The 144,179-nt window shown below is 37.6% G+C and overlaps 4 protein-coding genes across 15 annotated transcripts in view; 3 read left to right on the top strand and 1 right to left on the bottom strand.

Moving 5' to 3' along the window:
* Positions 1–779, top strand: part of GPRC6A (G protein-coupled receptor class C group 6 member A) — a 23,936-nt gene extending 23,157 nt beyond the window's left edge. For all 3 annotated transcript variants that reach the window (XM_010596772.3, XM_010596726.3, XM_003404264.4), the window contains one exon: positions 1–779. This exon is cut by the window's left edge and continues 336 nt beyond it. In XM_010596772.3, coding sequence (XP_010595074.2) covers positions 1–779 — 779 coding nt within the window.
* A 45,858-nt stretch (positions 780–46,637) lies between these two features.
* FAM162B (family with sequence similarity 162 member B) lies at positions 46,638–59,708 on the top strand. Its single transcript, XM_003404265.4, has 4 exons — positions 46,638–46,824; positions 47,004–47,112; positions 52,063–52,171; positions 59,350–59,708. The coding sequence occupies exons 1-4, from the start codon at positions 46,653–46,655 to the stop codon at positions 59,446–59,448; spliced, it is 489 nt and encodes a 162-aa protein (XP_003404313.2). The 5' UTR covers positions 46,638–46,652; the 3' UTR covers positions 59,449–59,708.
* KPNA5 (karyopherin subunit alpha 5) lies at positions 59,508–108,735 on the bottom strand. 5 transcript variants are annotated; one of them, XM_064290162.1, is made up of 14 exons: positions 108,537–108,735; positions 102,861–102,994; positions 97,896–97,997; positions 97,684–97,783; positions 92,195–92,289; positions 86,642–86,773; positions 85,619–85,707; positions 82,563–82,662; positions 78,762–78,925; positions 76,653–76,731; positions 74,730–74,855; positions 73,979–74,106; positions 70,501–70,679; positions 59,508–66,621 (listed from the first exon to the last, which is right to left on the bottom strand). In XM_064290162.1, exons 1-14 carry the CDS (start codon positions 108,709–108,711, stop codon positions 66,434–66,436), a joined length of 1,791 nt encoding a protein of 596 aa, XP_064146232.1. In that variant the 5' UTR covers positions 108,712–108,735; the 3' UTR covers positions 59,508–66,433. The 5 variants fall into 5 exon arrangements, with proteins under 5 accessions (XP_064146232.1, XP_064146255.1, XP_064146269.1 ...); XM_064290185.1 differs by having other exon boundaries at positions 59,508–66,369; XM_064290174.1 differs by lacking the exon at positions 59,508–66,621 and adding an exon at positions 66,628–67,977.
* Positions 108,736–112,839: 4,104 nt separating this feature from the next.
* ZUP1 (zinc finger containing ubiquitin peptidase 1) lies at positions 112,840–142,299 on the top strand. 6 transcript variants are annotated; one of them, XM_010596961.3, is made up of 11 exons: positions 112,859–112,906; positions 113,321–113,474; positions 115,271–115,846; positions 119,196–119,306; positions 124,793–124,914; positions 127,521–127,689; positions 129,829–130,017; positions 130,477–130,642; positions 136,924–137,075; positions 138,083–138,303; positions 142,085–142,296. In XM_010596961.3, exons 2-11 carry the CDS (start codon positions 113,321–113,323, stop codon positions 142,130–142,132), a joined length of 1,908 nt encoding a protein of 635 aa, XP_010595263.2. In that variant the 5' UTR covers positions 112,859–112,906; the 3' UTR covers positions 142,133–142,296. The 6 variants fall into 6 exon arrangements, with proteins under 6 accessions (XP_023396585.2, XP_010595316.2, XP_003404314.3 ...); XM_023540817.2 differs by lacking the exon at positions 113,321–113,474 and having other exon boundaries at positions 112,840–112,906; positions 142,085–142,298; XM_003404266.4 differs by having other exon boundaries at positions 112,849–113,474.
* The last annotated feature ends 1,880 nt before the right edge of the window (positions 142,300–144,179 follow it).

Raw genomic sequence — 144,179 nt, 5'->3', positions numbered from 1 at the left:
TTACTCTCTGCATCTCCTGCATTTTGATGAAGTCCCTGAAAATTTTGCTAGCCTTCAGCTTCGATCCGAAGTTGCAGAACTTCCTGAAGCGCCTCTACAAACCCATCCCCATTATCTTCACTTGCACAGGTATCCAGGTTGTCATTTGCACTCTCTGGTTAATTTTTGCTGCACCTGTAGTGGAGGAGAATGTCTCCTTGCCTAGAGTCATTATCCTGAAATGTGAGGAAGGATCCATGGTTGCATTTGGCTCCATGCTGGGCTATATTGCCATCTTGGCCTTTATTTGCTTCATATTTGCCTTCAAAGGCAGGAAGTTACCTGAGAATTACAACGAAGCCAAATTCATAACATTTGGCATGCTCATTTACTTCATAGCTTGGATTACATTCATCCCTGTCTATGTGACCACATTTGGCAAATACCTACCTGCAATAGAGATTATTGTCATTTTGATATCAAATTATGGGATCCTGTGTTGCACATTCTTTCCCAAATGTTATGTTATTCTTTGGAAGCAAGAGACCAACACAAAATCTGCCTTCCTCAAGATGATTTATAGTTACTCTTCCCACAGTGCAGGCAGCCTTGCCATGAGCCAAGCTTCGCTGGACTCCACCAACAGCAGTCTGGGAATGACCAACCCCAATGCTGACGGCAAGTCTGCAGCCTCACAGAAAAACAAAGCCCTTCAGGCACAAGCGTTTGCAGATATATGCAGAGAAAATATTCCAGGAGTATCTAAAACTTTGCCTCGAAAAAGAATTTCAAGTATATGAATGAGCCCCTTGGGAGCTGCCAAGTCCCTGAATAAAATGTTTTCAGGGTCTTCACATTTAAGATGTGCACCTACTTTCCCAGCAAATATGTCCTATGTGTGTCTTCAACTGCCACTATCTTCTCCAAATTTTGCTTGAACACTTACATGGTCCAATTGCTTGCTTAACAAAGAAATTAAGCCCCTCAACCTGAAACTCTCCCCATTCCCTACCACTTATATCTGCCTCTATCTTTACCTGCTTCCTCTTAGGTTCACAGTTAAAGGTATCTCTTCTATTCAAAGTTAATTCACACTATGTTATGTTTTTACTCCGTCCCTTACTGTCTCTTCTCAAACCTCTTTACATTTGCATACCTTCTTCTTTCTTGGGCATCTTTGCTTTCTCTTTCCACTGCTCAAAGCCCTAGTGGCACAGTGGTTGAAAGCTCAGCTGCTAACCAAAAGCTCAGCAGTTGGAATCCACCTGCTGCTCCTTGGAAGCCCTTTGGGGCAGTTCTACTCTGTCCTATATGGTCGCTATGTATCAACTCAAGGGCAGTGGGTTTCTTTTTTTGGTTTCCCACTGCTCAGTCCAGTTCAACAAGCCTTGGAGTAGTTACCATGTGCCAGATAATTATGCTAAATACAATGGTGTAAGAAGAAGCAAGAAAAGAAATTTAGCCTTAAGGAGCTCAAAATCCAAGGGGCAAGAGTCTTATGTAGGCATTTTCAATTAATGTGGGGAATTCTATGATTGTAATGTGTAAGCACTACAATAGTATAAGTGGCTCTTCATCACCCTGGTGTGTGATGAAGGGTTTAAGAGTAGTTAGGTGTTGTGGTAGTCTGAATAATGGCCCCCAACGATATTCAGGTCCTATTCCCTGGAACCCGTGACTGTTACCTTATATGACAAAAGAGACATTGCAGATGTAACTAAATTAAGAATCTTGAGATGGGAAGATTAACCTGAATTATTTGATTGAGCCCTATATGTAATCACAAGTGTCTTTCTAAAAGGGAAGCAGAGGGAAATGTATCACAGAGAAGAAGGCAATATGACGACTGAAGAAAGATGCTACACTGCTGGCTTTGAAGATGGAGGAAGGGACCATGAGCCAAGGAATGCAGCTCTAAAAGCTGGAAAAGACAAGGAAACGAATTCTTGCCTAGAGCCTTTGGAGGGAGCACAGCCCTGTAAGCACCTTGACTTTAGCCCAATGAATCTGATTCCAGACTTCTAGCCTCCAGAACTGAAGAGAATAAATTTGTGTTGTTTTAAGCCACCAAGTTTGTGATGCTTTATTACGGCACCCATAAAAACCTAGCACAGGTGAAGTTCTGAAAAGTCAGTAGGAGTTAGCCAAACAAACGTGTTCCAGATAGAGAAGAAAAGCAGGAACAGTAGCAGAAAGTGGGAAGAGCTATGTTCGGGGAACTGCAGTCACGCTGGTATTAGTAGAGAGAAGTCCTCTTTGGGAGTGAGAGATTAGGTCATGAATGAATGCCACAGACTGGAGATCCTTGTTCAAGAGCTTAGATAATATCTTGTGTGTAGTAGGTGGTCATCTGAGGCAGGCAGGTGAGAGCCCCAGAGTCCCATTTTAGGAAGATCACTCTGAGGCAAGTTAGAGGCTGGACACCACTTAAGAGAGGATTAGGATCTGTACTTGAGAATAGAAAGAGGATATGGAAATGTATTTCAGCTACATAGGAGGTGGTCATTTATTTGACGTGGTTGGTGAAGCATGAGTTATAGGCTTCTAGTTTGACTTATTTAGAGGTGATACAGAATACACGAGGAATACAGGAGGTTTGAGAAGATGATCAAATATTGAATTTGGGTTGCCTGGGGTAATTTCAAGATGTGTTACGCATTAGTGTGGATACAAGACTCTGAAATCAGGGAATAGGTCCGGGCTAGTGATATAGATTTGGGTGCCATGCTGACATTGCTTCCTTCCTTACAAAACAGAAAAACATACAAAATAGCATTGCTCCCAACCTTGACTTTAGCTACTGTTCTGTTTCTCTCTCCTTTTAATATTTGAAGAAATAATATCATTATTTTCTTGTGACCCATTAGTTCTAGACCTACTGAAATCTGGCTTCTAGTTCACTACTCTGCTGACATAGTTCATGGAAAAGTTACCTATGACCTCTTTCTATAAAATTAAATGATCATTTTTTTCTAAATTTTATGTTCTTATTGTTGTTGAGAATATACACAGGAAAACACACCAATTCAACAGTTTCTACATGTATAATCTAGTGATATTGATTACATTCTTTTGAGCTGTGTGACCATTCTCACCCTCCTTTTCTGAGTTGTTCCTCCCTCATTAGCATAAACTTACTGCCCCCTAAGGTTCTCACCTAATCTTTCAAATCACTGTTGTCAATTTGGTCCCACATAGATAGTTCTTAAAAGGGTATAATGCAAAAGAAAAAAAAAAAACCACAATGCTCAAGGCAGACTTTTTTTACTAGATAAGCTAAACTACTGTTTGGTTTTAAGAAGACATCAGGGGATACTTTTGGTTTAAAGATTATCTCAGAGCAATAGTTTCAGGGGTTTATCTACTTTCCACGGCTCCAGAAAGTCTGGAGTCCGTGAGAATTTGAAATTCTGTTCTGCATTTTCTCCCTTTTTAACAGGATGCTCCTACAGACTCTTTGATCAAAATGTTCAGTAATGGAAGCTGGGCACCATCCATTTCTTCTGGTCTCATGGCAAAGGAGGCAATTAGCCACACATTCCATTTCTTCCTATTCCTGACTCTCCTTCTTCCTCTGTTGCTCCAGGTGAGTAGAGACCAATTGTTGTGCCTTGGACGGCCACTTGCAAGCTTTTAAGATCCCAGGGAATGTTTAAGGGTTTATTTCTTTTGAATCTTAAGAGTGTTTGTGGTCTAATTCCTTCTTGGAATGCTCCTTCTTTGGCTCTCTCCATGATTTTTAAAGCCTTTAATGACTCAAACTCTTCAGCCTGATGCAAAGGCTTATCTGCTTCTACTCTGATATCCCTGACCATTCAGATTTTGGTCTCCTTTGGTGGTTCTTCTTCCTCCACTTGGCACTTTGATGTAGGAATTTCCCAGAGTTCTATCCTCAATTTGAATCTTTCTCTCTAAACACTGTCTTGCTACTTTATCCATCTTTATGTCTTAAACTTCCCCTGACACACTCCCAAAACCACATTTCTGGGAAAGGTTGGAAAAAAAAACTTGATGCCATCTACCAGGTTACTACCCACAAACTCACATTCTTGTCCCACTGACAATTTAGTCATTATGCCTAAAATTAAATAAAATATTTCCTCCTCCTAACTTCCTCCTGAGGCCCTCGTGGTGAAGGGGTTAACAGCTCAGCTTCATACCAAAAGGTCAGCAGTTCACATGCACCAACCATGCCTTGGAAACCCTATGGGGCAGTTCCACTCTGTCCTATAAGGTGACTATGAGACAGAATTGATTCAATGCCAAAGGGTTTGTTTTTTTGGGTCCTCCTAGGAGCCCTGATGGAGCAGTGGTTAAGTGCTCAGCTGCTAACTGAAAGGTCAGGAGTTTAAACCCACCAGGCACTCCACAGGAGAAAGATGTGGCAGTCCGCTCCCTTACAGATTGACAGCCTTAGAAGGTGGGGCAAAGATGGCGGAGTAGCCAGACACTTCCTGTGGTCCCATTTAAAACAAACGTGAAAAAACAAGTGAATCACTTACATATATGACAGTCTAGGAGCCCTGAACATCAAAGGCAAAGCTGAGGAATTGGACCAAGCGAGGGCGGGTGGGGGAGAGACGGTTCAGAAGCAGCGAGGAGTTGCCACATCTGATCCAGCAGGAACCAGCACCTCACAGGATGGAACTGCTGGCACAAGTGTGGTGAGGCAAGCAGTGGCATTCGGGATGCGTTTTCCACATTAAGAGAGACCAAGCCGTGAAGAACCCACTTGCGGCTCCAGAGTCAGCGAAAAGCAGCACTCTCAGCAAAAGATAAGTGCGTGCCTCTAATCTACCACAAGGACCAAAAAAACACACCTTTGGGAAAAAACTTTCTCTCATTTACCTGACCCCTTCCTGCTCTGCACTGAGTCCCAAGCTGGCTTCAGTGATTGCTGCTTTTCCCGGGCCAGAAGTAGGACCCGTCACTCACCCGGAGCCATTCTCCTGGCCTTGGAGATGGAACAAATTAACAAATGGAAAAAATAATCTGCTGGCTTCCCTGAGCCAGGAACTCAGGGCAGAAGCAGCTCCTTTGCCTAGGCTCAGGCATAAGGTGTTCATGGACTTTGAATGCCTTTCACCCTTGCATGGACCCATGTGGGCCTATTTCAACAGCATAGGCCCTCATTAGCACAGTACGACAGGGTATATCCCTGAAGCTTAACTTCAACTCTTTCAGCTATATGGTGGAGAGACAGGTTGGTGATGTTTGATACCACTCTGCCTATTAAATAGGGTCTTCACCTAACCAAATCAGGGACCTGTAGGCTGGTGGCTCCACCCACACCACCTAACCACCTGCAACAGGGGTCCAAGGATAAGTGGTGCCTCCCAGTCATTACAGCCAACAGCACTGACTGCCCATAGTCTGACTGCAAAACCCACCTACCTATGTGATCTAAGGAACAGGGACATACTTTGCTCACAGACACTCAGGGGCAGTTGTCAGCCCCCTGCTTTGCTCAGCTCATGACTCCCTACTACAGCCAGATACCTGTGCCTACACCAATCCCCCCTGCTTGTCTAAGACTGTAGGTGAGAACCTGCACCACACACTTGGTGACTGACAACCTGGACACCTGAGCTGAATCCATACAAGAAAAATAAATGACTTCCTGGGCTCATAGCCCTAGTAACAGCTCTAACCACCTGTTGACATGATGTTAGAGCTTCAAAGGTGACAATAATCAAACTAGTTCACTCGAGCAGCCTATTTGAGCATATCAAAACAAAACAAAACAAGAAGCTAGGACATATTAAGCAAACATAAAATAAATAAATACAATATCTTATTGATGGCTCAGAGACGATAGTCAATATCAAATCATATAAAAAGGCAGACTATGATGGGTTCAGCAAGCTCCCAAAACAAAGAATCAAGAAATATTTCAGATGAAAAGAACTTCCTGGAATTGCCAGAGGTACAATACAAAAGATTAATACACAGAACTCTTCAAGAAATCAAGAAGGAGATCAGGCAAAATGTAGAACAAGCCAAAGAACACACAGACAAAACTGTAGAGGAACTTAAGAAGATTAAAGAAGAGCATAATGACAAATTTAATAGGCTGCAAGAATCCATAGAGAGACAGCAAACAGAAATTCAGAAGATTAACAAAAATTCAGTTAGACAACTCAATAGAAAGTCATAGGAGCAGAATTGAGGAAAAGGAAGTCAGGATTAGTGAGACTGAAGATAAAGCATTTGTCAACATATCTGAGGAAATATCAGATAATAGAATTTAAAAGAATGAGGAAACCCTAAGAATTATGTGGGACTCTATTAAGAGGAATAACCTATAAGTGATTGGAATACCAGAACAAGGAAGGAGAACAGAAAATACAGAGAGAATTGTTGAAGATTTGTTGGCAGAAAACTTCCCTGATATTGTGAAAGACGAGAATATATCTATCCAAGATGCTCATCAAACCCCACACAAGGTAGATCCCAAAAGAAAGTCACCAAGACATATTATAATCAAACCTGCCAAAACCAAAGATAAAGAGAGAAATTTAAGAGTGGCTAGGGATAAAAAAAAAAAAGCAAAAAGTCACCTACAAAGGAGAGTCAATAAGACTAAGCTTGTACTACTCAGCAGAAACCCAGCAGGCAAGAAGGCAATGGGATGGCATGTATAAAGCCTTGAAGGAAAAAAAATTCCAGCCAAGAATTATATACCCAGCACAACGTCTCTCAAATATGAAGGTAAAATTAGGACATTTCCAGACAAAGCAAGGTTAGGGAATTTCCAAACACCAAACCAAAATTACAAGAACTACTAAAAGGAGTCCTCTGGTTAGAAAATCAATAACATCAGATAACAATCCAAGACTAGAACGCAGGAGAAGGCAACTAGATATCAACCCAGATAGGGAAATCACAAAAATAAATCAAAGCTAAAAAACTCAAAACAGGGAAACAGAGACATCATTATGTAAAAGATGACAACATTAAAACAAAAGAGGGACTAAAAAATGTAGGCATAGATCTTTCATATGAAGAGGAAGTCAAGGCTGTATAAAGAAATAAAAGATTGGTTTAAGCTTAGAAAAGCAGGGGTAAACATTAAGTTTACCACAATGGAAGCTAACAATCCTACATATCAGAATAAAAAACAAGAAAAACATAAAGATTCAGCAAATACAAAAGCAACAACAATGAGAAAGAGGAAAAGACAATACATAAAGAAAAATGACAGCACAGAAAATTAAGGAGAAAAAAGAAAATGTCAAGAGCATAAAAAAAAAAAAAGACATCAAAATGACAGCACTAAACTCATACCTATCAATGATTACGTTGAATGTAAATGGACTAAATGCACCAAGAAAGAGAGAGTGGCAGAATGGATTAAAAAACATGATCTGTCTATATGCTGCTGACAAGAGACACACCTTAGACTTAGAGACACAAACAAACTAAAACTCAAAGGATGGAAAAAATATATCAAGCAAACAACAATCAAAAAAGAGCAGGAGTGGCAATATTAATTTCTGACAAAATAGGCTTTAAAGTAAAATCTACCATAAAGGATAAGGGAGGACACTATATAATGATTAAAGGGTCAGTATTTTTTTTTTTTTTATACCAAGAAGATATATAACCATAATAAATATTTACACACCCAATGACAGGGCTCCAAAATACATAAAATGAATTCCAACAGCACTAAAAAGGGAGCTAGACAGCTTCACAATAATAGCAGGAAACTTCAACACATCACTTTCAGTGAGGACAGAACCAGAAAGAAGCTCAATAAAGACACAGGAGATCTAAATGCCACAATCAATCGACTTGACCTCATAGACATACAGAACACTCCACCCAACAACATTCAAGTGTACTTTCTTTTCCAATGCGCATGGAACATTCTCCAGAATGGACCACATATTAGGCCATAAAGCAAGCCTTAACAGATTCCAAAACATCAAAATATTGCAAAGCATCTCTTCTGACCATACAGCCATAAAAGTAGAAATCAATAACAGAAAAAGCAAGGGAAAGAATTAAACACATGGGAACCAAACACCTTGCTCAAAAACTACTAGGTTACGGAAGGCATTAAGGACAGAATAAAGAAATTCACAGAATCAAATGAGAATAAAAACACTTCCTACCAGAACCTTTGGGACACAGCAAAAGCAGTGCTCAGAGCTCAATTGACAGCAATAAATGCACAAATCCACAAAGAAAAAAGAGCCAAAGTCAAAGAATTATCCTTACAACCTGAACAAATAGAAAAAAAGCAGCTAAAGGAGCCCTCGGGTACCAGAAGGAAGAAAATAATAAGATTTAGAGCAGAATTAAATGAAATAGAGAACAGAAAAACAATTGAAAGAGTTAACAAGAACAAAAGCTGGTTCCTTGAAAAGATCAACAAAATCAATAAATCACTGGGCAAACTGACAAAAGAAAAACAGGAGAGGAAGCAAGTAACCCAAATAAGAAATGAGATGGGCAATATCACAACACACCCAACTGAAATTAAAACAATCACGTCGGATTACTATGAAAAATTGTACTCTAACAAATTTGAAAGCCTAGAGGAAATTGAACAAATTTCTAGAAACTCACTACCTACCTAAACTAACACAAGCAGGGATAGAACAACTAAATAAACCTATAACAAAAGAACAGATGGAAAAAGTATTTAAAAAACTCTCAACAATGAAAAAAAAGCCCTGGCCCTGACGGCTTCACTGGAGAATTCTAAAACTTTCAGAGAAGAGTTAACATCACTACTACTAAAGGTATTTCAGAGCATAGAAAAGTATGGAATATTCCTAAACTCATTCTATGAAGTCAGGATAGCCCTGAAACTAAAACCAGGTAAAGACACCAGAAGAAAAAAGAAAATTACAGATCAATATTCCTCACGAACATAGATGTAAAAATCCTCAACAAAATTCTAGCCAATAGAATTCAACAACATATCAAAAAAATAATTCACTATGACCAAGAAGGATTCATATCAGGTATGCAGGGATGGTTTATCATGAGAAAAGCAATCAATGTAATCCATCGCATAAATAAAACAAAAGACAAGAACCACATGATCTTATCAATTGCTGCAGAAAAGGCATTTGGCAAAATCCAACACCTAGTCATGATCAAAACTCTCAGCAAAATGGAAATAGAAATTCCTCAACACAATAAAGGACATTTATACAAAGCCAACAGCCAACATCATCTCAAATGCAGAGTCTGAAAGCATTCCCCTTGAGAACACAAAGCAGACAAGGATGCCCTTTATCACCACTCTTATTCAGCATTGTGCTGGAGGTCCTAGCCAGAGCAATTAGACTACAAAAGAAATAAAGGGCATCCAAACTGGTAAGGAAGAAGTAAAAGTATCTCTATTGGCAGATGATATGATCTTATACACAGAAAACCCTAAATAATTCACAAGAAAACTACTGGTAATTATAGAACAATACAGCAAAGCATCAGGATACAAGATAAACATACAAAAATCAGTTGAATTCGTCTATACCAACAAAGAGAACGTAGAAGACGAAATCACCAAATCAATACTGTTTACAATAGCCCCCAAGAAGATAAAATACTTAGGAGTAAATCTAACCAGAGATATAAAAGACCTATACAAAGAAAACTACAAGACACTACTGCAAGAAATCAAAGGAGACCTACATAAGTGAAAAAACATACTTGCTCATGGATAGGGAGACTCAACATTGTGAAAATATCTGTTCTACCCAAAACAATCTATAGATATAATGCAATCCTGGTCCAAATTCCAATGACATTTTTTAATGAGATAGAGAAACAAATCACCAGCTTTATACGGAAAGGGAAGAGGTCCCAGGTAAGTAAAGCATTACTGAAAAAAAACAAAGTGGGAGGCCTCACACTGCCAGTAGTCAAAACAGCCTAGTACTGGTACAACAACAGATACATAGACCAATGGGACAGAATTGAGAATCTAGATGTAAATTCATCCACTTAGGAGCAGCTGATATTTGACAAAGGCCCAAAGTCCATTAAGAGTGTATTTAACAAATGGTGCTGGCATAACTGGATATCCATCTGCAAAACAAGGAAACAAGACCCATACCTCACACCATGCACAAAAACTAACTCAAAATGGATCAAACACCTAAATATAAAATCTAAAACTATAAAGATTATGGAAGGAAAAATAGGGACAATGCTAGGAGCCTTAATACATGGCATTAACAGTATATAAAACATTACTAACAATGCACAAACACCAGAAGAGAAACTAGACAACTGGGAGCTCCTAAAAACAAAACACTTATGTTCATCAAAAGACCACCAAAAGAGTAAAAAGACAATCTACAGACTGGGAAAAAAAATTTGGCTATGACAAATCTGATCAGCGTCTAATCTCTGAAATCTACAAGGTACTGGAAAACCTCAACAACAAGAAGACAAACAACTCAAAAAGTGGGCAAAGGATATGAACAGACACTTCACCAAAGAAGACATTCAGGTGGCTAACAGACACATGAGGAAATACTCTCAATCATTAGCCGTTAGAGAAATGCAAATTAAAACTACAATGAGATACCACCTCATCCCAACAAGGCTAGCATTAATCCAAAAAACATAAAATAATAAATGTTGGAGAGGCTGTGGAGAGAACAGAACGCTTATACACTGCTGGTGGGAATGTAAAATGGTACAACCATGTTGGAAATTGAATTGGCACTTCCTTAGAAAGCTAGAAATAGAGTTTCCATACTATCCAGCGATCCCACTCCTTGGAATATATCCTAGAGAAATAAGAGCCCTCACACAGATAGATATATGCACACACATGTCCACTGCAGCACTGTTTACAATAGCAAAAAGATGGAAACGACAAAGGTACCACCAATGGGTGAACGGATAAACAAATTATGGTATATTCACACAATGGAATACTACACAATGATAAATCCACAAAACATAACAGGGAGGAATCTGGAAGGCATTATGATGAGTGAAATTAGTCAGTGGTAAAAGGACAAATATTTTATGAGACCACTTTTATAAGAACTCAAGAAAATGTTTAAACACAGAAGAAAACATTCGTTGATGGTTAGAAGGGTAGGGTGAGAAGAATGGTATTCACTAACTAGATAGTAGACAAGAATTATTTTAGGTGAAGGGAAGGACAATACACAATACAGGGGAAGTCAGCACAACTGGACTAAATCAAAAGCTGAGAAGTTTCCTGAATATAACCAAACACCTCGATGGACAGGGTAACACGGGCAGGGGTCTGGGGACCATGGTTTCAGGGGACATCTAGGTCAATTGGCATAACAAAGTGTATTAAGAAAACGTCCTGCATCCCACTTTGATGAGTGGCATCTGGGGTCTTAAAAGCTCACAAGCAGCCATCTAAGATGCATCATTTGGTTCGAACCCACCTGGAGCAAAGGAGAATAAAGAACACCAAAGACATAAGGAAAATACGAGCCCAAGAGTCAGAAAGGGCCACATAAACCAGAGGCTCCATCAGCCTGAGGCTGGAAGAACTAGATGGTACCCAGATACTACCAATGACTGCCCTGACAGGGAACACAACAGAGAATCCCTGATGGAGCAGTAGAAAAATGGGATGCAGACCTCAAATTCTAGTAAAAAGACCACACCGGAGGAACCCCAGAGGACATGCCCAGCCCCCCAGTCTCTCTGTTGGCCCAGAACTAAAACCATTCCCAAAGCCAACTTTTCAGACAAAGATTAGACTGCACTATAGGACACACAATGATGGTGGTGAGGAGTGTGCTTCTTAGCTCAAGTAGACACATGAGACTATGTAGGCAGCTCCTGTCTGGAGGTGAGATGACAAGCCAGAGGAGGACATGAGCTGGCTGAATGGACATGGGAAATACAGGGTGGAGAGGAAGAGTGTGCTGTGACATTACAGGAACAGCAACTAGGGTCACATAACAATGGGATTATAAATTTTTATATGGGAAACTGACTTGAATTGTAAACTTTCACTTAAAGCACAATGAAAAAAAAAAAGATTTACAGCCTTGGATACCCTATGCGTTAGTTCTACTCTATCCTAAAGGGTTGCTATGAGTCGGATTCAAACAGATGGCAATGAGTTTTGTTTCATTTGGGTAACTTCCTCCTAAGGAGCCCTGGTGGCACAATGGTTAAGCACTTGGCTGCTAACCGAAAGATCTGTGGTTTGAACCCACCAGCTACTCCATGGGAGAAAAAACAGGGCAATCTGCGCCTGTAAAGATTATAGCCTAGAAAACTCTATGGGGCAGTTCTACTCCGTCATTACAGGGTGCTTAGGAGTGGAAATTGACTAGATGGCACACAACAACAACAATTTCCCCCTTCTCCTCTTCTTTTTCATTTTGCAGTCGTTGCACCACCTTTGGACACGTCAGAAGCCAAGTGTGTCCTTGTCTCCACTGTCTGTTTTACCTTTTGTACCTTTACTTCTCATCTATCTTTTATTTTATAACTCTTTTTTTTTTTTTTTTTTTACATTTTCTCTAAGCCTTGCCATGGTCTCTATCCCTGCCAATACTTCCTTAATCTTGGCTTTCATCACCTTTTTCATAGATTTTTGCAATAGCCTCCAAACTCGACTCTGGTCCTCCAATATTTTATTCCTCTCCACCTTGTGCTCATTGCTACTCAATATATTTCTGTAGTAAAAAAATCTGTTCTTGTTACTCAAGTATTTTAAAACCACTTTAATTAATTCACTGGGTACAATTCAACAGCTCCTTTCTGATGAAGCCTTCCTTTCTGCCTCTATTACACTTTACCACATTTACTTTCTTTTATCTTCATTTATCGAGTGCCTACTATGTACCGGACATAATTGCATGCACAAGGAATAGAATAAAGGCAAATAACAGATGAGGTCTCTGCTTTCAAGGGGTTTACCTCCTGGTGTTTTCACTAGTTTGCGGTAGCAGTCAATTCTTTAATATCAAACAACTCTTTCCTCTCCACTACCGCTACTATCATCACAGTACTGTCAGGCAGATATAGGCTTTTACGAAGTCACACCTTCGTTGTTGAAAGATTCCAAACTAGTGACCTACCCCAGGATTCTCACTCTAACAACAGAGTACGTCATCAAAAATCAAGCTTCCTCAGATGCGTCCCAATACTATAATTCTCCTATTTGGAAAAATTTAATAACCTCTTTTTACCTTCAGAATTATGTTCTGTTTCCTTATCTTATTAAGACCTTCCACAGTCTTATCTAAACATAGACTAAATGTTTTTGGAAAAAGAAGATATTAACCCCATTGTAGCCTCTTAAGCTAAATTTATTCACATAAAATATGGTGATAATAATCTCAAAAATTTCTAAGGGGATAAAAAATTCTGACATATATGAAAGTGTTAAGAAGTTAGTATTCTGTTTATGATTTCACTTACTCATTGCTCTGTTATTATGAAAAGAGTTTCTCCTATTGACATAAGAGCAAAGCTGTAGAAAGGCTTCCGGGCCCTTGAGTGTGGTCACACAAAACAAAAATCCCAGCACTATTGTGTCAATAGAACAATAAAAGAAATATTGTTTCATAAAAGTTGCTAGTTTTACTATAGTTACATAGCTTTAGACAATTATTTCAGAGAGGGAAAAATACTATTAAACATACGAAATTAAGTTCTGAATTCCCTGAAGCCAAAACTACATCCTTGCCGTGGTAGAAAGCAAACAAGTAAGAGAATGACTATTTCACATCTCATTTTTCCTTTAACTTTTGAAGCTTTTAAATTCAATTGTGTGGAAATAAATTATTTTTTACATTTTCTTGGAATAAAGATCCCCCTGTTTTTTAAAAAATAGAGACAACTAATAAATATCATAAAGAAACAAAAAAATAAAATCAGCCAAAAGGAACACACAAAAAAGTATGTACAACTCCTCTATTATGTAAATATTCAACTCTTTACAGAATGTCTTGGTAAAGTCCAAATCATTATTCAGGCAGAAACTTTCCCATTAAAAAAAAAAATCAAGATAAATTTATCTAGAGGGGAAAAAGTATTTAGAATTTAGTGTGAGACTGACTCATATAGTTATCCCCTTACCCTGCCCACAGAGACATGCATAATAAAATACTTGATTGCTAAAATGGAGGATAGGAGATAATACAAAATATCCCACAGGCTTTATTGGCAGGATGATATCAGGAGCCAGTCAGCCCAGGTTGGGAGCATCTCAAGATCAAAGTCCAAGCATAGTTGCTATCTGTATCCTCTGGGTTTTGTACAAGGCCAGTCCAAAATTGATATCCAATAGTCAAGGAGTAACTTCATGTTCTCACAAAAATTCTTGAAATCTTGGTCAGCACAGTGACTCAATGACTTTTTGCCAACCCTAACTTCTGATCTTAGTGTCTTTAAGCCAAAACTTTAGATGGGCCCCTACTGTCATTGTGAGTCAAATAGGACTCAGAGAAATTTAAAGTAAAAAAAAAAATTTAATTTCACAATTCTCAAAATGGGAGTGAAGGAGGATAGAGAATAAACATGTAAACAATTAAACATGGAAATGACTGGTGGAACATCCATCGTGACATTAAAAGGAAAGGAATATGCCCTCTGCTGACTTTATTTTCCCCTTCTTGCTGGCTCCTATGCTGGACCCTGTCTTAGTTATCTAGTCCTATTATAAAAGAAATACCATACATAAGTGGATGGCTTTAACAAAGAGAAGTTTATCCTCTCACAGTTCAGGAAGCTTGAAGTCTAAATTTAGTGCACTAGCTCCAGGAGAAAGCTTTCTCTCTCTGTCATCTCTGGAGGAAGGTCCTTGTCATCAATCTTCCTCTGGTCTAGGAGCTTCTCAGCATAGGGACCTGAGTCCAAAAGACATACTTTGCTCCCAGCTCTTCTTTCTTGATGGTATGAGGTCCCTCACCTCTCTGCTTTCTTTTTTTTTCTATATCTCAAGACACAACCTAATCCTGTAGATTAAGTCCTGCCTGATTAACACAACTGCCTCTAATCTTGCCTCATTCACATCATAGAGGTTAGGATTTACAACACATAGGATAATTACATCAGGTGACAAAATGGAGGACAACCACACAATACTGGAAATCATGGCCTAGCCAAGTCAACACATATTTTGGGGGGGACACAATTCAATCTAAGACAGACCCCAAGATGAAATCTGCAAGGTGAGGATGGCAGAGTTAAGAAAACTGAAGAGACCTTGGTCCCCCACACTCTGAGCTGCTTTATCAGTCTTGGATTGCTTTTGCTTAGAGCATATGAAAGAAGAGGAAACAGCCTGTTAAACTCAGGTATGGACTGCCCGTCTGCTTTAATGTGTGGCCAAGCCACTCATTCACAAAAACAATGTGAAAAGCTGGAAGGCTGAACACAGCAAGTAGGTGCATTCACGTCCAAGAGCCTCTTACAGGAAAATCTCAGGTGACTGAAATTTCTTACTTTTCTTATGTTCTTCTCTTACATAATTTTCCTGGTAATCTGATATTATGTTTCTAGCCAAAATTAGATGATCAGAAAGTGAATTTTTTTGAGAATTTCAGACCTAAAAACATGTTAATCAAACAGCTTTTCATTTTCACAAAAATAATAACTATTTTCTATATTCATAAATATGTGGGCTTGTTCTGTCTCATGCTTTTTAGACATAGAAGCGTATGACTAGAAAATGTATAAGCCTAAAATATGAAATCCATTCTGCCAGTGAGTCTACGTTGGAATTTTTCACATCTAAAGAGCTATCCATTGTAAATATCCAGACTAAGGGAAAACATAGGAGCCACATCCTGGAAGTTCCCAATGTAAAACCAGTGGAATCCAGCTTATCAGAAAAATAGCTAAGTCCTTTCATGATAGTGAATAGAAGTGAGAGTAGCTAAAAAAAAAAAAAAATGGAGACCCATATGTCTTTCCTTTTTCTTCTCCAAGACACAGTGTGTGCTGTGCTCTGGAGCCAACAGTAAGATACTTAAGGCACAACTCACCCAGAGTGGATTTTGGAAGGTCTTAATAGTGCTTGTAATGAAGTTCTGGAGTCCTTGGATGGTGCAAACACTTAACATGATGGGCTGCTAACTGCAAGGATGGAGGTTCCAGTCTACCCAGAGGTACCTCCAAAGAAAGGCTTGCTGATCTATTTCCAAAAAATCAGCCATTGAAAACCCTGTGGATAGGAGCCCTAATATGTGGCATAAACAGTATATAAAACATTACTAACAATGCACAAACACCAGAAAAAAAAAAACAAAAAACTGGAAGCTTCTAAAAATTAAACACTTATGCTCATCCAAAGATTTCACCAAAAGAGTAAAAAGATTACCTATAGACTGGGAAAAAAAAATCTTTAGCAGCAACAATCCCAATCAGCGTCTGATCTCTAAAATCTACATGGTACTGTAAAAACTCAACTACAAAAAGACAAATAACCCAATTAAAAAATAGGCAAAGGCTATGAACAGGCACTTCACCAAAGAAGACATTCAGGCAGCTAACAGATACATGAGGAAATGCTTTCACTCACTAGCCATTAGAGAAATGCAAATCAAAACTACAATGAGATTCCATCTCACTCCAACAAGGCTGGCATTAATCCAAAAAACACAAAATAATAAATGTTGGAGAGGTTGTGGAGAGACTGGAACACTTATACACTGCTGGGAAGGTAAAATGGTACAACCACTTTGGAAATCGATTTGGCACTTTCTTAAAAAGCTAGAAATAGACTTACCATACAATCCAGCAATCCCACTTCTTGGAATATATTCTAGAGAAATAAGAACCTTCACACGAACAGATATATGCACACCCATGTTCATTGCAGCTGTTTACAATAGCAAAAAGATGGAAGCAACCAAGGTGCCCATCAACTGATGAATGGATAAATAAATTACAGTATATTCACCCATTAGAATACTATGCAATGATAAAGTAAAACCATGAATCAGTGAAACACTTCATAATGTGGAGGAATCTGGAAGGCATTATGCTGAGTGAAATTAGTCAGTTGCAAAAGGACAAATATTGTATGAGACCACTATTAGAAGAACTCAAGAATAGTTTAAATACAGAAGAAAATATTCTTTGATGGTTACAGGATGGGGAGGGAGGGAGGGGGGTATTCACTAATTAGATAGTAGACAAGAAGTGTTTTAGGTGAAGGGAAAGACAACACACAATACAGGAGAGGTCAGTACAACTGAACTAAACCAAAAGCAAAGAAGTTTCCTGAATACAACTGAATGTTTCGAAGGCCAGAGTAGCAGGGGCAGGGATCTGGGGATTGTGGTTTCAGGCGACATCTAATTCAACTGGCATAACAAAATGTATTAAGAAAACTTCCTGCATCCCAGTTTGGTGAGTAGTGCCTGGGGTCTTAAAAGCTAGCAAGCAGCCATCCAAGATGCATCAATTGGTCGCCACCCACCTGGAGCAAAGGAGAATGAGGAACACCAAAGACACAAGGTAATTAAGAGCCCAAGAGATGGAAAGGGCCACATAAATCAGAAAGTACATCAGTCTGAGACCAGAAGAACTGGATGGTGCCTGGCTACAACCGATGACTGCTCTGACAGGGAACACAACAGAGAATCCCTGATGGAGCAGGAGAACAGTGGGATGCAGACCTCAAATTCTCATAAAAAAGACCACCCTTAGTGGTCTGACTGCGATTGGAAGGGCCCCAAAGGTCATGGTCCCCAGACCGTCTGTTAGCCCAAGACTGGAATGATTCCCAAAGCCAACTCTTCAGACAGGGACTGGACTGGACTATAAGATAGAAAATGATACTGGTGAGGAGTGAGCTTCTTGGCTCAAGTAGACACGTGAGGCTATGTGTGCAGCTCCTGTCTGGAGGAGAGATGAGAAGGGAGAGGGGAACAGGAGCTGGCTGAACGGACACGGGGCATACAGGGTGGAGAGGAGGAGTGTGCTGTCTCATTAGGAGGAGAGCAACTAGGAGCACATAGCAAGGTGTATATAAATTTTTGTATGAGAGATTGACTTGAATTCTAAACTTTCACTTAAGGCACTATGTGTGTGTGTGTATATATATACACACATATATAAAGAAAACCCTGTGGAGCACAGTTCTCCTCCGACACACATGGTGTCATCATGAGTCAGAGTCAACTCTACAGCAACCGGTAACGAAGTTCTGACAGAATTTGAAGAAACAGAGATTATAAGTCAGACATATAACAAACGCTTCCAGTCGTGACAGAGGAAGAAAAAATTGAACACTCCTATTTTCATAACAAATTATGGGTAACATTGAGAAGACTGGGAATTCCAGAACATTTCATTGTGCTGTGTGGAGCATGCACGAAGGCCAAGAGGCAGTCATTCAAACAGAACAAGGGGATACTGCGTGGTTTAAAGTCAGGAAAGGTGTGCGTCAGGGTCGTATCCTTCCACCATGTTTATTCTATCTGTAGGCTGAGCAAATAATACGAGAAGTTGGACTATATGAAGAAGAACACGTCATCAGGATTGGAGGAAGACTCATCGACAACCTGAGATATGCGCATGACACAGCCTTGCTGCTGAAATTGAAGAGGACTTGAAGCACTTACTGATGAAGATCAAAGATCACAGTCTTCAGAAGTCAAAAGACACATTGCATTGGGCAAATCTGCTGCAAAAGATTTCTTTATGGTGTTCAAAAGCAAAGTTGTCATTTTGAGGACTAAGGTGCTCCTGATCCAAGCTGTGGTATTTTCAGTCGCTTCATACGTATGCCAAAGCTGGACAGTGAATAAGGAAGACCAAAGAAGAATTGATGCCTTTGAATTATGGTGTTTGCAAAAAATATTAGATATACCATGGACTGCCAGAAGAATGAACAAATCTGTCTTGAAAGAAGTACAGCCAGAATACTACTTAGAAGCAAGGATATCTCACATACTTTGGACATGTTATCAGAAGGGACCAGTCCCTGGAGAAGGACATCATGCTTGGCAAAGTAGAGAGTCAGCGAAAAAGAGGAAGATCCTCAACGAGATGGATAGACACTATGGCTGCAATAAGGGGATCAAACGTAGGAATGATTGTGAGGATGGTGCAGGACCAGGCAGTGTTTCATTCTGTTGGTATATATGGTTGATATGATTCAGGACCAACTTGATCACACCTAACAATAACAACAGCATTTTCAGCAGGCATGGGTGGGATGAATTGCTATACACAGATTGTTCACAAATACTCAGTATTTATAAATACTTATAAAAACTTTAAAAAAAAACACACACATATTTTAATTATTTTCTGATAATTAAACTTTTCTGTATAACCTTATACAAAGAGTTGTGGTACAAAAAGCAGGGGGAGAAGGGTTGGCCACACACCTGATTTTGTCTTTTGCTTACAGTAAATTTCCTTAGGAACACTGGAAGAAGAAATACCATACACACACAGTATTTCCTGAAGCTCTTTGCCAGGAAAAACTTATGTGTTTCCTTGTCCTTGGTGTTACGTTTCTTCAGTACCTCTAACTTCTCACAGAAACTTTTCTTGATAATGTTACCAAACCTGAACTGCTTTAGTTTTCTTATATGAAAAATGATGATAAAAATGCCTACCCCGTCTACTATGTAAAGTTATTATTATAAAGATCAAAAGAGATAATGCACATTAAAACGCTTTGAAAGCTATAAATTACTATTCAAAATATTATTACTGTCCTCATCACTGTTATTATTTGTTTTCACAACGATCTTGTGAGGTTGTTATTAGTGAGGAGGAAATGAAGAAAAGTTAAGTGTCTTGCCTAAATCACACAGCTATTTTGTGGCCAAGTTGATATAAATTCAGACACCCTGACGTGCTACTGGGCCACCCCGCTTTGTGTATACCAAAAATCAGGAGGAAACAAGATTTCTTCAATTTTATATGAGTGTTTTTTTTCCAGGCCTCTAACCTAAAATAGGAGCCCTGGTGACACAGTGGTTAATTAAGTGCTGCTAAAAGAAAGTTTTTTCTTTTTTTTAACCAAAAGGTCAGTAGTTCGAACCCATGAGTGGCTCCACAGGAAAAAGATGTTGCAGTCTGCTCCTGTAAAGATTTACAGCCTCAACAACCCTACGGGGCAGTTCTACTCTGTCCTATACGATCACTATGAGTCGGAATGAACTTCAGGGCAGGTGGTTTGGTTTTTTGGTTGTTTAACCTAAAATGTTGAAAGAGAGAAAGAGAAAAGAAGAGAGAGAGAAAGAGAAAATAATCTTAGAGACAACCAAGCCAAAATATCAGCTTAGAATCATAAACTTGTTTCTCCAGTGAATCAGTCAGAATTAGGTATGGAGCAAGAGGAAAGGGTGTGTTCCACAGGGTGTTTACTCAGTCAGAAAGAGACATATTCTCAGACCTTCAAAATGTTACAGCTGCTAGCTTGCAAATAAAAATCACTATACTATAGACACAAGCATATTTCAAAACGATTTTTGGAGGCCCATCTGTCAATATCGGTAACAATTAGCAATTCCACTGCTAGGAATTTAGACCTCAGAAATAAATTTCAAATAAGTACACAGAGATATATTTACTTAAAGAACGTTCTTCGCAGCATTGCTTATAATGTGACAACAATTTTTTTTCTTTAACTGCAAACAACTGAAATATCCATAAAGAATCAGTTAAATAACACACGGACATTTATTCAATTTATTCAGTGAAAGACTCTTCAGCCATTTAAACAAATGAGTTAAGTTTATGTGAACTGATATGCAAAGATCCTGCCATGTATTGTGAATGAATAAAAGCAGTTGCAGACTGATACAATTTTTGCACTTGTAACTTCCATTTTCTCAGCTTCTGCTAGACCTTCATTATAAGCACCAGCTTCATGGTTGTTTGAATTTTCATTATAGTATGTTTCATTTCAGAATGAAAACTTAACTAAAAATGCCATAAGCAGTCCATTTACCGATTTGGTGCTATTTCAATAAAAGTAATAAAAAGATGCTTTATATTATAAAAAATAAATAAATAAACATTTAAAAGTATTCTAAAAAAGAATAATGATAAAGCTGGGAGAAGTGCCAGAAGACACTAGTCTTAAAATTTTTTTTTTCCAGATTAAGTAGCGATAATTAAAAATGCAAGACTGATGTAAAAATAAAAAAAAGTAAAATAGAATTTTTAAAACCCAAGTAAACCCATTTAGATGTTTAAATGTATGATGAAGTAAGAATTGCCAAATTCCAGGAAACTGAGCATTATTTAATGAACAAAGAGGGATAACTATAGAGTTAATACAGAGAAAATGGATTTAGGTCTAAAACTTACCATACCCACCAAATGAACTCCATGTCAATTATTTCGTCATACAGATGCTTAAAAAATAAAAATCATTAGTTACAAAAAAGGAAGCTATGCTAACATCCTCAGAATTTAAATGAAGTATGAAGAAATATCTAATTACTCAATTTCATTTTTCGTTTGAACTACCTACTTAAATCAAGTTCCCAGGGTAAAATTATTAACAAACACTCATGCACACACACATATACACATTTTCATGGTTCCTGACAGGTGCTGAGAATCAAAATCAAGACTTGTGTTTTGAAAAATATAAGAGTGTTTACAAAGAGAGTTAAACAAAATATCTTAACTCAAATCCACCCAGAACATCACGAGTTCTGTAATTAATTACAACAAACAAAATTAGAAGTAAATGAAATATCCACTTACATTGGAAATACAGTAAATTATAACATATCTTCTTAAATAAATATAAGATGCCGTTTAAATAGAAATATAAAGATTATGCTGCAAAATGGACATGGTTTATGAAATAATAAGTGAAATTTTAAAAACTGTTATGGATACTCTACAGCTCTGTATAAATGTGGATAAAGATTCTAAAGAAGCATAGAGAAATGAGGAGTACTGTATTTGTGTTCAGGATATGGAAATATGGGATCATTTTATATTATTTTTAATTTTATTTTAACAGTACATAATATATCTAAATAACCTAATAGAACGTATTGAAATATAAATATGATAAGAGTAAGATTGCTCCCATGAACTTCCAATTCTATTGCCACTAACTATTGGGAGAGTAGAGTATAAAACGAATGTGATAAATGTGAGCTGTATGCCCTATAAGCATAATCATTTTCAGGTAAATAAATGCCAGCTTGAATTTTCTGGAAGCTGTAAAAAAAAACACAACACCTGAAACCACTTATAATTTTAGTGGAAAGTCTGTCACTTGAATGGGGTTGGAGAACGGTGGTATACCTCACAAATCATGATCTGACTCCCGGTAGGTCAGATAACCACTTGGTAGCTCAGATGCCACAGGGGCAAAAAACAGCCTCACTTCTTCTTCTAACACTGAAAAAACCACCAAACCAAACCCTTTGCCATCGAGTGGATTCCAACTAATAGCGACCCCATAGGCCAGGGTAGAACTGGCCCGTACGGTTTTCAAGGATGGCCTGGTGAATTTGAACTGCCAACCTTTTGGTTAGCAGCTGTAGCTCTTAACCACTACGCCACCAGGGTTCTAACACTTGAGAAGAGTCTATATTTAGAATTTTTAACTGAGAGATCAGTGAAAAGAAAAAGAACACAAAGTATATATATATATGAGTTGCAGAATACAGACTGTGGGCTAGTTGAGGGCAGGGACACACAGCACATTCTCTTCACTTCCCTGGGACTGACTACAGAGCACCAGCTCTGCAGGTACTAGAGCGTTTGCAGAACAATTTGAAGATACTGCTGCCACCTGGTGGGTAAATTATATTTTCACTTTTTATTAATAGAATACCAGTACCAGCTGCTGTCAGAGTCAGTTCCAACTCATGGCGACCTCATGCGTGTCAGAGTAGACTGTGCTCCACAGGGTTTTCAGTGGATAATTTTTTGGAAATAGATTTCCGGGCCTTGCTTCCAAGACTCCGGGTGGACTCAAACCTCCAACCTGTCAGACAGCACCCTGTATTCCTAGCTTAACTATTTATGCTAATTCAGTACTAAAATCAAATGTTTCTTTGATGCTAAAGGAGTGCTTGTGCTTTCAACATATAAATGAAAGAAAAGTTAACAGTTCACTGTCTTTAAAATATTAGAAACTTTTGCACCATCCAAATTTGGTATCCTAGAGCAATGCCTCAGTTGCCCCACCCTAACCCTAACTGTGACCCATGTGGCTCCCGGGGATGTGAAATCCTGGGGCTTTAGAGAAAAATGAGGTACGGTCCCCACCCGGGAAAAGTTTAATGAGAAACACATGCTATTGACCATCAGGCCAATAACGCGTTACGGTTACCGTGGCATTGGCCGCAGAGGATGCACCTGTTCTTAGCTTTGAGCCAGGGGCAGATTATCCAATAGGCAAGGTAGCACAGTGCTTACCTTGCTTGCCAGGCTATCTGTAGTGAACAACTTCACATTTTTTCACCACATCAAAGATTCTGCTTCTAGGTGTGGCCGGCTGTCTCTCTTCCAACCCCATAGCACCTTCCTACAGATTCAAAGCCTCTTTTCAAATTTTACTAATGATCCAGTAAACACAGTAAGCACGAGCTTACTTGTGCTTACTTACTAATCTGTAGTGAGCAATTTCACCACAGATGATCTGGTAAGCAAGTAAGCACCGTGCTTACCTTGCCTATTGGTTAATCCACCCCTAGGTTTGACTAGGTGACTCCTGCTGGGACCAGAAGGAGTTTGCATTCCCCAGATGAACACATTGCTCTTCCTGGAGTATGAGAAGATGAGAAGGACAGGAGCATAGGGAATAACAAAATGAAGAATAGAGTTGTCTAAAGTACTGTATATTTTCTCCAATGAATTGCAGCTGGATTCTTGGTGAGTAAATATGCCCTAGCGTTTGTCCCAGACTAAAGCACTAAAATTTAAGATTAAAAATAAAGTAACAGTTGTATATTCAATGTTTGAGGGATTTCCTGCTCTATCATCATATCTCAGTGATACTCTCTGTGCAAATTGATCAACGAGCCATATTGTCAATGTTACTCTTGAAACTCAACTCTATATTTTTCTTTAAGAAAATTTATTCTTAGGTATAAAAACATTGATTTCTAAACATGTCAGTGGCCTATTTTAACAATGGAAATGTTTTGCTTTTTTAATACATGTAAGATGAAATAAATGAAATCTCAATTAAGTTACCGTGAAGATCCTCGACCAGAGAAAGCTTAGCCAAACTAGGTACGATACACATAAACAAAAATATATACATACCTATATAACTGCCTCTGAGTCCAAATGATTTTAAGTAGATATTGATCCATTTGGGCCTAGAACTTCAAACATTTTTCATAGAATGAAGAGCAAAAATGATAAAACTGATACAGAAAGTAAAACCAGAAAATTTTAAAAACACGTCTTACTACTGAAAAGTTTTCAAAAATATTAAATTAACATCTGATTGTATAATTAAATTATAATACAGAAAAGTTGGCAGATTAAACACATATTAATCTCTGTTCATTTCCAAACACCTTAAAGTGACAATTAAGAGAGAAACAAAAAGGTATAAATCAAAAGTTAGATAAAATAGGAGAGGAGACAATAGCAACATAATTTTAGAAGCTAGAAAGCAGACAGTCAACTAGTAACTGATAAGTAGCCCTGAGGAATGTGAATGCTAAGCTGGCAAATTCAAAGCTGCCAAGATGCTACCCAACTTACACTGCAGAACCTTTTATGTGCTCAGGAATTTGTGGCAACAGGTATCTCCAGAAGTGGAGGTATAGATAGAGCCAAAACCAAGATCAATTGAAAGTTCTGCTTATGAAAAAATTAGACGCACTCCTCCCCCTTATCACTCTCAGTATGAGTACCTAGACAACCTTCCCTCCCCTCCTGCAGATGCAGCCTGGAAGTCCATTGTCTGAAAGGGTAAAACAAAACATGTCTGGACTAAGGGTCATGGGGACAGTTGAACCTGGGGTACCAACTTCCTCCAACTTAAGTAGATGTTTCTTTTCACTCTTCTTTGCTGGTTCCTCCTCTAATCCTTGATATCCTAATGTTGGGTTGCTCAGGACTCAGTCCTTGGTCCTTTTCTCTAACTACACTCACTTTCTTGGTCGTCTCATCCAACCTTTATTGCATAAAGGATACTCCTCCCAATACCCAGACCACTGGCAGAGAAGTGACAGTCTTTTCTGGGGAATCTGACCAGCCTGAGAGAAACAACCTAAAGTTGTTGATACGGGGTTCCTCACTGAAACAACACAGACAAATCATACCCCATTGGAAGCCTATTGTCACAAAGCCCCATCCCTGCCTAGAGAGCCACCCATCAATTTTTTAGTGACCATCTCTTAAATATTAGCTGACAGCCTAGGGTCATCAGATATTTGCAAAAAAGCATTCAACGAGGAAGATGGAAATGAAAATCAAACCAAGCCAAACAATGAAAACATCTTCTCCCCACAAAAACAAATATGGAGGAAACAGACTATAATGCAATAAAGAAAAAGCTTAAAAAAAAAGATATAAATAACATATCCAAAGATTGAATGATAAGACATTACACCCATGAAAAAGAGTGGAAGAGATAATATTATTTAAAGATCATTTATACAGAGAAGGGACTCTTGGAAATTAAGATATATGAAATGAAAAATTTAACTATGTTAGCTTTTGCATCCCTGTCCTCTTTCCAGTACTATAACTCTTGATAATTTATACACAAACACTGATGAGCCTTCCAACATACTGGCCTCTCAGAAGGAAGGAGTGTGGCATCCCTGAAATCAAATACAGTACCTTAAGGAGGGACGATGATCAAGTGTGATTAAATACTGCTGTAGGTCAAGTAAAATTAGGTCTAAAATTTAAACTCTTCTCCTCCAATGATCTTGTCCTCTACTATTCCTGGGGTCACAGCGTAGTTCTTGTAAAGACTCATAAATGTGACTCCTCCATCATCTAAATTTTGTTTTCTATTTCCCATCACGAACTCCCATTTTCCATTCTACTCCCTCTGGTATCCTAACTCCAGCAACCTAGAAGCCACAATCCATCAATCCTGCCACATTTTTCTGTCCCTCACATCCTTAATGTCCTCTCCTCCCATTTTATTCAGCTAAGATTCCATGGTCAATCATAATCATTACCAACACAGGTGAAGGAAAAACTTCACCTAGTCTGACTGACTGGTCTCAGTCATAAACTTCAAGTGGGGCTTCAATGTACCTGGTCCACATAGTATTATTTCCCTAGTTCACACAGTCTCACACGGTCCTAGATGACTGTTCATATCCTCTTTCCCCTCAAACACCTCTTCCAAGCATCTCATTCTCAATTGATGATTTTGCTTCCTACTTAAACAAGAAAATACAATCAGAAGAGAACTTCCGTAGCCTAACAACACCACACTTAACCCACCGACCAGAATCCGGCACCAAAAGACTCTGAGTTCTTCCTTGTTACCCTAGATAAATTATTCCTCCTCCTATCTAACACCAGTCACTTCACGTGTGTTCTAGATTCCATCCCCTCTTGCCTCCAGCAATTCCCCCTTCTCTTTCCTACATCAGTCTCTTGCTCCCTACTAGATCATTTATGTCAGCATGCAAACATACTGTTCTTTCTCCCATCTTAAAAAAAAGTACCTTCTCTTCACCCTACTTCCTCGTCAGCTAGCATTCCATTTTTCTGTTCTAGTTTACAGCAAATCTCATTTAAAGAGATATTTCTATTCCTTGTGTCCAATTTCTCTCCTTCAGGGTGACCATATACTTTATCTTCAAGGAGGAGCCTTTTAAAAGTGAAAGAGAGCACTAATAAGAATTATTCCAGGACAATAAGCATACCAACTTTCCCAGAAAATCTAGGATGTGTGGTCATCCCACTCTCAGCCCATTCGCTCCTAAACCCACTTCGATCAGACTCAATCCCCACCAATACACCAAAAAATGCTCTTGTTAAGGTTGTTGTGTGCCATGGAGTCAATTCTGATTCAGAGAAACCACTGCGACAGAGTAGAGCTGCGCCATAGAGTTTCCTAGCCTGTAACATTTACAGGAAGAGATCACCAGGTCTTTTCTCCCGTGGAGCCACTGATGGGTTTGAACCACCAACCATTCAATTAGTAGCCGAGCTCGTAACCATTGCTCTACCAGGGCTCCCTTTGTTAAGGTACCATGTTGTTAAATATAACCATCAATTCTTAGTCCTAATTTTACCTGACCTACAGCAGTATCTTTAAGAGACTTTCTTTACTTGGCTCGAAGGACACCACACTCCTTCTTCCTCCAACTTAAGTAGATGTTTCTTTTCACTCTTTGCTGGTTCCTCCTCTAATCCTTGATATCCTAATGTTGGATTGGCCGGGACTCAGTCCTTGGTCCTCTTCTCTAACTACACTCACCTCCTTGGTCGTCTCATCCAACCTCAGACTTTTTTCAATACCTCCTATGCTGAAAAAAGCTCTCTTATTTATTTTTTTTGTATGCTGAAAGCTCTCTTATCTCTTAAACTCTAGACCTACGTATTCACGTGTCTCCTTGACATCTCCACTTGTATATCTAATAAAAAAAATTTTTTTTTTACATCCAAAATTTAAGAACAGAAAAAAAGAAAAAAAAAAAACTTTTAAACCTACAGTCTTCCCCATCTCATTTATTGCCAACTACATCTTTCAAGTTTCTTGATTCTTAAATTCCCAATTTCTCTCATGCCCCATAGCCATTTCATCTGGACATCTTATTGATACAACATTTAAAATACACATCCAAAATCTGATCACTCCTCACCACCTCCACTACTAACATCACGATCCAAGTCACTGTAATCAATTGCCTGGATTATCTGGATATAGACGACGTGCAAAGACCTCCTGACTGGTCTCCCTGCTTCCATCTTTACCTCACAAGTCTATTCTGAACACAATAGCCTGAGTGATTTTGCTAAAATTTAAGCCACAGCATGTCACTTTTCTCTTCAAAATCCTTCAACGTTTCTCAATTTCACTAGAGTAAAACTTATACTGGCTTGAAAGGCCTTCCATAATCTTCCTCCTTCTACCCCAGCCCTCACTCACTCTGCTGCACACACACTGGCTTCCTTGCCATTAACTGAACTCTCCAAGTACACACCCTCCTTGCACTGGCTCTTCCACACAGAACACTTTTTTCCCCAGAAATCCTCACAGCTAACTCTCTCACTTCAACTCTTTGTCCAAATGTCACTTCTTCAATGAGTCCTATCTTGATCACCCTATGTAAAAATGCAATCTACCCCCGTCCAGGCAGCCTCACTTCCCCTCAATTTGATTTTTAAAATTTATTCCATACCACTTTTACCATACTATATAATTCTCCTATTCATAATGGTTAGTGTTTACTGTCTGTCTCCTATAGCCTATAAACTCCAAGATAGCAGAGATCGTGTTTTATTTAGTGATATATCACAAGTTCCTAGAATAGTGCTTTATTACATACACACTCAATAAGTATTTTAAAATAAATAGTTCAGTTGGATTACAAAGTCGAGAAAATCTCAAAAAAGTAAGTCAAAGGACAAATAAATGGAAAATAGTAGAAAGGAAATGAGAAGACCTGTCTAAGACGTTTAAGAATCCACTTCCAAATAAAGTTCCCCAAAATAAAGTACAGACTATAGTCCACAGAACAGATTTAAATGGATGGTGCAGGGGTTGGAGACAGGGGAGTTAGGAGAATAGTTACTTTAATATTAAGATCCACATTTTAACCTATAATGGACACAGTGACAATTTTCATTCACTTTGATCAGAAACTCCACTTTTGGTAAGTACCTCAAGACAAACTATGTACCCATAAGATGTGTCAAGAATGCTCACAGCAGGGGAAGGATTCTTCTCCCTCACCTCAAAGCAAGGGAGAGAACTTCAGAAAGAACCACTTGGAGAATCTGATACGTGTACTCTGGAGTTTTTTCCCTGAGTTTGACCCATGACTGAGAAATCTAAAGATGAAAGGCTGTGAATAAAGCGGTCTGTCCAGCAACAGAGAACAGAGATGGCTACATCAGGAAGAGATCTATCTCCATTGCCTTGGTGGTGGTGGGGCAGGAGGGATCTCCCAGGAACCCACATAAAGCACTCCCTAAGAAAAACAATCTGTTTTCAACACCCACAGAAGACAGAGAGCTCCAACACCAGGTCACCAGAGATCTTTCTTATGCCTTTCTGTCTTCCCAACCCTTTACCCATCTGTATCTGAGGGAGCCAGAGAGGGTCTAGTGAAGGGGAGAGCAGTAGAGAGGATCAGAGGATAAAGAGAAGCATAAAGGGAGGAGGTGAGTGGAAAGAAACAGACCATACATTTCTTCTCCACTGTAGGCTTCCATCTTGAAATAGACACGAGCTCAGAGAGGGAGGCAATTTAATTTTAAATAAAATTCAGACTATTTACTATTACACTGAATTAGGTATTGAATTTCTAAAATGACACTAGTCTTAGGAATAAAAACAACTGTTGTTGGTGCTGTTGAGTCAATTTTCGACTCATGTTATTGTGTGCTGTGGAGCCTATTCTGACTCACAGTGACCCTATACGATAGAGATGAATTGACCCATAGGGTCTCCTATACTGTAATCTTTACTGGAGCAGACTGCCAGATCTTTTTCCCACGAAGTGAGTGGTGGGTTCAAACTGCCGACCATTCAGTTAGCAAAGAGCTTAACCATTGCACCACCAGGGTTCCTTTTCAACTCATAGTGAAACAGAGTAGAACTGTCCCCATGAAGTTCTCTTGGCTGTAACTTTTTTTTTTTTTTTAATTGTGCTTTAAGTGGAAGTTTACAAATCAAGTCAGTCTCTCACATAAAAAATTATATACACCTTGCTACATACTGCCAATTGCTCTCCCGCTAATAAGACAGTCTGCGCCCTCCCTCCACTCTCTCTTTTCGTGTCCATTTCGCCAGCTTCTAAACCCCTCTACCCTCTCATCTCCCTTCCAGGCAGGAGATGCCAACATAGTCTCAAGTGTCCACCTGATCCAAGATGCTAACTCCTCACCAACATCCTTCTCCAACCCATTGTCCAGTCTAATCCCTGCCTGAAGAGCTGGCTTTGGGAATGGTTCCTGTCCTGGGCCAACAGAAGGTCTGGGGGCCATGACCACTGGGGTCCTTCTAATCTCAATCAGACCATTAAGTCCAGTCTTTTTACGAGAATTTGAGGTCTGCATCCCACTGGTCTCCTTCTCCCTCAGGGGTTCTCTGTTGTGTTCCCTGTCAGAGCAGTCATCGGTTGCAGCCGGGCACCATCTAGCTCTTCTGGTTGCAGGCTGATATAGTCTCTGGTTTATGTGGCCCCTTCTGTCTCTTGGGCTAATAATTACCTTCTGTCTTTGGTATTCTTCATTCTCCTTTGATCCAGGTGGGTTGAGACCCATTGATGCATCTTAGATGGCTGCTTGCTAGCGCTTATGACCCCAGACGCCACTCTCCAAAGTGGGATGCAGAATGTTTTCTTAATAGATTTTATTATGCCAATTGACCTAGATGTCCCCTGAAACCATGGTCCCCAAACCCCTGCCCCTGCTACGCTGGCCTTCGAAGCATTCAGTTTATTCAGGAAACTTCTTTGCTTTTGGTTTAGTCCAGTTGTGCTGACCTCGCCTGTATTGTCTGTTGTCTTTCCCATCACCTAAAGTAGTTCTTATCTACTGTCTAATTAGTGGATACCCCTCTCCCACTTTCCCTCCCTTTCCCCCTCGTAACCATCAAAGAATATTTTCTTCTCTGTTTAAATTATTTATCAAGTTCTTATAATAGTGGTGTTATACAATATTTGTCCTTTTGCAACTGACTAATTTCACTCAGCACAATGCCTTCCAGATTCCCCCATGTTAAGAAATGATTCACAGATTCATCACTGTTTTTTATCATGTGTAGTATTCCACTGTGTGAATATACCATAATTTATTTATCCGTTCATCCATCGATGGGCACCTTGGTTGCTCCCATCTTTTTGCTATTGTAAACAGTGCTGCAGTGAACATGGGTGTGCATATATCTGTTCGTGTAAAGGCTCTTACGTCTCTAGGATATATTCCAAGGAGTGGGACTGCTGGATCGTATGGTAGTTCTATTTCTAGCTTTTTAAGGAAGTGCTAAATCGATTTCCAAAGTGGTTGTACCATTTTACATTCCCACCAGCAGTGTATAAGTGTTCCAATCTCTCCACGGCCTCACCAAGATTTATTGTTTTGTGTTTTTTGAGTTTTTTTTTTTTGTTATTGTTGGAGTGAGATGAAATCTCATTGTAGTTTTGATTTGCAGTTCTCTAATGGCTAATGATCGTGAGCATTTCCTCATGTATCTATTAGCTACCTGAATGTCTTCTTTAGTGAAGTGTCTGTTCATATCTTTTGCCCATTTTTTTAATTGGGTTATCTGACTTTTTGTAGTTGAGTTTTTGCAGTATCGTGTAGATTTTAGAGATCGGGTGCTGATCGGAAATGCCATAGCTAAAAACTTTTTCCCAGTCTGTAGGTAATCTTTTTACTGTTTCGGTGAAGTCTTTGGATGAGCATAGGTGTTTGATTTTTAGGAACTCCCAAGTATCTGGTTTCTCTTCTGCATTGTTAGCAATGTTTTGTATACTGTTTATGCCATGTATTAGGGCTCCTAACATTGTCCCTATTTTTCTTCCATGATCTTTATCATTTTAGATTTTATATTTAGGTCTTTGATCCATTTTGAGCTCATTTTTGTGCATGGAGTTAAGTATGGGTCCTGTTTCATTTTTTTGCAGATGGATATCTGGTTATGCCAGCACCATTTGTTAAAAAGACTGTCTTTTCCTCATTTAACTGTTTTGGGCCTTTGTCAAATATCAACTGCTTGTGAAAAAAAAAAAAAAAAACCCAGATGGATTTACGTCTGGATTCTTAATTCTGTTCCATTGGTCTATGTATGTGTTGTTGTACCAGTACCAGGCTGTTTTGACTACTGTGGCAGTAAAAAAAAAAAAAAGTGTGGCAGTAGTAGGTTCTAAAATCAGGTAGAGTAATGCCTTCCACTTTGTTCTTCTTTTTCAGTAATGCTTTACTTATCTGGGCCACTTTTCCTTCCATATGAAGTTGGTGACTTGTTTCTCCATCTTATTAAAGAATGTCATTGAAATTTGGATGGGAATTGCATTAAACGTATAGATCACTTTTGGTAGAATAGACATTTTTATAATGTTAAGTCTTCCTATCCATGAGCAAGGTATGTTTTTCCACTTATGTAGGTCTCTTTTGGTTTCTAGCACAAGTGCATTGTAGTTTCCTTTGTATAAGCCTTTTACATCTCTGCTGAGATTTATTCCCAAGTATTTTATCTTCTTGGGGGCTACTGTAAATAGTATCGATTTGGTGATTTCCTCTTTGATGTTCTTTTTGTTGGTGTAGAGGAATCCAACTGATTTTTGTATGTTTACCTTGTATCCCGATACTCTGCTGAACTCTTCTATTAGTTCCAGTAGTTTGCTTGAGGATTCCTTAGAGTTTTCTGTGTATGAGATCATGTCATCTGCAAATAGAGATACTTTTACTTCTTCCTTGCCAATGTGGATGCCCTTTATTTCTTTATCTAACCTAATTGCTCTGGCTAGGACTTCCAGCACAATGTTGAATAAAAGTGGTGATAAAGGGCATCCTTGACTGGTTCCCGATCTCAAGGGAAATGCTTTCAGGCTCTCTCCATTTAGGATGATGTTGGCTATTGGCCTTGTATAAATGCCTTTTATTATGTTGAGGAATTTTCCTTCTATTCCTATTTTGCTGAGACATTTTATCATGAATGAGTGTTGAACTTTGTCAAATGTCTTTTCTGCATCAATTGATAAAATCATGTGATTCTTGTCTTTTGGGTTTTTTTATATGATGGATTACATTAATTGTTTTTCTAATGTTGAACCATCCCTGCATACCTGGTATGAATCCCACTTGGTTATGGTGAATTATTTTTTTTGATATGTTGTTGAATTCTACTGGCTAGAATTTTGTTGAGGATTTTTGCATCTAAGATCATGAGGGATATACGTTTGTCATTTTCTTTTTTTGTGGTGTCTTTACCCGGTTTGGGTATCAGGGATATGCTGGCTTCATAGAATGAGTTTGGGAATATTCTGTCCTTTTCTATGCTCTGAAATACCTTTAGTAGTAGTGGTGTTAACTTTTCTCCGAAAGTTTCGTAGAACTCTGCAGTGAAGCTGTCTGGGCCAGGGCTTTTTTTTTTTGTTGGGAGTTTTTTGATTACCTTTTCAATCTCTTCTTTTGTTATGGGTCTATTTAGTTGTTCTACCTCTGTTTGTGTTAGTTTAGGTAGGTAGTGTGTTTCTAAGAATTGATCCATTTCTTCTAGGTTTTCGAATTTGTTAGAATATAATTTTTTCATAGTAATCTGATATGATTCTTTTAATTTCAGTTGGGTCTGTTGTAATACCACCCATCTCATTTCTTATTTGGATTATTTGCTTCCTCTCCTGTTTTTCTTTTGTCAGTTTGGCCAACGGTTTATCAGTTTTGTTGAGTTTTTCAAAGAACCAGCTTTTGGTCTTGTTAATTCTTTCAATTGTTTTTCTGTTTTCTATTTCATTTAGTTCTGCTCTAATTTTTATTATTTGTTTGCTTCTGGTGCCTGAGGGTTTCTTTTGTTGCTCTCTTTCTATTTGTTCAAGTTGTAGGGATAATTCTTTGATTTTGGCCCTTTCTTCTTTTTGGATGTGTGCATTTATTGATATAAATTGGCCTCTGAGCACTGCTTTTGCTGTGTCCCAAAGGTTCTGATAGGAAGTGTTTTCATTCTCATTGGATTTTATGAATTTCTTTATTCCATCCTTAATGTCATTTATAATCCAGTCTTTTTTGAGCCGAGTATTAGTCAGTTTTCAAGTCTTTGATTTCTTTTCCCTGCTTTTTCTGTTATTGATTTCCACTTCTATGGCCTGCTGGTCAGAGAAGATGCTTTGCAATATTTCAATGTTTTGGATTCTGCTAAGGCTTGCTTTATGACCTAATAAAATGTGGTCTATTCTAGAGAATGTTCCATGTGCACCAGAAAAGAAAGTACAGTTGGTTGCTGTTGGGTGGAGTGTTCTGTATATGTCTACGAGGTCAAGTTGGTTGATTGTGGCATTTAGATCTTCTGTGTCTTTACTGAGATGTCCTGTCCTTCACTGAAAGTGGTGTGTAGAAGTCTACTATCATTGTGGAGCTATCTCACTTTTCAATGCTGATAGAGTTTGTTTTATGTATCTTGCAGCCCTGTCATTGGGTGCATAAATATTTTTATGGTTATATCTTTTTGGTATATTGTCCCTTTAATCATTATATAGTGTCTTTCCTTATCCTTTATGATGGATTTAACTACAAAGTCTATTTTGTCAGAAATTAATATTGCCACTCCTTCTCTTTTTTGATTGTTGTTTGCTTGATATGTTTTTTTCCAGCCTTTCGGTTTTAGTTTGTTTGTGTCTCTAAGTCTAAGGTGTGTCTCTTGTAGGCAATGTATAGAGGGATCGTGTTTTTTAATCCTTTCTGCCACTCTCTGTCTCTTTATTGGTGCATTTAGTCCATTTATACCTGCTAACCCTGCTCCCATCGAGTTGATTCCGACTCATAGTAACCCTGTAGGGCAGAGTAGAACTGCCCCATAGAGTTTCCAAGGAGTGCTTGGCGGATTCGAACTACTGACCTTTTGGTTAGCACTTAACCACTATGCCACTAGGGTTTCCAGTCCATTTATAATATTCAGCGTAATTATTGATAGGTATGAATTTAGTGCTATCATTTTGATGTCTTTTTTTTGTGTGTTGCTGACAGTTTCTTTTCCCACTTAATTTTATGTGCTGAGTAGATTATCTTTATATATTGTCTTTTCCTCACATTCGTTGTTGTTGATGAGTCTCTATTTTTTTCCTGTATTTTGTTTTGATGTGTAGGATAGTTTGTCTCCTTTGTGGTTACCTTATTATTTACCCCTACATTTCTACATTTAAACCTAACTTTTATTTCTTTGTATCACCTTATCTTCCTCTCCATATGGAAGATCTAAGACATTTCTTAGTCTCTCTTTATTGTTTTAATGTCTTCTTTTACGTAATAACATTGCTGTTACCATGTTTTGAGTGTTTTTTAAAATCTTGTGGGTTTTTTTTTTTTTTTTCCCTGTCTGGGTTGATTTCTGATTGCTCTGCCTAGTGTTCTATTCTTGGGTTGATACTTGATATTACTGATTTTTTAACCAAAGAACTCCCTTTAGTATTTCTTGCAATTTTGGTTTGGTTTTTATGAATTCTCTTAACTTCTATTTATCTGGAAATGTCCTAATTTCACTTTCATATTTAAGAGAGAGTTTGTTGGATATACAATTCTTGGCAGGCAGTTTCTTTCTTTCAATTTTTTAAATAAGTGATCCCATTGTCTTCTTGCCTGCATGGTTTCTGCCGAGTAGTCCGAGCTTATTCTTATTGGCTCTCCTATGTAGGTGACTTTTCGTTTATCCCTAGCTGCTCTTAAAATTCTCTGTTTATCTTTGGTTTTGGCAAAGTTGATTATGTCTTGGTGACTTTCTTTTAACATCTACCTTATGTGGAGTTTGATGAGCATCTTGGATAGATATGTTCTCATCTCTCACGATATCAGGGAAGTTTTCTGCCAACAAATCTTCAACAATTCTCTTTGTATTTTCTGTTATCCCTCCCTGTTCTGGTACTCCAATCACTCGTAGGTTATTTCTCTTGATAGAGTCCCACATGATTCTTAAAGTTTCTTCATTTTTTTAAATTCTTTTATCTGATTTTTCTTCAAATCTATTAGTGCCAAGTGATTTATCTTCAAGTTCAGAAGTTCTGCCTTCCACTTGCTCAATTCTCCTCCTCTGACTTTCTATTGAGTTGTCTACTTCTGTGATTTTATTGTTAATCTTCTGGATTTCTGATTGCTGTCTGTCTATGGATTTTTCCAGCTTATTAAATTTTTCATTATGTTCCTGAATAACCTTTTTAATTTCTTCAATTACTTTATCTGTGTGTTCCTTGGCTTGTTCTGTGTATTGCCTCATTTCCTTCCTGATGTTTTGAAAGGTTCTGTATACTAATCTTTGTATTCTGCCTCTGGTAATTCCATCTTTCATGTAGAAGATCCCTTGATTCTTTGTTTTGAGAGCTTGTCGAGGTGATCATGGTCTGTTCCTTTATGTCACTTGATATTGACTGTTGTCTCCAGGCCATCTATAAGTTATCATATTAGTTTATTTTATGTTTGCTTACTATGTTGTAGCTTCTTGCTTTGTTTTGTTTTGGTATGCCCAAATGGGTTGCTTGAGTCAGCTAGTTTGATTATTTTTGCCTTTGGAGCTCTGATGTCCTGTCCCCAGATGGCTAGAGCTGTTACCGGGTATATCAGTCTAGGAGTCCATTCACTTTTCTTGTATGAATTCAGCTCAGGTGTCCAGGTAGCTGATCATCAAGTGTGCAGTACAGGCTCTACAGTCTTAGAGGGGCAGGGGTGATTGGTGTAGGTACCATTATCTGGTTGCAACAGGGAGTAACATTCTGAACAAGGCAGGGGGCTGAGGATCATCCCCCACATGTCTCTGAGGAAAGCATGTCCCTGATCCCTACAGTGTACAGGTGGGTGGGTTCTGCAGATGGATCATGGGCACCCAATGTTTTTGGTTTTAAGGACTGGGAGGTACCAGTTATCCTTGGACCCCTGTTGCAGGTTGCTGGGTGACCCGAGTGGAGCTACCAGTACTTAGGCCCCTGATGTGGGTAGGTGAGGGTCCTGTTTAATAGGCAAAGCACCCACCTCTCTGCTGCACAGCTGAAATGATTGTAGTCTACTAACAAGAGCCTATTCTCCTGAAATAGGCCCACACAGGCCCATGCAGAGGGGAATGGTACTCAAAGTCCATTGACTGTTTATGCCTGGACAGGAGCCACTTCTGTCCTGAGCTCTTCTGGTTGGTGGAGCTGACAAATTATCTTTTCCTCCAATTGCAATTTTTTCCTTCTCTGAGGCCAGAAGGATGGCTCTAGGCACTCAACAGGGCCTATCTCAGGCCCAGGGAATTCAGCCACTGAAGCCAGCTTGCGGGCGGGGGCAGGGGCAGGGTAAAATGTATGTAAGTACTTAGCTTTTGCTGAGAATGCTGTTCTTCTCTGGTTCTAGAGGTTTGAGTAGGCTGTGTGGCTGGCTGCTTCTCCCTGAGGAAACTGCGGCCAAACGCTAGTACCAGCCTGCCTCCACTGCTTCCGGGAATGGTGCCTGAGGGCTCCCCATGATTCAGGTCTGGTAACTCCTCTCCGCTTCTGAACCGTCTCTTCCTCCCCTTGCCCCTCAGTTCATTTTCTAAGCTTGCCTTTGATGCTCAGGTCTCCTAGCTTGTCATAAATATACTTGTTTCACTTGTTTCTTTTTTGGGGGGGGAGGCGTCTTTGTTGTAAAGAGGGCTCACTGAAAGCGTCTGTCTCTTCCGCCATCTTGGCTCTGCCTCTTGGCTGTAAGCTTTATGGAAGCAGATCTCCAGTCTTTCTCCCACAGAGCCACTGATTGGGTTCAAACCACCAACCTTTCAGTTAGCAAACTAGCAAGCATTTAACCATTGCACTACCAAGGCTCCTTAAAAGTAACTTACTCACTGCCATCAAGTCAATTCTGACTCATAGTGACCCTATACAAGTAACTACTGGACTCTAAAAGTAAGCAAAAAAAGTACAGAGCCTGCCCACGATTTCATCCAATGGTCAGAGAAGAGTCCAGAGAATAGATTAAAAGTTGGTATGGAAATTGGGAAGAAAGGGATTAGGAGAATAAAGTCTCTTGATTATTGGTCTCTATTAAGTTCCACTTTTTAACCTATAATGGACAAAGTGAAGATTTTCATTCACTTTGATCTGGAAATTCTGCTGCTAGGTAAATACCCCAAGACAAACTATAGCACATGGACTCAATAAGAATGCTCATTGCAGCATAGTTTATAATAGCAAAAAATAAGAAAACAAGGGACTAGATAAACTGTGGATGAACAATAGAAGGCTACAGAGTAGGCAAAATGAATGAACTAGCACTACAAGGAGACAGTCAAGTAGTGCTACAAGTAAATACATTTCAGAGATGTATTGTTGAGTAACGAAAGCATCTGTTAGGAGGATATGTATTCTATGACCTCACCCCAGAGAAGGAGGAGTGATTGAGTCTAAATATTGATTCTGCCTGGTTCAACTCCTTCTTCTATGGATCATGTAGCCTGCAGAGGGCACACAGCCTGGTCTGTTCCCCACATCATACATTTCACAGGGCAGACTGGCTCAGCTGGGAGGCCTGTCAGGTCCCAGTGGCCTGGGACTTGATGCGTTAGTCTATTTAACTCTAGGGTTCAGTATTAGGAAGTCCACTTCCCGGAAGACAGATGCCATACCTTCCAATCAACTTTGAAAATAATAAAGGAAAAACTTTGGTCTCCCACCTGTAGGCTCTTTTGTTTTATTTCTCAACTGGTTTAAAATTGGAAGGAAATAGAGGTGTAATTTACTGAGCTTCCTCAAATACTCTAAAATTGGAATAGCCATAATTATGTATTTAGGGATCTATTACCAACTTCAAAGTTTTAAAATATACTAGGATTCACATCTGATTCTTTCTCTAAAATTTGTCCTTTTATTACACATCGTGATAGTCATCTTGTGCTTAATTGCAGCCAATTACTATATAACTCCCCCCCCAAAAAAAAATTACTATCTAAGGCAGGATAATTTTCACTTATATGGAACTAAGTTTATATTTTTTATAAAAGCAACTAAGATCACATACATAAAAATGACCTTACAATTAAATTTTTTAATAAAACTTTTACACAGCTGCACAGCTGCAAGCACTTCTTTAATGATCTCTTAGCGCAGTCTAGCTTTTTATGAACTAGATTTCAACATTTTTGATGACTATTAGAGGAAGCTAGGAAGCACTTCAGACTCAGAACATAACAGCTATAATAGAAATAAAGACAATTTAACAATTAGGTGCATAAGCCACCATCCCCATTTACTCTTTTGTATGAACTACTTGAGGGCAGCGGGTTGATGGGTAAACATAACTTTATTATTGAATCAATATATCTTATCCTGTCCATGTGATAAATTCTCTTTTTAGAATTAGAAATTTAGTGAAAGTACACATAAAAATAGACATGCCAATAACAATTAAGTATATATTCAAGGATACATGTGCCTTTATATTTTTAATGTTTCATTTTTGGGTAGCCTAGCTATGGAACCTTGGTGGCACTGTGGTTAAGAGCTTGGCTGCTAACATAAAGGTCGGCAGTTCAAATTCACCAGTCATTCCTTAGAAACCCTATGGGGCAGTTCTACTCTGTCCTTTAGGGTTGCTATGAGTTGGAATTGACATGATGGCAATGTTCTTTGTTTGGGGGGTGGAAGGGTAATATAACTATTAGCAGCATAGAATAATTCAGTGTGACCTGCCTACCTGTGGTTAGTGACTAAGGATAAAATATTATTTTGAAAGTCTAAAAATGGGAAAAGGGCAGAGAATTTGAATCAGGCTATGCAAACTATCAAAGCAGGAGACTTTGACATTTGATTTTTGAAAGGATCCTCCTACCTCATCCTGATATTTTTCCACAACCGTTTTTGTAGTTTGTGGGTAGGGATATAGGGTACAGAGTTAAAGGAATAGGGAAGCGGTTGTCACTATGGAAAATTATACATGATTACATCTGTGTTTTAGAAAGCTATTTCTGGAGGCTATGCAGAGAAATGACTGGACGAAGAATTGACTAGAACAGGGGGAAATGGTTTGGGGGTCATTATAATAGGATGGCTGATAGAGAATAAAGACTGCAAACTGACGAGCACTGAGCAGTGAGTATGAAGAGACAAAATGGAGGCAGTAAAAATATGCTTCTTTTTTGACAACTTGTTCAGGAAGTATCATTCATTCATTCACTCCTTCGTCCAGTGCATATTTGAGAACCTGCAAACATGCTAGCATGTTGCTATAAGATTGATGCCCAAGACAAGCAGGTCCCTCTAGTTATGGAGATCATATCCTGGGGGCAGAAAGAAATTACATATACATGTATATGGAGTGGTGATTGCCAAGAAGAAAATGAGATAATGAAACAGAGGGTGACTATGCAGGGGAGAGTGGAGCAGAGGCAGGGCTACTTTTGCTAGGATAGACAGAAAACATCTCTATGAGATACTGGCAGCTATTCTGAGACCTAAAAAATGAGAAGGAGAAGGGCACGTAAGGCAAAAGGAAATGCAGAGACCCTGAGATGACAGCAAGCTTGGCCTGTTGAAAGGAGACCATTGTGATTGCACATGTGGAAAAGGGAGAGAGTGGTTGGAGAGGAGCTTGGAGTGGTAGGCAAGGCCAGATCATATAGGGCTCCGCAGACCTTAGAAACCTGTGATCCGTTGCTGTCGAGTCAATTCTGACTCATAGCGACTTTATAGAACAGGGTAGAACTGCCCCATGGGGTTTCCAAGGAGTGACTCATGGATTTGAACTGCCAACCTTTTGGTCAGCAGCTGAGCTCTTAACCACTGCACCACCGGGGCTCCTGACCTTGATAAAGAGCTTCAGTTTTATTCTGAGCACACTGTGAAAGCATTGAAAGACTATCAGGATAGAGAGATTATCCGATATCCAATATATGTTTTTAAAGACCAAAGGAGGCTTTGGTCTTACCACCAGCACTGGCTGTAAAAACCCAGCCAGATTCAGATTTTTGGCATCCTCAAGCATTGAATATGTTGTGGTCTTCTGAAATTCATGTGTAAATATATATTTACCACATAAATATAGACATTCAATAAACTTCTGATTTTTCCATCAGGAGATTTTTCAAAGTTCTAAATATTAGAACAATTCCAAAATGCTCCCCCATTTTTTGGCATCCCTTCTTTTCTGGTGTCCTAAGTGAATACTTAGTCCCTAGTGGGTCCTTGGAAACTCTATGGGGCAGTTCTACTCTGTCCTACAGGGTTGCTATGAGTCAGAATCGACTTGACGACAACGGGTTTGGATTTTTTGTTAGTGGGTAATCGGAAGTCCCTGGGTGGTACAGTACACACAGTTAACATACTCAGCTGCTAGATTAATGCTCTTGACTGTAAAGGCTGCTAAGTGGAAGGTCAGAAGTTCAAGTCCACCTAGAAGCCCTTCAGAAGACAGGCCCGGACAAGCTACATCTGAAAAATCAGCCATTGCAAACCTTATGGAGCACAATTTACCCCGACACGCTCGGGCTTCCCGTGAGAGGAAGCTAGGAAGCACTTCAGACTCAGAACATAACAGCTATAATAGAAATTTTATAAAACCAAAACCACTAAGTCAAAACTTAGACTCTAGTGAGTAATCGAGCCTTTACCTGGACTGTCCACTGATAAGGTTGCTTGAAGCACTGGAGACTACTGTGAGCTGGGTCTGTAGGTAAACTACCACTTTAGAGCTTTACTTATGGAAAGACTAGTAGGGAATTAGAAAATAAGTTAGTTCAGGTCTATCCTCAAACCCTCATGGGATCACAGCATTTCCTAATGAGGGAGCATCATCCCAGCCAGGTTTGGAGCTTCTTAGGGGCAGCTCTGCAGCTCCATCTTTACATTCACTGCCTTAAAACCCTTCGTAGTTATAACAATCCATCTTAACAAGTAACTAAATTAACTGTAGGAAATAGAAATGTAATCCATACTAATCAAGAACAAATCTTGAAAGAACAATACTAAAAACAGTATTTTATATATATATAAAGCACATAGGCAGCAGTCAAATTAATAGTTGTTGAATGCATGAACGAATGTGCTATCCTGGTTTAAAAAGTTTATACATATAAAGGAATACGATTAGTCTTTTTCTTCTATTAGAAGTTGGTTGTTACTGGGGAAGCCAGCACAACCTGTACAAGGCAAGGTCATGGTAGCTCCATAAACATATCCAGACTCCCCGAGGGACAGAATTGCTTGGCTGAGGGTGGTAGGGACCATTGTCTTGGGGAACATCTAGCTCAATTGGCATAAAATAGTTTATAAAGAAAATATTCTACATTCTACTTTGGTGTGTAGTATCAGAGGTCTTAAAAGCCTATGAGAGGTCATCTAGGATACTCCACTGGTCTCACCCCTTCCGGAGCAAGGAATAATGAAGAAAACTAAAGATACAAGGGAAAGATTAGTCCAAAGGACAAATGGACCACATCTACCACGGCTTCCACCAGACTGAGTCCACTACAACTAGATGGTGCCCAGCTATCACCACTGACTGCTTTGATAGGGATCACAATAGAGGGTCCCAGACAGACCTGGAAAAAAAAATATAGAACAAAATTCTAACTCAAAAAGAAAGACCAGATTTGCTGGCCTGACAGAGACTGGAGAAACCCTGAGAGTATGGCCTCTGGACACTCTTTCAGTTCAGTAATGAGGTCACTCCTGAGGTTCATCCTCCAGCCAAGGATGGAACAGCCCCATGGAACAAAACAAGACTAAAAAGGCGCACCAGCCCTGGGGAGAGTGTTGACATGCGGAGTTGTTAACCAATGTCATACAATAATGTGTGTACTGTTTGATGAGAAACTAGTTTGTTCTGTAAACCTTCATCTAAAGTACAATAAAAAGGGAAAAAAAAGTTGATTATTGTTTTTGTTAGTTGCCGTTGAGTCGATTCCAACTCATGGCGACCCCATGTGTTATACAGTAGAACTGCTCCATAGGGTTTTCTGGGCTGTAACCTTAACAGAAGCAGATAACCTGGCCTTTCCTTCCACAGTACTGCTGGGTGGGTTTGAACAGCCAACCTTTAGTTACCAGTTGAGAGAAAACCATTCGCGCCACCTAAGGACCTTCAGAACTTGGTTAGAGCTTGTTTTTTTTTCTTTTTAATTTGTTCCAATTCCAGAGCTAAAGGATACATCTCTTATGCAGCTGTAAATTATTTTATGTAGACCATTACTAAATAGTGATATCTTAATCTCATCAGGGATAGAGAATAGAATGCAGATTGTTTGTTCTCTCATGACATAAGCCCTTTATTCTCTTGTCCTGTAGTTCTGCAATACCAGAAAAGCTTGAGAGAAACTCATGTGTAGATGCATGATGTTTGGTCTTTTCCAGGGAAATGAACTTACTTAGCTAGTTTAACATTCCTTGGTGAACTATTAATGATATGTTGTTTCTCAGAGATTTTTTTTCTAGCTCCGTGGACATTCCCTCTCAGTGACATTAAGAAAAATAAAATATTAAAAGAAAAATAACGCAGTTGAATAGTGGGAGAATGTTCTAGTAGCATAATGCTGGAACAAGCAAGTATTATAATCAAATATCATATAACATACTTTCTCAGGCAAGAATTCACTCAATATTTATTTGGAGGTTAGTGTGTAAGGTATCATGATAGGCACTGGAGATACAAACTTGAAGGGGACACTCTTTGTCCTCAAGCATTTCAGTCCTTTCTTAAACCATCCCAGAGGGAGTCCATTCTGTTTTTGAAGACTTGCATTCATTTACTAATTAATTAAACAAAGACTTATTAAGTATCTACCAAATGCCAATTTTCCAACTATATCCTGGGGATATAGTGGCAAATAAGACAAAATCCTTAATGTCAGGGAGCTCACAGCCTCCTACAGTTCCCTATGGGAGAACCTAAAAAAAACCATTGCCGTTGAGTCGATTCCGACTCATAGCGACCCTACGGGAGAGTTCATGAATTAAAATACCCTTGTGCTTTGGGACTAGTTAAACAGGCTATGTGAAGGGAAAGAAACTATAACTTCTTTTGAAGTGGTATTTGCCAGGGCAGGGGCGGATTATCCAATAGGCAAGGTAAGCACAGTGCTTACCTTGTTTACCAGATCATCTGTAGTGAACACAATTTCATGTTTTTTCACCACATCAAAGATTCTGCTTCTAGGTATGGCTGGCATCTCTCTCTCTCCCAACCCCATAGCACCTTCCGACAGAATCAAAGCCTCTTTTCGAATTTACAATCCCTGATAGGGATGGATGATACAGTAAGTGAGGTAAGCACGGGCTCGCTTGCGCTTACTTACTAATCTGCACTGAACAATTTCACATGTTTTTGTGATGAAATTGTTTACTACAGATTAGTAAGTAAACACAAGTAAGACCGTGCTTACCTTGCTTACTGAGTAATCTGCCCCTGTGTTGAGCACACTTTTGCAGGAGCAACCCTAAACCTCCTTTCTAAAGTAGCTTCCCCACTCCACCTCTGCTTACCTTGCTTTATTTTTCTTTATTTACTAATAGCCATCTGACATTGTTCATCACTCTATCCCTAGCTCCCAGAAATAACTGGCTAGAGTAGGTTTTTCATAAGTAGTTACTGCCTGAATGAACCTAAAACCAAACCAAACCAAACCCAGTGCCATCGAGTTGATCCCAGCTCATAGCAACCCTATAGGACAGAGTAGAACTCCCCCATAGAGTTTCCAAGGAGCACCTGGTGGATTCGAACTGCCAACCCTTTGGTTAGCAGCTGTAGCACTTAACCACTACACCACCAGGGTTTCCTGAATGAACCTAAAAGGTAGGAATTTTTGTTTTACAATTGACACCAAGGCAGAAAGCTTAAATGACATGCTCATGATTATACAATTCTTAAGTCATAAGTATTATAAAGATTAGAAGTGTGGTACAAACCGCTAACACTCTTGACTCCTGACTGAAAGGTTGGAGGTTTGAGTCTACCCAGAGGTATCTTAGAAGAAAGGACTGGTGATCTACTTCCAAATAATCAGCAACTGAATGCCCTATGGAGCACAATTCTACTCTGACATACATGGGGTCACCATGAGTTGGAGCTGACTAGATGGCAACTGGCCACGGCAAAGCCCATGCTCTTTCCACAATCAGTCCTTTAAATGCATATTTCTTTACAGCAGTATTAATCTGTCCTCTTTTGTTAAACATCACTATGTGAAAGACAGTCAGTGTTACAAAGAAGTTTCAGCCTTCAAGAGCCTGAAAGTGTAGCTAGAATGAAAAGAAATATCTGGAAATCAAGCTAAAAGTGTAAGACAGTGTCTAAGTATGGAAGGAACCTCAGAGGCAGTAAACAAGAGAGGATGCAGTGGGCCTGTGCTGGGCCCTGAAAGCCACTTTGCCCTGGCAGGGGTCTATTGGCATAAATTAAAAAAAAAAAAAAAACCAAACCCAGTGCTGTCGCATCAATTCCGACTCATAGCGACCCTATAGGACAAAACTGCCCCATAGAGTTTCCAAGGAGTGCTTGGTGGATTTGAACCACCGACCCTTTTTTTTTTAGCAGCTGTAGCACTTAACCACTACACCACCAGGGTTTCCCTATTAAACACCAGTGAGTAAATTCCTTCAAAGTAGACAGCTTTTGTATAACCCTTTTCTCTCCAACCATTGTGTCTGTGTCCCTGTTGCCATTTAGATGCCAGAGAATTGAAGATTCTCACCCCCGTTACCAGATGGGAGATTGTGAAAAGTGGAAGAAAGGCACATTTTGAAGGGAGTTTGGAAAGTTCCTGGGCTTCTTAAGAGATGGGGAGATGAGCTTAACTGGCCGAACACCATTTTTTAGTGCTTTCTATTCTACCTCCTAAGTTCATTGCATAGTGCCAGGGTTCTTAAAAGCTTGCAAATGGCAGTCCAAAGTACAACAGTTGGCCTCTAGTCACCTGAAGCAACAGAGGAAAAAGAGTAAGAAATAGGAGGAAAAAATGAAATGTGTGGCTAATTGCCTCCATGAACAACTTCCTCCTTTGCCATGAGACTAGAACTAGGTTATGTCTGGTTACCATAACTGAACACTTTAATCAAAGACTCTGTAGAGGAATCCTGATCAAAAGGGGGAAACTGTAGACCAGAATTTCAAATTCTCAAAGAATCCAGACTTACTGGAGCCGAGGCTAGATGAACCTCCCCCCCAAAAAACTATTGCCCTGAGATAATCTTTAAGCCTTAAACCAAAATATCCCCTGAGGTCTTCTTTCAGCCAAACAATAGTTTACCTAATTAGTAAAGCATGTCTGCTTCTAGCATTGTGCTCTTTCAAAGAACTAACTATGCGGGATCAAATTCACAACAGCAACTTGGAAAGAAAAATGCGGAAGTGAGAAAAACAGTTGTAGGAGCTGAGGTTGTTTTGCCAAGAAAAAAGTGTAGGGTGGGGAGCTGTGGGGTTAGGAGCTCGTTTCAAACAATCTCTGGGAACACTCCAAGTTTGTTGAATGTCCTCAGACTTATCTGATAAACATTTGAGTGTTGATAAACATTAAGTTCAGTGTCATGAACTTAAAAGACTGTTGGATCTTCCTAAAGGAGAGGGTTTAGGTTTATTCTCCTGGGCACCAAACAGTAAGATCAAAGCCTAATGGAAATGCAAATCTACTTAACACAAAGACTTGATTTTAAAACACAAGCTGCGATCCGTCTCAGGAGGTGGGTGTCTGATACCTGGAGTTTTCAAGCGGAGGCAGAGGAAATCAATCCGTAGGGCTTTGACGCCCCAGTCAGGGTCCCCGGGCAGGGGCCGGGGAGCCAAGGATGTACGTGCCAGAGCCTCCTGCTGCTCTTTCTGGGCTCCCCTGGGAGCACCGCGGGGGCGGAGACCGGGGTCTGGAGCCTGGGACCGGGAGGGGCGCAGGCGGCTCTAGGGCTCTGTGGACCAGAGCCGGCGCCGGAAAAGGGTGCAGCATGCTCGCGGCAGTCGGGAGCCTCCGGTGCCTCCGCCTGGGGCTCAGCGTCCGCTGCTTCCCGGGAGAGCCTCCAAATGCCGCGCGGCGTCTGTTCGCAGCTCTGCCGCCCGGGGGCCTCCCCCGCTACTCCAGCAGCGGGGCCCCAAGCGACTCTGGACCCGAAGGTCCCGGTGAGCACGACTCAGGGTGGCCCACGAATACGGAGGGGCGCCTCGTCCAGCCGGAATGGCCTGGGAAGGAGGGAGGCGCAGCAGGGCGGGTGAAAGGCTTGAGGTCCGGGCGGGGGGCCCAGACCTGAGCGCGCGCTGATAACGCTATGCCGTCGGTCTGTCGGTCCGTTTCTCAGCAGGGAAGGTTCGCAGGGCTTCCGCCGAACACAGACTTTCGCAATTCGACAAGAAAATCCTGTTGTGGACCGGGCGTTTCAGATCGATGGAGGAGATCCCTCTTCGGGTCCCGTAAGCGCGCCGGGAAGAGTCGGGTCAGGGCGGCGAAGGGTGAGGGGTACATCCACCGCCGACTGCAGCTCACCCAGGAACGAAGGTGGCTGCAGTGCTCCCAGTTCTTCCCTAACACGCCCCACCTTAATAAGGAATTTACCTACGACCCCCTATCCTATCCTAGTGCGGCTAAATATTCTTGTTCCAAGTCACTGACTGCATAGTGGGCAGCTGAGCTTGGAAGGAGATTGTTGAAGTTGGGTGGAAACTCAGAAGTTCACTGGACGCTTCCATCATTGCCCAGATGCCGGTCCCCAGCGAGCTCTGAGTGGCGACGCGGTGAGACACTTAGGCCAAACCCAAGGCACCCGGGTGGGTGTAGGGGCGGCAGACAAGGAGAGAGGCTCTACGCCAGGGCAACTCCCTGCTCCACGTGAGGGCTATCGCTCCTGGGGCACCTAGCGGCTCTCCTGGAAGAAGCCGCATCCAGGCAGTCTCCCCTCTGCGGGTGGGAGACTCCAGGCGGACGAGGTTCTGCAGCTGTCTCTCCACGGGGTTTACTCCAGCTGGGACCCGCGGGCTCTTCAGCGTCGCTGGCCTTTTCACCATCCTAAACCCACCAAGACAGTAGTTCCTTAAATGATAAACTCAAGCTAACAACTTCACCTCCTGGCAAGTAAACCATTAAAAAAAAAAAAAAAAAATCCTAGAATTTCAGTTTATTCCAAGCCTAAAAAACTTCTTAGCAACTATTACTGTTTTTAAACTGAGCTTAAAAAAATAAACCCAAACCCACTGCCATCCAGTCTATTCCAACTCATAAAACTAAAAACCCAAACCCACTGCCATCGAGTCGCTTCTGATTCATAGCGACCCTATAGGAAAGAGTAGAACTGCCCCATAGAGTTTCCAAGGAGCACCTGGTAGATTTGAACTGCCAACCTCTTGGTTTGTAGCCATAGCACTTAACCACTACACCACCAGGGTTTCCTGCCAACTCATAGCGACGCTATAGGACAGAGTAGAACTGCCCCATAGGGTTTCCAAGGTTGTGAATCTTTATGGAAGCAGACTGCCACATCTTTCTCCCGCCAGCAGCTGGTGGGTTCGAAATGACCTTTTGGTTAGCAGCCAAGCGATTTTAACCACTGTGCCATTAGGGTTCCTTAAAAAAAAAATAGGGAGACTAAAATCAGGTCAAACAACATTTTCAGATGTTCTGTGTATTACGTTTGCACAGTGTAATCGATGACTGCTTAAAAAGGATCATGGAAACTGTACCTACATTTTATTTTGCACATATTGTCTACAGTTTTATTGGTTATTAGCTTAGCAGTTACCAAAAGCATCTGAAATAAATGGCCAGGAACATGTGGTAGAAAATGTTCACTTAGTAATAAATTCTTAAACATTTTTATTGTTTTCTTGGATCAGGTTAGTTAATAAAGAATGGCATATAACGTGTAATTTAAAATCTGCTTTTGGCATTTATTCAACTACAGAGACATTTTTGAAAATTATAAAATATTTTATTTGCTTTCCTTAACATCTACAGACTCCATAGAGTTAAACCATGTATATACATGTTCCTTTCTGCATTCGCCTATTGAAGAACATCTTGTTTGCATCCAATTTTTGGAAATTATGAATAAATTGGGCTAACTTCTTAGCCCAAAGCAGAAATTAGCCTCAGAAAAACCTTCATTATTACAAGCTCTGGCTATCAAATTTTAATTGATACCTGAGGACTTAATACTTTAAATGCAAGATAAAGAAGAGGGCCTATACAAAATGCAACATAAAACACCACCCTCAGTTTTTTTGGATTTTGGCTTCTAGTGCTATAACAGAGTGATCAAGAATGTACAAGAACCAGCATTATTGTAAACGAATGCTTATCGAGATACACCATGCCCAGTATTGCGTTAATATAGCTGTGTGTGAGAGAAAGATATATTTTACAGAAATAATTTAATTTTCCTAGGATCGTAGTCAACAGTTATGAGGATTTAACCATGAAAACATGCCTATAAAAAGCATTGTGGTTTAGGGTTGAAAACATAAAAGTATTTAAATATTTTTCATTTTATAATTTTCTGTAATCTTTTTTTTTTTTTTTTTTTAAGAATTGCAATTTAGGAGGGATCTTCCCACCCACCTAAGTGTTAGACTTACAGTGTAAACAGCTTTCACTTTTTATGTTCTTAATGGGCATATAATTAATACCAAAACCCAAACCCATAGCCATTAAGTTGATTCCTACTCATAGTGACCCTATAGGACAGTGTAGAACTGCCCCATACAGTTTCCAAGGAGCCCCTGGTGAATTTGAACTGCCAGCCTTTTGGAGTTCTCAACCACTGTGCCACCAGGGTTTCCATATAATTAATAAGTGACCTGTAATTTTTCTACCACACACTAATGACGTTTAATAATAATTGTAATTTTTCTTGAGGTTTTTTTTTTTTTTTTTTTTGGTGCTAAACTAATTTGGTATAACAGATCAACCCCAGATGGATGGATAAAAAGATCAGCTCTTTTAGGTTCCATTTAGAACCAAAGTCAATAACTAATATAATCTAATAATGTCTTCATATTCACTAATTGAACCTGTTTTCAACTAACATCTTAAAACTTAAATCATTCTGCTTAAAATCTAAGGAAAACAGGCTAGATACTGGTTTTCTGTGCCAGTTTTAAATTTTTAAGAGATCTTACAACGTATCTGTCGAGTATTTTTTTATGTAATTACTCTCAACTAGACATTAGATAAGAAAGAATGCTGCTGAACACATTCTCAAAAACCAAGTACTTTAATTATGTATATTTATAAACTGACATTTCATATTGTTGCAAGTTGTTAAAGTTTATTTCAGTATAAAAGCCCCACAGGTATGATAATTTTTGTAATGCTGTTGTTAGGTGCCCTGGAGTTGGTTCCGACTCATATTGACCTTATGTACAACAAATGAAACACTGTCTGGTCTTCCACATCCTTATAACTGTTGTTATGCTTGAGCCCATTATTGCAGTCACTGTGTCAATCCATCTCATTGAGGGTCTTGCTTTTTTTCGCTGACCCCCCAATTTACCAAGCATGATGTCCTTCTCCAGGGACTGGTCCTTCCTGATACTATTTTGTAAGTAATACTACTTTGTAAGTCATATTCCTAAAGTCTTGGATGTGCATATCACTTTATTAATAAATAAGACCACCCAATACTCAAACTTTGTTGTTAGGTGCCGTTGAGTCAATTCCACTGCTATTCATAAGGTTAAAAAAAAAAAAAACCCAGGGCCGTCGAGTCGATTCCGACTCATAGCGACCCTGTAGGACAGAGTAGAACTGCCCCACAGAGTTTCCAAGGAGCACCTGGCGGATTTGAACTGCCGACCTTTTGGTTAGCAGCCGTACCACTTAACCACTACGCCACCAGGGTTTCCATTCATAAGGTTAGCACTGGCTAATTTTTTTTCAGAAGTAGACTGCCAGGTCCTTCTTCCTGGTCTGTCTTAGTCTGGAAGCTCAGCTGAAACCTGTCCACCACGGGTGACCCTGATGGTATTTGAAATGTCAGGGGCATAGCTTCCGGCCTCATGGCAACACGCAAGCCTCCACAGGACAAATTGACAGACTTGAATAAGCATATCAAATTTCAGAATAATAACAGAAAGAGTGGGTGTTTTTGTGTCTTTTTCATGACAAATAGTTTTGATTTTTAACACTTCTTTTGAAGACTTCATGTGAAATCCATGAAGGAAATACCCTTTTTCTAACAGTCATTCTTACAAAATATATAATAGCATCTTTACTTGGAACAGGATGGGAGGGAGAGAGCCATTAGAAACACGAAGTGATGAATATGAGTTTAAAAAAAAACTATTCAAAACTGAAAACAAAGCCTACTTAATAATATAGGGGCTAAAGGAACACTGCAAGTTCTGGGTGGCACTCGGCTACTAACCTAAAGGTGGGCGGTTTGAATGCACCTGGCAGTGCCACAGAAGAAAGGCCTGAATATCCGCTTTCCATAAAGATTACAGCCAAGAAAACTCTTTGGAGCAGTTCTACTATGTAACACATGGGGTCACCGTAAGATGGAATCAACTCAACAGCAACAGTTTTTTTTTTTTTTTTAAGGAATAAAAGTCACAGATATACATATGCCGGAACCTTTATGGTCAGTTAAAAAAAGGTTGGAAAGTCAGACCACAATCACTAGTGGTGATATTTTGAGTAATTAGAAACTAAATATACTACACTATGGCTTCATAGTGGCTAAGGTGGTGGAAACAGTTAACTGATCTCTGCTGTTAACCAAAAGGTTGGAAGAAAGGTCTGGCAATCTACTTCCAAAAAATCAGCCACTGAAAGCCCTACGGAGACAGTTCTACTCTGACACACGTGGGGTTGCCATAAGTCAGAATTGATTCAACTGGCCACAGTTAAAATTCCATTACTGTTGTTAACCAGTGTCATATAACAGTATGCGTACTGTTCAATGAGAAACTGGTTTGTTCTGTAAACCTTCACCTAAAGTAAAATAAAAAATAAAAAGATTCCATAACTGCCTGTTAACTGAAATTGTTAAAATAATGGGCTAGCATTTAGAAATCTTTCACATCTGTAGTTTGCATTCAGCGGGGGCAGATTAACCAGTAAACAAAGTATGCATCAGCTTACAGTAAGCAAGGTGTGCACGGTCTAAATTGTGTTTACTTACTAATCTGTAGTGCACAATTTCACATGGGTTTCACCGTGTCTTTGATGTGGTGAAAAACAGGTGAAAGTGTGCACTACAGATTAGTAAGCACAAATCAGCCCGTGCATACCTTGTTTCTTGGGTAATCCATCCCTGGCATTCAGGGAAGTTTTTGGAATGTTTGCATGACAAATAATTATCTATCATGCCTGTCAGAAGACCATATTACTTTAATATAATTAATAAAATACACATCTTGGTTTAGGCCAGAAATGATAGATGCTGCAAGAAACAAAGCTCGGGTGAAAGCTTGCTACATAATGATTGGGCTCACAATTATTGCCTGCTTTGCAGTGATTGCATCAGCCAAAAGGGTGAGTACCTCTTAAAATATAGAGTTATGAATTTAAGAAGTATTATGGGCTTTGTTCTCAATTTGAGGATTATTGCTGTTCAGCCAATGTAAGAACAATTTAGTCTTTGGGACCTGGAATCACCCATGTCTGTCTATCATACTTGGTAACAAATTTGTTCATGGAAATTTGAGTCAACAAATTAAATAGATGGCCAGGAGGGACACAAGCTTGTTCCCACTTATAGGAGAAACAACAAAAACAGGACAGTTTAAATAACTTGGTTAAAATCTTTGTTGTGTGAAAGCTACCTAGACTAGATAACTTCTTAAATCATGAACTTAGGCTATTGCAGAAAATCATGAAATAGTTGGAAATGCAAAACCTGGAAATGATCACAGAGGCCCTCTATCTTTTTGTGTGGAGATAACACGAACAGCTTTTACTAAAATAGCAACTGAGACTTAAGTTCTGTGTATGGTGCTGGTTGTAATACCATTTCCTCCTCTCCAAAATTGTGATAGCAGACACATTGATTTTCAATCACTAATACAATGAAAATATTTTTGAGCATGCCAGGCACTATATGCTTGTTGCTAGGATACAGTGGGCAGAAAAGACAGGTTGGAGTTTATTTACTAGTAGGAAAAAATGGAGAGTAAACAAGTAATAAATTTAAAATATAATTGGGAGTTATACATGCAATAGAGGAAATGAACAGAATGATAAAATGGTGAGTAGGTGGGAGATGTTTACTTGTGTTTTATTGACTAATGAAAGGCATTCAACTGTGTGGATCATAACAAATTATGGATAACATTGCAAAGGATGGGAATTCCACAACACTTAATTGTGCTCATGAGGAACCTGTACATAGATCAGGAGGCCCTAGTTTGCACAGGACAAGGGGATACTGCATGGTTTAAAGAAAGGAAAGATGTGTGTCACGGTTGTATCCTTTCACCATACTTATTCATTCTGTATGCCGAACAAATAATTGGAGAAGTTGGACTGTATGAAGAAGAAAGGGGCATCAGGATTAGAGGAAGACTCATTAACAACCTACGTTATGCAGATGACACAATCTTGCTTGCTGCAAGTGAAGAGGACTTAAAGACCTTACTGATGAAGATCAAGGACCATAGCCTTCAGTATGGATTACACCTCATTATGAAGAGACCAAAAATCCTTACAACTGGACCAATAAGCTACGTCATGATAAATGAAGAAAATATTGAAGTTGTCAAGGATTTCATTTTACTTGGGTCCATGGAAGCAGGAGTCAAGAAATCAAACAATGCATTGCATTGGGCAAATGTGCTTCAAAAGATCTCTTTAAAGTGTTGAAAAGCAAAGATGTCACCTTGAGAACTAAGGTGCACCTGAACGAAACCATGGTATTTTCATTTGCCTCATATTCACGTGAAAGGTGGACAATGAATGAGGAAAACCAAAGAAGAATTGATGCTTCTGAATTATGGTGTTGGCAAAGACTATTGAGTATACCTGGACTGCCCGAAGAACTAACTTGGAAGAAGTACAGCCAGAGTGCCCCTTACAGGTGAGGATGGCGAGACTTCATCTCACTTACTTTGGACATGTTATCAGGAGGGATCAGTCCCTGGAGAAGGACATCATGCTTGGTAAAGTAGAGGGTCAGCAAAAAAGACCAAGACCCTCAATCAGATGGATTGATACAGTGGCTGCAACAGTGGGCTCAATCATAGCAATGATTGTGAGGATGGCACAGGACCGGGCAGGATTTCCTTCTGTGGTACATAGGGTTACTATGAGTTGGAACCAACTTGACAGGCACCTAACAACACCACCACCTGGGAGAAGCCATATTGGATGGGGTGGTCAAGGAAGCCCTCTCAGAGCATAAGCCAGCCATGGCAAGAGCAGGGGAAGGAAGGAACAGAATATACAAAGCCCAGAAATGACAAAGAGTTTGTGCAAAAATGGCATAGCAGGGCATCTGTCCTCCTCTACCTTCACAAGGCTGAAGGGGAGTCAAGATCAACAGCCCTGATTTCTATGAGGTGGAGGTCAGACATACCTCTTCTTTCTAACTTTTTTACCAATTCTGTCACCAACCATCCCTCCCACAGCTCTCTGTACTCCTCTGCTGGGTTTGATAATTCATTGTAAAGGTCACATAGATCCCACAGACCATACTTATGATTATGGGGTTCATTAGGGAAGTAACAGGTTACAATCCAAGATCAGAAATGACTGAGAATACAGTCCGTCGATCAGGATAGCTTCTTCTCAGCTGTGCCCACAGGATGGCCTCTCCCTGGCCCTCAGCCCCTCTGCACCTCCAGCTTGCCCGGCCTTTGCGCTGCTCAGGCAAGTGTTACAAAGATCTTTAGCTCTACCAGTAAGCACCCAGAGTCACCCCACTCCACCACTAAGCCTTGGCCCAAAGGCACCCAGCTCTCTATCTCCATAGGTCAGCAAGTCTAACTCCACCAAGTACCCGGAGACACTCTGCCAGCAAGCCTCCTCCTCAAAGGTGCTCTGCTTTCTCACTCCATGGGCTGGGAAGCCCACCACTGTGTCTGTTCCCAGTCTCCTGGTTCTGCTGCCTCTGCTGCTGTCATTACCCTGCTGCTGCTTCTGTCTCCAGGGTTACAGCTCTCTGTCTCCTGGGACTACGAAATCTCAGTGCAGGGATCCTGTGTCCAAAGGATATGTTCGACGCCTAGCTCTTTTTTCTTGGTGATAGTGTGATCTCTTCTGTCTGCCTCTGGGATGGCTCACTTTAAGCCTCGTGGAGTGGCAAAACTAACCAATCCTTCACTAGAGTTCCATATACTTCTTTTGCATGGTCCCACACCTACAAGGGTGCCATGCGCCTTATTCGCATTATTAGCAAGTTGTTGAGTCCCCTTGGTGGGCCACAAGTACCTCATTTGTACAGTCCCATCCGTCCATTTGGTGGGAGTTAAAAGACCATGTCGGGAAAAGCCATATAAAAGCGATCCATTGCACTGCAGTTTGCTATGTTAAGAAATAGAAAAGAGCTAGCAGGGATGGAGCTAGATGAGCAAAGAGAAGATGGTATGAGACAGGGAGGGTTCAGAGTCATTGCAAAGAGTTTGGGTTTTATTTTAAGCACATTAGGAACCCAATGGAGAATTTTAAGCATGAGACTAATAAGATTTTTAGAAATTCACTCTGCTGCTTATTCGACAGCCAGTTAGAAAAGAGAACAGAAGTAAAGGCCCCACTTAAAAATGCAGCAACAAAAAACATAAAATACTTAAGAATAAACTTTTAAAATTGTGCAAAATCTGTATGATTAAATGCTATCAATGTCCACGAGAAAAGACAACCCAAGAAATTCCATGATGTTGGATCGAAAGACTCAACATCTTAAAGATGGCAGTCTTCTTTAAATCTATAAAATTGACAGGATTGCAATAAAAATAGCAATGAGATTTGTTTTAGACAGAAAAACTGACTCTAAAATTCAAATAGAAAAATATACAAGATATATAAGAAAATACTAAAAATATAAAATATATGAAATAGTGACTTTGTGCATGAGTGGAGAAAAATTACATTAGTTAATAAGTGATGCTAGGACATCACAACCATACTTTTTACTTCAAAATAAATTGCATTTGGATTAACAATTTAGGCATTAAATGTGAAATCATAAAAGAACCAGCGGAAAATATGTGGAAATTCTTTTTTATAATCTTAGAGTTGGGAAGACATTTCTAAATATGTACAAAATGCAGAAGCTATACAAGAAAAAACAAAAACCAAACTCATTGCCGTCAAGTCGATTCCAACTCATAGAGACCCTACAGGACAGAGTAGAACTGCCCCATAGAGTTTCCAGGGAGTGCCTGGTGGATTTGAACTGCTGACACTTTGGTTAGCAGCTGTAGCTCTTAACCACTACGCCTCAAGAAAAGACTGTTAATTAAATTTTGTAAAAATTTAAAAAATTCTGCATGGCAATAGATATAATAAATAAAGCAAAACGCAAATGGTAAACTGGGACTGATGCAAATTATATCACAGATCAAGAGTTAATTTCCTTAACTTAGAAGGAGCTCCACAGTAACACCAAAGAAAAAGAGACAAAAGAGACAAAGAGACAAAGTTCACAGAATATAGAATATTGTATTTTATGCAAATGAAGTGTGTGTTATAAAAAATTTTTTGCAAACTGCACAAATTCTTCATGCATTATTTTCCCAGGCCAGCTATGCACATTATATGTTGGGGTGTGTTATTTACGTGGGCACGTAATTTGCAAAAAAATACAGTACGGATCTTTTTAAACACAGTAAAAGAAGCCCAGTCCTCTTAGACAATTTCAGGCCTTCTCTTTCCTCAGACTTAAGACCTCCACAGTTCTATCGGTGGATGACCTTTCATCCTACCTCACTGAAGAATGAAGCAGTCAAAAGAGAAGTTAGCATTCTCACCACACACAACTCATGTATTCTGCCTTTCTGGTTATTAAAAATATCCTTGCTCCAATTCATCCCATCTTGCCTTCTCAAAGACTTCATTCCAGGAATTCTCAGATTTCTGCTCTCATCATTAATTTCTCCTTCTAAGCTGTCCTGACTTCAAATATTGCCACTTCCCCTCTTCTATTCGCTGTTCCTACTGTGACTGTATATTGCAACTTCTAATCTCCATGTCTCTTAACATCTCTTTTCTAATTTTTTTTTTTGGGGGGGGGTATCATTATCTCCATGCTGCATTTGGATGATTTCTTCAGATCTATTTTCTAGCCAGAATTCTGACTTCTTAATTATGCATGCTTAATATCTGTTCTCTGAACAGGGGACTTTCCCCCAGATAAATGGCTAGTTTACTCGCCAATTCCCTAGGCTGGCGAGATGAGTTTTAGTCATTTCATAGGAACGCCTTTTCCTGATTCCTCCAGCTTTCTAAGGGCTGTTATTGTTGTTTGTGCCATCAAGTCAGTTCCAACTACAGCAGCCCTGTGTACAACAAAACGAAACACTGTCCAGTCTTGCACCATCCTTACAATTGTTGCTATGTTTGAGCCCACTGTTGCAGCCACTGTGTCAATCTATCTTGTTGAAGGTCTTCCTCTTTTTTGCTGACCCTCTACTTTACCAAGGGTGATGTCCTCCTCCAGGGACTGGTTCCTCCTGATAACATGTCCAAAGTAAGTGAGACTAAGCCTCACCATCCTTGTTTCTAAGGAGTATTCTGGTTGTACTTCTTCTAAGACACATTTGTTCCTTCTTCTGGCAGTCCATGGTATACTCAATACTCTTCGTCAGCACCATAATTCAAATGAATCAATTCTTCTGTCTTCGTATTCATTGTCCCACTTTCACATGCATATGAGGAGACTGAAAATACTATGGGTGGTTCAGATGCACCTTAGACCTCAAAGTGACATTGTTGCTTTTTAACACTTTCAAGAGGTCTTTGCAACGGATTTGTCCAATGCAATGCATTGGTTTCTTGACTATTTCCATGGGCATTGATTGTGGATCTAAGTAAAATGAAATCCTTGACAACTTCAATATTTTCTCTATTTATCATAATGCTGCTTATTGGTCCAGTTGTGAGGGTTTTTGTTTTCTTTACATTGAGGTGTAATCCCTACCGAGGGTTGTAGTCTTTGATCTTCATCAGTAAGGGCTTTAAGTCCTCTTCAGTTGCAGGAACTTTGCAACATTATCCGTAATTTGTTATGATACGAACAGTCGAATGCCTTTGCGTAGTCAATAAAACACAGGTAAACGTCTTCCTGGTATTCTCTGCTTTCAGCCAAGATCCATCTGACATCAGCAATGACACCCCTTGTTCCAAGTCCTCTTCTGAATTTGGCTTGAATTTTTGGCAGTTCTCTGTCGATGTACTGCTGCAACCATTTTTGAATTTTTCTAAGGACGTTGAGTTTCATACGCAAGATTTGAATCCTGAATGCTCCATTTTGAGCAGGAACTAAACTCCCAGCCTACAACTGTTAAGGCCTATATATTTTTCCTAATGCCCCGACAGGACCACCCTGCTTCAGTCTCTCCCATTCCCTGCCAGTTCATGCCTTTGAGTTCCTTTAATTTCTGGGATTTCCTTTTCTTAATTTTGAATTTAATTTAGTATTTTAAAATACACCCACTTCTCACTTATCGACATGGTTAGGTTCCAAAGACCAGGTCATTATGCAAAAATAAGCCTTATGAAAAACTGTTTTTTTATTTAGAAAATATGATCATAGAAATAATAACAGCTAAAATAAACACAAAGCAGGATAAAAAGCAGGCTATGTGACTAGAGGGCCCACAGCTTAACCACTTCACCTTTGTCCTGTGCTAGGTCAGAACTTCTGTCCTGGAGCCACCTCTAAGGGATTACTCTTACCCCTGCAAGCCCTGCATTCTTGATCCGGTAGCCTGCTCTGCTTGCTGGGCCTGGCAAGTCACAGAGACTTGGGGAGTCCTTCAAGGGAGCTGGGAGCCTGGCCATGCACCTGGCCCACCGAGGCAGAGGCTTCAGGTCTACTTTGGCTCACTTTGGGGTGTCATTAAACACACATGCATTTCTTCCAAACACTCTCTCCGATGCCTCTTTCTTTCCTCCCTTCCCACCCCACAGCAATTTTGAGCTACAGGGCCTCAGGCCACATGGGAGCTGAGAACCCAGAAGCACTCACTGGCTCACGCTGCCTGGGCATCCACAGAGGAGGCTGGCCCCTCGCACCAACTGGACACAGTACCCCCAGCAGCAGGGGGGAGCAGAGGGTGCAGGGCAGCGCGGCCCAGCTTCCCAGAGACCTTGTTTGAGGGAGGGGACACTCTGCAGCCTTTTCCTATGTGCCCACCGCCTTGTTTGTGCACAAAATAGTCGAATAGTAGCTTTTTCTAAGGTCGTTAATGGCAAATGTCGGGTATCGAGATAGTTGATAAGTGAGGAGTAGGTGTATTTTTGTTATATTTTATGTATTAGAAGTTGCAGTACCCAGCAAGCATGCCCATGTGTTAAGAGGGGCTGGCGGTGAATTTCCAATGTAGCTGTCCTGTTCACTGTTAAGTCAAGCAACTTAATTTTTTTACATACCATTTTCTTTCGATATTATCTGTGACAGATGTTTTATTTTTCTTCTTCCTTTTCCACAAAGTCTCTCCTATCTAAAATACAGATTCTTTCCAGAGTCACAATGCTTTGCTTTTTTTTTTTTGCAGGCTGCAGAACGACATGAGTCCTTAACAAGTTGGAACTTGGCAAAGAAAGCTAAGTGGCATGAAGAAGCTGCATTGGCTGCACAGGCTAAGGCTAAATAATGTTCTGAGTGACCGTGTTCACTTGAATATCATTACCATTATCAGCAACAATAAAAGATAAGCAAAATATTTAACATATCTGCTATGGTTTTATTTTGGTGAGTTTTTTTTTTAAGTAAACATTTTATTAAACTATGAAACGTAATTCAGAAAAGCACACAGTCTATATATACACTGTGATAGATTTTGACAAAGTGAATACACCTGTGTAGCTACTGTCCAGGTCAAGTTGTAGAATAGCAACAGGACCTCAGATGCTTCCTTTCTATCCTTAGTCATTACCCCCCAAAGGTAACCACTATTCTGACTTTTATCATCATAAACTAAGTTTGCCTGTTTTTGAACTTTATATAAATGGAATCACACAATATGCACTTGTGTATGTGAATTGTTTTGCTCAATATTATGTTTGTTAAATTTATCTACAAATTGTATGTAGCAGTAGTTCACACATTTTCACCGCTGTATCGTATTTCACTGTATGAATGTCACAATTTATCTGGACATTTGGTCCAGGTTTTGGTCATTATTCACTCTGTGCTAAAATGAGTACTTTACACTTATTATTAAAATGAGGTTGAGCTAAATCACTAAGAGCTCTTTCAATGCAAAACTAATTTCCAAACAAAGTTCTACTATATTGGTAATTGGGTTGTCCCTCTTGTCATTTTTTCCATGGCTCCCAGCTAGGTGAAAAGTCTTACAAATTAAGAACTATTAATTCAAAAATCTATTACTAAAATGATAATATACTAAAACAGTAATTTTAAAAGGAATTAAAAAAAGATAAACACTAGAGAAAGGAAAAAAATAGTATAAATCATTGGTCTTCAAATTTAAGTAAAGCCTTAAAACAACTTTTAAAATGAAATATACCCTCACACAATTTTAATTTAGCATTTACCTTAGTTTCTTAGGGCTGCCATAACAAAATACCACCAAGTGGTGGCTTTAGGGCACTGAAATGTAGTTTCTCACAGTTCTGAAGGCTAAAAGTCTGAATTCAGCGTGTCATCAGGGCTATGCACTTCGTATGTTGGCTCTAGGGAAAGATCCCTGTCTTTTTCAGCTTCTGTTACCCCAGTCGTTTCTAGGCATCCCTTGACTTGTAGATGGATTCTCACATGCTGTCTTCTCCTGTGTGTAACCCTATTTCTGTGTCTGTTCTTCTGTTTTATAAGACCACTCAGAAGGGATTAGGATTAGAAGCCATCCAACTCTAGTATGACTTCCTTAACTGATAACATCTGCAAAGAAAAACTCTGTTTTCTCAAACAAGGTCACATTCACCTATGCAAAGCTTAGGACTTCAACTTATCTTTTCTGGGACCACATTTCAATCCATAACATTGTTTGTGATTTTTAAAATCATAAATGTAAGTAGGATACAATTTCCAGTGTACTGTGAATTACACATACTTAAAAAAAAAATTTATCTAATTTTTTTGTTGAGAATATACACAGAACATATGCCAATTTGTTTATACAGGTACAATTCAGTGACATTGATTATATTCAACTTGTGCAACCATTCTTACTTTCCTTTTCTTAGCTGTTCCTCCCCCATTAACTTAAACTCACTGCCCCCTAAATTTCCTACCTGATCTTTAGAGCTGCTGTTGTCATTTTGATCCCATATAGATAGATCTTAAAAAAGCATAATATTCAAGACAGACATCCTTTACTAATTAAGCTAAATTATTGTTTGGTTTTAAGAAAACTTCAGGGGTTTAACGTTTAAAAGATTATCTCAGGGCAACAGTTTTCAGGGTTCATCCACCATCTGTGGCTCCAGAGCACCTGGATTTCATGGAATTTTAAATTCTGTTCCACATTTCCCGTTTTGATCAGGATTCTTCTAGTATACGTAATAGTTTAAAAAAATATGTTAACCATAACTGAAAGGAAATAAGAGAACTCCTTCAAAAATAAAGTTATTCACGAGTTTGAAACATTCAATTTTCAAATACAGGTCCCTTTGAGCATTACACATTAGACTTCCTAAATTGCCTATTGTTCCCAGTTTCAAATGTTTGTGCATTAACCTGTGCATTTCAAGCTCTTTACTTGGTGGGGCTGCCTCCAATCAACATCTGAGTTCTGACAGTGCTGTACAGCAGTGCTTGCCAGTGCAATTATTTTGAGAACTTTATTTCATTTTATAATGGAGTAGAAAATTGAAATGTTAAAGTACTATTAGTAATGATCACAACTATGTCTCCTAAAACAAACTACTGAGACAAACCTAAAAATCATTAGATGTGCTAAAAGTGAAGCATCCTGTGCTCACTGAACTCAATAAGTTGTGATAGTTAATCTTCTCTACCAACTTGGCTAGGCTATGGTGCCCAATTGTTTGGTCAAACACTAGTCTAGATACTGTTGTGAAGGTATTTTGTAGGTGTAATTAACATTTACCATCAGTTGACTTTAAGGGGAAAAAAAAAAAAACCCCACTGCCGTCGAGTTGATTCCAACTCATAGCGACCCTATAGGACAGAGTAGAACTGCCCCATAGTTTTTGGTTAGCAGCCCGTAGCTCTTAACCACTATGCCATCAAGGTTTTCATGTATAGGAAAATACCCTCAATAATGTGGATGGGCTTCTAATCAGTTGAAGGCTTTAAGAGCAAAAATTGAGGCTTTCTAAGGAAGAAATAATTATGCTTCAAGATGGTGATAAAGAAATCTTACCCAGGTTTCTAGCCTGCTGCCCTGTCCTACAAATATCAAACTTGCCAGAGCCCATGGTCATGTCAACCAATTCCTAAAACAAACAAACAAACAAACAAACAAATAAAACCTACTGATCTGTTTCTCTGGAGAACCCTGATACTAGTCAACTGTTCAAATATGAAGGAAAAGACAATTAGAGAACATACATAAAGTTAAGCAAATACATTTTCCAAAAATGTCTTAAAGAGTGTACTTAAAGAGTGTACTTAGGGATTTCTGGGGAGGGAATCCCACTGCACATTTATTATTTGACCTACACATCGTATTTCCATATATTTTCAGGAATTCATTTGCTAATAAAATCGTGGACTACCTGTACTCACAGCAAAGTATCAAACCATAACTGATCCGATTATTTCCACTACTCTAACATAGCTTCAGATGCTGAAGGTAATGAAGTCTGTCAAAGCAGACAACATTGTAGTGGAAATAAAACACACGAATTAAGCTAGGGAAGCCTAGCCTTGATTACGGGACTAGCTGTGTAGCCTTATGTTGCAGAGTTCACTGAGAAAGTTAAACCAGACATTTTCTCCTTTAAACTGATTAGGTTTAAAAACTACTTAAATGCATTGCATTGAAGTAACAAAAAGAGAAAATGTCATCTCAATTAAAACATGTGAATGTCCACTAATTGCCAAGACATGAGATACAAACATAAATTAGACATGTTCCCCATTACAAGAGAGTATATAAGTTCTAAAATAAAAGCAACATACTGCTTTATCAGATATGCTACAAACAAAAATCTTAGTGGTTTTGGAAAGTAGACAGAATTTTAGTCAGTGAAGGCATCTATTTTTGCTGCCTGTTAGGCATATACAATTATAAGTGAGAACAAATAAGACACATTTATATAAATGCAATTGTAAAATAGTATTTTAATATAATGCTGTAACATTTCATAATATTGCATACTGCTCAAATGTTAGTTTATTCAGTTAGGCAAGAATACCCTCCCTTCATTCCACTCCCCAGTGAGGTTTTAAAGATGCACCATCTCTTTCGAGCCCTATCATACTGATTCTTAGAATGTCAGATTACATGAAACAGTTATACTATCAACTGAGCAAAGGTTAACAATTATTTGATTTCACAACTTCACAATTAAGCAGCTAGCAGATTGCCGAACTTAACAACAAAAATTCAAGACTGTTTTACTTTTTCCATAATGCTCTATTTTAAGAAAGAAAAAAATAAGAAGGGAAAGGTAATGCTTATTTTAGTCCTTTATCCAACAAATCAACCTTAAACTGCACATGGGTATTAAAGTTATGAAGTTACTTCTGTGCCAGCAGATTTCATTATTAATGTGATTTTTATTTGTTTTGCTTTATTTTTCTGGTGCTTCTAGTAAGTGAACAAATGGCATGAAAAAATAAGGTCTAGGAACAACCTTTCAAAATAAAATTTAGGTAAAAACACCAGATCAGTGAGTTGAGCACATACTAAAAAAAAAAAAGCAAGCACAATTGCATAGATTAACTTGTAAAAATTTAAATCCAGACAAAATAAAACACTTTAATCAAATGAACAGAAAGGACTCTTTCAAGTATTTTTTCTGATTTTTGCATTATTGTTCCATGCATGCCCCTTTATAATACTTTTTTCTTTTGAGCATAGTTTATGATTTAAATAAACCTTAGAAAAGCAAGTTAAAAAAAACTTTTTTACAAGGTCAGTAAAAATTAATAAAAATACATTTTGGGAGCATTTTAAATGGTACCGTTGAAAAGAGTAGCCGTATTTAAAAAAATTTTTAAGAACAACGTATTTGCTAGTCTTGATCCAATAAACTCATCACCAAGTCAAGAGCTGGTCCCAACTACTAGATAGTGCCTTTTGTATTCAACTCTAATCAAATTAATTGCCCAAGAGACCCAAGAAATCAAATATAATTTTGTATTTCAATGCTTAAAGAATAATATTCTGTATTAAGAGATAAAGTTTGTTTTACCAGCAAAAATTAAAAAATCCTCCCTTCAAAGACATTCTGTGTGTACACATACGTATGTATTTTTTCCTCCTATAACAGCTATTTTGTTTAACAGATTTGGCTTAGAGATTTGTTACAGTGACTACCCATTCCATTCCCATCGAGTCAATTCCGACTCATAAGGACCCTATAGGACAGAGGAGAAATGTCCCATAGGGTTTGCAGGGTTGTGATATTAACAGAAGCAGGCTACCACATCTTTCTCTCCTGGAGCACCGAGCAGCTGGTGGGTTCAAACCACCAACCTTTCAGCTAGCAGCTGAACACTTAACTACTGCATCACCAGGACTCTTAACAGTGACTACAGGGTCCTCAAAATAAAAGCAGGCACAGCTGGTTAGTTTTTGAATTATGCTACATTATCAAAATTAAATTAATTAGAAAGAGTGGAATACCCTGTTACCTGACACTTAGAACCATCTGTACCACAAAGTGTTTATCTGATAAATTCACCATCAATGTGGTAATTTTTAATATAATTACCCTGTTCTTTAGAGTGTACATAATGTAAAAGAGAAAGTGTTTACACTAAACATCATACTTCCACTACAATAAAAAGGGCACAGATACAATCCTCTACTTAAGAATATAAAAAATGTTTGGCAGATGCAGTCAGCATTATGGACACCACTTAAACCTGTACCTGATAGCTGTAGGTTTTAAGTGTCTTGCCAAAAGCTTAGTTTCATGATATATAATTTACAAAGTGTCATACTATATTCATTTTCCACTTGTAACATGCCTCTGATTTCCAGTAGAAACATTATAAATGCTTTCATAGATGAAATCTTTCTTTACAGAACAGACTATGAATCATATCAAAACTGCTTTAGTTTCCACCATGAACAGCTGTAAACTATATTTTGAAATAAGTATTCTAGGTATATAATTGGAGATGTAAATAGCCTGCATTAATAACTTTAAATTAAGATTTGAGTTCAATAATACTATACCTGCTTAGAAAACTGTATTGAGCATTGTATTGTGAGAATACTACACAGACACACATATATATCTAAATAAATAAATAAATATAATGTTTTCTATTGTAACTTTTTAAGTTTCATAGTTTGAAGAGGTTTTGCTGTTAAAACATGAAACAACACACATTATACTGATCAATCTGATACAAACGTAATTCAATACGCTGTTTTGTAACAAGCAGCAGAAAAAATTCTAATACAGATGTCAACAAAATTAAAGAATTCTTAGCCACGTTCATTAATATTATTTCGTGTCCAAACATTAAATGCATTTAATAAAATTTGATAAATAACAAGGTGATTTCTTCAAAATAATTTGTCATTGAAATACCTAAGTTCATCACTACACAGAAAGTGAAATTTTTCAATTACTAGTCTGAAAAAACTCAGAGAAAGAATTACAGTATTATTTTTGCTATGCAGCACTACTTTAGATTCATGACTGCATCTCTGTCATGATGCTCTTTAAAATGAAGAGTGAAAAAATAATAAAAAAACTATTTCAAAAATGAGAGTATATTTGGTCAAAATACAAAATATACTAATATAACAGCATTTATTAAGTTAAAAACAAATATTTAAATGTTTTATAACCTTTTAATGTGTTCACCATGAAGAACAGCTTCTCTCTTCACAATTGCCACATTTTAATAGATATCTGATTATCAGTACAATATTTCTTCTGTTTTATAAATAAATTTCACAGGTTTTCTTTTTTTTGCAAAGTATAATCTATAGCACAGTGATTTATAATTTAAGGTAATAAATATTTTCACATTCTAATTGAACTTTTATGCTATTTCATGCTTCTGAAGCTTTGCTATTATTATTATTTTTGCTTCAAGCTGGAGGTAGATTTAGTAGAGACTGGGCATGTCAGACATACTGCCAAAATGCAATTATCAACAGCTGTACTGCTAATGTGCAGCTTCCAAGAATGCTTGAAAAAATTCAGAACCATTATGTAATACTTTACCAAAGTTCTCCTTTTCAAGCTAAGTTACTAAATATATAATGTATTTAATTATTCACAAGTCAGATACAAAACTCCAAAACAAAAGACATAAATAAACATACATACCAAAAAAAGTTATACTGGAAAAGTTGCATCTGAATGGAAATTTTGTTTCATTTTGCTTTTTTTAAAAGTGCATCAACTGCCTTCTTTTCTGTTCTGTGTAAAAACATCCAACATTCCTACTGACACTGGCAACAAAGAAGAGATATCTGAAGTTATCGTTTTTAACTATTACTCTGTAGCTCCAAATAGTTAAAGCTGAAACCCTTCCATAGGTGCTTCCTGCTGCTGAAATACAAACTGTTGTTGGTTTTCATCCACCTGAGGTACAATGCTAGAGTCTTCTTCTTCTACACCAAAATAATGTTCAATCAGATCAAAAGCCTTTTGGTAAATTTCCTGATTTTCATGGCTTTGCAGAAATTCAATTTTGTCCAGACCTATTATATAAAGCATATATTTAAAAATAAAATTGCTACCCAAGTTTCAGCATATATTTAAATCAAAATACTGTATCAAAAGCATACATTCAATCCATTAGCAATAGGACAGTTATTTTTATCTAATTTTTGCGTACTGAAAGCTGACACCTATACCTTATACTTCAAGAATGAAGAATATGGGGAAATGTGGTATACTGGAAGGAGCACAGGACTGGGAGACAGAAAACCTGGATCACAGACCCTACTCTGCAATCTGTGTGATCTTGACCAAGAAAGCCGGGTACCTCGTATTTAGTTTCTCAATTTTAAAATGACAGTTTTAGATTAAGCAACTTGAGAGATCCTTCCCAGAAATAATTATGCTAAGTAACAAAAGCACAAAAAGGGAAAGCAAAAAACACAAAATGAATGAACAAACCAAAGCACGCACACACATACACACAAACACATACACACAATCACGGAATGAGCCAGAAGATACCAGTATGGAATAAATGATTTATAAAACCATGATTCTTTTTCACAATAAAGTACTACACATAGCTGCTATATGATTTACCAAAAGTAGATTTTCTAAGTGAAATTTAAAAAAGCCATTTTGAAAGGATGAGAACAATCTGTAGCACTTTGTATTCTACTGCTTATAAGAAAAAATTCTACACATAAATCTGGGCTAATGCTAAAAATATTTCTCATTTAATTAGAGATTAAAAAAAAAAAGAAAGAAAGAAAAACCAATCCTGTTGCTATTGAGTCGATTCTGACTCATGGCAACCTTACAGGACAGGGTAGAACTACCCCACAGAGTTTCCAAGGTGCACCTGGTAGATTCAAACTGCCGGCCTTTTGGTTAGCAGCTATAGCACTTATCCACTACACCACCAGCGTTTTCTACTTAGATGAACCTCTTCAATTGAACGATTATAGGCTGAAAGAAACCTAAGAATAAGAAAAGTAATCATATCTATACATAAGTTATACTCTAGTATAACCCAAGGTGAAAATAATGAATACAATAAAGAAATATTCTTAAATCAGGGTTTATTTATGTAATGTCTTGACCAGTGATATTATGTAATTTGAAATAAAGGTAAAGAGAAATCCAAGGCATGGTTTAGAATCATAAATAAAAGCTTGATACAATGTGATGTTAAAAAAAAGACAAACCCATTGTCATCGAGTTCATTCTGACTCATAGCAACCTATATGACAGAACAGAACTGCCCCACAGGGTTTCCAAGGAACAGCTGGTGGATTCGAACTGCCAACCTTTTGGTTAGCAGCCACAGCTTGCTGTAGTTCTTAACCACCGTGCCACCAGGGCTCCATATGATGTAAGGGGGTTAAATAAAGCTAGGAAAACAGAAAAATGAACATTTAATGAAAAAAAAATTAGAAGTAAAAAAGAGTAACTTAGATTCATGCCTTATCCCAAATTAAATTTCATGCGAGTTCATTTAAATATTTTAAGACTCCAACAAACAAACAACAAAAAAAATCTATCAATAAAAATTAATTTTCATCAAATTTTTGTGGGGGTAACTTTGAAGGAAGAGATTAGTCTGAGTTGTTTATTAAGAATCAGTGAACAGCCTGGGGACCATAGTTCCAGTGGGGACATCTAGGTCAACTGGCATAACAAAGTTTATTAAGAAAATAAATGGTTTACATTCCACTTTGGTGAGCATGTCTGGGGACTTAAAAGTTTGCGAGTGGCCATGTAAGATACACCAATTGGTCCCATCCCACATGAAGCAAAGAAGAACGAAGAAAACCAAACACAAGGAAAATATTAGCCCAAAGGACTAAAGGACCATACGCACCAGAGACTCCACCACCCTGAAACCAGAAGAACTAGATGGTACCTGGCTACCACCAATGACTGCCCTGACAGGGAACACAACAGAGAGTGCTGGACTGAGCAGGAGAAAAATGCAGAACAGAACTCAAATTCACATAAAAAGACCCGACTTAACGGTCTGACAGAGACTGGAGAAACCCCTGAAATTATGGCCCCTGGACACACTGTTAACCCAGAACTGAAACCATTCCTGAAGCTCATTCTTCAGACAAAGATTAGACAGGACTATAAAACAAAAAATAATAGAAGTGAGGAATGTGCTTCTTAGTTCAATTGGATATACAAGACTAAATGGGCAGCTCCTATCCAAAACCAGGATGAGAGGGCAGGAAGGGACAGGAACTGGTTGAATGGACACAGGGAACCCGGGGTGCAAAGGGAGAGTATGCTGTCACATTGTGCAGATTCCAACTAATGTCAAAAACAATATGTGTACAAAGTTTGTATGACAAATTAACTTGAGCTGTAAACTTTCACCTAAAGCACAATAAAAAAAAGTATCAATGAACATGGTTTGTTTTATTAAAATAAAAAGGTAAAAACTAGGGGAAAAAGCCACATCACAATAAATAGCTATGAAATAAATTCAATTTTTTACAAAAAGATCCAAATATGTAACTGGACAAAGTTCAATATTAAAATTCTGATGAGGAAATACACTAACATGAAAAATGCACACAGGCCTCTACGTGGAATAAACCAGGAAAGGCAGAGAAAAGACCAGGAAAGGCAGAGAAAGGCAACTGTGAGGCACCACTTTACATCTGCAAAACCAGCAGAACAATTATGAGGGTGTACAGCAGGTTCACACACTGCCAGCGGCACTGTCAAGTAACACAAGCCTTTGAAAAGCAAAACGAGAAGACGTATTAAAAGCTTAAAAAGAAGTCTGCACTCAAGACTTGGCAACTGCATTCCTGAAAATTCATCCCAGGATATTAATTCAACAGAAGAAAAAAGATTTTATGCGGGAAGATGCTAACTTTGGCATATGTAAAAGAATAAACGAATTGGAAATAAACTAATAGTATGGCTAAAACTGTGGTTTTGTCACTCAATATAACATTGTGTGGTTATTACAAATCATAAAAACCAGGTAGAAACGTAAAATTTCTCCAAAGTGTCAATAAGTAGATAGTCATGCGTCGCTTAACGTCCACAACACTTTCTGTGAAACAGGACGTTATGTGAGTTGAATGTTGTGTGAACATTCCTAAATAGCAAGCAATAGCATTCACTGATTTTCCACCTTCCTGTAACTTTTGGTTTCACTTTGAAAACAATACTTCTCCTTTGCCTCTTGCTACTACGAACTTCTCAGTGGAAATTTCAAACCTCCACTTTCTCAAACATTCCATTTGTAACTCTCTTCCACTTCTCAGAGTAAAGAGAAGCCATGAAACCAACAACTGCATAAATTTCTTCTAGTTACAGTGAAAGATCCGCAATTCCTCCTGCCTTAAGCCAGTTTCTTCACCTATACTCTAAATGCCAACTCTTCTCATCTTCTCATGGGAAATTTACACTATAAAGGAAAGACTAGAAAATAGCAGATGTCAAGATATGCATGGACACTGTGTCAAGTAAATGTAACAGGTTTTTTTTTTTTTCTTCCCCATATTGCTTGAACTTTCGGCAGCATTTGAAAGCGCATTTCTGGAAAAAAAAAAATCATGCATCTCCACTTATCATTCTGACTTCTCAGGCTTTTACATGTTTGACTACCTCTATTTACTCTAGTATGGGCCAAGGAGGACATTGCCTGAATGGACATTATGCAGCACATGACTGTATACTACATTGCAATTAAATCAATGTAAAATATTTGTGCACAAAGACAATGTAAAAAAATAGATGAATAATGAAAATAAATTATTAGGGATATAAAATTAAGCTTAACTTATTTAAGAACATTTTAACTTTGACAAATAATTTTAAGTAACTAAAGGGGGAAAATTCCTATGGCAGATCATTAAGAATTGGCTATAATTATACATTTTTAACCGATTGCTTACCATATGCTTCTTCAATGAGAGCACAGTATGGATTAATGCCTATTCCATTCTGCTTAGATTCTTGTTCTCCAAGGCGTAAAATATTTTCAAGTCCATTTAAAGCCACTTGGACTATTTTGGAGTCCATAACAGTCAAAAGGTCACAAAGTGGTTTAATGCAACCTAAGGCTACCAAGTACCTTCAGAGAAATTAAAAAAATGTGTGGGGAAGGAAGACTTAAATACTGTTTGTAACAACGGCATGAAAATACTCTTCGTAGTGAAACTGTTCTATAAAAAAGTAAGTACTCCTATATATACTCAAACATTACAAACATTTAATTTCTCACATAAGAACTTGAAAACCTAATTCTTTATTCTCTTATCCTCATAATTTAACATAATTAGCACTAAATGGTATTATAACTACTACAAAACACGTACTTGACCTGCTTTTGCATGGCATGTGAGCATGAAGCCTAGTGGGTTCATGGATTTTTTTTTTTTTTTTTAAAGACAAGCCTATATACACACACCGGGGAGGGGTCATATGAGATAGAAATGAAGAGGGAGGAGAAAGGACATCTAAATCAAGAAATTTCTCACAAAACAATCATAACTAATGTTCTGAAATCTTTGATGTGTTTTAGAAGCACAGGTTTCTAGGAGTAAAACAGGCCATCTTGTGAAAACTTTCATAAATTATATTCAGAAAAATTATTCTATTCATTTTCCAACGCTTTGTCTTTTTCTAGTTGCCATTAGCTATTTTCCTAATGTCTATAATGCAAATGAAATAAGCTGCTGATCTGTTCTTCTAACAAAAAGTCCATACTAAGCATAAAGGTTAAAAATATGCTCTGAAGCCAGACTAACCCATTGCTGTTGAGTTGATTCCAACTCACAGGAGCCTGTAGACAGACTAGAGCTGCCACATAGGGTTTCCAAGGTTGTCCCCAACTTACAACGTATTTGAGTTACAACAAACTGCACTCACAACTGTCTGCTTTTTTGTTCTGGACATCTTGTTAGTAATGTGTATTACGTACAATGTTGCAGCACGTAATTTGTTGATGTCATCACTCTCAGATGTTTGATGTTATGATTTATAGACATTGATAATAAAAAGCAATAATAATGAAAAAAAAAGGTATTTGACTTATGTCAGAACCAATACAACAGACCTCTGTCATAAATCTGGGACTACCTGTAATCTTTATGGAAGGAGATTGTCACATCTTTCTCCTGCTGAGTGGTTGATGGGTTCAAACCACTGACCTTTCAGTTAGCAGCCTGTGCTCAACCACTGCACCACCAGGGGTCCTTGAAACCAGAATGCATGGGTTCAAGCTCAAATTTCAGTTCTTACTAGATGTGTGACCTTGGGCAACCTCTGTGCCTCACTTTCCCATCTTAAACTGGGGATAATAATAGTACCAACCTCAGATGGTTGTTGTGAGAATCAAATGAGTAAACACAGTGTAAACATCACTGAAGTCAGTGCCAAAATATCTGGGTTTAAATTCTGCTATGCTACTTACTAGCTAAGTGACCCAATTAACTGTGTAGGTATTAGGGAAATTACTCTCCCTAAGTCAGAATCAACTTGACAGCAATGGGTTTGTATTTCGTCTGGTTTGAGACTCAGTTTCTGAGTTTATTAAAGAAAGACACTAACAATTTAACAGATTTGTAATGATAATTAAATAAGAAAATGTACATTACATAGATTAGTATGTGGCATGCAGGAGGAATTGAACAAAAGTTTCTATCCCTCTTTTTTTAATAAAACGTGCATACTTCACTGGAGTACTTGCCATACACTGTACTGTAACTGATCAAAAATATTTACTGAATGAATAACTAGCTCACAGAGTTGTGAGACTAAAGGGATAAAATAAATGAAAATGCCTGATATATTATGGTACTCAATAACTGAAATGATTTATCTAGCACAACAACTGGCAATACTAGGCAGTCAACAAGTAATAGTAGAATGCATGCTGAACCAAATCTGAGATCTAGAAGTCCTTTCCCTATGTATGTAGAGTTAATGAAGTAGTTAAAATGGTTAGAAAAACTACTAACAAATTTAAGGAACAACACATGGAATAGACATAATTATCAAAATTACGTTTGAAAGGTGAGCAAATAAATTTTGGGCTCAAGAACAGATAAAATTAACACTAGGTTTAAGGAAAATGCAAGCTAAAACAAAGAAAAGGTTTTGTTTTATTATTGCTTACATTCATGACAAAAATAAAGTGGAAATATTGCTTAAAACAAAGAGATGGAATACAAAATTAAAAAGCAGATAGATGTTATCAATATACAGAGCTACGAATAACTCAAGAAAGCAAGATAATAGTGTAAAGTGAAGGCAATATAAAATAATGATCTTGAGCAACAGGTAGATTTCAAAATCCTGTGATTTGTAAAACAGCATTATAATTTGACTTCTTGCTTTATAAATTAAAAACCAAATCAAAGAAACATTCATTAGAAAATATTTCCTAAATAGTCACTTCAAGAAACCTAAAAAGTCTTGGGTTTCATGGAGGGATATTCGGAACAAGAAAATTTTGTAGGAAGTAAGGGTTTTATAAAGGTGCAGAGTAGAACTTTGCAAAGTGAGGGAAAAAGTGTAAACCATGTGATAAAAAGAGAAACTTAGGCATCAATACTGGTAATAAAAATTGTGATTATTACAAATAATAATGATAACAGCAGCTAACCTTAGTTGAGAACCTGATATTTAACGCACTGTGCTGAGCACTTTAAATGCATAAATTTCTCTTAATTTTCAAGATAGTACAAGATGCTGTGATTGAATCCATTAAGAAATGAAGAAACTGTAGATTTGAAAGGTTAATTTGTCAAGGTCATGCATCTTTTACTGAGAAATCAGGATTTGAAACCATGCTTACTTCAAAGTCCATGTATCTACTACTTATAGCTACCAAAATAAACAAACAAACAATAAGGCATAGATTTAAAAGGCTACCATAATAAAGAAAAACAAGATAACATCTAGAAAAATAAAGGTATGATACCATTCACAAAAAAGGCTAACAACTACATAGTAGAATATCACTATATAAACAAATGTCTATTTCCATTTTAATTTAAATAACTGGATATTCAAATGTATTAGCCCACTTCTATATAATAAAGGTACATGTCTTGTGATTTTAGTGGTTCAAAAGATATCAAACACCTATGATAGTATATCTTACAAGTTAACATAGACTATTCTCTTGAGACTTTTGTTTTTCCATAAACAGTCTGTCAAGAATGATGTCAATTACACTTTAAATTAAAAAAAAATTATAGACATATAATTGATATAATAAATGCTGTCATTTCACATTAGAAATGCTTATCAAGCTGACTTAGAAATAATGTTTTTGTTTCATCAATAAATAATAAGTATGTTTTATTTCAAAATTTGTCCCATTCATATTTAAAAAAAAAAAGTTTTCGAAGGCATGCAGCATACCTTATTTGTTCTGAAGTGCCTCCTGATGTTGCATTAGTTATAGCCCAAGCTGCTTCTTTTCTGGTGCGAAACTCCGCTTTCTGAAGAATCTCAATCAAAACAGGAAAAATATTTGCATCTATTACAGCCTGAAAAAAAGGAAAATGGTACAGCAGAATCACTGCAAATAGTATTTTAAAATAATACGAAGTAAAGATGTGTTGAAACTTAATGGCTTTAAAATGTCAGGGCTTTTGGAAATATCTTATTTCTACTGTGTCCACAAACTTCCACATATTTTTTCCCTTTTAAAAGAGGAAATTAGCTTTTTAAAGATAGAAGAACATAAATCTTAAAGATGACAAAGCACAAAACGTATGATTTATCAATATAGATAAGTAATCACTGACTCAAGGAGCTTCACAGGACCTCAATAAGTCAGTAAGTGCTTTTAGAGAAAGCTCACTGCCAAACTTATTTTTAACTAATGAAAATCAATCCTTTTTAAAGACTGATCATCATAAGTTAGGTACCATGCTAGGTATTTTTACATATAAAAGTGCTATTCTTATAAGAATAAAAAAAAAGAATACTATAGGTAAATTATTATTTTAGAGGAGAAAAGGCCATGTTCTTTAAAATTCCTTTAAAAAATCTTTTCAGAAACTTTTTTAGTAATTCACTTAAAAACATCACTGATAAAATACTGACTTCTGTCCAAACTGGCTGCTTAGACCTTCCTGTTCTATCCTCAGATCTGAAAGGTGCTTACCTGAATCTGAGCTCTATTTCCAGCAGTTATATTAGAAACAGTCCAACAGGCTTCTTTTTTAATTGACTCTTTTGGGCTACTCAGTAAGTGTAAGAGACAGGGTAATGCAGAGCAATTCAAAATTACCTAAAACAAAAGAAGTAGAAACAAAAAGTTTTATAACAAATAAACTATACAAAACTCTACTAATGAATTATTTAGAAATACAAAAATCACCCTGAAAGAGTGAATTAAGAGAAATTTTTCTCAAAGTAAAACTTAGGCACTTGCCATCTTCTACCCTCCTGCTGTTGCCAAAACTTGTCTAACGCTGGTATAGTGAAGTAGTGCCCAGTTTCCACTAAAATGCAAAAAAAAGCAGGACACTTAGATGTGCATCCTTCAAGTTTACAGCTACACTCAGAGTTCAACTATACAGCTATTTGAGGGAAGATCTGGTAACTCAAGTCAGCAACCAAACCTCTAGCTTTGCCATATGAATTAATGGAAAAAAAAAAAAAAAAGACTACACAGACACACACACACATATGAAAAAAGATTATGTATATATAGAAACAGTCTAAATATATTTAATTCTATAACCACTAAGAAACTTTAAGGTTTAGAATAAGTTTACTTATTTCATTAAAATTTTTATTGCTCTTCTTTTATAAAGAAGTAAATTCTGCTTTATCTCCATATATTCTTTATTCCATGGTAAGATTAATTTATGTACTTATTTTCAAAATACTCAAAAATGATTTTCATTAGATTAATTCACTTGGTAAAGAAATGTACACAACCATGCACTGGAAATTCAGCTGAAAACTACAGTGCATGTTTATGAGGCCATTTCCATCTAAATAGTTACTTGAAACGAATGATTATCAATTACTAAAGACCAACTAATAACTAAAGTATCTAAATAGGACTTTAAAGATTAAAACTGAAAGAAAATATGTAGGCTAAAATGAAAAGTATACTTTAGTTTCTATCTTCAAGAAAGGCTGTAACCCAAATCTGGAGTCAATCTTGGTATCACATCTTTTTTGTTATCTCACCATCCTCCAACACACACACACACGCACACACACACACCAGTACTTAGAATCACCAATCCTGGAAATGCTTCCTTGTCATTTTTCCTTCCATTCCTACTGACAATTTCATAATCCAGGTCTTCAACCTAATATAAAATGCCCTTCCATTTTCAACTCCACTTCTAACCTATTTCTAATCAATGAGCCTCTGACATTAACAGTTCCTATTCTAGTCAAATTCAATGCCTCTTAAACATTCCTCACACATTTCTGCCTCTGTATTTACAGTCACATAAACCTCAAGTTCTTTTCTACTTTCAAGGTCTAGCTCTAGTTTCAACTATTTTATGGAATCTACACAGATTTTACACATATTTTCTCAGCCCACTGGAATATTTTTTAAACGTTTATAGCACCTCTGACTGATTAGCTCACAACCATGTTGAATAATTTGCTATATATATCTTTTTAAATTCCCTATTTAGATTATGGAGCCCTGGTGGCGCAGTGGTTAAGAGCTCGGCTGCTAACCAAAAGGTTGGCAGTTCGAATTCACTAACAGCAACTTGGAAGCCCTATGGGGCAGTTCTACTCTATCCTATAGGGTCACACTGAGTCAGAATTCACTCAACAGCAATGGGTTTGATTAGATTATAAATTCCTCAAGAGCAGAAAGCCTATTTTGTACTTCTTTGCATCAGTAAAGGTCTAGGACAGTGCTTACATGTAGAAGTGTTTGAGGTTGATCACTTATAAAGAATACGCTTACTCTCACATTATAGTTTCTTGTACAATTATGGTTATGCAAAAGTACTGATTAATATGTAATCAAGTGGTATGAAACATGATAAACTTCTTAAAGCTCATTACGTTAACAATTTATCACATTAAAGTCTAAACTCACCTGTGTTTGAATATCATCACCAGTCACGATATTACCAACTGCTCTTAATGCAGGTGACACCACTTTATAATCATTGTGCCTAAAAATAATGAAAATGTGAACTTATATACAAGAATTTTAAATTTACAGAGAAGTAGCAGAAATAGTACAAAAACCTCCCATATGCTCTTCACTCAGCGATCTCATTCAAGTTTCACCAATTGTCCTAGTACTGCCTTTATAACAAAAACTGTAATGCAAGATCATGGGTTGTACCCAGTTGTCATGTCTCTCTAGTCTTGTAATCAAGAATAGCTCCTCAGTCTTCCCTTGATTTTCATGATCTTGACATTTTGAAGAACATCAGCCAGTTATTTGGGTTTGTCTAATATTTCCTCATGATTACAACCCAGGTTCTGTACATTTGGCTAGAATATCACAAGTGCTATATTTTTCCTTATACCCTGTTGGGTAGCACATGGTGTCTACTTTATCCCACTATAATGGTGCTGATTTTGGTTACTTACTTCGAATGGTATCTGCCAGATTTCTCCACTGTAACATTATTGTTTTTCCCTTTGTGATTATATTTTGTGAGGGGATACTTTGAGACTATGTAAAATCCCATTCCTTAACAACTTTAACTACTAGTTTTAGCATCTCTTGATACTTATTGTCTGAATTATTAGTAAGCGCTTGGCTGCTAACCAAAAGGTCGGTGGCTTGAACCCATCAGCCACTCCATGGGAGAAAGATGTGGCAGTCTGCTTCCATAGAGATTACAGCCTTGGAAACTCTATGGGTCAGCTCTACTCTGTCCTCTAAGGTTGCTATGAGTCAGAACTGACTCAACAGCAACAGGTTTGGTTTTGGATTATTGGTATGGTATCCAATGATGATCTTCTGATAACATCATTCCATCTATCTATTTATCTATACCTACCTACCTTCCTATTTTACTTAAATTAGTTACAACACATTAATTTATTTCAATCCATGCTCAAATTGTCCCAGGTTTGGAAAGTGGGAGCCCCTTCAAGTGGGCTTCTGTGTCTTTTTGACATTTCTCCATTCTCTGGTCACATCTTCCTTTCTGGGTTCATACTATTTTATCTCAGTCCTAGCCCTGGAAGAGATCATTTCTCCAAAAGCCTCAGGTTCCTTTAAGTGGAAAGTAGTGTTTAAAAACAAAGACTTGGGCACTCAGTGAACTTGGCGTGTTACCAGAGGGGTGTCACGGCTCCCATGCCCTTTCAAAGGGTATATACACACATACGCATTTACACATACATTTCTACATTTGTCTCTTTATGTAAAAAGCCATGAGTTCACGTTGATACCTCCAACCCTAATCTAATACCACAGGATTATTGTGGCTTCTCCCCTTCCATATTTATACCTCCATTCTCTGAAAGTAAGAAATCTGGCTGCCATTATCACAATCTCCCTGTATCTGGCCAATCTCCTGACCCAGCTAGGCTGCTATCCTATCATGTGCTGGCTCCAACTATCCTGGTCATCTGCTGCTCTGGCAGGGGCCACCCTCAGCTCTGTGTCCTGATCCCTCTATGGACCTACCTAACGGTTTTTTGATAAAAGAAGGAAGAAAGCCAATAAATGTTTTTTAAAGAAGAGGACAAAAAAGCTGTAATACCTTCTTAAAATAACTTTTTAAATTTTTTTGTGTAGAAAAGCCTTTCTTTTTAAAGTAGCAGTAACAGTTCAGCAAACAGAAATATTTTATCTTTAATACAGTGAAATAATAAATGACTTTCACTAGATGAACTTTTACACAAATTGAAATGAATAATTAACTAGACCATAGGTTCTTTGAGAGCAAGCCCTATGTTCTACTTCACCAACAATATCTTACACAGCATCCCGGCCTCTCTCATTATTTAAAAAAAAAAAAAAAAAATCACATAAAACCACATTCATTTTTTTCTTATTAGATATAAAATACAAGTTTAAGAGTCATCTCAGGATTGTATCTGTTCTGTAAAGTGTGAATTTGGTTTCTTTTCAACCCTTCCTAAAGATAGTGACTTTTGAGATGCTTTATGAGGCTGCTACTCCAATTGCTAAATTTAATACACAATCATACAATTATTTAGAATAAATTATAGTTACATTAAAAGTTCTACCAATCTTCGACAGACGCCAGAATCAATGACTGCCTGAATTTTATCATTGGGACCATCGGAGAGATAAGAAAGGGCCCAACACACATCTGCTAACACATCTGGATCACTGCTAAACAACAATCGGGACAGGACATTTAAGCAAGGTGAAACCTGGAAGGGAAGAAAAAAGGAAGTTTAAATTTTTTCCTATCTAAAAACAAGTTTCTTCAGGAAAGTATAAAAATTCATTTTAAAACTAAAATTCAATGCCATAAAAATACCAGAGGAATAAAAACATTCTATTTTTTTAAGATTATGATTAGATTTATGAACTTGAAACTGATTATGATTCCTATTAATCATATAATGACTAAGATACACTGATATGGTATCTCAAGATTTTTTTAAGAATAATGAAATATGTTTGAGATCCTATGTCTATACCTAAATTATACACACCCACAGCCCCCCCAAAAGGCATACCAAAACTGAGAGAAGTCAAAATGTTTCAGCTTTCAATTGAATATGATCTAACTTAAACAATCCTCATTTTACTCATGTTATTTTAATAGAACTTTATCAATCATTTGAGGAGTAAAAATGTAGAAAGTACAAAAAATACATTTCTGAAGGATCATGAAAAGGGTCACAAATGGAAGTCACTAAAACTGTATTTCTCCTTAATGTAACGAAGCCCTAAAACTTCAGCTAAAAAAAATACTACACAACAAGAGAGATTTTTAATCTCTCTAGCATTACACGATAATTAATTTAGTTGTAGGGGTAAACAAGTCACTTCATCTCTCTGAGACTCCGAAGGGCTGAATTCTTCCAGCCTTCAAATCAGACAAACCGAAGTCCAAACACTACTTACTCAAATGTTGGCTCTTTTTAGTGCCATGATCATTTTTAGCCAATGTTCCTTAATTTTTGTTTTTTAAATCAGCGACCTAACATATTCCTTACTCTCCTCAGATACTAGCTGTTAAATGTTAGACATGTCATATACAAAAAGTGTTAATGGCTTTTTTATGCTCTGATATTTTTAGACGCATTTTCTGTTTACCCCTGTTTACCCTTACCTTCTGTTTAACCTTCTGAAAATACTTACCTTCTCTGCTGTATCCCTCCTCTAAGGATGACCATAGGGTCCAGGTACAGAAGTCAGTTAGCTTACAAAAAGATGGCCCATCTCTAAGTTACTAAACACAATCTGCACACTAGATATTTCCCTAACAATCATATACCCACCTTTGCTGCCAACTCTTCCTTGAACAGAGAAATATTTGAAGCTTTTTTTTTTTTTTAAGCAAATACAAATTTCTGAGTTAAAAAATCAGTGTAGCTGATAAATATTTTCTTACTGAGTTAAAGTACTATAGGTTTCTGGTTTAAAAGAACAAAGTAAAATATGTCTGCCCCCATCATCTTCTCATAAACAAGGAAAAGAAGAAACAGAAATATACATTCCATTTTTGAAAGTGAATGAAGGAAAGGTAACTTGTAGAAGACAAGAGAAAGGTGGAGCCTCAATGTCTAAAGAGGAGCTACCAATAAGTAGGAAGCTAATTTGGTACCACCACCCTATCACAAAATGCCTTAGGAATCAAGAGACACCAAGTACCACAGACGGCAGGGGAGAGACACGGTGCTAAAACAGAGGGAAAGATTCAAAGTTTGAATAAGAAGTAGTTAAGAAGACTCTAGTTCTCTACTGCACAGATAGGCAACTACCACTCCCAATCTCACCAAAGACTGAAAGTTTATTTTAAGGAGAAACTGAGTAACAGAGTGAACCACAAAAAGTTAACTTTGGGATATTAGGCAGAGTGGAGGCTGAAATGAAGCACTGGATTGAAAACTAAGGAGATTAAGTAAAAGTCTACATACTGATTGGTGAAAACCTCCAGCCCTGTTTCAATGCCCAGCTCTCAGAGCGCCAGTGGCCAGGTATACTACCTATGCCACACTGCAACCTAATTTACCCACCTTCCAGTAGGAGACTGAAAAATATGTCTCTGGAGAAACGGAGTATTCCCAGAGAAGAAACTGGTAATTGGAGTTCTTCAAAGAAAATACCGTTTTGCTGCCCAATTACCCTACAATGAAGTCCATAATGAAAAGCCCCAACCACATACTCATTTCTTCCGATCAGCTTTTTAATGTCTCTCTCCTAAATATATCCAGACGGCCAACGATCACCAGAAATATGAGGAAAGCTTCCAGTAGGAAAGACGGAGACTAAAACAAACAAATGAATCATAAATAAAACCAAAAAAAGTACAAAAAAACTGAGACACAAGAAAACTTCAAACTATAAATCCTCAGATAAATAATACAATTTGCTAGACTCATAAAAGAAAAATACAATCCTACATAAAGATAAGTGGTTAGAAAACAAGAAAATGAAATGTTGGAAATATAAAATGTGATTGTGGAAATAAAAACTTCAAAAAAATTAAAGATAAGGAAAACCTCTCAGAAAATTTATATAACAAGTCTTAAGTCCTATAATGTTACACTATTCTGAGTTTGAAATACATAAGGTAAACAAAAGTGACAAAGATTTCTCTCTAAGCAGTTTACATTTTAGTGGAAGGTACTTCCTAAAATTAATATGCACAATAATAAGAAAAGCACATGTTGTGTTAGAAAGTACAAAGCACACAAAATCCTTTTAAACTGAATAAAGTATTGGCTGTAACACTATTGGATGCTCCCCTTGAGGAGCCATAAAGTACAGCTTACTCAAAACTTTTTTCTCTAAGATATATAACTATTAAATCAAATTTCTGGTTCAAATAATAATTTTGTTCCCTCTTTTACTTTTTAGCATACTTTACAATATTTTCAATCAGCTTCTTCATATTATCTACTTGTCAATAAACATAGAACACAGTAAGCATGGAAGTTGTGCAAAAGTTTTATGAACTATGATTGAACCTGTAACATGCTAGGGAGTATGGTAAAAGATCAAGGGTCCATGGTAAGATCAGATCTAGAAGTCATGGTTTTGGGTCAGATGAAGTGTGTTTAAATCATGAATACTTAAAACTGGAATGGTGAAAGTTTAAATGTGAAGGCATACTAATTCATATATCATCTTTTTTGCATTAGAGTTTATTATATTTTGTCCCCACACACTTTACAACTAGGGTTTTTTTTGTTTTTACTAAATTTTAAGCTTCTGTTAGTGCTGTATTCATTGCTTTAATTCACATAGACACTAAATGCCAAAGAAGTAAAATATCCTAAAAATTTATGCATGTAACTTTCTGTTATTGACAATGTAACGAAGACATCAGAAGTAACTTGGGGATTTATTCATAATCTACCCTTCTAGCAGAACAATATTAGTAGATGGGGAAGAAGACATTGCAACAGATAAAACGTACCATGGGAAAGCACAAACCACCCTGGGCTGTTACTTTTCCAATTTTACAAGTAACAGAAAACCTAGATGAATACTCTTAATCTTTTGGGGAACTTCAACATCCTATACATTAGAAGAACTGGACTACAAGATTTTAAAAGACAACTCCAAGTTACATAAACACCTAGCAACAGAGGTTGTTGTTTCTGGGGAGAGATGTGGGTTGTAGGTAGGAATGGAGGTAGGAGGGCAAGAAAAGGGAGACTCCCTTTTCACTGTACACCTTTTGAATTTTGTATAAGTGGCAAATATTGTCTAGTCAAAAAAGAAAATATTTAAAAAAAAATGAAGGCCATTCCACATCTAAAACTCTACTATAAAGAGCCTTAAAAGGTTACAGAGACAAATTTCTTAATTTGTGTATTTTATTCCTACCTTACTAAAGTTTGGAGGAGGGTTTTTGCCTCTACATAAATTTGAGAGGGCCCACACAGCATTTCTGGTTGTCGTAAGTCTGTTTGAATTTGTTAATAACCTGTCAAGAAAAAGAAAAAAGGAATTGTCATTTTACATTCATTTCTCTTCTTTAGCAATTTTCTATCACAGAAATTATCTTCGATATATTTTGAAAGGTGTTCAAACTGATCTGATGGAATAGGAAAACCCATAACCCACTGTTATCCAGTCAATTCCGACTCATAGTGACCCTATAGGATAGAGTAGAACTGCCTCATAGGGTTTCCAAAGAGCAGCTGGTGGATGTGAACTGCTGAACTGTCGATTAGCAGCCAAGCTCTTAACCACTGTGCCACCAGGGCTCGGAGAACAGGAAACAGGAGTCTTTAAAATTTATTACATTTTCAGAAACAAAAATAAACATATTACAGCTCTAGTCTTTTATTTAAATCTATGCTCTGAATGGATTCATAAAAAATAAACAAATATGTTCAGTTAAAATAAAGGCTGTCATGGGAAATAGACTTATTTATTTCTATATACTCTAAATAGTGTATTAGATTACTTCACTTGAATCATGAAAATAAATATATTATACAAATTCAGAAAGGAGGGAATTCAGGGTCAAATTAAATGAAGATCAACTGTTGAGAAGGGGAAGTTTTTTTGTTTTTTAACAGATTGCCTGTCTTAGTATTTTTGATCTGGTCCGCAATAAACTCTAGTATCTGCTAAGAAACTGAGCATCTGAAACACGTATTTTTGTTCTTAGCTTTTAAGGAGTTACTACTTACAAGTTTTTCACAACATAATAAATTACATTTTAGTTATATTTAAATTGGACTATTTTTTTTTTTTATCCCTCTAAAGAGGTAGTCCTTAAAACTTTTTGGTACTTGTGGACCCCGTTCAGACCACAATGGACTCTCACCATAGAATAAAGCACATGCACCAAAAATTGTGTGTGCAATTTCAGGAGTTTGTTCACCATTTAAAGACCTCCACAAACCTGCTAGAAGTATAGAAAACCAGGTTTAAAAGATCCCTATTTTGGAGTGATGTCAATGACAAGGGTGGAGTAAAAACTCTGGGGGCCCACCCCACCCCAGAAACACTGAAAAAATTAGCCAAAACTAGTTGTCAGAATCAACTTTATTGTAACTCTGAAGGTGATTCCGACTCATAGCAACCCTATGGGACAGAGAAGAACTGCCCCATAAGGTTTCCAAGGAGCAGCTGGTGAGTTCAGACTGCTGACCTTTTGGTTAGCAGCTGGGCTCTTAACCACTGTGCCACCAGCGCTCCCCTACAGGTATAGGGGTTAGGATTTACAATACATACCTTTGGGAGATACCATTCAATCTATAACATTCCACCCTTTGGCCCCCCAAAATTCTTATCTTTGCCACATGTAAAACACGTTCACCCTATCACATCATCCCAAAGGTCTTATATCAACTCTAAGCCCAAAATTTCATCTTCTGAATCATATAAACCAAATATAGGTGAGGCTCTAGGCGTATTCCATCCTGGGGCAAAATTCCCCTTCATCTGTGCACCTGTGAAATCTACAATAAGGTTATCTGTTCCCAAAGTACAGTGGTGGAACAGGCACAAGGTAGACATTTCCATTACAAATGGGAGAAATTAGGAGGGGAAAAAGGGATGACAGGCACCAAGCACCTCCAAAACCAGCAGAGCAAATTACATTAGCTCTCAAGGCTTGAAAAGAATCCTCTGTTCTTCTGGACCATCTGGGCAAAGGGCCTACCCTCTAGACTCTGGGTAGTGGCCATGCTGTCTGGATCCTGGGTGGAGGCCTCACTGTACTGGGCTTCAGCCCACCTTCTAGGTCCACTGGGACAGCAAATCTGCTTCCTTGGCTTTGGGTGGCCCCCTTTTCCTAGTCCATCTGAGTGGCAATCTGAAACCCTTGGCCCCTGCAGGCCCTTGCCCCTTGAGCATGGAAGCCCCACCCCCTTAGCTTTGGGCAGCAGCCCCATACTATTGGCCCACCTAAATGGCAGCCCCACACTCCAGAACTGGATTGATAGAGATCTGAATCTTTGAAACCTAGGAGGCTATGGCTGCACCCTTTGAAACCAAGGCAGCCCTGCTTCCCCATGCTCCTTCTAACAGTTCTTGCTGATCTCCAAGCTGCTCCAAGGATGGTCCTTTTCTAGGAGAACAATCAGATGTAGCTCCTTTGGCCTTTTTCCTGCCTGTAGAACTCCAAGAGGCAGACAGCTTCCTCCTTTTCTTCCTATCTTTGCCCCCTTCAGTCTAAGGTGATGGGTTTTCTGCTGTGGTAGTTGATTAGATCCACCAGTCACAGGCTTACTTTCTTTAACAAGATTGTATAGCCATGTTCTTGCTTCTAGGACACGTGTCCTTAGTTTGTACAACAGAATTTTCCAAATCTTTAAGGTCTGTTTTCATTTTGCACAGTTCATTTTAAGTCCATCTCTTTCCTCTCTCATTTTACTTTAAGTGGCAAGGAAAAACCATGAGGCCCATTAAAGATCTTGCTTAGAAATCTCTTCAGCCAAATACTCAAGTTCATCACTTAAAAGTTCTACCTTCCATCAAACACTTGAACATAATTCATAAAAGTTATTTGCCATTGCATAAAAAGCATCGTCCTTCCTCCATTCTTTACCTGCATATTCATCATTTCCTTTTAAAGTCTCACCAGAAGCACATTTAATGTCCACATCTACCAACATTCTATTGATGGTACCATACGTATTCTCTAAGATGACAGATACTTTCTCTATGGCTCTCCTCACTTCCTTCCAAGCCCTCATCAGAATTGCCTTTGATGTTCGTAATTCTACTGACAGTCTCTTCGAGGTAATCTTGGCTTGTTTTTTCTTGTTTTAACCTACTTTCAAGCTACTGCAGACATGGCTAAATATAAGAAATTTAAAAGCATCACTGAAGAACTTAATGTCTATACAGAAATATAATGGCAAATATAGTTTCCTTTTCCAAAATTAGTACTACCTTAGTTGTGATAAACTTAAAGTACTTACTCTAAAAGTGGTGGAAGTATTTCACAATTCAAAACAAAGTCTCTGCATTCTGCATTGTCACCAGCAATATTGCCAAGTGCCCAAACAGCCTTAGAAAAATAAGAAAAAAAATATTCTAAGACAGCATGTACATTGTTAAGCCAATGTCAACATACATTTCCAATAATACGTACAATATCTTACATAAAATGAGCCCTGGTGGCACAGTGGTTAAATGCTCAACTGCTAACATTAAGGTCAGCCATTTGAATATACAAGCTGCTCTGCAGGAGAAAGATGTGGCAGTCTGCTTCTATAAAGATTTACAGCCTTGGAAACCCTATGAGGCAGTTCTACTCTGTCCTATACGGTCACTATGAGTAGGAATTGACTCAAAAGCACACAACACCACCACCACCACCATCTTAAATAAGACGCTCTCTCTTAAGAATGAGACCTTAGGACAGAATGATCAAAATGATAGTCTTCAGCAACATGAGAAAAAAAAAAAGAAAAGAACATGCTAATAGGGTAACAACATTGACAACAATAGGGCAATAAAAAAATGAAATTTTAAAAATAGTTTAATAGTATTTTTAACAAATTGAAAGACAGGGTTTTTTGCTCTTTGTTTTTTAATTTCCTTACATACCAGTGAAATGTTTATCCTTTTCAATAAAAAGCATAGTTTGTCAACTCTGAATTTACACGGAGTTGGACAGGCCCAGTTTTAAAATCTGGTTCAGCCATTTACTGTGACTTTGAATAAGTTATTAAGTTGTCTGGGTCCCAGTACGCTGCCTTATAAAGAGGAACAGTAATTCCTATCATAGATGAGATCATAATTACAGAGAACCTAGGATTATGCCTTAGACAGTTCATTTTCCTCCATTCTAATTTGACGTTGAAAACAAATGACTATTTTAACAAATGCAATGTACAGACAATAAGGCACAAAACTGAATGTCAAAACATAATCACAAATGGTACTTTCAAGAAAAAATTAAGACCTAGTAAATAAATCAGTTCAAATTAGAAAATTACCTGTTCCTGAACATCTTCATGTTCTGACTTAAGGAGTCTGATAAAAATTGGAACAGCCCCAGTTTCAATCACTACTTTGGTATGTAGAAAAGTTCCAGATGCTATATTAGTTAATGCCCACGCAGCTTCAAACTAAGGAAAAATAAAAGCAAAATAAATAAATAAATAAACACAGCAAAGAAATGTCAGAGAGGAGAAGAAGGCATGAAGAGAGGAAGAAAAGACTTAGCTTAAGTTTTGGAAAAAAGATTGACATATTAATAAGATTAAACATTAAGTCAGATTTCATTGATTAAAATCCTTAATTTAAAAAAAAAAAAAAAAGGACCTTCCCTCTGGAAAAACAAGAACTGAGAAAGGATATAATGAAAATTTATAAAATCACAAACAATATATGAAGAACAGTTGAACTTATAATTCACAGAACTACCAATGTCTACAATTAGAGAGCCAAGTGTTCTAAAGAGAGCTGTTTAAAAACACCTAAGAGGCGCTGCTTAACAGAGCAATAGGAAATTTATGGAACTTAGAATCATAAAAGGTACTTTGGTTTCCCTACAGATCATCTAGTTCTGACCTCATTTAAGAAATAAGAAAATTGTAAAATGGTACAGGTGCTGTGAAAAACTGTTTGGCAGTTCCTCAAAAATTTAAGCATATGATTTTCACATGACTCAGCAATTTTACTCCTAGGTATTTATACCCAATAAACTTGAAAGCAGGGACTCAAATAGATTCTTGTACACCAATGATCCTTGCATTATTATTCACAATAGCCAAAAGCTGGAAACAACTCAAGTGCCTATCAGCAACAACAATGACAAAAAAGAAAAGTAGAAGTCCAGAGTTACGTGATTTGTTTAAGGTCAAAAAACTCTTTATTAGCAGAGCCAGGGCTAGGACTCCTGGTTTTCCTCTAAGCAGCAGTCTCTGGGAGATTAATCATAACAATTCAATTCTAATTTGGATATGCTTTTATCTGATGGATTCATACAGAAGCAACTGAGAAAACTCAACCCTTGGTTCCCGAACAGTAAACTAGTAAATCATTGAAAGTGGCCTGCAAATCCACAGGCAAGCTAAGTACTGACTTAGAGTTTAAAAAAATATCTGGTATAAAGACATAACTTTTCACATAAACATAGATGTCATCATGATAAATACAATAAAAATGTACCTAACAAGTGTTACCAAAAGACATGAAAAGTACAATTACTACTATGTGTGGGACTACAAAATTTTTTAAGTTAGAAAGAAACTTTAATTCAGAAACAATGGAGACAATAGTTCTAGCCAAATGTAAATAATGAAATAAGTTAAAAGACAACTATGAGATTTCTGCATAAAATTCTCGTGAAGAAGTCATAAATTCAAAATGCCTACAGGGTAGACAATTAATATAAAAAGAATGATATGAGCAAGTGGGAACTGTGGTGAACTGGAGAACACAGTCATTACTAAAAGAGGCAGAACTCCTACTCAGGTCCACTCCATCTATACCACGTAGCAACCATGCCAACTCTTCTGACTTGTGAAAAGAAGCCAAAACTGGATTTTCATTTGAAATTTCCCAGCTATTTCCTCTAACTTTTTAATCAGCATCTAATTCATATCTTTTAAAACATGTGCAGGCCAAACAAAACTCATTTTTGGGCCAATCTGGCCTGTAGATCCCCAGTTTAAGGCCCATTAGTCACAGATCAATGGTCTGAACTAGCATATTTCATATAAACTGAGGTAACGTGGCACAGCTTATAGCTTATAGCTGTTGAACTCCACTGCTGCTGTTGTTGTGTGCCATTCCAACCCATAGTGACCCTATAGGACAGAGTAGAACTGCCCCATACAGCTTCCTAGGCTGTAATCTTTATGGGAGCAGATTGCCGGGTATTTTCTCTCATGTAGCCACTCTGAGGCATCTCTGGGTGGACTCAAACCTCTAACCTTTCTGTTAGCAGCTGAGCACATTAACTAACTGTACTACCCAGGGGCTCCATGGTTTTACTTACATTTTTGTTAGGTGGTTTGTCAAGCTGATTTCCACTCATAGCAACCCCATGTGACAGAGTAGAACCATCCCATGGGGTTTTCTAGGCTGTAATCTTTACAGGAGCAGATCACTAAGTATTCCTCATGTGAAGCCGTTGGGTGGGTTCAAACAACCACCCTTTTGGTTAGCACCCTAGCGGTTAACCACTGCACCACCAGGGCTCCTAATTATAGTGATCGATAAATGCTCAAGCCCCAATGTTCGTGAATACACTGTGCTTGCCGCACATGCTATTCTCTAAACCAGAAATTATTTTTTCCCTTTTCTGCCTGCCAAACTCATTTATCCTCAAGACTAGCCCTGCATCACTACCTTTGTGAAGTCTTCCTTGACTTCCCCTAAACAAAGTTGCTAGGTTCTCAGTGCTCCCAAAGCACTCTGTTTATAGTTGTTACAACAGTCACAGATCTACTTATATGTCTAGACACTCAAAGTCCTCAGTTTCAGGGTTTAAATGTCATACAAGGTCTGAATTTTATAATCCAGTCTTTATCAGCACTAACACCTGAAGAAATCTGAAAACTAACTGCCAATAAAATTGTAACACAAATAAAACGCCCCTTTCCTCGGAGACCTTTATTGTAAACCGTCTCAATAAAATTTGGCCATAAAACTGATAGATAGCATTCGCTTGTGCAACACATTGCTTTGTTTATACCTAAAACGTGAGGGCCCTTCCCAAATTATTCAGATAAATGAATACTTACTACTTACTACACTAAGTTATAATTTTAGCAATAGCACTGATAAGCTAGGTATGTTGCTAGCTGCCACCAAGTTAGCTCTGACTCATGGCGACCTTACTTAGAACAGAACAAAACATTGCCTGGTCCTGAGATATCTTCATGAACATTGGTATGTATGAGTCCATTGTTGCAGCTATCGTGTTACAGCTATTCCCTTGTCTTCACTGACTCTCTACTAAACATGATGTCCTTTTCAAGCAACTGGCTTTCCTGATGATGTGTCCAAAGTAAGCACTACGAAGTCTTGTCATCCTTGTTTCTAAGAAACGTTTTGTTTGTATTTCTTCTAAGACTAATTTTTTCATTCTTTGGGCAGTAGATGGTATATTCGATATTTTTTGCCAACATCACAATTCAAATGCCTCAATTCTCCCTTCATCTTCCTTGTTAACTGTGTAGTTTCCACATGAGTATAAGACAACTGAAAAGGCCACGGCTTAGGTCAAGTACACCCTAGTCATCAAAGTAGCATCTTTATTTTTTAAAACTTTAAAGAGGTCTTTTACAACAGATAAGTCCAATGCAATAAGTCATTTGATATGTTGACCCCTGCTTCCATCGTCAATGATTATTGATCCAAGTACACTGAAATCGTTGACAACTTCATTTTTTTTTTCTTCATTTACCGTGATACTGCTTATTGGTCCCCGTTGTGAGGATTTTCGTTTTCTTCATGTTCAGGGCTAATCTATACTGAAGGCTATGTGGTCTTTGACCTTCATCAGTAAGTGCTTCAAATCGTCTTCATTTTGGGCAAACGAGGCTGTATCTTCTGCATATCATAGGTTGTTAATGAGTCTTCCTCCAATTCTGACACTGTGTTTTTCTTCATATAGCCCAGCTTCACAGATTATTTGTTCAGCATACAGACTGAATAAGTAAGATGAAAGGATACAACCCTGTCACACACCTTTTCCAAACTGTAACTGCACAGTATCACCTTGACTGCCTCTTGATCCATGCATAGGTTCCACATGAGCACAATTAAGTGATGTTCTGGAATTTCCATTCTTCATAATGATATACATAATTTGTTATGATCCACACAGTTGAATGCCTTTGCACAGTTGATAAAACACAGGTACACGGCTTTCTGGTATTCTCTGCTTTCAGCCAAGATCCATCTGACATCAGTATGATTTCCCTTGTCCACATCTTCTTTCCGAATCTAGCGGGAATTTCTGGCCATTCACTGTCAATGTACTGCTATAGTCGTTCTAGAATTATCTTTAGCAAAATTTTGCTCATATGTGATTTTAATGATATTATTTGATAATTTCTGCATTCTGTTTGATCACCTTTCTTTGGAATAGGCACATGTATGGATCTCTTTCAGTCAGGTAGCTGTCTTAAAAGTTTCTTGACAAAGATGAGCAAGTGCTTCTGGCATTGCATTCATTTGCTGAAAAATCTCAACTGGTATTCTGTCAACTCCTACAGCCTAGTTTTTTGCTAATGCCTTCAGTATAGCTTGAACTTATTCCTTCAGTTCCAGTGGATCTTGATCATATGCTACCTCCTGACATGGCTGAATGTCAATCAATTCTTTTTGGTACAATGAGTCTATGTATTCCTTCATCTTCTTTTGATGCTTCCTGCATCATTAAATTTTTTGCCCATAGAATCATTCAGTAATGCAATTTGAGGCTTGAATTCTCTCTTCTATTCTTTCAGCTTGAGGATTGCCAGTCGTGTTCTTCCCTTTTGGTTTTCTAACTTCAGGTCTTTGCACATTTCATATTTTACCTTGTCTTCTTGAGCCACCCTTTGAAATCTTCTGTTCAGCTCTTTACTTCATCATTTCTTCTGTTTGATTTAGCTACTCTGCTTAAGAGCAAGTTTCAGTGTCCCTTCTAACACCTGTTTTGATATTTTCCTTCTTTCCTGTCTTTTAAATGACTTTTCACTTTCTTCATGTATGATTTCCTTGGTTTCTTCACACAACTCTTCTGGTCTTTGGTTATTAGTGTTCAGTGTGTCCAATCTATTCTTGAGATGATCCCTAAATTCAGGTGTAATGTATTCATAGTCATACTTTGGCTTTTGTGGCATTGCTTTGATTTTCTTCAGCTTCAACTCGAACTTGCACATGAGCAGTTGATCTGTCTCACAGGTACACACAGCAATAGATACATAAACACATAGTAATGAAAGTGAGAGCAATCTTTTTTTTTTTTTCTCTAACTGCAAAATATTTATAAACTTCCATAATTTATAATCAGTAGCAAATTGTTTGGAAAACATCTTAAAACTCCCTACGGCCTGGTTGAGAAGCAACGTTCTTAGTCACGTTTTAGTACATTATACTGATTTGTTCTTTTTAAAAAAAACAAAAAGAACTAATCAATCAGATAAAAATGTTTTAACAGCTAAGAGTTTATACTAAAGTCACAATCCCAGTTACTGAACAGCCAAAATAAATTTAACCATTAAATTAACATTTTAGTTTGAGGTTTTCTAAAACAAACAAAAAAAAAGTTATTAAAGGTTGTCAACTACAACAATTTTATTAACATCAGGAATCATTTTACTTACTTTTCCAAAAATGTTTAATAAATTAACAGCTTCTAGAAAAAATTAACAGTGCAACCATGCATGACCAAGGCCAGAAGGCAGTACTACCTTTTCCTTTAATCACCAGGTAGGTCCTGAATGCTTACAATTTATTCAGTGTAACAGAAGTTGCTTTCACCACAAACTTTAATCACATAACACTTCTAGAAAGAGATTAAGAAATAAATTTTTAGAACAACTCACTTGTAAAGTGCAATTTTCATTTCTTTCAAGAAATTTCACAAATCTCTGTACGACTCCTGGTTTCTGTATAACTTGATCTATTGGTGGATTAGGTTCTAAAAATTAAAAAGAATTTTCTTTAAGTTATTACATAGGTACAAAAAGACAATGATCCGGTCCCTGTGTCAATTACAGAACACACAAAATAACTCTTTCTTAGGTTTTACTGATTAGAGTTAAAAACCCTTAACTGGGTGCAAATGAAGATATATGTTCTCATAATTGCAATGTTTACTGTAAAGCAAATTCTATTTTTCGTTAACCATAATGATAAGAAATTTCTAAAGTATTTCTTACAGAAATGCTTAATTTCATAAGTTTAAGGTTATCTGGTGAGGAAAGTTCTCTTAAGTCAGCTTTATAACATAAGAGCATTTTAGTACAATACTCAAAAAACCAACTTAGGGATAAAGTTTCCGCTAACTTTTCATAGCACTCAATTTCCAAAGACGTCTCCATAACTTTCAACCATGAAGTGCCTAATGTCTCTTAGGTGAGGTTCTATTTTCTCAGGGTATTATTTATAGAAATACTATTGGGCTATCTAGAATTTCTGACAAATTTTCATGAAATGCAGAAGCTTTTGGGAATAATAAAATCTTTAGGAAATTAACATAAAATTAAAACAAAGACATTTTAGATATTGGCAATCTAAGTACAAGAACTCTTTCTTCTCCCTTGGCTTCAGCAAAAAGTGCCCTCTTGTAGTTCTCCAGTAACTTCTCTAGGTGTTCTTTGCAGTAGTTTTCTTCCTATTTACCCATTTTGCTAATCTAAGTATCACATTAACTTTTGCTCATAATTCATAAATCTAACCTCCATAGCTCAATTCTTCTTTCCTGGATTTCAGGCTATATTTCTAAGTGTCTATTAGACACATTTTTGTTGCCACAGCTTCTTTAAAATGTAGCAAAACCAAGTTTATTATATCGCCAGACTTAATCCTTCCCCTTGACCTGTACCCACCACCTAAATCTATTACAAAGTTATCTGTCCATCTAGGCACACAAAAGATAAATCTCTTTTATACTCATGACTCTTCTTTTTCTTCTTACATCCTCTGTTACTAATCAATAATTTATAAATGCTGACGTATTGTGTTTAATCAATAAGAGCAATAAACGAATTGTAATCATAATACTTTTGTACAAAACCTGCTTATTGGTATACCCAGTGCCGTCGAGTTGATTCCAACTCCTTATTGGTATACACAACCTTATTATTAAGTTTTAAGTCAATTTAGATCTTAGAAACCACGTTGTCAACTGGTAATAAAGGTTTACTTAGGAATGCATTTCTTGTTTTTCTTTTATTTTTAATACAAATTTGCTATTCTTCTTAATTTGATGAAAATTAGGAGATCTCTGCAAAGTTAACATAACTATACCCAAAAAGTTTTGTTTGGGTGTTCTAAACGAAATAGTTCAGATTCTTCAAAATGTTAATTACAGACCCTAGCTTAAATTGTTGTTACAGTTATAAACCTTCAATGGGATAAAACATATATTCTTAAACCTTTCCCTCCACCTTTAAAAAAGTTAAATTTATTGGGTCATAGTGGCACAGTGGTTAAGAGCTTGGCTGCTAACCAAAAGGTCAGCGGTTCAAATTCACTAGCCACTCTTTGGAAATGCTATGGGGCAATTCTACTCTGTCCTATAGAGTCACTGTAAGTCAGAACTGACTCAACGGCAACAGGTTTAGTAACTACCTTTGCCTTCTGGCTTTTCCCTTTTTCTAAAAGAAAACTCTACATTTTCTCTTTTTTTAAAAAAGCAAGAAATTTTGTCTCATTCTTTTTATTTAAGAACAGATGGAGAGAAGGTAGAGAGAAGGAAGAAAATGTAGGTTTTTCCGGGTGTGGAGAACTGAGCATTGAGACTGTATCTATATATCTATCTCTCTGTATGTATATATGTATATACATATAGTAGAGATACAGATGTTTTACATATACATATAAACATAAGAACCCACAGGTGGTCTCTTCCTGAAGAATTAAAAGCAATACATTTATGGTTGTCTTCATCTACCAGAAAAAGTAATTAAAGCACACTTGAATCATTAGCTAATATAACAGGTACCATGAACTGTTAACTTTTACTGACATTACATTAAATGACAGAATCTTAACAGTCTGTATAATCTCATTAAAATTAATTAACTATTATACAGATAGTTATACAGACAAATTAGCCATATGTCAATGAAAACAAAAGCAAAGTAAGGGAATATCTGCTCCAGCACTGAAAACTAAGCAAGGGTTATCCACAAACAAAAAAGCTTTTGAGAAATTTCTATAAAAATGGGATTGAAGGAGACTACGTGTGATTTATATCACAAGAGCAGCAATGGTAGGGAAGTATATGGGAATTTCTAGCAGGTCACTATCACGACTTATATCATGAGTTAAAGGCGAGTGCTAGGGGTAGTCTGTGGAGCAGCCAGGGACATATTTATATCTCCCCAATGCCACCAGTATGTAGACTAATTACAGTAAAGAAACTTTTCCAAAAGAAGCAGTTTCGTACAGATTCTGCTTTCAGTTCTAGTACTAACTCCTTGCCCAAATTTCCTACACGGATCAAGAACAATTACAATAAGGCTACAATTTTTCTAGTCCTGATAAGATTTGGCAGAAACTTAGAACAATCAGTAAAAGAAAACATCTGTAACTCCTACAATATCCCTAACCTGCATAATCACACTCCCACTACATAGAAAAAAGAAAAGTCACCGGCTCTATGAAAAGATACTACTGTTTAAAAGAAAAAGAATCTTCCAAGGAGTTACAGCAGATGAGGATAAAATTTTATGACCAAGGAAATATAAACTTAAACAACTTGCTAAAACAAGGGCATCAGAAAGTATTTTTAGATGTGTAAAAGCTTAAAAAGAATTGCATCAATGCAACTTTGATGAAGGACAGGGAGGAAAGAAAGGAAAGGAAAATCCTTCAAGCTCTGCTCCACCTTAATAACAAGATGAATCAAAATTAAGAATTCAATAATGGGGACATATGGTATAAAAACACTGATGGCAAACTCTAAAACTCTTAAAATAAAATCAAATATAAACTAATGCTGTTAATTGCTTATGATACAATACATACGTTAAAAAAAAATCTTGAAAGAGAATATGATAATGTAAAAAAAAGAATTTAAAAATACTAATCTGAGTCAAAAAATCTCAAGTACAAAAACAAAAATGGTGAAGAATAGGGAGAAAAAGGAAGCCATTCTTGACTGTATAAGGATTTCTTAACACCGCTAAGCTACTGTTCTGGATTGAATTGTGTCCCCCCCAAAACGTGTCAACTTGGCTAGAATTATGTGATTGTGTGATTGTCCACCATTTCCTCATCTGATGTGATTTTCCTATGTGTTGTAAATCTTACCTCTATGATGTTAACGAGGTGGTATTAGTGGCAGTTATGTTAATGAGGAAGAACTCAATCTACAAGATTAGGTTGTGCTTTTAGTCAATCTCTTTTGAGATACAAAAGAGAGAAATAAGCAGAGAGATGGGGGACCTCACACCACCAAGAAACAAGTGCCAGGAAAATAACACGTCCTGTGGACCACTAGTTCCTGTGCTGAGAAGCTCCTGGACCTGGGAAGATTGATGACAAGGACCTTCCCCCAAAGCCGGCAGAGAGAGAAAACCTTCCCCTGGAGCCGGCACCCTGAATTCAGACTTCTAGCCTCCTGGACTGTGAGAGAATAAATCTCTCTTTGTTAGAGCTATCCGCTTGTGGTATTTCTATTGTAGCGGCACTACGTAACTAAGATAGCTACTTTAGCTTGGGAGATGAAGAATGAAAAGCAAAAGTTAAATTTATTTATGTGCAAGTACAATAATAAAAAACTAAAGGTAAAAAAGTTATAATCACTGCTCACCTGACTACAAGATTTTTCATTCTTCCTATGTTACTAAATTTGTCTCTCTCAGAAAAATAAGGCAGCTGAGCCAATATTAAGCTTTAGTTTTGAAGTAAATCTAATGAATAATTAAACCAACAAGAAATAAGGCCCTGCAAACGGTTTGCAATCAGTTGCTAACCTAAAGGCTGGAGATTCAAACCCTCCCAGCGGTGCCACATAATAAAGACCTAGTGATGTTTCCATAAAGATTACAGCCAAGAAAACCCTACTCTGTAACACACGGATTCACCATCAGAATCAACTCGATGGCAACGAATTTGGTTTTTGTGTTTTATCAGTGTAACCACCACTCATCTGTTCATCATACTGTGGCGGCTTATGTGTAGGTGTGATGCTGGAAGTTATGTCATCAGTATTTCAAGTAGCAGAAGGGTCATCCACAGTGGACGGGTTTCAGCAGAGCTTGCAGACTAAGACAGACTAGGAAGAAAAGCCTGATGGTCTACTTCTAATAATTAGGCAGTGAAAACCTTATTACCTTATCTATCAAGTCAAGTTGTGTAGAGGGACTATTTACGAGAGGATAAAGCCCTGGTTATGAGGCATAACTTCTGGATGATTATTCTGCTTGTTCAGATAATAGATGGGGATCTAAGTCAACTCTTCACTTTAACAGAACACGCATTTTCAGCAAGCATAGTCAAGTGACTGTCTAAGAGGAGTAACAGACGTTAGAATTGTCATCTGCTGTGTCAATACAGAAAATGGCCCACTAATCAGTGGGACTATGCTATATACTATGAAGACCACACGTGTCTCAGGCTACCAAAGGATAAGCAAAGACCTCATGAGCATTTTCCAAATCTTATCAGTTCACATACACAATTCAATATAATTAGAATTAGTAATTCTACAAATTTCAAATATGAAACACATGATAGACTAAGGGGTTAAATTTTTAATAGGAATTCTTACAAAATCAATATAAAATTGGATAAAACACAAAAACTGGGAACTAAAAATTTAAAAAAAAAATTACAAAGGTTTAATAGTTATAGAAAAATATTCAACCTCACTAAATATCAAAATTGAATGATAAACAATGAGCTACACTATTACTAAGGTTTTCTTTTTTAAAGATAACTGTCAGTTTTGATAAAAATACAGTGAAATAAATATTTATACAAACCAGAGATGGAAGTGTAAATTAATACACTGCTTATTCCTTCTGCTTCACTATTTCACTTTTATGATTTTATACTAAAAGTTTTAGACTACAAAATATTTCTACAAAAACTAAAAGATTTATACCGCTAACCTTGTTTCTTAGAACTGGTACTAATGAATTTTTTCATTTCTTTAGTTTACATTTCACAATTGTTAAATATACATATGTGTTACTTTAATAATGTTTAAAAAAATAGATGTCATTTAAAATATATATTAAAAGAAAAAAAACTAAGACTTACGCCTGGCAGAAAAAAGTGTCTTAAAATTAAAAAAATATATATAGAACTACTATAAAATCTTTTAATATCAGATAAGCATACTGAAAGTAATTCTTGCCTTTAGAGAGTAGCTTTCGAAATTTCTGTGTTGCTGTTAGCTGTTGATCAGCGTTGTTAGAAAAAATCATTTGGACCATATCTGTGGTAATAACTTCTTCCTAAAAGAAAATATAATTTAACATTTAAATATTATGTATGAATATTTGCCGTATTCCCTATCTTTGAAATATTGTTGACGTATAATTCAAAACATATTTTTATAAAATCTACCTCTGAAATGGGTACAGTAGAACTGATATCTGGATCCTGGATAGGGCTTTCTAGCATAGATTCATCATTTCTGGGGAGAGAGACATTCCTACGTTTGAACAACTGTAATAAAGAAAATATCAGTTTATACACTGAGCTTTCCATGAAACAGTGAATGCCCATAAAATTACATTTTTCATTTAAGCAAAGAAAACAAATGAACAACTTTATAATTCAAAATTCTGGACTTATGAGTATTTCCCAGTCCTTATACCAAGAAGACTTAAATGATCTGTGAGAGGTCAAACTTTCAGGAATAGGTTACCTCCTGCCCTGCACAGACTGCTTTGGGCCATTCTTAACCTCAGGTCTTTTACCACTGACTCATGTTGAGAATACATACTAAATATGTGCCATGTTCCAATCTCTATACAAGGTTGCAGGAATATAAAAATGAAAAAGAAATGGTACTCAGTCCTTAAGGAAGTCACTTTCCAGTGGAGGAATCAGACACTATTAATTTTAAAATAATGGGATTCTTCCTCATAAATTACATTTAAATTCCATTCTAAAATTCTATAACCCTACACTACATTATTTCATGAGATCTTATCACAAACAGGAGAACTCTCCCTCATCAGTCACTAAAAATAGCACCGGATTCCTGAAGTCTGGTAAGTTAGACTCAGTTCCTCCATGCATCTGTCAGTTTGGCATACTGTGGGAGCTTGTGTGTTGCCGTGATGCTGGAAACTACACCACTGGTATTATTCAAATACTAGCAGGATCACCCATGGTAGACAGGTTTCAGATTAGCTTTCAGACTAACACAGATTAGGAAGAAGGATCTAGCAGTCTACTTTTGAAAAAAACTAGCCAGTGAAAACCTTATGAACAGCAGCAGAACAATATCTGATACAGTGCCAGAAGATGAACCCCTCGGGTTGGAAGGCACTCAAAATAAAACTGGGGAAGAGTTGCCTCCTTGAAGCAGAGATGACCTTAATGACATGGATAGCATCAAGCTTTCAGGACCTTCATTTGCTGATGTGGTATGACAGAAAACGAGTAGAAAAATAAAACGGGGGAAGATTGCCTCCTCAAAGTAGAGGCGACCTTAATGACGTAGATAGAGTCAAGCTTTCAGGACCTTCATTTGCTGATGTGGTATGACGCAAAACGAGAAGAAACAGCTGTAAACATCCATTAACAATCGGAATGTGGAACGTATGAAGTGTGAATATAGGAAAATTGAAAATCATCAAAAAGGAAATGGAACTTAGTATAAGCATTGATATCTTACACATTAGTGAGCTGAAATGGACTGGTACTGGCATTTTGAATCAGACAATCATACGGCCTACTATGCCTGGAATGACAAATTGTAAGAGGAATGGCATCATGATCATCGTCGAAAAGAACATTTCAATATCTATCCTGAAGCACAACACTGTCAGTGACAGGATAATATCCATATGCCTACAAGGAAGGACAATTTATACGACGACTATTGTTCAAATTTACGCACCAACCACTAAAGCCAAAGATGAAGAAAGTGAAGATTTTTACCAACTTCTGCAGTCTGAAATTGATCAAACATGCAATCAAGCTACACTGATAATTAGTGACAATTGGAATGCAAAAGCTGGAAAAAAAAAAAAGAAGGTTTGCAGTACATAATACTGGGGAAGCCAGCACAACTTGACCAAGGCAAGGTCATGGAAGCTTCAGAGGCACACTCAAACTCCCCGAGGGACTGAATTACTGGGCTAAGGGCTGGGGACCATGGTCTTGAGGAACTTGTAGCTCAAGTGACATAACATAGTTTATAAAGAAAATGTTCTATGCCCTACTTCAGTAAGTAGCATCTGGGGTCTTAAAAGCTTGTGAGTAGCCATCTAAGATACTTCACTGGTCCCACCCCATCTGGAGCAAAGGAGAATGAAGAAAATCAAAGACACAAGGGAAAGATTAGTCCAAAGGACTAACGAATCACAACTACCACAGCCTCCACCAGACTGAGTCTACCACAACTAAATGGTGCCCGGCTACCACTACCAACTGCTCTGACAGGGATAATAATAGAGAGTCTCAGACGGAGCTGAAGATAAATGTAGAACAAAATTCTAACTCACAAGAAAAAAAAAAAAAAGCAGGCTTACTGTTCTGACAGAGACTGGAGAAAGCCTGAGAGTTGGCCCCCAGACACCCTTTAAACTCACTCCTGAGGTTCACCCTTCAGCCAAAGATTAAACAGGCCCATAAAACAAAATGAGACTGAGCAGACACACCAAACCAGGGGCAAGGACAAGAAAGCAGGAGGTGACAGGAAAGATAATGGGGAACCCAAGGTCAAGAAGGGAGAGTACTGATATGTGGTGTGGCTGGCAACCAACGTCACAAAACGTGTATTAATTATTTAATGAGACACTAACTTGCTCCGTAAACCTTCATCTAAAGCACAGGAAAAAAGAAAAAAAAAAAAAAAGGATTGGTAGTTGGAAAATATGGCTTTGCTGATAGAAACGATGCCAGAGGCCACATGATAGAATTTTCCAAGACCAGACTTCTTCATTGCAAATGCCTTTATGAACAACATAAATGGCACTATACACTTCGACCTCCCCAGCTGGAATACACAGGAATCAAACTGACTACAACTGTGGAAAGAGACAATGGAAAAGCTCAACATCATCAGTCAGAAAAAGGCAAGGGGCCGAATGAGGAACAGGCTATCAACTGTTCATATGCCAGCTCAAGTTGAAGCTGAAGAAAATTAGAACAAGTCCACAAGAACCAAAGTATGACCTTGAGTATATCCCACCTGAACTTAAAGACCATCTCATGAACAGATTTGGCACACTGAACACTAATGACCAAAGACCAGGTAAGTTGTGGAATGACATCAAGGACATCATCCATGAAAAAAGCAAGAGGTCACTAAAAAGACAGGAAAGAAAGAAAAGACCAAAAGGGATGTCAAAAGAGACTCTCAAACTTGCTCTTGAAAGTAGAGTAGCTAAAGTGAACAGAAGAAATGATGCAATAAAAGAGCTGAACAGAAAGTTTCAAAGGGCGGCTTGAGAAGACAAAGTAAAGTATTATAATGAAATGTGCAAAGACCTGGAGACAGAAAACCAAAAGGGAAGAATATGCTTGACGTTTCTCAAGCTAAAAGAACTAAAGAAAAATTTCAAGCTTTGAGTTGCAATATTGAAGGATTCTGTGGCGAAAATACTAAACCATGCAGGAAGCATCAAGAGAAGATGAAGGAATACACAGAGTCACTGTACAAAAAATAATTGGCCGGCATTCAGCCATTTCAAGAGGTAGCATATGATCAAGAACCGATGATACTAACGGAAGAGATTCAAGCTGCACTGAAAGGCACTGTCAAAAAATAAGGCTTCAGCAACTGACAGAAAACCAAGTGAGATGGCTGAAACAAACGGATGCAGCCCTGAAGTGCTCACTCATCTGTGCCAAGAAATGTGGAATACAGTTACTTGGTCAACCACCTGGAAGAGATCCATATTTGTACCCATTCCAAAGAAAGATGATCCAACAGAATGCAGAAGTTATGAAACAATATCATTAATATCACACGCAAATATACTTTCACTGAAGATCATTCAAAGGTGATTGCAGCTGTACTTCAACAGGGAACTGCCAGAAATTCAAGCTGGATTCAGAAGACGACATGCAACCAGGGATAGCATTGCTGATGTCAGATGGATCATAGCTGAAAGCAAGGAATACCAGAAAGATGTTTGCCTGTGTTTTATTGACTGTGTGGAACATAACAAATTATGGATAACACTGCAAATAGGAATTCCAGAACACTTAATTGTGCTCATGAGGAACCTGAACATAGACCAAGAGGTAGTCACTGGAACAGAACAAGGCGATATTGCATGGCTTAAAATCAGAAAAAGTGTGTGTCAGGGTTGTATCCTTTCACCATACTTAATCTATACGCTGAGCAAATAATCTGAAAAGCTGGACTATATTAAGAAGAATGGGGTATCAGGATTGGAGGAAAACACGTTTACAACCTGTGTTATGCAGATCACACAACCCTGTTTGCTGAAAGTGAAGATGACTTGAAGCACTTACTGATGAAGATCAAAAAAGACCATAGCCTTCTGTATGTATTACACCTCAACATAAAGAAAACAAAAATACAGCAGACCAATAAGCAACATCATGATAAAAAGAGAAAAGACTTCAGTTGTCAAGGATTTTTTACTTGGATTCACAATCAATGCCCTTGGAAGCAGCAGTCAAGAAATCAAATGACGCCTTGCACTGAGCAAATGTGCTGCAAAAGACCTCTTTAAAGCATTAGAAAGCAAAGATGTCACTTCAAGGACTAAGGTGTGCCTGACCCAAGCCACGGTCGTTTCAATCACATCATATGCACATGAAGCCTAGGCAGGGAATAAAGAAGCCTGAAGACGAATGGATGCCTTTGAATTATGGTGTTGGTGAAGAATATTGAATATACAACGGGCTGTCACAAGAAGGAACAAATCTGCCTTGCAAGTACAGCCAGAATACTTCCTAGAAGCGAGGATGGCAAGACTGAGTCTCACATACTTTGGACATGTTATTAGAACGGATCAGTCTCTAGGGAAGGACATGGTGCTTGATAGGGTAGAGGGTCAGCAAAAAAGAGGAAGACCCTCAAAGAGGTGGACTGACACAGTGGCTGCAACAATGGGCTCAAGCATAACAATGATTGTGAGGATGGCACAAGACCGACTGGGCAGTGTTTCATTCTGTTGTACTCAGGGTCACTATGAGTTGGAACCAGCTAAACGGCACCTAGCAACAACAATAAAATAAAGAATATATTTAGCTATATTTGATTTCCTAAAATACTTTTCAATTTAAAATTATCTAAAAATTAGCAGTAATAGAGTTCTAAAACCTCTATATGATAATAAATTTGCATCAGACAGAACTGAATATTTAAAAACTTACCTGTTCTTCCCTTTTTTGTTTTCGAAGCTGTATTCCTTCCTCTTCTCTCCTTCTACGCATCTCTTGGGGGTTTAGTGCTTTATTCTTGTAATTTTTCATTCTGTAGTTATCTTTTCCTGAACTAGTCATGGTATCTTAACAGAAGGAGGGAAGAGAACAGACACAGATAGCTCTCAAAACAAATATAAGGTGCTTACTCTGGAGCTAATAAATTCACGCTCATGAATTAGACCAATAAATCTCATTCTGGAAATTATGTACAAAGAATACATTCCCTCACTCCTATATCAAGATTGGAGAAATATGCCCAAATATTTTAGGAATAAAATGTTAAGTAAATAATATATTTTGGTTTAAACACAAGGTCATTACCCTAATTTCACTGATTGTAAAATGTCATCCCCTACCTCATCTCCAGCATTTTAACCTCTGTGAAAGTAGAATGTATCTTACAAATTATTGTCACCCAGAAAATAATCATAAAATTTGGGGAAAAAACTTCTCATTTCAGCTCTGGCAAGATGAAGAAACAGCGAACAGTGAAATGTCTTATTTTCAATGAAATTTGGTTTTTTTGGTTTAGGCTTCAGTAAGCATACTCAGATATTTATTGGCATTTGGCTCCTTTCCCATACTTAAGACACTGTCTTAAGAACTGAGGCCACAAGGGTGAATGAGTCATGACTACAATACCAGTTTTTGGTAATTCAGTATAATTAGTTCTTTGTAAGTACTGTAATACTCAGACACTTTATTTTTAAATATTATAAATGTATTTAAAAACATTAACACACAATATTTTCTCGTGCTGTTGTTAGCTCCAACTCATGGCAACCTTATGTATACAGAATGATATATTGTCCGGTCTCGTGCCATCTTCATGATCATTGGTATTTTTAAGTACGTACAAAATGTTTTACGTAAAAATGAAATTTTGTATTTGAAATATACAGAATATCTAGTTCTACTTTTATAAAATGAATCATAAAGTTGTTAATAACATATCGCCATCAATGCTGGTATTTTGATATTATCTGAGATGAATACTGAAATACCAGTATTACCTATTCTGGATTTATGACTGAACAACTAGTATATGGCAGGGCTTCAGTTTAACGTGAGAAACAGTGGCTGCCTAAAGCGTTATACTGATAAATTCTGAGGATGCACCTGCATCTAGCCAGGACAGTGTGTTCAATTAGCACTTGTAAAGTAGACACAAAAGGAGAGGGTGGGATTTATCTGCCATCCCTGAAGTAAGGAGATAGACAGGTGAATTGGTAAGTTATATTGGAAGTAGTAAAACGCACAGAAGACTGAGCAACTAACCATACCTTAGGGAACTCTGAAAAGCTTCAGTTATCCTATCTCAAAGGATGAACAGGAATTTGTCAGGGAAAGGATGGAGATCAAAAAGGGAAGAAGCAAGCATTTCAAGAAGGAATACAGGCATAGGCAGAGTTCTTGAAGAAGCCAGGCATAACCATGGAACAGTAAGAAATTCAGTGTGCCCCAACACCAGGATGAGTGGGAAAAGCGACGTGAGATAAGGCTAGAATGCCCATATATGGTGCTGCATGCCAGTTGAACTTGATCCTAAAGAACAGAATAAAAGAAATTAAAGAGAAAGCTGTTTCAAATGGTCAAGGGAAAGATAGGGAGAGGATGAGGACCTGCACTAAATTAGCAGCTGCCGTGGAAATATACAGAGCAGGCTGGAGTCCAGAAACATTTCTGCAATTGATTCACTAAGAATTTGGGGCCAAGTGAACCTAAAGGATATATAGTGAGGAAGAAAAGGGTGTTGAGGTTGACTCCATGGTTTGTAGCTTGAGCCATTTTAGTATGATGACAAAATAACACAACACAGGGAAAACAGATGAAGGATCAGAGTGGTAGTTTCGTTTGTTTTTGTTTGCATGCTTGTTTTTGAGAAAATAACGAATTCAGTTGTTTTAAAGTTATGTTTTTAATTTACATACAATAAAAATCAGTCTTTTGGTATATAGTCCTATAAATCTGACAAATATACAGACATATAACCACCGCAATCAAGACAGAGCAGTTCCATCACCTCCCAAAAACTCCCTTATGCTGCTCCGTTAGCCCTCTCCCAACCCTTAATCACTTGGCAACCACTTAACTGTTCCCCAGCCCAAGTTTTGTCTTTTCCTTAATTTGATATAAATGGAATCATATAGCATGTAGTCTTTCAAGTCTGGCTTCTTTCATTTAACACAATGTGTTTGAGAATCAACGATGTCATCGGCGTGTTTCAATTGTTTGTTCCTTCTTATTGCTGAGTAGTATTCCACTGTATGGATACACAAGTTTATCCAATCACCAGCTGAAGGCCATTAGGGATTTCTCCAGTTTGGGGTAGTTATGAATAAATCTGTTATTAAGATTCAACAGTTTTTATGTGAAAATAAATTTTCATTTCTCTCAGGTAAATATCTAGGAGTGGGATTAATGGGTAATACGGTAAGTGTACACTTTACTTTATAAGAAACTGTCAAATTTCTTTCCAAAGTGACTGGACCATTTTGCATTCCCAATACCAGTATGTGGGTTCCTGCCTATGCTTAGCATTGTCAGGTTTTTGTTATTGTTGCTTTTCTTAATTGTATCCATTCTAATAGCTGTATGGTGACTTTCATATTAATCATGTTAAATTCGTAGTACTTGGGGCACACACAGAGGAGACTCTGATCTATAGATGACTGAAAAGGTGGATCAGAACTCAGGAGAAGGTTCCTCATGATTACCCAAGGTCACGTAGAGAGCTACAAAAGAAAGATGATCAAAGAAGAAACTCTGAAAATGTTCACATTTTAATTTGTGGATAAAGGAAAGGGTGAAGAAAACCAAAGATAAATAGGTCAGAGATGTAGGAGAATCACAAGAAATTAAGAGCCCTGAAGGAGAAGGAAATTCAAGAGATAAAGGAGCATTTAAGAAATAGCAGCAGTATAAACAGGCCACTCCATTCATTCATTGATTCATCCAGTACTTGGTACCATACCAGGTACAACTCATTCATCATTTGGTACAACAAACCAAGTATCATACCAGGCATCAGATTTGGTAGTTAGGTGACTGGGAAAGACTGTAAGAAAATTTCATTAGTGGAGCTAAAGGTAGAATGGAATGAACCAAGGATTTCAGAATGATTTAGATGTACTTTGTGCCTTTGAAATTATTACACGTATTTTAGTAATTAAAACACATTTATAATTGACCAAAATCCCTCTGTAACACACCTAATGAATTTATTTCAGGAATATTGTGTGCACCTACAAATATTTATCATTAGAAACAGTTCAGTCTAACTTTAATAATAACAATGACCAGCATTATTCTACTATTTCATATATAAAACATATGTCTCATACATAAGTATTCTGTTTCCTTAATAAGAGCTCTTAGAGCCTTCCAATGCCTATGGAAGGGAAGACTATAGATCAGAGCTCATTACAGAGCAAACTGAGTCTCAGCATTAATTGCTGAATTATGGTTAAGAAGTATAAAATATTTTAGCAAAACGAAATGTTCACAGAAGCTTTTAAAAGTATTTACCACTTAAGCATTCTGTAAGCCACTGGCCTCTAAACTTTTTGTTCATGTATACTTACACATGCAAAAAATATTTCAATATTCATCCTCAATGTTTATTTATTTACGCGCATGTATTACTTGCCTAATATAGGACCTCATTATAAAATTCTCGAGAGTTAAAAAAAAAAGGAATGGCTTTTAAAACAAAAACAGAAGTTTCTGACATTTTCTTGTCACCTCTGCTTAGATCACCTGTTGCCTCCCTACACACATGCAGTCACTTCTGAAAGCACTAATCTAGGTAACTATAACCTTTCAATATAAATTTGTCAACCAAATAAAATCTAGCCCCAACAACTCATATATCATTTATTTTTCTTTTATAGCACTAACTTCTTGCTTCTTATTTAACACCTGCATCCTACAATTTCTTTAAAGGGGACCTAAAGAAGGAGTTTTTAAGGAAGGAGCAGGAGCCCTGATGACACAGTGGTTAAAGCATTTGGGTGGTAACTGAAAGGTCGGTGGTTCAAATCCACCAGCCACTCCACAGGAGAAAGATGTGGCAGTCTGCTCCTGTAAAGATTAGGGCCTTGGAAACCCTATAAGACAGTTCTACTATGTCCTACAGGGCTGCTATGAGTTGGAATTGACTTGATGGCAATGGGCTTGGGTTTTTTGGTTTTAAGGAAGGAGTCCTTGGGTGGGGCAAACAGTTAACACGCTTAGCTGCTAAGCAAAAAGCTGGAGGTTTGAGTCCACACAGAGGCAGCTCAGAAGAAAGGCCTGGCAATCTACGTCTGAAAAATCTGCTACTGAAAACTCTATGGAACGCAGTTGTACACTGACACACATGTGTTCACCATGAGTCTACTGGATGGCAACTGGTTTGTTTACTTGTAACTGGTAAGTCTACCGACGGCGGCACTGGGTTTTTTGGGTAAGTCTAAGGAAAATAATCTTTTCCTTAACCAATGGAATTGCTTTGTTCACCGGTAAATAAATTTTAAAAACCTTATTTCAAAGGCTGCTGTCTCATAAGTCATTTTAAACATAATAAACACTATCCAGGCACTTTAAAGCCGCCCAATACAGGAATGTCTTATCAATCATTAGCTTATTTTTTACCCAGCTCTCTGAAAAGCAGTGTTGAGGTTGAGCAAACACTTGGAACCTGAAATTAGAGTTTTCATTTTCTAATATTAATAATTCAACTAATGGAATTTCTTATGCTAGTAAAGCCTCAGTTTTTATGGTTTTGGGGGTGTCGTTAGTAAAGTTATGAGATTGTACAAAGAGGCCCTGCAACCAAACAAGCAATACTTAAAGGTCTAAAGGACAGGGTTGTTACTTGTTTACCAAGAAAGCAAGCCATTTTCCTACAAAACATGAATCATAAATTACACTGGATGTTGTAATTAAGAGACATCAAGTCAGAAGCTTTTTTAAAACATATTCAAAAAGCCCGACAGTCAATGCCAGTGCCATATTCTTTCGACTTATCACTATGCGGTTTCACAGCTTTCAAATCCTGTTATTTTTCACGCATTATCCATGAAACAATATTAAGTTTTCATCTTGGAATGGGGCTGACAGACTATTCGAAGCTCGATGGAGTCGGACTGAGCATTTCGAGGCACCTGCATCCAAGTGAGGGAGGGCAGCTGGCAGAAGCCCCCAGGATGAACGCTACCTACCCCCTTTCCGGACACTGTGGAATTTTAATAAGCTGGACACAGACAATAGCTGGGTCCCAGGAGTGAATGACAACGTTTGACTATACTATCTACCGAGAAGTGGAACTACCGAAAAACGGAGATTGAACAGCGAGACGGGTGAGATCAGCTGCCTAATAGCTTCTTCCGATGGCCAGCCTGGCTGTCTGAGAGGATCTGGACCCCCTTTGCCCCCCGATCCGCCAAGGGAAAGGCCTGGCTGCCACGCCCCCCACGATCGCCGTCTCCCTCAGGCGAACCAGAGACAGACCCTGGCATGGCCTGGTCCTGAACCTTTCGCAAGTTAAAAGAGTAAATAAAAACAGTGACCCCAGGAACTAGCAGCTCCAAAAGGGGCCATACCCGAAGCCCACCCAACCTGGCCTGTGTCATTCCCACTTACCCATTAACGTGGTGCTATTTGGTACCCCGACTTCCCAGTCCCTGGAGGCGGCGTCTGCTGCTGGTAACAGGGGCTTGGCAATCCGCCCTTTGCGTGGAACGTAGCGACTAGGTTCGCAACTCAAAATGGCAGCCACCGGCGCCCCTTCCCCGGGACCCCGAAGCTCAGCGCCCATAAGCCCTTGCGCGTGGCGGCGGCGGCGGCGGCGACGGCCGCAACACCGATTAGCAGAGGGGCGGAGAGGAATGCGCTTCCCCAGCCTCGCCCACCGGAGGAGGAGCCGGTGCTTGCGCAGACCCCAGGATTTTAATCCCGGCTCAGTGGCTGCTGCGAGAGTTTGACCTCCTGGCTCTAGTCCTCTCTGTGCCGAAAGCGCGCTGTCATTCTCATTCATTCATTCGATCAAGCATTCATTCACCGTACATCATAGTGTTGATTCATTCTCATTCATTCATTCAATCAAGCATTCATTCACCGTACATCATAGTGTTGATTGAGGGCCTAGTCTATGCTAGCCCCAACAGTGAACAAAACGGTTAAAAATCCCAGCCTCACGGAGTTCACAGAGGCTCTTCTTCAGCTTCATTACCTTCTTCCTTTGTGTTCATTTGTTTCAAACTTTTCAGATTGGCGTTTATTTATCATTTTGGATTCTATAATATCTGTGAATATTTGACAAAAATGTGGTCACTAATATTTGAAATAACTCCAGATAAATTCGTACTGTAAATTATTATAACACACCTGTAATCTGTAATCCACCCTGGAGCTCAGCTCAGCAAACATTGAAAACAGGTTGGATTGTTTTCTAGATGCAATGCTAGGAGCAGAAGATATAAGAAAATTAATGCATGATTCCTGCCCTTAATAAGTTTACAATTTATTAGGGGGAAAACATGAAAACAATAGTTATAAAAAGTTTGCTATATTCAACCATTGAAAAACAAACAGGAGGGAAGGGATTGGTTAACTATGGGTATGGGTGGCTGAGAAGGGAAGCAAGGCCTGGCAAAGAAAACCCAGACAGAACTTTTGAAATATTAATAGCAGTTTATTTGACTCAATCACCTGAGAACCCACTGTCCTCCTTATTTCCCTACCTCTTCTTCCCTCCTAAAGAAGATTCCTGCTGTCTAGGTATAGCTTCCTCTCCAGATAGATGTTGCAGAGGCAGTGGTAATGGTGTTTCCCGGATCATTGCTCAGCAGGCTCTGGGACTGTGCTTTTCCTTTCCAGGGTAAAACTGGAAGAATAGTTTTGGTATCAGGATGTCAGCTTCGTTGGCTGTATAACATGCCAACCACAGTAATTTCAGTCCAAAATCTGCCATTTTATGGCATCCTTCTCAACTCTGCCTATCAAAATAGAAGTCACCTGTCAGTGGTCTCTTTACCCCATATGCTGTTGCCTCGAAGAAGTAGGGAGTTTATTCCCTCATTGGCATACTTACTCCATAGGCCATGGAAAAGGAAAGGGTTCCAACCCCTTTTGACTATTTTTTCTCACTTGGGCAGCTACATTTAAAAATCAGAACATACTTATTCCTAGATCCTTTTGACCAGTGCAAAATCAAAATATGATTTACTTAATTATACTATGACTCCATAAACTAGGGGAAACTGAGGCAATAAGAAACGTATAAGTAAAATTCCTAGTCAGTACTAGTAGGAGAAGCAGGTGGAATACTAAGTAGCTTACTTCGGAGTCTGTGCACTTAACCACCACAATATTCTGAATGAATAACTTCTTATTAATGAGAACTTAATCAAGGCTCAAAAGTTAATAGTAGTGAGATGACCATATAACCTATTCTCTGAACCAGAATGTTTTTGAGAGGGAATGGGATACTATTAATAACTTTTCTGAAACAATAGGCAATAATTAGATTGTCCTGGGCAAAGTCGGACACATGGTCTTTTTTTTTTTTTTTTAATTATTAGATTTGGGAATTATTATTAAACTCTCCTTATTTCTGTAATAGGTCATAGGTCTGTTCCTGGAAAATGTACTGAGATTCAAAATATATCTCCAGGTGTTTGTTGGAGAACACTCTTCAGGAATTATAACTGCAAAGGTTGAGGGAAGCAGGATTCCACAAGAAGATAGATTGAGCTATGATGCAGTTGCACCAAAGTCCTCAGACAATCTTACAGGAAGCACTGGACCTGGGCTGGCCCTTCAGAATTGTCCCTATTGAAGCTAGCAGCTGGCATTTATATCCCTGATTCAAGCTGGTGTTAGAAATGGGTTATCCCTAGATCTGGGACCTAGTTTAGGATGAGGCAGCTTCCTTGAGCTGGAGGCAATTCCTAGACAGGAGCTTGGCCTGGAGCTCTCAGTAGTCAGTCTTCCAACAGCTGGTGGATAAGAGCCCCAGTGTTGAAAAGAGATCTGAGCATTGTACTACAGCTTCCACCACACCTGCTTTTTCAGTTCTCTTGAGACAAAGAAAACACATGGCTTTCATTCAATTCATGCCTGCTTTTTCTCTTCCTTCTTACTTATCCCCACTTCTCTAAGTAACCCTTAAATATTGAATCCCTAGGCCTCTTGCTTTTCTATCTGCATTAGCTCCCTAGGCAATATAATTCACTCTTATGTCTTTAAATGCCACCTACAAGCTGTTTTCTCTCAAATTCACATCTCCCACCTAGACTGCTCCTCTGACATCCAAACTCGTATATCCAATCTCTTTTTCAGTGACTGACAGGCATCTCAAACTTAATAAGCTAAAACAGAACTCTTGATCTTGCTCACCCCCTCCCAACCCCACTCTGTTCCTGTCTCAAGTTTCCCTACCTTTGTAATTATACACCATAGAGCTAGAAGCTCAAGCTAAAAAACCTAGCAATCATCCATTATATTTCCCTTAACAATGCCCTCTGGCTTCTGGTTTTACCTCCCCAAATAGTTCTCATATATGTCTGGTCTACCTCTAGTGAAACCACTTCCAAGCTTCCATCACCTCTTCCATATATTATAGTAGTGTCCTAAGAGAGCTTCCTGTATCCACCCTGACTCCTCTACAATCAATACTCTGCCCAGAAGACAGAATAATTTAAAATTAAATTTTTATTTTTTTAAATCAAAGTAATACAGGTACATGGTTTAAAAAGTCCAATAATATTATAAAATCTGTAATAAAAATTAGCAGTTCTCTGAATTGCCACTCCTCGGGAAGAACAACTTTCGACTACATTTATAGTTCTAAATCATGTACTTAAACTACTATATCTTGGCTTTTTAAAAGATGCTAGACATTATTATTATCCTTCCAGGAAAGACGAAGATTTATCACTCTTACAACCACACTACCTCCCACCACACTCACACACACAAGCACACACATGCTTCTTCATCTCACATCCTCATATAGTTCTATCAAAATTATTTTGGTTAAATCAATATTTGATGTTTATATAAGTAGTATTATATAGTGTTCAGAGCTGAGCCTCGTGGTATACTACACTTTTATTTTCTTGGTGTTGGTGAAGAATATTGAACAAACTAGGAACTGCCAGAAGAACTAACAAGTCTGTCTTGGAAGAAGTACAGCCAGAGTATTCGTTGGAAGTGAGAATGGGGGGACTTCATCTCACGTATTTTGGACATGTTATTAGTAGGGACCAGTCTCTGGAGAAGGACATCATGCTTGGTAAGGTACAGGGTCATTAAAAAAGGGGAACACCCCCGGAAAGGGTTGGGTTTGTGTGTATTCTGATTACTGTTGCAGTCTCAGTTTCAAAGTAGAATGACATAAATACTCAACCATAAAAATAAGATACTTATGAACTTGTAACTTTGAGGAAAAGAACCTGCTTTAGTAATCCTTCATCTGCAGAGCTTAGTTTGGGGCTTGATAGTAGCATTATAAGACTTATTAATACTAGAATGGAGTGCACAAAGGATTAAGTGCTCAAGTACTAGCCGAAAGGTTGTGGGTTGGAACCCACGCAGAGGTGCCTGGAAAGACAGGCTTGGCATATGCTTCTAAAAGGTCACAGCCTTACAAACGATATGGAGCAGTTCTACCTTGCACACATGGGATAGACATGAGTTGAAATTTACTCCACATCAACTAACCAAGTCAACGGAGTTTTAGTCCGCCAAGCCCTGGACAATGGGCATTGTAGACGCGTGTATTCCCTAGGACCTGTTCTTGGAATTCATTCAGCTCACGTTTTAAAGACTTGAGTCTAGTTCCCTTCTGGTCATCAAAAGTGGAAAATTACGGTGTATGCGACTGAGGCAAAAAATGACTACAACCCCCAGAATGCATTACAGCCCAGACCGGCTTGGAACTGTGCATGCTGGGATTCCTTCCCTTCCGGGGGACCGAGGAAGAGCGATTTTGAATGTGATTCAGGAGAGTAGGTTTTCTGGATCCGTTGATGCTTTACTTGGTTAACTGTGAATCTCCGGGTATTGCGAAGTACTGGCCTCAGCTGTCAGGCCAGGAGGGGTACTAAATACTGTGCTTGCACTCCTCTCTCGGTGGGGGTGGAGGCGGGTAGCTGCGGGACCCGAAGAGTAAGGCAAGCGGAGCGCCCTGTGTTGGCGGTATTTCCCGGCCGGTAGGATCTGGTGGTCCCAGCCCTTTGATCCTGTTAGCTTCTGGGCTGGCTTCATGTTCCAGCTTAGGACTTGAAGCGGGACTTTAGGCAGATTCGGCCTTGCGGCATTCCCGCCCTTAAGACATTCCAGCCCTTTCGGCCTCCCAGTCTCGTACACCCTCCGGCACCTGCCATGGGCCTCTTTACATCTCTCACCCACTTTTGACGCAGATGTTTGGGAGTCCAAGTGTTTTCTTCACTGTCTGGCCGTGTCGCAACCAGCAGAAGAGAAGAAAGCCTCTGGGTGTGACGTTCTTTCTACTAGAGGCTTGGAAGAACTTCCTTCTAAAATCATACTTTCGCTTCTCTGAAGAGAGTAAAAAAAGTAAGGACAATGTAGGGAGGTCTCATAAAGCTGCATTTACTTAATTGAAGAGACTAATTTTTTTTCGGTGTTTTTTGTTTCTTTGTTTAATCTTACCTGAACGATGAACGATGATGTTTAGTGGAAAGATAGTGGCGGTGGTTGCTTATTAAAAATTGTTCTTAGCTAAATGACTTTATGTTGGTAGCCAGTACTTTCTTAATCCATAAAATCTAAAAGTGCTTGCTGATCTAGTATAACTCATTTTACAGACCCTACTTCAAAGAGGTGAGATTTTTTTTCTAAAATTACTAAATCTGAGATTATGACTCAAATCAGCATGCTCTACCATGCTACTTTTATTCTTTAGGTTGAGCATACAGGCTCTGGAGCCTGACTGGGTTAACATTTTGGCTTCCATGATTTCTAGCTGTGGTGACCTCTCTGAGCCAGGGTTTTGTCACGTGTGGAATGATGTTGTTAGTTGCCTTGGAATCAGCTCCTACCTGTGTTAACAGAAGGAAACGTTGCCCAGTCCTGCACCATCCTCATGATCTTTGATATGTTTGAGCCTATTGTTGTGGTTCTTATGTCAGTCCATGCCATTGAGGGTTTTCCCCTAGTTTTAGCTGACCCTCTAGTTTACCAAACATGATGTCCTTTTGTAGGGATTGGTCAAGCTCTTTAAGTGTTGTTAGGTGTCAACCAGTTGGTTCTGACTCATAGCGACTGTATGTACAACAGAACGAAACACAGTCCGGCCCTGCACCATCCTAATAATCGTTGGCTATGTTTGAGCTCGTTGTCGCAGCTGCAGTGTCAGTCCATCTTGTTAAGGGTCTTCCTCTTTTCCGATGACCTTACCAAGCATGATGTCCTTCTCCAGGGACTGATCCTTCCCGATAACATGTCCAAAGTACGTGAGACAAGTCTCACCATCCTTGCTTCTAAAGAGCATTCTGGCTGTACTTCCTCCAAGACAGACTTGTTCAAGGTGTAACCCATACTGAAGGGTATAGTCTTTGATCTTCATCAGTAAGGGCTTCAAGTCCTCCTCACTTTTAGCAAGTAGGGTCGTGTCATTTGATTATCTTGGGTTTTTAATGAGTCTTCCTCAAATCTTTATGCCCCATTCTTCATATAGTCCAGCTTCTCAGATTATTTTTAAGATATGTTTACTTATATTCTCTATTATCAACTGTAAGTGTCTGTATTTAGATATATCAATTGATAAATAAGTTTCTTTTCTATGTTTTCTCTAACCTGACTTATGTGGGCAGTTTTTTAAATGTTGTTTTTCTCTACTTTAGGCCAGCACGCTTTTTGAAATATTTTATTGTAGATTATTTATTTCAGTTTGCATTACTATTACCTTTGTTTTATTGAAACAGTAAACTTAAAATACAGCAGTGAAATTTTGGTTGAGACTTGTAGATAAGTTATATATTTGACAAATACCGAGTATATAGAAAATTAAAACCAAAAACCAAACTCAGTACCATTGAGTCAATTCTGACTCAGTGACCCTGTAGGACAGAGTATAACTGCCCCATAGCATTTCCAAGGCTGTAAATCTTTAAGGAAGCAGACTCCCACATCTTTCTTCTGCTGAGTGGCTGGTGGGTTCAAACTACCGACCTTCCGGTCAGCAGCCAAGCACTTAACCATTGTACCGCCAGGGTTCCTTATATGGAAAATTACTTCATCAAAATAATCCAATGTTAAACACTAAGAATCATTGTCCCAAATTATAAGATGTATCTTATTTTTTTCAACTCATACTTTTAAACTTAGAATAATACTGTGTTCTTTTACAGCTACCCGTGGTACCATGTTTTCCTGTGATATTTGTGGTGAAACAGTAGCCTCAGAACCAGACATGAAGACTCACCTTCTAATTGTCCATATGGAAAATCAAGTTATCTGCCCATTTTGCAAATTGTCAGGTGTGAATTATGATGAAATGTGTTTTCATATTGAAAGTGCTCATTTTGAGCAGAATGAACTGGAAAGAAACCTTGAGAGGATCAATACAGTGCAGTATGAAACTTCAGATAACAAAAAGGACAGTACTCCACAGCGTAGAACAGAAGTTAATTCAAGTCTTCATTCAGCTTGTGCATCTAATCATCCAAAAAGTTCAGCTCAAAGCCTGCCTAAAGATAGTACTTTGAAACACAAAGCCTTTTATTCAGAGAACTTAACTGAATCTAGAAAATTCCTGAAAAGTAGGGAAAAACAATTTGACCTAGCCGAAATAAAAGGATCAATTTATGAAACAATGTATAGTCCTCCTGAATGTCCATTCTGTGGGAAAATAGAAGTTTGTAGTCAAGATATGGAAACTCATGTGAAAACGAAGCATGCCAATCTTTTAGACACTCCTTTAGAAGGTAAAGTATTTTATATTATAAATAATGGTAGTCTCAGTTTAATAGTTGGTATTGTAAAAGTTGGTTTGTAAATCAGATTACTACAAATGTTTTAAAATTTAGTCTACGTGTATAAAATTGTTCATCTGCCATTATTGTGATATAAAAATTGAGTAATTGAAAAAATTTTTGTTGCAGTAAAATGTTTCAGCTACGTTGAGAGTAGGTTTGGAATCTTTCTATGGAGAAATATACCCAAGAATCCAGTTTCCAGGGGCGTGCTCTTTCATTTACCACAAACCTGTTAGTACCTGAACAGCCCCTACTCTGGCTTTTTGTTATTGATTTCTAGTTTGATTCCATTATGATCAGAAAACACGTTGTGTATGATTTCATTTCTTTTAAATTTGTTGAGATTTATTTTATGGCAGAAGATACGATCTATCTTGATACATGTTCTATGGACACTTTAGAAAAAAGTGTATTCTGTTGTTGGATAGTGTTCTATATGAGGTCGTGTTTGATTGTGTTGTTCAGATCTTCTATATCTTTGCTGATTTCTTCTCTAGTAGTTCTGTCAGTTTCTGAGAGGGGGTTGTTGGATCCCCAGTTATAATTATGGATTTGTCTATTTCTCCATTTCAGTTTTGCCTGTTTTGCTTCATGTGTTTTGAGGCTGTATTGTTGAGTGTAGTCCCTGGATGCTACAAATGTGCTCTGCTTCTGAAAAAAGGTTGGAAGTTCTAGTCTACTCAGAGGTGCCTCAGAAATAAGGTCTTGTGATCTACTTCTGAAAAACCAGCCTTTGAAAACCCTATGGAACACAGTTCTGCTCTGACGCGTGGGGTTGCCATGAGTTGGAGTTGACTTGATGGCAACTGTTTTTTTTTTTTTTTTTAATTGTTGGGTGTGTGCACATTTATATTAATATAACCACTCCTACTTATAAAAATTTATGTTTGCATGGTGTATCTTTTTCCATCTTTTTACTTTCAACCCACCTATGTTGTTGAATTTGAAGTGAGTTTCTTGTAACTGGGTCATGGTATTTTTTAACCCACTCTGCCAATCTCCGTTTTATGATTGGTATGTATACACCATTTGCATTTAGGTAATTATCGATACGTTAGCTTTTAAGCCTACCATTTTATCATTTGTTTTCTTTGGTTTCCTTTGGTTGTCATTCCTCTGTTCGCCCCTGCCGCCCTTGCCTTTCCTTGCCTGCTAGAACATTTTTTAGGATTCCATCTCAATTTATGCTTCTGAGTATATCTCTTTGTATAGTTTTATAGTGGTTGCTTTGTGTGTGTAGTTTTATGTGTGTGCGTGTATGACTTATCACAATCTACTGGTATCAACATTTTACCATTTTGAATGAATAGTGAAAACCTCACTTTCATTTACCTTCTCCATTTTTAAATACCATTGTCTTGAGTACCAGATGGTGTTAAAATTTTTGTTTCGATCAAATATGATTTATAAAACTTGATGTGGAAAAAGTCTGTTTTACGTACCCATATTTTTGTTCTTCCTTTTGTTCCGTCATCCTTGCTAATGCTCCAAAATTCTTCCTTTTGTTTCATTTTTGTTTAAAGACCTTCTTTAGTCAATCTTCAATGGGAGGTCAGACAGTAACAGATCCTTCTAGTTGTTCTTTGTCTGCAAGTGAATAGTTTCACCGGATACAGAATAAGCAGTTGACAGTTATTTTCTTTCAACATTTGAAAAATTTTGTTCCGGTTCCTTCTGGCCTCCAGGGTTTCAGATGAGAAATCCCCTGACATTTGAATTGGTGTTCCCCATATTTTTTTTTTTTTTTTTATATATAATACTTGTTTCTCTCTGGCTACTTTCAAAAACTTTTTTGTTTTGTTTTTAGTTTTCAGAAGTTTAATTAAGAATATTTCTTGGGTTTATCCTATTTGGGGCTCGCTCATCTTCTTCGAGGTCTACAGTTTTGTGTCTTTCATCAGATTTTGGAAGGTTCAGCCGTTATTTCTTCAGATACTCTTTCAGCCCTGCTGTGTTTCTCCTCTTTTTTTTCTGGGATTCTGATGACGGGAATGGTCGGTGCTTGCGGCTCTGTTCAAAAAAATTTTTTTCAATCAGTTAAAAAAGAAGTTGATTTTCTCTCTTTTGTTCAAATTGGGTGAATTCTTTTATTTGCCCTTTGTCATCTATCCAGTGAGATTTAAAAAAAAATTTTATTGTGTTTTTTTATTTCTATAATTTTAATTTCATTGTTTTTTATAACTTCTTTTTTTATTTTTTGCTTAGATTCTCTATTTTTTTTTTCATTTGTTTCAGGAGAATTTGTAATTGATTGTTCATGCATTTTTTATGTTGGCTGCTTTAAAATCCTTGTCAGATAATTCTCATGTATGCTTCATCCTAGTATTGACATCAGTTAATTGTCTTTTCTCCTTCAAGTTATAATTCTCTTGGCTTTTCATATGGTGGGTGATTTTTTACTGTGTCCTGGTTATTTTACCTATTATATTAGGAGACTGTGGGTCCTATTTAAATCTTTTATTTTAGGAGGCAGTCATCCTATTTAGATTTAGCATGCAGGTCCTGGCCTACGTTGTGTGCTGTAGTTACTATGACAATTTTCAGATCCACAAAAACAAAGAGGCATTTTGACAGTGACTAGGTTCCTCCTCCTGGTTCCTCTTACCCCGGTATCTCCCAGTGGGAAAGGAGATTTTCAGCCCCGTGGAGGCTTTCTTGTATAGGCACTTGTTATAGCTGTTCATTTTCCACTTCCAAGCCAAGCCTTACATGTGTGGATTATTCAGTGCTTTTGCTCTGTGTATATGCACAATTCTGGGTCCCTCTTTGGTGCTCAATATAGGGAAGGTCTTGGTCTTAAGAGATACTGCTGCATCTGTCCTGGGCAAGCTGCAATTTTCTGTCTGCAGTGTTGGTTGATGCAGCTTTTAGATCTCCTGTTCTTAGATGAAGAGTATGATCCCCATTCCCAGCTTATGCTGGATGCTTGAGTTCAGTACCTTACAGTCAGTTTGGTGGGTGATGAGACTTTAGCCCCCAAAACCCATAGCTGGACTGGCCCCTACTTATCACTTTGATTTACCTTTGTACTTTTTTCTTTTGTTCTTGATTACACATCTGATGTTTACTGTTAATATTTCCTTTTATTTATAAGTGTTGGAGTAGTAAGAGAGGTTTATGTTTATGTTCAGTTTCCTATCTTGACCCTAAAAGTAGAAAAAAGCTTTTAAATCCAATTATAAAGAGCTTTTACTTGCATAATGAAGTTAGTGGGTAGTAGACAGTCTTTGACATGGGAGACAGGGTGAAAAATCTAAGATTCAAAAATAAAGCCAGCTGATTTATGTCTCTAATACAGACTGTGATCAACCACTCTATGACTGTCCTATGTGTGGGCTCGTCTGTACAAATTACCATATTCTCCAGGAACATGTTAACTTGCATTTGGAAGAAAGCAGCTTTGGACGAGGTATGTTTATATGTTTAAAGATTAGAATGTCATGATTTAATATCCATGTCCTAGGACACATATATAACTTTTAGATTAGTGATGTAGAAGAAAAAATCATACAGATTAAAAACCTATGTCCCTTTAAATAATTCTTATCTAGCTGCACCTTTTTTTTTAATTTTGTTGTTGTTGTCGTTGAGAATATACACAGCAAAACAACCGTTTCCACGTGTACAGTTCAGTGACATTGATTACAGTTTTTGAGTTGTACCGCCATTCTCACCCTCCTTTTCTGAGTTGTTCCTCCCCCATTAACATAAAGTCACTTCCCCCTAAGGTTCCTATCTCATCTTTCCAGTTGTTGTTGTCACTTTGATCCCATATAGATAATCCTTCAAAGAATATAATGCTCAAGGTAGACACTTTTAGTAGTTAAGCTAAGCTATTGTTTGGTTTTAAGAAGACTTCAGGAGATACTTTTGGATTAGGATTTAAGGGTTATCTCAGGGCAGTAGTTTCAGGGGTTTCTCCAGCCTCTATAGCCTCAGAAAGTCTGGAGTCCATGAGAATTTGAAATTCTGTTCTACATTTTCTCCCTTTTGATCAGGATTCTTCTATAGAATCTTTGATCAAAATGTTCAGTAATGGTAGCTGGACAGCATCCAGTTCTTCTAGGCTCATGACAAAGGAGGCAGTTATTCATGAAGGCATTTAGCCACACATTCCATATCCTCCTCCTATTCCTGACTTTCCTTCTTCCTGTCTTGATTCAGACAAATAGAGATCAATTGTCTTGCCTTGGATTGTTACTTGCATAGCTTCAACTTTTTCTTAGAAGTTGTTTCATAGAAAAATTGTGAAGGATGAACCACTGTGACCTGAACTAGGGCTATGCATTCAGGGTTTTTCTCCAGAACACCAGTATCTAGAGGGTACAGATTTTTAATACAATGATTTTTAAATAATATACAATTAAAAAAAAATCTTTTTTATTTACAAGTTGAGATCACACCCTCAGCAGCTAGCAGAAATTAGCATCTAGCCAGCAATAATTGGTATTGAAATAGGATGCTGCCATATGACACATATCATTTTTTTGAAAGTGTAAACTATATGATTTAAAAGTATTTCAGGTGCATTTCCAGCTGCTTGCCTCAGGTTCTTAAACTACCACTTGTTAGTTTTATAGTGACTTTATGAAGTTTTTCTTTGTATTCTATCTTTTTCGTGCTGTTGTTAGGTACTGTCAAGTTGGTTCCGACTCTTAGTGATCTTACATAAAAATAATGAAATGCTGCCCTGTCCTGTGCCATCTTCACAGTCGTTGCTAGGTTTGAGCTCTTATTGCAGCCACCGTGTCGATCCATTTCATTGGTGGTCTTTCTCTTTTTTGCTGACCCTCTACTATGCCAAGCATGATGTCCTCCAGGGACTCATAATATGTCCAAAGTACGTGAGACAAAGTCTAGCCATTCTTGCATCTAAAGAGCATTCTGGCTGTACTTCATCCAATACAGATTTGATCATTCTTCTGACAGACCATGCATGGTATGTATATTCAGTATTCTTTGTCAATGCAGTGATTCAAAGGCATCAATTCTTCAGTCTTCCTTACTCATTGTCCAGCTCTCATGTGCATATGAGGTGTCCAAAACCACCGTGGCTTGAGATAGGGCACCTTCGTCCTTAAAGTGACATCTTCGCTTTTTAGCACTTTGAAGAGGTCTTTTGCAGCAGATTTGCCCAATGCAATGCATTGTCTGATTTCTCAACTCCTGGTTCCGTGGGCGTTGATTATGGATCCAAGTAAAATGAAATTCTGGACAACTTCAGTATTTTCTCAGTTTGTCATTATGTTGCTTATTGGTCCCGTTGTGAAGATTTTTGTTTTCTTAGTGTTGAAGTGTAACCCATACTGAAGGCTGTAGTCTTTGATCTTCATCAGTAAGTGCTTCAAGTTCTCTTCACTTTCAGAAAGCAAGGTTGTGCATTTGCATATCACACGTTGTTAAATGAGTCTTCTACCAATCCTGATGCCACGTTCTTCATGATACAGCCCAGCTTCTTGGATTATTTACTCAGCATACAGATTGAGTGTGGGGAAAGGATACAACCCTGACACATACTTTTCCTGATTTTCAACCACTCAGTATCCCCTTATTCTGTTCAAACAGCTGCTTCTTGGCCTATGTACAAATTCTGCATGAGCACAATGAAGTGTTCTGGAATTCCCACTCATTCAAGAATTTCCACATTCTGTTGAATCCTCTTTCTTTGGAATAGGCATAAATATGGATCTCTTCCAATAGTTTGGCCAGGTAGCTGTCTTCCAAATTTCTTGGCATAGATGAGTGAGCACTTCCAGCATTGTATCTGTTTGTTGAAACATTTCAATAGTGTTCCTTCAATTCCTGTACCCTTGTTTTTCACCAGCGCCTTCGGTGTAGCTTGGACTGCTTCCTTCAGTACCATCTGTTCTTGATCATATGCTACCTCCTGAAATGGTTGAACGTTGACCATTTTTTTTGGTACAGTTACTGTATATTCCTTTCATCTTCTTTTGATGCTTCCTGCATTGTTCTATATTTTGCCTATAGAACCCTTCACTACTGCAACTTGAGGCTTGAAATTTTTCTTCAGTTTTTTCAGCTTGGGAAGTGCAGAGCGTATTCTTTTCTTTTGGTTTTCTAACTCTAGGTCTTTGCACATTTCATTATAATACTTTATTTTGTCTTCTGGAGCCACCCTTGAAATCTGTTCAGCTCTTTTACTTCATTATTTCTTCCATACACTTTAGCTACTGTACATTCAAGATCAAATTTCAGAATCTCTTCTGACATCCATTGTGGTCTTTTCTTTCTTTCCTGTCTTTTTAATTAATTTTTGCTTTTTTCATGTACAGTGTCCTTGATGTCTTCCCACAACCTGTCTGGTCTTTTGTCTTCAGTGTTTAATGTGTCCAATCTATCCTTTAGGAGTTCTCAAAATTTCAGGTGGAGGTACTGAAGGTTGTCCTTTGGCTCTTGTAGACTTATTTTAATATTCTTCAGCTTCAACTTGAACTTGCTATGAGCAATTGATAGTCTTTTCTGCAGTCAGCTCCTTGCCTTGTTCTGACAAATGATATTGAGTTTCTGTCTTGTCTCTTTCCACAGATGTAGTTGATTCGATCCCTGTGTTTTCCATCTGTTGAGCTCGACATGTATAGTTGCCATTTATGTTGTTGAAAAAAGGTATTTGCAGTGAATAAGTTATTGGTCTTGCAAAATTGTATCATGTGATCTCCAGCATCCTTTCTATCATCAAGGCTATATTTTCTAACTACTGATCTTTCTTGTTTCCAACTTTCACATTCCAATCATGTGTAATTATCAATGCATCTTGATTACATATTTGATCAATTTCAGATTGCAGAAGTTGATAAAAATCTTCAATTTCTTTGGCATTAGTAGTTGGTTTATAATTTGAATAATGGTTGTATTAACTGGTATTCTTTGTGGGTGTATGGATATTATCCTGTAACTCAGAGTTGTACTTCAGGATAGATCTTGAAATTTTTTTTTAATGATGAATATGATGCCATTCCTCTTCAATTTGTCATTCCCGGCATAGTAGACCATAAGATTGTCTGATTCAGAATGGCCAGTACAGTCCATTTCAGCTTACTCATGCCTAGGATATCTATCTCCAAGCATTCCATTTCATTTTTGACAACTTCCAATTTTACTGGATTCACATGTCGTACATTCCATGTTCTGTTTGTTAATGGACGGTTGTAGCTGTGTCTTCTTATTTTTAGTCATGCCACATCAACAAATAAAGCTTTTGAAATCTTTACTCCATTTGAGGAGGCAAGTGTTTCCCAGTTATATTTTGAGTGCCTTCAAACTTGAGGGGCTCACCTTCAAGCATTATGTCATACAGTATTCCATTGCTATTCATAAGGTTTTTCCAGGCCAGTTTTTTCGGAATTAGACTGCCAGGTTCTTCGTAGCCTGTCTTAGCCCAAAAGCTCCCCTGAAACCTGTCTACCATTTGTGTCGCTGCTGGTACTTGAAATACCAGTGGCTTAGCTTCCGGCATCACAGCAACTTGCAAGTGACCACGGTCCAACAAACTATCAGACAAGTGGTGAATCTTTTTAATAGTGCCATTAAATAAGGACTCATTAAGGTCACTTAAAAGTAGAAAGATCATGTATAAATTTCTTAATCCCTCTGAAGCAAAATGTAGACTCTAAAAGAAACTGATTGCTTTCTACGTGGTTTCATTTTCCTAAGGAACATAGCTATCTCCTGTTGATGCAGGGCTCTTTAGTGTCCAATATCAATGATCCTATTACCAGTTTCGGAAACCCTGGTGGTGTAATGGTTAAGAGCTACAGCTGCTAACCAGAAGGTCGACAGTTAGAATGCACCAGGTGCTCCTTGGAAACTCTGTGGGGGCAGTTCTACTCATCCCATAGGGTCACTACGAGTCAGAATCAACTTGATAGTAATGGGTTTGGTTTGGTTTATTCCAGTGTCAATGATCTTCATGTACACTGTTACCTGCTTACTCACCCTAACCCCACAATGAGAATTCCTGGAGCAAAGATAGAGCAGTCCTCTATTCTGGTAGTTCCCTACTAACTACTACTCCACCTAATGTGACATCTTTCTTTGGACAAGATAACTAGAGAAGACTATGGGAGAATAAACCTTTCGAAGTTGAATGTCTGATAGTTCTTACTCTTGTTTACAATAGACCTTGTATGGTACATTTCTTATTCTGTAAGCCTGTAGTGGGTAATGAGAGAAAGTTATGGTCTGAGTAAGCCACTGTACGTAGTCTCAGAAGTGCACTGAAAATTAGTGTGAATTGAATATTCCCAGGAATAGAAGGGGGGACCAAGTAGGAAGACGTAGCAGAGACTTAAGGGATTTGAAAATAAAGAAATACATAATACATAATTAAACCATCAAGTTGGGAGGTCAAAAGACATGATGTTAGCTAGAAGCCACTGACTAATGGATCTACAGGACTCTGGATAGAGGAAGCAGGGAAAGATGTTACAAAGTACTGTTTGTTTGGAGCCAGGCTATAATTAAGTTATGATCTAACACCTGTACTTTACAAATGTATATTTTATGCTCTTTATTTCTTTTTCCCTCCTCTTAGTATTTCTTTAAAATGAAAGTCTGCCTTCATTGTATTAAGGAGCACTGATGAAGAATATTACTTAACCTCTCTAAGCCCTGGCTTCCTTATGAGATAATTAATGAACAGCGCTTGTCACAGCTTAAACACTCAGTGGATATTAGTTGTTATTTGAATGGAGGCTATTCCCTTAGAGAAGTAGTTCTAAGTTTTGCTGAATTTGTACTTAGTGGTTTCATGACATAAGAGTTGTGAATAAATGCCAAAATAATAGCCTTTACTCTATTTTAAAAATACGTATTAATTGGTAAGTAAGCTTTGATTGCAGCAGTTACTTTATTCTAAACATTAAAAATATCTAATAGATATGGATAGAGCCCAGTGTTCCAGGGATCTAGAATTGGCTCACCAGCTTCAACAGGAAGAAGACAGAAAGAGGAGATCTGAAGAATCAAGACAAGAATTGGAAGAATTTCAGAAGCTGCAGGTACAAAGTTGAATAGCAACTATAATATTTTTGTTTGGTAGAGTTCTTGTTTTTTAAACATGCTTTCAAAACTTCAGTCTGTTGTTTTTTTGTCCTTATCATTCAAAATTTCTTTTACGTATATATTCTATAATTCTTAACAGCCAACACTTGCAAGTACTCAAGTCTGATCAGATACTGATGTAAGCACTTCATTTATAGCATCTTAAAATCCTTCCAACAACTGGTAATGAGTAAGTCACTGGTAATGAGTAAGGGTCTGAGTAAGTCACTGTACATAGCCTCAGAAGTGCACTGAAAATTAGTTGTGAATTGAATATCCCCAAGAATAGAAGGGGGAACCAAGTAGGAAGTTAAAGAAGTTATTTTAACCCATTTTTTACAGATGAAGAAATGGAGACAAAAACTGGTTAAGTAAATTGCTCAGGGTCAGGCAGCTATTAAGTGGTAAAGCCTGAGCTTAAACCCACGTAAGTTGATGAGGCAAATGAGGAAACCAAGACTCAGACCTTAAGTGTTTGTACAGATACTTAAACAAGAAACCTATACTTAGAATTAACATATCCCATTTAAGTCTTACAGAATCTTGAAGATGTCAATTTCAGGCATTTAGAAAGAACTCTTTAATGGAAAATGCTTTTTGATGGTATCTGAGATTTCAGTTATCTTAAGTGGTGATATCTATTGAACTAAATTGGCAGCGTCTGTTACATTATTAATGTATTTAAATTTTTAACAGACTTTTCTACGTTTTCAGTCCTAATTTGCTATGGACTATGGTGTTATCTGTGCTAAGAATGCTCGTAAAGTTTTTTAATGCTTCTTTTCTGTGTGAGTAGGATTGTTGTTATAAGGTGCCATCAGATTGGTTTTGACTCATAGGAACCCTGTGTACAACAGAACGAAACACTTCCCCGTCCTGCACTATTCTCATAATCATTGCTGTGTTTGAGCCCATCCTTCCAGCCACTGTGTCAGTCCATCTCGTTGAGGGTCTTCCTCTTTATTGCTAACTCTCTACCAAGCGTGATGTCCTTCTCCAGGGACTGGTCCCTCCTGATAACATGTCCAAAGTACTTGAGAGAAAGCCTTGCCATCCTTGCTTCTAAGGAGCACCCTGGCTGTACTTCTTCCAAGACAGACTTCTTCATTCTTCTGGCATTCCATAATCAGTATTCTTTGCCAGCACCAGAATTCAAAGGCATCAGTTCTTCTTTGGTCTCCCTTATTCATTGTCCAGGTTTCACATGCATGAAAACATGGCTTGGGTCAGGTGCACCTTAGTCCTCAAATTGACATCTTTGTTTTTCAACACTTTAAAGAAATCTTTTGCAGCACATTGGCCCAGTGCAATGCGTTATTTGATTTCTTGATTGCTGCTTCCATGGGCATTGATTGTGGATCAAAGTAAAATGAAATCCTGGACAACTTCAGTATTATCCCTGTTTGTCATAATGTTGCTTATTGGTTCAGTTGTGAAGATTTTTGTTTTCTTTGTGTTGAGATGTAATCCATACTGAGTTAGTAGATAAAACCTGTTAAACCTGTTGTCGTCGAGTTGATTCTGACTCGTAGGTAGTATGTGAATAAATAGGATTTATGGTCACATAGGAGCCCTGGTGGTGCAGTGGTTAAGTGATGTAACTGCTAACCAAAAGGTTGGCAGCTTGAATCTACCAGCCGCTTCTTGGAAACACTACAGGGTAGTTGTACTCTGTCCTATAGGGTTGCTGTGGGTTGGAATCAACTCAGTGGTAATGGGCTTAGTTTGGTTTTGGTTATGGTCAGATAGGTTTGGATACTTCAGTACTTCTCAGAGCCTTTGACGTGCTAATGTGCATTGTACATATTGTAATATTCCCAAACTTATTTGATCTGTATTTTTTTCTTAGACATCTCACATTTTGTTATTGTTCCTTGGAGTCCACTTTGGAATATCTAATTTAGACTATTTTTCTCACTGGTGATTCATTTACGTGGAAAATAGTCACTCGCCTGGATTCAGAGGAAGAAGGAAATGTGATTTTTTCCTTAGCCTTTGTCTTATGTAGTTATGAACATCAGTACAAAAATTTCCAATGTTTAAGGGGGTTTTATTACATAACTTTGCTAGTTGTTTAGAACTGGCTTTCAGAAAGCTTTTCCGTAGAAGTTTTATGCATATTCTTTGAGATTCTCAGTCCAATTTACAAAATCACAGTTCATTTGTTATATAAAATGTTTGACTGAATACATTACGGATTTAGTAGGCATTTGTGGGCTAGCCTGAGAAGAACAAAGACCGACAAGTTTCCTTGAAAAAATTGGTAGTATATTTGGAACATGTCTGCCTTCATAATGTCTGTAGTAGAAAGACAAGATCCCCTATTTTCTCTACTACAAGAAAAACAAGTTTCTTGTCACAGTGATTGTTTATATGAAAGGGCCATTATTGAGTCAGGGATTATTTTATGACATATTTTTCACAAAAATATTTAAGTTGTATAAAAATCTGTATGTCAGAATGTTTCAAAATACATTTCCAAGTAAATAAAATTATAGTAAGTTTCCATCTTCACTGAGGTACAGGGACATAAAAATTAATCATTCTTTCTTCTGCTTGATAGAGACAATATGGTTTAGATAATTCTGGAGGATATAAACAACAGCAACTACGAAATATGGAAATAGAAGTAAATAGGGGAAGGATGCATCCATCTGAATTTCATAGAAGAAAAGCTGATATGATGGAATCATTAGCTATTGGTATTGATGATGGAAAAACAAAAACTTCTGGTAAGTACTTAAATATCAAAATTATGCTTTCAGTATTTCATATACCTCTGAAATAATAATAAGAATTATTTGACTTCTGCTTAATTTTCATAATCCATGGTTTGTATAGATTTAGGTGAGCCCGTTTATTTAAAAAGTAACTTTGTGTTATTTTGAAACTTGGAAACTCTTAGTTTTACAGCAAATAATGCACTTAAAAATAATTCACTTTTACATTGTATTAATTTACTTGACATTTAAAAATGAACCTTTAAGAAAAGTTTTTATTGAGTGCTTACCATGCAAACCAGTGCTCTATGTAAAGTGAGCTGTATGTGATTTCTGATTTCTGGTAGCCATATTAGTAAAAGTAAAAAGGGACAGGTGAAATTAATTCTAATATTTGAAACCCAGTGTATTCAAAATATTATTTCAGCATTCAGTCAATGTTAAAACTATTAAGGAGATAGTTTACATTCTTTGTACAGTCTTTAAAATTCTGCAAAACCTTTCACATGTATTTGAAGTCCCTTGTATACCCTTTCTGATCCTAATCCCTCCTCGCACACAAAGGTAACCATTATCCTGAATTTGGTACTTATCAGTCCCATACGTATTTTAATATTCTTGCCAGATATATATGTATGTGTCCATAAACAACATGTAATATCTTACGTGTGTTTAAATGATTATACTACATGTAAGCTATAATTGGTTTTGTTCAAATATGTTGATTTTTATAGCTGTGCTTCATTCCATTTGACCGCTATATAGTACTTCCTTGTGTGAATTATACAACATTTATCTGTTTTCAGGTTGACAGTCATTTAGATCATTTCCAGTTTTTCACTCTTACAAATTATGAACCAGTTTCCTTTAGAGTTTCTCTAGTGCATCCAGGACTGGAAATGCTAGGTTGAAGGCCACGTACATTTTTGACTTTATTACTGTATTGCTGAATTTTTTTCCAAAGTGGCTGTACTCATCTACATTCACACCAATGTATTCTCACATATACTTTATAGGGTGACATTCTTTAATTTTTGTAACTGAATGGCATGTGAGATGAGGCATATTTTAAATTCTATTTCTCTAATGACTCTTGAGTTTCTTCAACGAATTATCTGTTCCTTTCCTTTGTCCTTTTCTCTATTGGGTGGTTTGCCATCTTTTTTTTTTTTAAATTGGTTCGTGGAAGTTCTTTAAGTATTCAGTGTACTAATTCTTCCTTGGTTATATGAGATGTAAATATCTTCTTCAGGTCCTTGGTTTGCCTTTAAATTTTGTATGTGGTGTTTTTATTTAGAATTTTTAAATTTAAATCATACTTCTCAATCTTTTATTTGTGTTCTCAGAGTCGTGTTTAAGATGTTTCGTTATCTATGAAGTTATAAATCTATTTCTTTATATCTTCTTTAAATGTTTAGAGTTTACTCTTCATATTTTTTATTTTTAATCTTCCTGGAATTTATTTCTCTGTGTGTGTGTTTATGAGAGAGAGACATAAGGTAGGGATGTAATTCTGTTCCTTATTTATAGCAATACTTAAAATAAATACTTATTGTGGTTTTTTATCTGAGTAGTATTTATTCCATATACCACTGGAACTGAATTAAAACTCGATGGACACAATCATGTTTAATGTGTTAAGTTAGGCCACAGCCAAAATTATGACAAGAAGAATGGTGTAAAATAAAGCAAGTTTGAAGTTAGCTTGCTGTAGGCTTTATAGACAATGGATTAAGACTGTTCCCTAGGTAATAGGGAGCTATTGAAATTTTTTGATTGGGAGCAATTTAATTTAGAACTAAGCTTCAGAGAAAGAGAGCTCTCTGACAGTATGTATAATGAAGTGGAGAGACAAGAAGAACATTCATTCAACAGTTATATGTGCTTTCCCCTGCAGATGCAGAGATGAAAGATGCAAACAATTTCAATTCAGTGTAATAAGCCATATGCTGGAGTAAGGAAACTTGGATAGTAGTAATAAGCAAGGACATGAACTAAGGTTGTAGCGGTAAGAAGGTAAAGAAGAAGATGTAATTGATAGGATTTAGATGTGGAACTTGAGGGAGAAGTTGATATTAGAAATTTAAGACTCAGCCATTTAAAAGTGGTAACACATCATTCTAAATCTTCTAAATCTCTTTTCTACTTTAGGAATTATTGAAGCACTTCATAGACATTATCAGAATGCTGCCACAGATGTGAGACATGTGTGGTTTTCTGCAGCGGTGGATCACTTTCATTCCTCTTTAGGTGACAAAGGTTGGGGTTGTGGCTACAGAAATTTCCAAATGCTACTTTCATCACTTTTACAAAATGATGCTTATGATGACTGCTTGAAAGGTATGTGACATACAGTACTCTAAACTTGTCATCTGATCAAGTACATATGATATGAATGAATTTGTGTATAACCCAAACCCACTGCCGTCGAGTCGATTCCGACTCATAGCAACCCTATAGGACAGAGTAGAACTGCCCCATAGAGTTTCCAAGGAGAGCCTGGCAGATTCAAACTGCCGACCTTTTGGTTAGCAGCCGTAGCACTTAACCCCTATGGCACCAGGGTTTCCGAATTTGTATATAGCAAGCACAATTAATAGCTTTAATGACATAGTGGGTATTTACATTAGAAATCCGAATTCTGCTGGGAGGAGAAGAAAATGATATACTACATGATGTCGGAGGTAACAGTCTTAAAAACTGTGTTGTAGGTTATTTTTTTAGTACCTGGTATACTGCTGGATGATATTATTGAACACCTTACTAACTCATGTAACATGTTTGCTTGTATAATTTTAGGTATGTCAATTCCTTGCATTCCTAAAATTCAGTCTATGATTGAAGATGCGTGGAAGGAAGGGTTTGATCCGCAGGGAGCCTCTCAACTCAATAACAGGTTACAGGGAACAAAGGCCTGGATTGGAGCATGCGAAATATATACACTCCTGACCTCTCTCAGGGTAAAGTATGTACCTAAAAACAAAAGTTAATGTGATTGTCGTCCCTGGGAGACTACTTTTTCTTATAAGGATTTATTTTAACTGTGTATATAGATAGTTAATTAAAACTAAGTAGCACTGAAAGGCTTATAATGAAAACCGGCAACTCACTCCCTGTCTCATGCTCCTCTTTACTCTCAAATCCTATTTCTGAGAAGCAACAGTTACTTCCGTTGTTTTTAAATAGCATGTTTTCACAGTTGTATCCTGGTTTATCAATTTTAAACATTGTGTATTGCATTCTTTTTATATCTTCCACCTGCCCACTCTCCATCCTTCTACTAAGGTTTTATCTACGTTTGTATTAAAGTCAGAGTTCCCATCATCCTGACTGTAAATACTGTTCATTGCTGATTTTATGTCCTTTCCTGAAAAGCTTTTACAAATTTTCTGAGTTAGTACTATGTGCTTTTATCATAATCTTAAGTTTTTCCAAACAGTCTCCTTATCACCTGATCTGAGGCTCTCCTTGCTCCTGGAGACCTCCTCGGAGTTCTCTGTTCTCCTTGCTCTAATCTGGATTATTTGCCTTCTGGTTTCTTGCACAGCTATCATCATGTAGTATTTCCTCACTGTTTTCTTGTGTTGAAGCCTTAACTCCTTGTCTTCCTCCTTTTGGATTATCCCCTTTTACTCGAGTGCTTTGTTCATTAGCTCCGTAAGAAAGGATGGCTAGTCCTTATTACTTAAATGATAGTTTGGATGGACATCTGATGCTAAATTCAAAGTTATTTTCACATCAAATGAAGTTGTCACTCCATCAACTTTTAGCTATCAGTATGGCTGTTAAGAAGATAAGATGCCATCTGATTCTCATTCCTTTAGATATAACCAATTTATTTTCTCTTTGGATGTTTTTTCAGATCTTCTCTTCGCCCAGATATTATGAAATTTTACCATGAGTTGTGGAACTTTGATTTATTTTGTTGGACATTTTCTTTATTTGAATTTGGTATTGTGAGTTTTAAGATCTTAGTATAGTGGTTAAGAGCTGAGACTTTAGAGTCAGACTGCCTGTGTTTGCTTCTAGCTCTTCTACTTAATAGATGTATTACTTAACCAGTCTGTGCCCTACTTCCACCGTTGATAAAAGAAGATATTAATAGTAGCTACTTTATAGAGTTGCAGTGATTATTAAATGAGATAATACTTCTGAAGTACTTAAAACTGTGATGGGCACGTAATAAGAGCTCGTGGGTGAACTGTTGTTAGTGGATAATTAGGATGCCTCTATTTTTTCTTTATTTTTCTTTCTGGAACTCCTGTTGGCCACTGAATTTTGATCTTTTAAGTTTATTGCTAATGCCTCTTATTTATTATCTTTACTTTTTGTTTTACTTTCTAAGTTTACTCAACTTTATAGCTCAGCTTCTCTTGAGAAGTTTTATGTTAGCAATCATATTTCTTAATTTTTAAGGGGTAATTTCATAGCATCATGTTTTGTTATGGTTGCAATAAAATTTTTCCCAAAATTTTCTTTCTGTTCCCTGCATTTTTCTGTTTTCTCCATGTTAATTTGTTTTCATGTCTGCTTATTTTATCTTTTTCCCTTTTGAAAGGTTTCTTCTAACTCTTGTACATACTTAGTTGTCCATTCAGTAAGGAATGAGGCATTAAAAAGCTGATTGAAAGTGCTGTAAGTGCTATTTGACTGCGTGGAGCTTGTAGATTAGCAGATTTCATTTGAAGGGTTTTAGTTGGAAGCTTGCCATTTGGTTGGGAAACTCTCAGGTATCAGTCTACAAATGTCTTTTGTCAAAGGGCATTCAGAAAAGTGCTCTCTACTCTCCTTCCTTGAGCTCCTGTATTGGTGGAAAGGGCAATTGGAGGGTGATCTGCCTTCTTTTCAGACTTGTCAATTAATATCATATTTTAGCCCCTTCGCTGTTCTTCTCAGTATCTGGTGCTTCTAAGCTTCCAGCTTCTCTGGGGTTTTGTGAGACAAATTGTCTGTTTTCTTTTTGTTCACTTTTATGTTTCTTCTTCTTTTGCTTTCCAGTTTCTAAAAATGAGTGGCCATTTCTTGTTTGTTTGAATTCCCTTTTTCCTTAGGTGTTTAAATTATTTTTTCCTTTTGGATTATGTTGTTGGGCTTTCAAGAGGAAACAGAGGTAGATGCTTGTGTTCACTTTTAATGGGAAGTTTGCCTTGAGTTTTGTGGCTTTATATTTCCTTTTATGTTTGTTTCTAAGTAATGTAACCAGTGTTTATGTCAGTTTTACCACATTAATTGATTAGATTTGGAGGTAAAAATATTTCTTACATTTTAAATAGAAAAAACCACTGTTGCATATATAATAACTTTCTTGAATTACTTAAATTTAAAGGGATATTTTACTGCCTTCTAAATTCATTTTTGCTTTTCTTTTTACCAGTTTAATCACACCTTCAGGTTATAAACTATGTCATGTTTGTGAACTTTTAAGTGATTTTTCAGGAAATGAAAATTTTCTTCTAAAATGTCTGGTATATTTAGCTTCTTTCTTGGTGCCTTAAATAGTTTCGTCCTTAGAAAAGCTTTTTTATTGTATCATGAATTTGTTTTCTAGTTATTTAAATATCATTCTTTTGCTGTAAGGTACAATTCAAATTCTAAATCTAAACGTGCAAACCCATAAGCACTGTTCCTACTTCTAAACAATTTATACAGAAATTCACTTGAGCACTTAAAATTGAGCCATTAGTTATAAGTTAACCAAAACCAAACCAAGCCCAGTGCCGTCGAGTCGATTCTGACTCATAGCGACCCTATATGACAGAGTAGAGCTGCCCCATAGAGTTTCCAAGGAGTGCCTGGTAGATTTGAACTGTCACCCTTTGGTTAGCAGCCGTAGCACTTAACCACTATGCCACCAGGGCTTCCAGTTATAAGTTATCAACATAAAATTTTCTGAGGCTAAAGTTAACAACCACTACAACTTGGGCATATTTGGAGATTTTATTGTTAAGAGAGATGAGAACATGGTATCTGTGCTAGCTTGAACTGATAGTGAAGCTATTCATTGCGTTTGGTTTTACCTGATCTTTTCAAAATGCTTGTTGAGAAGTGTGAACAGTGCTTCTGATTAAAAATTTTTTTCCATTTATTCAAGGTTGACTTCTATTATGGATTGAATTGTGTACCCCCAAAGTATTTGTTGTAAATCTTAACCACTGGATTAGGAAGGCTGTGGTTATAATCCATGGAAATGGGTTGTCTTTGTTATGTTAATGAAACAGGATTAGTGTAGGGTGTGTCTTGAGTCAATTTTTTTGAGATATAAAAGAGATTTAACAAGCAAGCAAGAGAAGCAGAGATGTGGGGAGAGAGATGCCAAGCCACGTGAAGATTGGCCTGGAGCAGAAGCTCAAAGAGATAAGGACCTTTGTCCACAGCCAAGAAAGAGATAGCCTTCCCCCAGAGCTGGCACTCTTGAATTAAGATTTGTAGTCTTCTAAACTGTGAGAAAATAAATTTCTATTGGTAAAGCCACCCATTTGTGGTATTTCTGTTATATCAGCACTAGATAACTAAGATAGAATTTGGTACTGGGAATGGGGTGCTGCTATAACAGATACCTAAAAAATGTGGAATCAGTTTCAGAGCTGGGTAATGGGTGGAGGCTGGAAGAGTTTTAAGGTGACTAATAATAAAAGCCTAGATTGCGTTGGAGAGAGTGTTGGTAGAATTATGGATGTCAAAGATGATTCTGGCTCAGAAGGAAGTGAGGAAAGTGATAGAGAAAGTCTCTGTCCTCTTAGAGAACACATATGGCACCAGCAACAGAAGGTTGCTAGAAATGTGGCTGTTAAATGTGTGTCTGGCATGGCTTTAAAACGATGAACCTGGGATTAGACAACAGAGGAAGGGTGATGCCTTTTATGCAGTGGCAGAGAACTTGTCTCAGTTATGTTCACATGTTTGGTGGAAGGTAGAACTTTTAAGTAATAAACTTGGATTTCTGGCTGATGAGATTTCTAAGCAAGGTCTTAAAGGGGCCGTGTAGTTTTTACTTGCCGCTTATAGTAAAATGTAAGAGGAAAGAGATGGACTTAAAAATGAACTGTGCAAAATGAAAACACAACTTAAAGATTTGGAAAATTTGTACAAACTAAGGACATGTATCCTAGAGTGTTCACCAAGGATATGGCTACACAATCTTTTGTTAAAGAGATTAAGCCTGTGACTGATGGGTTTAACCAGCTATCACAGCAGAAAACCCATCAGCTTAGACTGAAGGGGACAAGAGAAAGAACAAAACAAAAGAACGCTGTCTGCCTCTTGGAATTCTACAGGCAGGAAACAGGCTAAAGGAGCTGTATCTGTTGTCCTCCAGGAAAAGAAAAGGACCATCCCTGGAGCAGCTCAGAGATCAGTAGAACTGTTGGTAGAAGCATGGGAAGCAGGGCCCTCTTGGTATCAAAGGATGAGGCCGTGGCCTCCTGGGTGGGGGCCACAGCCTCCTAGCTTTCAAAGAGTTGGATCTTTGCCAACTCAGTTCTGGAGCGTGGGGCTGCTGTTAAGGGGTGTCAGGGGGATGGAGTCGCTGCCCAGAGCTGAGGGGGCAGGGCTGCCATACCCATAGGCAGAAGAACAGGACCTGCCAGGATGAGGGGGTGGGGTTGCCACTCAGATGGACTAGGAGAATGGGACTGCCCAAAGCCGATGGAATAGATTTGCCATCTCAGAGGGCCTGGAAGGCAGAGCTGAAGCCCAGGGCTGAGAGGTCTCCATCCGGAATCTAGACAGCTGGACAACACCCAGAGTCTGGAGGGCGGGACCATTGTCCAGATGGTCTCAGAGCGCAGAGGATTATTTTCAAACATTGAGAGCTAAAGTCATTTGTTCTGCTAGATTTTAGATTTGCTTGGTACATGTTATCCCTTCTTTCTCTCTCGTTTCTCCTATTTGTAATGGAAATGTCTACCTTGTGCCTGTTCCACTGTTGTAGTTTGGAAGCAGATAAATTTTATTCTAGATTTCACAGGTTCACAGATGAAGAGTAATTTGGCCCCAGAATGGAATTTGGACTCGGAGTTGATTTAAGACTTTTGGGATGATGTGATGGGGTGAATGTGTTTTACATGTGGCAAGGACATGAATTTTTGGAGGCCAAAGGGTGGAATGGTATATACTGAATTGTATCTCCCCAAAATATGTGTTGTAAATCCTAACCTCTATGCCTGTGGTTGGAAAACCTGGTGGTATAGTGGTTAAGCGCTATGGCTGCTAACCAAAAAGTTGACAGTTCAGATCCACCAGGCGCTCCTTGAAAACTATGTGGCAGTTCTATTCTGTCGTATAGTTTGCTTTGAGTCAGAATTGACTCGAAGGCACTGGGTTTTTTTTTTTTTTTTTCTTTTTTAATGCCTGTGGTTACAACCCCATTTGGGAATGCGTTATCTTTGTTATGTTAATGAATAGAATTAGTATAGGGTGTGTCTTGAATGAGTCTCTTTTGAGATATAAAAGATTAAACAAGCAAGCAAGACTAGCAGTACTGAGGGAGAGAGATGCCACGCTGCATGAAGATTGTCCAGGAGTGGAAGCTCAAAGACACAAGGACCTTCCTCTAGAGCCAACAGAAAGAGAAAGCCTTCCCCTAGAACTGGCACCCTCAATTCAGACTTCTGTCTCTTAAACTGTGAGAAAATAGGTTTCTGTTTGTTAAAACCACCCACTTGTGGTATTTCTGTTATAGCACCACTAGATAACTATGACAGCTTCCTTTTGAGGGAAGAGTACCACTATGATCTTCTTGTAGTTGGGAGATAGATGTATAGGTGTCGGTGAACACACGTTTTTCTAAGATCTTTACAAGCATTCTTTTCTTGCTTGTTATTGGAATCTTAGCTGATGGGAAAAATTTTCAGGATATTTTTGATAACTGTAAGTGGCTTTCAAGGTGTTAAAATGAGAAGCCAGCTTCTAACTTATCATCAGGTTTAGAGACTTTAGAATAAAAGCTGTAATCCATATGTAGATGACTTTTAAAAGTCAAGTATAGTTCTCCTTTACTATTCATGGAGATTTTATATATTGGAATATGTTTGTCATCTACCTTTTTATGAATAGTTATCTAATAGTTTATTTCCTCCACAAAAATAGTTTTCCAGGCTAATTATAAAAGCTTGTATTTAATTTCTTTCTTCTTAGGAAATAAAATTAGTCCATAACTGAGAATTTTTTTGTATTATTTGGTAATACCCTTGATGGAATTATTTTTAAAATATTCTCTAAGTAATCTAATTCGTCAATTTTTTATAGGTGTCATATTGTTGATTTTCATAAGTCGACTGGTCCTTTGGGTACACACCCTCGCTTATTTGAGTGGATATTAAACTACTATTCTTCAGAGAGGGAAGGAAGTCCAAAGGTCGTGTGTACATCTAAGCCTCCTATCTATCTTCAGCATCAAGGTTAGTATAATCACAGATAATAATGTTTATAAGATGAATGAATTGGCTTTTGCTTTAGGACAGATTAAGATTCTGATAACGGGGATAGAACAGGGTGAGGTATTGTAACATTAGTCTAATTTCCAGAGCTACTTTGTCATTACAATAGATATCTGGGTAACAAAGGATGATACTCTTGGAATCTTCAGGTTCTTTTACTTGGTTCACTCTTCCCTCGTTGTTCATTCCTTATCTTCTTCAGGTTTTTACCCATATGTCACCTCAGTGAGGTCTTTCCTGACCACTTTGTTTAAAATTATACCCCCTCACTGCTAGCATTTCCTACCTCTTGCCTCTGCTTTATTTTTATTTCTCTGGCATAAAATATACTTTACTTATTTACCTTGTTTATAGAATGTCTCTTCCTGTTAGAATTCTCTAAGCTCCATAAAGCAGGCATGTTTCTATGCTTTGTTTATTGTTTTATCCATAACTGCCCAGAACGGTGCCTGTTAGGGGCACTTGATAATTTTGTTGAGTGGATAATTTGGACTGACAGGTATAAGGAGATGTAAATGTGAGAAATTTAATTGTTTAGGAATACAAGCCCTCCCCAATAAATTCTAGTATATGTAACTTTTGTTTACCTTTGGAACCAGGAGAGTTTTTGTTCTAGGGTAGATAAATTTCAAATCCTTGCATTTGAGATAATTTTAATAAAAGGGATGTAAGGGATTGGGAAAGAAAAAGTAGAATATATGGCAGAATAGACGTAGAATTTTTTTGTCATGAAGGCTTTAGGAAAATAAAGTTGAAGGAAAGACAACTGAAGTTTAGGAAGTAGAACTAAACAACTCTTGTGTCTTAGGAGTGAGAGAGCTCAGCTACATATATGTAAGAGGGGCTGACTATATTCTAAACACACACTATACATGGGGGGGATATGTGTATATATAGTAACATATCTGTGTATGTATAGCTGTATTGTAGATTCAAATGATATATGTATAGGTGTTATTTTTTGATAGGTCATAGTCGAACAGTTGTTGGAATTGAAGAAAGAAAAAACCGAACATTATGTTTACTAATATTTGATCCTGGGTGTCCTTCTCGAGAAATGCAAAAACTATTAAAGCAAGACATCGAGGCTAACAGCCTCAAGCAACTTCGGAAATTTGTGGGAAATTTAAAACATAAGCAGTACCAGATAGTGACAGTAGAGGGTGTTCTTTCTCCAGAGGAGAAAGTTGTAAGTATCTAAATATTTATTATGAGAAGCTTCAAAATCAGTGTAATCCCTTTGTATCTCCCAATGTCTCCTTCTGTTTCATTAAGTTGGCAAATACATTTTGTGTTTATGCCATTTAATTTCTGGAATGGGCATCTTTAAATTCCAAATGGCACCTAATTACTTTCATTTACTTAGAGCCTCACAAATATATTTAATTTTGTAATATTTAATTTTTAATGTCAGGTGAGTGACAAGTAATGAAAATATATATGGTAAGAAAAACCTCTTAATCCAGGGAGAACTAACCATATAGGTCTTAATTCCTGTTTATTAAAATGCGGCTCTTGTGATTCCTGAGGTGCTGTTTTGTGCACTTGGGCATATTGGATATACTTAGTTCTAGAATTTAACTTCAGTAGATGAGTCGACCTTGATCTGATGGCAGTGGGTTTGGTTTTTGCTTTTCGCGTTGCCTCTTATTTCTTTGTTGTTATTTTTTTATTGTGCTTTACATCAAAGTTTACAGCACAAATTAGTTTCTTATTCAAAAATTTATGCATAGATTGTTTTCTGATATCGGTTATAATCCCCACATTGTGTCAGCACTCTCCCCCATTCCCTCTCTACCCTGGGTTCCCCATGTCCGTTTGTCCAGTTTTCCTGTCCCTTCCTGCCTTCTGGTCTTTGCTTTGGGGCAGATGTTGCCCATTTGGTCTCATAAACTTGATTGAATTAAGAAGCATGTTCCTCATGTGGGTTATTGTTTTTTTAATGGGCCTGTCTAATCTATGGCTGAAAGGTGGACTTCTGGAGTGGCTGTAGTTCTGAGTTAGCAGGGTGCAATTAAGTGTTGAGTGGTACATTACAGACACAATTCTAAGAATTGAAAACCCTCCACTTGGTCTGAACTGAAGCTATGTGATGGTATATAGCAAGTTTAGAAAATGCTCAGGTCCTGGAATCTTAAAAAAACAGTACCTGTATTTGAATATTTCACTTTGATTTGTTTCTCTAAAGAGGAAAGAGACAGAGGAATAGAGACGAACAGTTATGTAGAGAATAAGATCTTAGAGGAAAGGACTAAAATTGTTTGATATGTGAGATGGAACTATTGTTGTTATTGTTAGGTGCTGTCGAGTCAGTTCCGACTCATAGCGACTCTATGCACAACTGAACTAAACACTGCCCGGTCTTGCACCATCCTCACAATTGTTATACTTGAGCCCATTGTTGCAGCCACTGTGTCAGTCCATCTCATTGAGTGTCTTCCTCTTTTCTGCTGACCCTCTACTTTACCAAGCATGATGTCCTCCAGGGACTGATCCCTCCTGACAACATGTCCGAAGTATGTGAGACTCAGTCTTGCCATCCTTGCTTCCAAGAAGCATTCTGATTGTACTTCTTCCAAGACAGATTTGTTCGTTCTTTTGGCAGTCCATGGTATATTCAATATTCTTAACCAACACCACAATTCAAAGGTGTCAGTTCTTCTTCAGTCTTCCTTACATTGTCAGCTTTCGCATGCATATGAGGCAATTGAAAACACCATGGCTTGAGTCAGGTGCACCTTAGTCCTCAGGGTGACATCTTCGCTTTTTAAATGAGATAGAGCTGGAGTAATCTTTTCAGCCTCATAACTTGGGATATAAAGGTATCAATTGTTTAAGAGATTCTTCAATTTAATTATGATACAGTAAAGGTTTCTTTGCAATGATTTAAATACCAAAATTGCATTTATTTTGCTAACTAAAAGGTTGGTGGTTTGAACCCACCCAGCGACTCTGAGGGAGAAAGACCTGGTGATCTGCTTCCATAAAGATTACAGCCAAGAAAACCCAGTGGGGGAAGTTCTGCTCTGTCACATGGGGTCACTATGAGTTGGAATAGAATCAATGGTATCTAACAACTGTAACAACAAGAACATTAATTTGGCCAGATAAAGTTAGAGGTTAATTTAACTATTACTAAAATCCCAAGACATTTGCTCACAGATTGTGGAGAGGACTTTTGAGAGAATGAATGGGGTTAAATATCATGGAGTCTAGCTGAACATTTTAGTTACCCATTATCTTTGTAGTTTTGAAACTGAGAGATAGGTGGTGTTAGAAGACTGAAAGTGTGCTTCCCATGCTATGTAATTGCTGCTGTTTGATTTTTTTGAGTCATGGAGAGTAGCTGTGGCTTCGAGGATAAGAATCAACTTGGAGAATAATGCATAATGCTGTCAGGTGGAAAAGGAATAATAACTATAGTTATTGTAATTATAGTAGAAATAGCACTTGCTTACTTTGTGCTAGGTGTGATTCTATGTATATTAGTTTGTATATTTATGTATATTAGTTTAATCTGCACAAAAACATTGTAAGGTAGGCATTTTACAGGTACAGATGATGAGGCACAGAGAGGTTGTTATAGTCCAAAAATTACGCAGGACTCCAGGCAGTGTGCAAACAGAACTCTGTGCTCTGTTGCCTCTTCTGTGAGGATACACGGCTTCGTAGTTTAATGTTTGCTAAGCTTTTGGGGAACAATTTTATATTTATTGTTTAAAAAAATATGGTATTGCGTTTTGAAAAACAAAAAAAACTAATATAACAAATTTAACATACCTTATTACTGTATTATTTTTTCTGGCTGCCGTCAGGCTTTTGTTTTTGTTTATTTTTTTCACCATATGTGACTTAAAGTTATTTTGACCTTTTTAACAGTGCTTTATCCATTGTAGGAATTCAGCAAAGATTGGAGTACAGACTAACCTGCTGATATGATTGGAACAAACTGTAAATAAGGACAAAATATTAATTTTACATTCATTTTGTTTAGTATTTATATCTCATTTTTGAAGTGTGTTTTTCCTTCTAGATGATAATGACATTTCTTTTCAATTGTAGGAATTTTAGAACAAATTTGATATTTTAAAGTATCCCAAGATGTAGATATTTATAACTGCATTTTTTATTCATCAGATTTAAATTTAAGATTAGTTATGATATTTTAATAATCTATGCAGCTGTTATTCAAGGGAGCAATTATTTTTAAATATATATATTTTTTATTTTAGCCAAGTGTCTTGTAATTTGCCACAGACATTTCTGCCATAAATATTTTTTCAGCATCCACTAATTCCAGACTGTTCTAAATGTTAGACCACTTGTTTAGTTAATGGATTTATTTTAGAAAATGTCTCCTAATGAAATTCACCTAAGTAATAAAAATGTATGTAGCCGCCATGTTCTTCAGTTCTCACATTTTAATAGGTTGTGAATTACATCACTGCATTCTTAGTTCTCTGTTGTTTAATCCTTGCACTCTCAACTCAGTTTAACTTTAATTTAGCTTTGTTTAATATGCCTTGATTTGTAAGTAAAAATAGCTCAAAAATTTGAAAGTTTTTCAAGTGCCATCTTTAAGATCATAATGAGGGTTTTTCTTTAATTTTCTCAAAGAATCTGCCTCTTGTTGTTTATGGCCTTGTCTCTATCTAGCTTTCCTTTTCTGTTTTTCCCCAGTGTCTGACTTTGAGCCATCATTTTTACTTTTGATTCATTTTTCCATTAAAAAATAACATTTTCTTTTTATTTTATTCTGTTTTATCTTTTTCTGGACTTTAATTTCTTTATGGCTTGGCTTTAAAAATTTACATTCCTAGTATCATAAATTTGAATTTGTAACTTTAGTAATTTTTATTGTTGATTTTAAAATTTCAGGTTTTATTTTTTTAAATATTAGAATGAGAATTAGCATATTTGATAATTAATTGACTTCTAGTTTACAATAAAGTTTTTTCTTTCTTTTCAAGGCTAGAAGACAAGCTTCTCAAGTCTTTACTGCAGAGAAGATTCCTTGAAGAATTGAGCATTTTGATGATTGTAGAATTATACTTTGTTTCTCAAATTCACATATTAAACTCCTTAATAAAATTTATGAATCTCAGTTATCTCATGTACTCAACTGGTAACATAATTTCATTTGTAAAATTTCTAAATTGCAGTAATTAAATTATACCTTTAGTACTTTATGTTTAATAATTATTTCAGTAAAATATCTTGTATTGTTGGTTTTATTTTCCTTATTCATGTTTCAGAAACAGGTTTTCTATTATAGCCATAAGCTAATATTTATTGGGCCTTAACTGTGTTAGGTACTCTTCTCAATACTTTATATATACTGATTAGTTTAACCTTCAAAATAATCCTGTGAGGCAAGTACTATTATTAGCCTTCTGAGGAAGCTAAAGCTCCAAGATTTAGTAATTTGCCCAGGAAATGCAGTTAGAAAATGATCGTGGTCCAGGATCTGAACCCAGGCTGTCTCACTTCCAAGCTCCTACTCTTTACTATTATACCATTCAGCTTTCTTTTGTTATAGAACATATAGGATGTTCTATAATGTACTCCTCACAATTTCACAATAACTTTGACTTTTAATAGTTACAGCTCTTTAAAAGAGAATTTGCTTTTGTTAAATATTTACACTATTATTTACTATCCTAAATATTTTGTTATTTATTTAGAATCTCATATTTAATATGCCCTGTTGAAGAGAAGCTTCCAGATAGATGTTGATAAACATTAGATATGCCACATATATCAGTATAAATTCTTTGGTTGCAAGTAAGAACACTATTCTGGCAAACAAACAGAAGGGAATTCATTGAAAGATTATCAAGAGCTCACAGAATCCAAAGGTAACTGGAGATTTGGACTGAAACCAAAGCAGCTCTAGAGGCTAGAATATGGTCTAGTTTATAGCAGGAACAATCTGCTTAGGAGCTGAGGTAGAATGTGTGCTCAAGATTCAGATTCCAGAGAAGGTACAAGACGGTACCCTAATAGGATAAGCAGTTCCTCAAAAGGAAATCAGGGCAGATGAGTAAAGGGATACTCAGCAAAAAAAAAGAAAAGCAAGAAGTGTCTACTACACCATGAAAAAATGAGCAAAAACCTTGCTTGAATGAAGTGTTATAAATTATAGGTACTCCAATAAAAACTCCCAAGTTGCACTCCAAGAATGATATAGTATTGCCAATTGTCCTTCAGAATGGAAACCAGTTTTCTACTTCCTATCTTCCTGCATTTATCCTGTTTCATGCCACCATTATCTCTTACTTAGATTCTAAGGTTATCTCCTAACTTGTCTCCCTACTTCAAGTCTCGATTCTGTCAATCCATCTTCCACACTAAAGCCAAGACCTTCTAAAATACAAATATGATTTTGTGATTTTCTAGTTTAATCCTCTTCATTGCTCTTGGATAAAATCTAAACAACCTACCTGATCTGGCCCCTGCTTCTCTCTGCAGTCTTATCTCTCACCACTCCTTTCAGCCAAAAGTCCTTTGCCAAAATACAGCTGGTGCTACCTGGAACACTTCTCCCCATAGCACTCTACCTGATCACTCTTAGAAGCACTTCCTGGACTGCTCAAGCCTGGATTGAGGGTACCTTTCTAAGTGCTTAAAAGCAATATTACACCAATGCAGATCCGTGGTCCATGAACTGTTTGTCCGTCTGTCACAGCATAAGTCTGTGACAATTGAGAGTTGCTGTGACATTTTTATTTTCTTTTACAAAAGTAACTGTAATGAATTGCATTTTTTTTTTTTTTTAAATTGGTCCTTCAGAGAGAGTGAGAAACACTGTTCTGTAATACCTGGTGATATTTGTTTCACTAGCTAAATTACAATCTGCTCTAATTTTCTACTTGTTTTCATATTCCCTCCTTGAACATAAGCTCTGTGATTGCAGAGGCAATGTCTAGTTTTTAGTGGTAGCCTCAGGGTGCCTGGAAAATAGAGGTCTTAGAAATACTTTATAAGTAATTGAAAATAATTACTGGCTTTAGAGAAGCAGTGGTAGAAAATACAAGTCTGAGGTCTCAGATATCCCACCTAACC

Source organism: Loxodonta africana, chromosome 1, assembly GCF_030014295.1.
Source record: "Loxodonta africana isolate mLoxAfr1 chromosome 1, mLoxAfr1.hap2, whole genome shotgun sequence".
Classification (NCBI taxonomy): Eukaryota; Metazoa; Chordata; class Mammalia; order Proboscidea; family Elephantidae; genus Loxodonta; species Loxodonta africana.
This window is presented reverse-complemented; position numbering and strand designations above follow the sequence as displayed.

Coding starts and splice junctions, on each gene's coding strand:
- ZUP1 (XM_003404266.4), top strand. CDS start 113,321: ATGTTTGGGAGTCCAAGTGTTTTCTTCACTGTCTGGCCGTGTCGCAAC. Junction 115,847..119,195: donor TTTAGACACTCCTTTAGAAG/GTAAAGTATTTT, acceptor TCTCTAATACAG/ACTGTGATCAACCACTCTAT. Junction 137,076..138,082: donor TATCTATCTTCAGCATCAAG/GTTAGTATAATC, acceptor ATTTTTTGATAG/GTCATAGTCGAACAGTTGTT.
- FAM162B (XM_003404265.4), top strand. CDS start 46,653: ATGCTCGCGGCAGTCGGGAGCCTCCGGTGCCTCCGCCTGGGGCTCAGC. Junction 47,113..52,062: donor GAGATCCCTCTTCGGGTCCC/GTAAGCGCGCCG, acceptor ATCTTGGTTTAG/GCCAGAAATGATAGATGCTG. Junction 52,172..59,349: donor TGATTGCATCAGCCAAAAGG/GTGAGTACCTCT, acceptor TTTTTTTTGCAG/GCTGCAGAACGACATGAGTC.
- KPNA5 (XM_064290162.1), bottom strand. CDS start 108,711: ATGGGCGCTGAGCTTCGGGGTCCCGGGGAAGGGGCGCCGGTGGCTGCC. Junction 97,784..97,895: donor CTACTGTACCCATTTCAGAG/GTAGATTTTATA, acceptor ATTTTCTTTTAG/GAAGAAGTTATTACCACAGA. Junction 66,622..70,500: donor TCTCATTGAAGAAGCATATG/GTAAGCAATCGG, acceptor TTTATATAATAG/GTCTGGACAAAATTGAATTT.